We start from the raw sequence: 125971 nt of genomic DNA, 5'->3' as shown, positions 1-125971 counted from the left end.
GGCTTTCCTCCCACATTAAGCTGACACGCCGTGATATACCTGTAATACTGTTAAAAGCGGCGTTAAACCCAACTCACTCACACACTCTAAATTTAAAAGGTCCCCCAATACGGACCATTAAAATTATTTCATTTCTATCTCACGGCTGATAATAAATGTTTCTCATTTTACATGATCAAGCAAATTTAGAATAATAACCTTATAAATAAATACTTAGAAGCAGTAGATCTTAAAATATATACAGCCCCAATGTGTATATGCATGACCTGCTCGCATTTCTATTCCTGTTACTTTTGCAGGCGTCCGTGACATTAGTCATCGTTACACATCATTAGGACGTCTGATATAATATAAGGGGCAATAGGGTAGTCAAGTAGTAATAGCGTTTGCTCGTCACGCCGAGGGCCCTGGTTCGAATCCCAAATAAGGTGTAATGTGCGAAGCCCATTTATGGTGTCCCTGCGCCCTGTGTTGAGTTTCATACCCATCTTCACACAGGGAGGTGAAATAATATCAAAGAATATTTGTAGTGTCGTGATATTTAATTACAGACACAAAATCAGTTGTGACAGTTAGGGTGTACTGAGGTCAAGTAGAACATTATTGTGTTTCCGGCAGCAAGGACACAACGGATATGGGTTGGTGGGTTATTTTTGTTGAATATATTTTTGGATAATGTTTAACACAGATGCTTTATTTAGAACTGATGTTAGTAGGGATGTTTCACTAATGTTAAGGTCAAAATGTTGTCACAGAGTGACTTAATAATACTGTTTGGATAACGTATATCATTTGAATTCTGACTTCAGGGCTACTTCTGTAGAGTGTTGAATTAGTCATCATTAAGATATTCTATCCGTGCAACAACGATTATTTGTGGCATTGTCCAACACGGCATCTCATAACTTAACATTATGACATTTATAGCCTCAATCAATTGTTCCCTGGGTCGCTTTGGTAGCCACTCATCACACCTATAAGACACTGTGTATTTCCCTGTCCTTCGTTGTCCACATCGCTATACATGTTTACGTGTATACTGTTAGCTGCTTGCCATAAAAGGCGACTATGCTTGTCGTAAGAGACGACTAACGGGATCGGGTGGTCAGGCTCGCTGACTTGGTTGATGCATGTCATTGTATCCCAATGGAGTGGATCGATGCTCATGATGTCAATCACTTGATTGTCTGGGTCAGGCTCGATTATTAACAGACCGCCGTTAAACAACAAACAATCAATCAATGTTAGCTGCTATAGATCTGGTATTCCAACTGAACCTGTCGCGAGTAGTATAAATACCCAAGGAAGCTGAAAATAGCACGATAATAATTATACGTCTCTGTTTTGGATGATGAAGCAGAGCTTAGTATGCAATACTTTATTTTGCCTTGTGCCACGCTTGTGTTACCGGTTTTTTTTCCAATTGAACAATTATTATTATTATCTCGAAGACTCCATTTAACCGGAAAACAAAATTCTATTGAGCTGTGCCCACGTGTTCACTCGTCGCGTGTCCTGTGTCCTGGAGCCTTGATATTACGGGGTTATTGCTAAACTAGGCGTCAAACTCAAATCACTCACCCACTCATCTGAACAATCGTCTATGTGTTTAAGTGATCACGTTGTTCCCAGACACTGTTCCCAGGTGTTTGACTACAAGGCGGTCTGATCGGTATAGTGGGAAGCCAGTGGTATCGTCAGAGAATGTTACGTATCATAAGAGCCCACTAAAACCATATACCACACTGAAGTATGACAAGTGGACGACAAAGAAGTGTAAAAACGTGACGATGCCACCGATACCAAAACACCTCATGGTCGAGGTTTTGACCTATTTCCTTCTATGTGTGTCACTGGACTGAACAATTTCCTCGCCTCTCTATCACTTCGAGTGACATTGTCGCTGGCAGTTTTGCCATCTGTAATCATTCTGACTGGAGAGTTCCAACTTAATTAAAATCAATTAGTTTGCACAGGCATAGTGATAATGGTGATAAACGGACAGCTAACGCAGAACTTTGATTAAAACAGACGGCGGAGGTTTGTTCGCCCTGGAGAAGAGGGATTTATCATGGAGACCAACAGATGAATGCCTGGATACTTCAGAGAAACTTAAGATTTGGGACTGATAAAAACGAAAATAGATCTTGGTATTCTTGTCATATGGATTCGAGAAAATATTCTTTTGCTTTTCCTTTTAACGGAAAGTCTGGCAATATATTTGTAATTATTATTCACCCTTTACGAGATCACCCATTTAGTAATTATATACCGTTCTTAATAACATCACGCGCGGACGGGACTATCTTTTGGCATCAATTTTGGCTGACCGAATGGAGGCGAGGTGAGGTGAAATTGGGTTTAACGTCGCGTCCAGGATTATTGCATTTATATAGCGACGTGCATGCACGTGTGTGTGTGTGTGTGTGTGTGTGTGTGTGTGTGTGTGTGTGGCTGGGACTGATCCGGACTGATGCTAGTGCTAGCACACTGAGATACCATGCCGCAGTTTAACATGAATACACCACTCAGACACAGTATACTGACTCCGAGCCGACCAGTCCTTGTTTTAGTCCCTTAATACAGAGCGCCAGACAGGGGAACATCATGTACCATCTTTTAACGTATTTTGGTAGCACGCGTCCGGGGATCGAACCCCGGACCTTCCGCTCTCCGGGCGGACGCTCTACCACTAGACCACGGAGGCGGTCCTGACTGAATGGAGACCTCGGTAGCATCTGGACTCTGTAACGTCTACTCTACTCCTAGCGACACTAATATGTTCTTACAAACACTTGATATGCATAGGCACACTACTCATGCCTCTCAAGACTGTATCATTGATATATTTTACTTGAATATGCCAAGTCGGTTAGTTTTGGCAGTTGTCTATACAAATACGATTGAAATAGAGACAGAATGCAGACTTTCACATTGTATTCCAGTAGTGCAAGCATCATGGTATTATAAATGTTTTGAGGATTACTAATAAACAAAACATAATGCCCCAAGATCACAACATTCATCCCCGCACCGCGTCTACTTACGACCTTGAACTTCGTGTTGTAGCGCCCCTTGGACCAAGTGGACAGTCTTTAGGGTGAGTGAGTGAGTGAGTATGGTTTTACGCTGCTTTTACGCTGCAATTTTCCAGCAATATAACGGCTGGGGACACCAGAAATGGGCTTCACACATTGTAACCATGTCAGGAATCGAACCCGGGTCTTCGGCGGACAGTCTTTAGAAACGTCCTGAAGTCAACCGGTGCAATCTCGTTTCGTGAATCTTTCGTGCTCCTAAATTGAACAGATGGTGTAAATTAACGGTAATTATAACCATTTTCATAATGGAAAAAAATGCTTCTACTGACTCGTATGAAATCCGCGGGTTAGTCATGACAGCCGGTGTCCTTGGTTGTTGAGCAAATTGTCCCAATTCGGAAACTATCAGTTTCTTATGGTGTGGCATATCTTTCATAAACACGTTGATTGGCATTTAGAAGTTGAAAGAAGAGGAAACTGTATTATTTCTCAACGAATGCTCTGTTAGACATAACCTGATGAAGTGGCAAGAATAGCCCTGAAATGTCGTTGAGAAAGGTTGTCACTCATTAAGCTCCTTGTCTTCATCAACTTCTATTTTTCCAAGAGTGGCGTACCATTTGCCAAACCACTTTGTGTAGGGAAAGTGAAAAGCATGAATTCTCTCCCGGATTATGATATGCGGGTCTTCAATCCTCCAGTGTCTCAATTATTTGATCGTGATGGATCAGCCTAGCAATTTTAACGCTCTCCTGCAAGAAACATTTACGTACCATAGAAACCAGTGACTGTTACAGCAACTCATTAAACTCTCAATATATTCTTAAACTTTTTAATGTATTGTTATAATCTAGAGATATTGTCACATCTGTTTGTTTGATGTTTCACGCCACCGGCTGCCTGTTAACTACCGAGTCTGGACCAGGTTGATATCATGAATAACGTAACTGCGATATTGGTTTGTTGTCACCTTTTTTTACAGCTGTCATTTGAATTTTGAACGTGTTATTGACTCACAATTTTCTTGTTGAAAAAAAACATGTCTTATAGAAATTATAAAGTGTAATCATTCCATTTGTGAGTATTGTTTCATTACACTTTGGATTTTCATGCTTCCTATCCTGTTTTTGTCCTTCTTCGTGTTTATGCCCTGAGCTTAAATTCGGATAAAATGTGACTCAATATCCGTAATTAAACCAAGGGCTTAACAAAAGTTCAGTCCCGGTAGTAAGACAAAACAGATATATGTATTAATAAATAGTTAATTATTTGGCCACTAAGGAGCCAGCAACGGCCTTCAGATTGTGATATTTAGTATTTCAAACACTTAACAACGTGTACTTCTTTCCATTCAAAGAGATGGTGCTATTTAGAGAGACGTATTGATCGTATACGTGCAGCAACCTGCGTGTTACATGCCACCAGATCCTTCCTCCTTTTCAAGACGGTCAAAAATATAAAATCGGCATTAGTCCGGAGTAGTACAAGCAGTCACACACACACACACACACACACACACACACACACACACACACACACACACACACACACACACACACACACACACACACACACATACACACACACACACACACACACACACACACACACACACACACACACACACACACACACACGTGCATGCACGTCGCTATATCCTAAAGGCGACGTTGAACCCTATATCACCTCACCGAAAAAAGAACGGCGTTAAAATACTCGTGAATTCGGATGTTACCGTTTCCACAGAAAAAAATCGAATAAACAAACTTCCCTGTTCAAAGTATGATTGTTGCCGAGTAATGTTCTGTTGTTATGCATCAAAAAGTGTAATGATAATTTTCCTGATAAAGATAGTTCCGGACTAATCTCATTAAAATAAGATCTTTGACTCCGAAACAAACTTTGACTGCTCACTCAAAATGAAGGATGGGTGGGTTCTTGGGCCAATCAAATGTCAGTTCGTATTCGTATCGGAGTAAAAGATGTGATTTTATTTAGATTTGCAGCACAGACTTGCGTCTCCTAGGCATGTAAAGGGTCGCCCGTTCGAATCCAGTTTTAGCTCAGGTCATAATTCTATCAACACCCACACCGTGCTCGTGGGTTTCACCAAAGTGGAAATTTCTAACGACCTGCTTCGCACTTTCCCCAAACTGACATGCATTTATATTATTCAAAGCAACGTTTAACAAACTCACGCATATTTATGCCAAACAAATCCTTCTTTTCCAAACAATTTGACAGTACATGATAAATTACTTTATCTGCTTTTCGAAAAGTATCTTTTTAATGACGAACTTTTCAATTTGGTTATAAACAAAAACTAAAGTCATATCTGTATGACTCGAAACACCAATCCGCAAGAACACGGAAGAAACAAGAACATGGTAAGTGGTGTGGGCAGCAGGACATCCTCATCCCTCAGGGGAGGATGTGGTGAGTTCAAGGTAGGACCACTACTTCTAGACTTAATCCGTTTGAAGAGTATGAGCTTCGCTTCATATAAATCATTACAAGGCCACACGGGGGCTAAACAGTCAGCTGTCACGTTCCTGCAATCTCAATTTGGTCATATGTACATGTATAGCGACGTTCTGAAGACGCTCTTTCAAAGAACTTCAAAATCGATATAACTGTTGTGTCAGAACATCTCAGGTCTCATTAGCAACGACGACACGATGGATGCCGCTGGACCTACAGGTCAGTGTTCCCCCTTGGCGTTCCCTTATACTTCGGTTAACGTTCCTCAATTTTGCTTCCTCATCTGCAGATGTCACTCCTAAGTCACCGCAAGGGCAATCGGTCGCTGGTCTCGTTGTGCTTGGAAGAAATTGTGTGAAAATAAACAATAAAGTATTTCACCAATACTCTGGAATCGGTACCGTCTGGATTACTGAGATTTGATAATGTAATGGAAGCTACCTACACGGCGTGAAATCAAGGCACTTAGTATTCACAATCATTGAATGACGGAATGTTGTGTGACGCCGAAGTCATCGGTACTCCGGCTTTGTAAGGAGGTCTGTACCTTCTGTAGTCTGCCTGTAAACAACCGAGTCTGGACCAGACAAACGAGTGGTTGATATCATGAACAACGTCCAACGCAGTCAGGGCACGATGACATGCAGTCAATCAAGTAATGGAGCCTGACCATCTCATCCAGTCTGTTCGCCTTGTGACAAGAAATAGAGTACTGGGGATCTAACCAATGTCGGCATATTGAGCATCTTCCTACACCGACATCGTGGATTGCAATCTCGGAGCTAAAGAATGACGGAGCCTGAGACGACAACCTCATCTCTGTCCCGTAACTACCGGGACTGCACGTTTTAGCCCCCTCGTTATTTAGCCCATGGGCTTAAAAACGGAAAGGTTAAACGCTTAAATTAAATGGAAAAATCGGTTTAACTCCTATGCCGGATGGCCAATTTGCAGCTTAAGGCTGTAAAAGATTTCCAGGTTACAAGACACATTTGGACCTCAAACGTTTGTGACATTCTGGCTACTCAATGCGGCATTTTAAAGGTATAAGACACACTCGCGTAACTGCGATATTGGTTTGTTGTCACTTTTTTTTACAGCTGTCATTTGAATTTTGAACGTGTAATTGACTCACAATTTTCTTGTTGAAAAAGGAAAATCATGTCTTATAGTAATTATAAAGTGTTATCATTCCATTTGTGAGTATTGTTTCATTACACTTTGGATTTTCATGCTTCCTATCCTGTTTTTGTCCTTCTTCGTGTTTATGCCCTGAGCATAAATTCGGATAAAATGTGACTAAAATGGAAACCCCTGGGAATTCCCTAGCACGAAAACATACATAAACATTATTTCTGATCATTTAGAACCTTTAATCTAGGTCTCAGAATTTTAGTATACATTGAGAAACGTAAGAGAGCTTGACTGCATGATTGTTCACAAATTTCCTCGCTACGGCCCATCCTAATGAACAAACGAAAAAATGCACATCCAAACTATCGTCAGTTTCGACTCGATCTGTGTCTAGGCTGACAGTGATTGTCTCCAGCAATCTACGAATTTACCTTGGTGTCTGTTTGACGCATCTTTAATCACCTTTCAATAATTGGTCAGTTGATCAATGATGACTAACACATGTAACCGCCACAGGTTCATTAACAACTTCGGAAATCCTCCCGTCACGTTTATCGTGTCGGCCATTTTGACGTCATGTACTTGATGTAAATATATTACGACGCGCTGTTATTGTGACTGATTTACTGATGTAGTTCATTACAGACCTTTCTCATCTAATGGGGATATTATATGAACACATGTGTTGCGCAAGATGTTTCTGAAGAGCAAGTTCTGCATCCATACGCTCATGTCACCTCTCTTTTTGGGGAACTATTTTATTCCGCGATATAGCTGGTTGTTGTTTGGCTGTCAGTGTAAACATGAAGTCACACGTACTAAATAATAAAATTGTGTTTAGATCTTGGCCTACATCCTTTGAGGTAAGAAATTGTGATACCGTCTGACCCTCACTCTATGAAGGTTCATACTCCAATGCACTCCCACAAAGTGAAGGTCGATTCTTAAATCACCTCACCGAAAAAAGAACGGCGTTAAAATACTCGTGAATTCGGATGTTGAACAAACAAACTTCCCTGATCAAAGTATGATTGTTGCCGAGTAATGTTTGTGTGTTTGTATGTATTAATTTTCCTGATAAAGATAGTTCCGGACTAATCTCATTAAATAAGATCTTTGACTCCGATACGAACTTTGACTGCTCACTCAAAATGAAGGATGGGTGGGTTCTTGGGCCAATCAAATGTCAGTTCGTATTCGTATCGGAGTAAAAGATGTGATTTTATTTAGATTTGCAGCACAGACTTGCGTCTCCTAGGCATGCATTCGAATCCAATTTCAGCTCGGGTCATGATTCCATCAACACCAACACACTGTGCTCGTGGGTTTCACCAAAGTGGAAATTTCTAACGACCTGCTTCGCGCTTTCCCCCAACTGACATGCATTTATATTATTCAAAGCAGAGTTTAACAAACTCACGCATATTTATGCCAAACAAATCCTTCTTTTCCAAACAATTTGACAGTACATGATAAATTACTTTATCTGCTTTTCGAAAAGTATCTTTTAAATGACGAACTTTTCGATTTTGTTATAAACAAAAACTAAAGTCATATCTGTATGACTCGAAACACCAATCCGCAAGAACACGGAAGAAACAAGAACATGGTAAGTGGTGTGGGCAGCAGGACATCCTCATCCCTCAGGGGAGGATGTGGTGAGTTCAAGGTAGGACCACTACTTCTAGACTTAATCCGTTTGAAGAGTATGAGCTTCGCTTCATATAAATCATTACAAGGCCACACGGGGGCTAAACAGTCAGCTGTCACGTTCCTGCAATCTCCATTTGGTCACATGTACTTGTATAGTGACGTTCTGAAGACGCTCTTTCAAAGAACTTCAAAATCGATATAACTGTTGTGTCAGAACATCTCAGGTCTCATTGGGCAACGACGACACGATGGATGCCGCTGGACCTACATGTCAGTGTTCCGTTCCTCAATTTTGCTTCCTCATCTGCAGATGTCACTCCTAAGTCACCGCAAGGGCAATCAGTCGCTGGTCTCGTTGTGCTTGGAAGAAATTGTCCGAAAATAAACAATAAAGTATTTCACCAATTCTCTGGAATCGGTACCGTCTGGATTTTTGAGATTTAATAATGTAATGGAAGCTACCTACACGGCGTGAAATCAAGGCACTTAGTATTCACAATCATTGAATGACGGAATGTTGTGTGACGCCGCCGAAGTCATCGGTACTCTTGTTTTGTAAGGAGGTCTGTACCTTCTGTAGTCTGCCTGGTTGATATCATGAACAACGTCCAACGCAGTCAGGGCACGATGACATGCAGTCAATCAAGTAATGGAGCCTGACCATCTCATCCAGTCTGTTCGCCTTGTGACAAGAAATAGAGTACTGGGGATCTAACCAATGTCGGCATATTGAGCATCTTCCTACACCGACAGCGTGGATTGCAATCTCGGAGCTAAAGAATGACGGAGCCTGAGACGACAACCTCATCTCTGTCCCGTAACTACCGGGACTGCACGTTTTAGCCCCCTCGTTATTAAGCCCATGGGCTTAAAAACGGAAAGGTTAAACGCTTAAATTAAATGGAAAAATCGGTTTAACTCCTATGCCGGAAGGCCAATTTGCAGCTTAAGGCTGTAAAAGATTTCCAGGTTACAAGACACATTTGGACCTCAAACGTTTGTGACATTCTGGCTACTCAATGCGGCATTTTAAAGGTATAAGACACACTCGCGTAACTGCGATATTGGTTTGTTGTTACCTTTTTTTTACAGCTGTCATTTGAATTTTGAACGTGTTATTGACTCACAATTTTCTTGTTGAAAAAGGAAAATCATGTCTTATAGTAATTATAAAGTGTAATCATTCCATTTGTGAGTATTGTTTCATTACACTTTGGATTTTCATGCTTCCTATCCTGTTTATTGTCCTCTTCGTGTTTATGCCCTGAGCTTAAATTCGGATAAAATGTGACTCGATTAAATTAGGCAATATCCGTAATTAAACCAAGGGCTTAACAAAAGTTCAGTCCCGGTAGTAAGATTAAATAAATTATTTAGAAACAAAACAGATATATGTATTAATAAATAGTTAATTATTTGGCCACTAAGGAGCCAGCAACGGCCTTCAGATTGTGATATTTAGGATTTCAAACACTTAACAACGTGTACTTCTTTCCATTCAAAGAGATGGTGCTATTTAGAGAGACGTATTGATCGTATACGTGCAGCAACCTGCGTGTTACATGCCACCAGATCCTTCCTCCTTTTCAAGACGGGTCAAAAGCTTCGTTCCTGGAGATGACCTTCGTGAAGATGTAATGGGAAATAGTAAAGAGTTCGGTATCATTGATTCAATTTGGCCAGTAAATCGTTTAAAGTCCTTAATGTGTTTGCTGTTAAACAAACCAACACGAGTGATTATTTGCAGATGGAAAAGAAACCGTCAAACAGTTTTGACATAAAGAAGGGTATTATGGATTTGGAGACACGGGAGAACGCAATAAAGATTGATTTGAAGCTTTCAAATACACCTCACATTGTTCCTGTATATTCCTACCAAAGAAGGGCTCGAAACCACAATATGATTTGTAGTAATTACAACTGCTGTTCTGTACCCATTCGAAAACCGCAACAAGAGACCGCTTCTGTGGTCAAGTGGTAGAGCGTTTGCCCGGAGATCGGAAGGTCGAGGGTTCGATCCCGGCCGTGTCAAACCAAAAGACCTGTCTGGCGCTCGGCTTTAGGGGGGTAAAACAAGGACTAATCGGCTCGGGGTCAGTTTGCTGTGTCTGAGTGGTATGGTATCTCAGTGGGCTCGCACTATAAAATCGGCATTAGTCCGGAGTAGTACAAGCAGTCACACACACACACACACACACACACACACACACACACACACACACACACACACACACACACACACACACACACACACACACACACACACACACACACACACACAAACACACACACACGTGCATGCACGTCGCTATATCCTAAAGGCGACGTTGAACCCTATATCACCTCACCGAAAAAAGAACGGCGTTAAAATACTCGTGAATTCGGATGTTACCGTTTCCACAGAAAAATATCGAATAAACAAACTTTCCTGTTCAAAGTATGATTGTTGCCGAGTAATGTTCTGTTGTTATGTATCACAAAGTGTAATGATAATTTTCCTGATAAAGATAGTTCCGGACTAATCTCATTAAAATAAGATCTTTGACTCCGAAACAAACTTTGACTGCTCACTCAAAATGAAGGATGGGTGGGTTCTTGGGCCAATCAAATGTCAGTTCGTATTCGTATCGGAGTAAAAGATGTGATTTTATTTAGATTTGCAGCACAGACTTGCGTCTCCTAGGCATGTAAAGGGTCGCCCGTTCGAATCCAGTTTTAGCTCAGGTCATAATTCTATCAACACCCACACCGTGCTCGTGGGTTTCACTAAAGTGGAAATTTCTAACGACCTGCTTCGCACTTTCCCCAAACTGACATGCATTTATATTAACAAACTCACGCATATTTATGCCAAACAAATCCTTCTTTTCCAAACAATTTGACAGTACATGATTAATTATTTTATCTGCTTTTCGAAAAGTATCTTTTTAATGACGAACTTTTCAATTTGGTTATAAACAAAGAAATAAGTCATATCTGTATGAGTCGAAACACCAATCCGCAAGAACACGGAAAATACAAGAACATGGTAAGTGGTGTGGGCAGCAGGACATCCTCATCCCTCAGGGGAGGATGTGGTGAGTTCAAGGTAGGACCACTACTTCTAGACTTAATCCGTTTGAAGAGTATAAGCTTCGCTTCATATAAATCATTACAAGGCCACACGGGGGCTAAACAGTCAGCTGTCACGTTCCTGCAATCTCCATTTGGTCACATGTACTTGTATAGTGACGTTCTGAAGACGCTCTTTCAAAGAACTTCAAAATCGATATAACTGTTGTGTCAGAACATCTCAGGTCTCATTGGGCAACGACGACACGATGGATGCCGCTGGACCTACATGTCAGTGTTCCGTTCCTCAATTTTGCTTCCTCATCTGCAGATGTCACTCCTAAGTCACCGCAAGGGCAATCAGTCGCTGGTCTCGTTGTGCTTGGAAGAAATTGTCCGAAAATAAACAATAAAGTATTTCACCAATACTCTGGAATCGGTACCGTCTGGATTACTGAGATTTGATAATGTAATGGAAGCTACCTACACGGCGTGAAATCAAGGCACTTAGTATTCACAATCATTGAATGACGGAATGTTGTGTGACGCCGAAGTCATCGGTACTCCGGCTTTGTAAGGAGGTCTGTACCTTCTGTAGTCTGCCTGTAAACAACCGAGTCTGGACCAGACAAACGAGTGGTTGATATCATGAACAACGTCCAACGCAGTCAGGGCACGATGACATGCAGTCAATCAAGTAATGGAGCCTGACCATCTCATCCAGTCTGTTCGCCTTGTGACAAGAAATAGAGTACTGGGGATCTAACCAATGTCGGCATATTGAGCATCTTCCTACACCGACATCGTGGATTGCAATCTCGGAGCTAAAGAATGACGGAGCCTGAGACGACAACCTCATCTCTGTCCCGTAACTACCGGGACTGCACGTTTTAGCCCCCTCGTTATTTAGCCCATGGGCTTAAAAACGGAAAGGTTAAACGCTTAAATTAAATGGAAAAATCGTTTTAACTCCTATGCCGGATGGCCAATTTGCAGCTTAAGGCTGTAAAAGATTTCCAGGTTACAAGACACATTGGACCTCAAACGTTTGTGACATTCTGGCTACTCAATGCGGCATTTTAAAGGTATAAGACACACTCGCGTAACTGCGATATTGGTTTGTTGTCACTTTTTTTTACAGCTGTCATTTGAATTTTGAACGTGTTATTGACTCACAATTTTCTTGTTGAAAAAGGAAAATCATGTCTTATAGTAATTATAAAGTGTTATCATTCCATTTGTGAGTATTGTTTCATTACACTTTGGATTTTCATGCTTCCTATCCTGTTTTTGTCCTTCTACGTGTTTATGCCCTGAGCATAAATTCGGATAAAATGTGACTAAAATGGAAACCCCTGGGAATTCCCTAGCACGAAAACATACATAAACATTATTTCTGATCATTTAGAACCTTTAATCTAGGTCTCAGAATTTTAGTATACATTGAGAAACGTAAGAGAGCTTGACTGCATGATTGTTCACAAATTTCCTCGCTACGGCCCATCCTAATGAACAAACGAAAAAATGCACATCCAAACTATCGTCAGTATCGACTCGATCTGTGTCTAGGCTGACAGTGATTGTCTCCAGCAATCTACGAATTTACCTTGGTGTCTGTTTGACGCATCTTTAATCACCTTTCAATAATTGGTCAGTTGATCAATGATGACTAACACATGTAACCGCCACAGGTTCATTAACAACTTCGGAAATCCTCCCGTCACGTTTATCGTGTCGGCCATTTTGACGTCATGTACTTGATGTAAATATATTACGACGCGCTGTTATTGTGACTGATTTACTGATGTAGTTCATTACAGACCTTTCTCATCTAATGGGGATATTATATGAACACATGTGTTGCGCAAGATGTTTCTGAAGAGCAAGTTCTGCATCCATACGCTCATGTCACCTCTCTTTTTGGGGAACTATTTTATTCCGCGATATAGCTGGTTGTTGTTTGGCTGTCAGTGTAAACATGAAGTCACACGTACTAAATAATAAAATTGTGTTTAGATCTTGGCCTACATCCTTTGAGGTAAGAAATTGTGATACCGTCTGACCCTCACTCTATGAAGGTTCATACTCCAATGCACTCCCACAAAGTGAAGGTCGATTCTTAAATCACCTCACCGAAAAAAGAACGGCGTTAAAATACTCGTGAATTCGGATGTTGAACAAACAAACTTCCCTGATCAAAGTATGATTGTTGCCGAGTAATGTTTGTGTGTTTGTATGTATTAATTTTCCTGATAAAGATAGTTCCGGACTAATCTCATTAAATAAGATCTTTGACTCCGATACGAACTTTGACTGCTCACTCAAAATGAAGGATGGGTGGGTTCTTGGGCCAATCAAATGTCAGTTCGTATTCGTATCGGAGTAAAAGATGTGATTTTATTTAGATTTGCAGCACAGACTTGCGTCTCCTAGGCATGCATTCGAATCCAATTTCAGCTCGGGTCATGATTCCATCAACACCAACACACTGTGCTCGTGGGTTTCACTAAAGTGGAAATTTCTAACGACCTGCTTCGCACTTTCCCCCAACTGACATGCATTTATATTATTCAAAGCAGAGTTTAACAAACTCACGCATATTTATGCCAAACAAATCCTTCTTTTCCAAACAATTTGACAGTACATGATAAATTACTTTATCTGCTTTTCGAAAAGTATCTTTTAAATGACGAACTTTTCGATTTTGTTATAAACAAAAACTAAAGTCATATCTGTATGACTCGAAACACCAATCCGCAAGAACACGGAAGAAACAAGAACATGGTAAGTGGTGTGGGCAGCAGGACATCCTCATCCCTCAGGGGAGGATGTGGTGAGTTCAAGGTAGGACCACTACTTCTAGACTTAATCCGTTTGAAGAGTATGAGCTTCGCTTCATATAAATCATTACAAGGCCACGCGGGGGCTAAACAGTCAGCTGTCACGTTCCTGCAATCTCCATTTGGTCACATGTACTTGTATAGTGACGTTCTGAAGACGCTCTTTCAAAGAACTTCAAAATCGATATAACTGTTGTGTCAGAACATCTCAGGTCTCATTAGCAACGACGACACGATGGATGCCGCTGGACCTACAGGTCAGTGTTCCGTTCCTCAATTTTGCTTCCTCATCTGCAGATGTCACTCCTAAGTCACCGCAAGGGCAATCAGTCGCTGGTCTCGTTGTGCTTGGAAGAAATTGTCCGAAAATAAACAATAAAGTATTTCACCAATTCTCTGGAATCGGTACCGTCTGGATTTTTGAGATTTAATAATGTAATGGAAGCTACCTACACGGCGTGAAATCAAGGCACTTAGTATTCACAATCATTGAATGACGGAATGTTGTGTGACGCCGCCGAAGTCATCGGTACTCTTGTTTTGTAAGGAGGTCTGTACCTTCTGTAGTCTGCCTGGTTGATATCATGAACAACGTCCAACGCAGTCAGGGCACGATGACATGCAGTCAATCAAGTAATGGAGCCTGACCATCTCATCCAGTCTGTTCGCCTTGTGACAAGAAATAGAGTACTGGGGATCTAACCAATGTCGGCATATTGAGCATCTTCCTACACCGACAGCGTGGATTGCAATCTCGGAGCTAAAGAATGACGGAGCCTGAGACGACAACCTCATCTCTGTCCCGTAACTACCGGGACTGCACGTTTTAGCCCCCTCGTTATTAAGCCCATGGGCTTAAAAACGGAAAGGTTAAACGCTTAAATTAAATGGAAAAATCGGTTTAACTCCTATGCCGGAAGGCCAATTTGCAGCTTAAGGCTGTAGAAGATTTCCAGGTTACAAGACACATTTGGACCTCAAACGTTTGTGACATTCTGGCTACTCAATGCGGCATTTTAAAGGTATAAGACACACTCGCGTAACTGCGATATTGGTTTGTTGTTACCTTTTTTTTACAGCTGTCATTTGAATTTTGAACGTGTTATTGACTCACAATTTTCTTGTTGAAAAAGGAAAATCATGTCTTATAGTAATTATAAAGTGTAATCATTCCATTTGTGAGTATTGTTTCATTACACTTTGGATTTTCATGCTTCCTATCCTGTTTTTGTCCTTCTACGTGTTTATGCCCTGAGCTTAAATTCGGATAAAATGTGACTCAATTAAATTAGGCAATATCCGTAATTAAACCAAGGGCTTAACAAAAGTTCAGTCCCGGTAGTAAGATTAAATAAATTATTTAGAAACAAAACAGATATATGTATTAATAAATAGTTAATTATTTGGCCACTAAGGAGCCAGCAACGGCCTTCAGATTGTGATATTTAGGATTTCAAACACTTAACAACGTGTACTTCTTTCCATTCAAAGAGATGGTGCTATTTAGAGAGACGTATTGATCGTATACGTGCAGCAACCTGCGTGTTACATGCCACCAGATCCTTCCTCCTTTTCAAGACGGGTCAAAAGCTTCGTTCCTGGAGATGACCTTCGTGAAGATGTAATGGGAAATAGTAATGAGTTCGGTATCATTGATTCAATTTGGCCAGTAAATCGTTTAAAGTCCTTAATGTGTTTGCTGTTAAACAAACCAACACGAGTGATTATTTGCAGATGGAAAAGAAACCGTCAAACAGTTTTGACATAAAGAAGGGTATTATGGATTTGGAGACACGGGAGAACGCAATAAAGATTGATTTGAAGCTTTCAAATACACCTCACATTGTTCCTGTATATTCCTACCAAAGAAGGGCTCGAAACCACAATATGATTTGTAGTAATTACAACTGCTGTTCTGTACCCATTCGAAAACCGCAACAAGAGACCGCTTCTGTGGTCTAGTGGTAGAGCGTTTGCCCGGAGATCGGAAGGTCGAGGGTTCGATCCCGGCCGTGTCAAACCAAAAGACCTGTCTGGCGCTCGGCTTTAGGGGGGTAAAACAAGGACTAATCGGCTCGGGGTCAGTTTGCTGTGTCTGAGTGGTATGGTATCTCAGTGGGCTCGCACTATAAAATCGGCATTAGTCCGGAGTAGTACAAGCAGTCACACACACACACACACACACACACACACACACACACACACACACACACACGTGCATGCACGTCGCTATATCCTAAAGGCGACGTTGAACCCTATATCACCTCACCGAAAAAAGAACGGCGTTAAAATACTCGTGAATTCGGATGTTACCGTTTCCACAGAAAAATATCGAATAAACAAACTTTCCTGTTCAAAGTATGATTGTTGCCGAGTAATGTTCTGTTGTTATGTATCACAAAGTGTAATGATAATTTTCCTGATAAAGATAGTTCCGGACTAATCTCATTAAAATAAGATCTTTGACTCCGAAACAAACTTTGACTGCTCACTCAAAATGAAGGATGGGTGGGTTCTTGGGCCAATCAAATGTCAGTTCGTATTCGTATCGGAGTAAAAGATGTGATTTTATTTAGATTTGCAGCACAGACTTGCGTCTCCTAGGCATGTAAAGGGTCGCCCGTTCGAATCCAGTTTTAGCTCAGGTCATAATTCTATCAACACCCACACCGTGCTCGTGGGTTTCACTAAAGTGGAAATTTCTAACGACCTGCTTCGCACTTTCCCCAAACTGACATGCATTTATATTAACAAACTCACGCATATTTATGCCAAACAAATCCTTCTTTTCCAAACAATTTGACAGTACATGATTAATTATTTTATCTGCTTTTCGAAAAGTATCTTTTTAATGACGAACTTTTCAATTTGGTTATAAACAAAAAAATAAGTCATATCTGTATGACTCGAAACACCAATCCGCAAGAACACGGAAGAAACAAGAACATGGTAAGTGGTGTGGGCAGCAGGACATCCTCATCCCTCAGGGGAGGATGTGGTGAGTTCAAGGTAGGACCACTACTTCTAGACTTAATCCGTTTGAAGAGTATAAGCTTCGCTTCATATAAATCATTACAAGGCCACACGGGGGCTAAACAGTCAGCTGTCACGTTCCTGCAATCTCCATTTGGTCACATGTACATTTATAGCGACGTTCTGAAGACCCTCTTTCAAATAACTTCAAAATCGATATAACTGTTGTGTCAGAACATCTCAGGTCTCATTAGCAACGACGACACGGTGGATACCGCTGGACCTACAGGTCAGTGTTCCCCCTTGGCGTTCCCTTATACTTCGGTTAACGTTCCTCAATTTTGCTTCCTCATCTGCAGATGTCACTTCTAAGTCACCGCAAGGGCAATCAGTCGCTGGTCTCGTTGTGCTTGGAAGAAATTGTGTGAAAATTAACAATAAAGTATTTCACCAATTCTCTGGAATCGGTACCGTCTGGATTATTGAGATTTAATAATGTAATGGAAGCTACCTGTCACCAGGGCACGGTGCACAATGATCACAATCTGATTTAGGAAACGACCAATTGATATTGTTGGGGTCTGGGATTTTTTAGAACAAACACATCTGATCCTGAAAATTCCCGAAAATAAAGTAATTTGACCTCAGGTTTCACCCCCAAAAGTACATCAATCACAGGACGTTCTGGATATTGTCGACCACAATGTTTGGCTCCTTGAAAACCAAGGCATGTATTGAAGCACCTATTTCAAAAATATTCCGTGACAAAAATACCAACACACAGCTTTTTCATTGTCTCATTAGAAGTGCGTACTCGATTACCCAGTGAATTATATATTTATATATACTTTATATATATATATATATATATACTTTATATATATATATATATATATATATATATATATATATATATATATTCTTTCTCCTATGACAGATACCCATGTAGATGTCGCTATAAATTGTGAGACTAAATTCATTTTCTTGTCAGCGAAAAAGACCATGAATTAGCACTTCTTGTTTGTATACTACGTCAGAACTCTCAAGCACAAAGTAGTCTTAGCGCTAAAACTAGTGTAAGTATATGTTAAATTATAGGGTTCACAGTGGGCTTAAAGATCACTTTATGTACGAGAGTCCAATCACGTGCTTCAGTCATGACCTAATCGGATTGTTGATTGAACAGTTTTTGAAGAATTCTGTATTTTTAAAATAGGTACCAATAGTTTGAAATACATTCCTCTCCCAACTGATACGGGTGACGAGGTGGCCTAGTGGTTGTACTCTCGCTCCTCACGCCCAGGGCCCGGGTTCGATTCATAACATGGATACAATGTGTGAAGTACATGTATATTTCTGGTGTTCCCCGCCGTTACAACACTGGGATATTGCTAATAAAAAAATAAAACCTTTATTACTTTCTCACCCCAAATGACACATTAAAGCATAATTTTACTCTATCCAACAGCACTTCTTAAATCCGGAAGGCCATTAGTCTTAACAATGTCCATAGAACATGAAACTGCCTGGATTAACAAGGTTCTACCCAAGACGTCAGGAGAATGAAAGCGATGGATTTTTCTGAAGAGTTTAAATTGTCAATTTTCCTTAATAACGAACACCGGGATATTTATTACTCATTGGAGGGTATGAAACTGACCCATTTCCTCGGTAATTGGAACTATTTCTCCCATGAAAAACACGGTCTCCATCCTCCGGTTTAAAGGTTTAGTCGGAGCGCCGGAAGTGCGGAACAGCTTGTACTTGAGGGGTTGTCAGAGAGATTATCGACCTGTGATAACGAACCCGTTCAAAGTCAATCTGTAGCTCTTTATGCCAAGCGCCATATCTAACGATCTCATCTGGAGACGGCCAGCGAGTTCAAAGTCACGCGGATGTTTTAGGGTGCTGTGACGTCGATGGTAGGACTAAACTTGTACGCCTCGACGAGTAGATTGTGCAAGGCCGTGCTTAGTACAGGAGTGAGTAGGGATTTAACGCATCCTCGTTTCTCCAGTGTATTATATCATATATTCTATTATTATTAATACTCTAGACCTATTTTCCACATAGCTTCGTTCTGGAAGTGACGTCACCTGCTGCAGTTCTCATATGACTAACTGAGCACGGAATATCAACAACCAATCAAAATGGCTCTCCTGCACCGCGAGTTCGGCATAGGTCTACATTCAAAATAACGGCATCAGTTACTCCAAAACGATACCCCCGAGGACATCGCGTCATAGTGAACTTTCTAATTAGCGAATCAGTGTCGAGGCTTTTAAAGTCACGGTGCGAGTGAGCCAAGTGTATCTGATTTCTTTACCTCCAAAACGAATATAATTGAGGAATCTGAAAGCAAAGAACATAATTATAAAGCCGCGCTATTATACTGTATATAATTAATACACGCTGCCGTCTCTGAGCGCCATGGCGTCTACACTCACAAGGGTGTACTATCGACAGTATTGCTGTATTCTGGGGTGATTTCCTTTCATAAAGATCGAATTTGCCGAATCGATGGGGCCAAAAATGAAACGGAATTTTTGGAAAGAAAGCTGGCATCTGGTTGTGTCAAGAATCCCGGCAGATTTCATTTAGATTGGCCGCTCAAAGTTCACGGTTCACAGTCTAAAGAGATGTCAGATCTTCACAGAGCGAGGTGTCGTATCGGAGTGAAATATCTGGATGAGACTGCATCCGAAGAGCCCTCTATGTATTTAAGTCAATCACAAGACTTTTGAAAATATTGTTTCAGCCCCAAAAAAAACCAGATTTATTTCCTCTGAACTAAGACGAGAGTCGCTGTGTGTATCAAGACGTCTTTGTGTATTGTTTTTTTATGTGATGTCGAGAAATGTCGAGACGAGTACTGGTGAAATGTCTGCTTGTTTAAATCATTGACGAAGAATGTCAGTTGACTGGACGTCTATTAATAGCGTCGTGTCATTCAAACAAGCCTTAAAACGACACTGAGATGGCGAATGTGTACAGATATATATCATATATGTGAGGGGAAAGGCGCTTAACGTCGCGTTCAAGATTATTTCACTAACATAGCAAGTTGCGTGCGTGCGTACGTGAGTGCGTGCGTGTGTCTGTGTGTGCATGGCTGCGTGTCTGTGTCAGGACTAATGTCGGTTTTACCGTGTTACCCAGCTGAGATACCATGCTGCAGTTTAACATGGATGCCCCTCTCAGACACAGTGTACTGACCCCGAGGCGACCAGTCCATATTTATCCCCTAAATGCCAAGCGCCATGCAGTGATAACACGAAGTACCATCTCTAAACGTATTTTGGTATGACGCGCCAAGGGGCTCCAACCACCGACTTTCCTCTCCCCGGTCAGACGCTCTATCTGTCAGACCACGCAGGTATGATATACTGGATAATCGAGGCTGGATTTACCGCTGCTTTTAACCGAGGTTATGTCACGGTCAATTAAATGTTGGCTGAATGTCAACAGTGGCATGCTTTGTAGATCTTAGACTTATAAACCACCTTTGTGAGTACGGGTATAACAGAGCCAAATTGCATGACTCGTAGTCTGGGATTCGTTTCCTTGTTTGTTGTTTAACGCCGCACTCAGTAATATTCCACATAAATGACTGCGATCTTTAAATAATCGATAATAATGGACCAGACAATCCAGTGATTGACATCATGAGCAATCAGCCACACAATTGGGATACGATGACATGCATCAACCAAATCAGCGAGGGTGACCACCCGATCCCGTTAGTCGCCTCTTACGACAAGTCGCCATCAACGGCAAGCATGGTTAGTGGTAGACCTTTTCTACACCGGATCTTCACGAGTCTCTGGGATTCGAACTCACAATCAACTGATTGGGGGGAGTGTCCAGTGGAATGCAAACGAAAACAACATGTATGCTTGAATTATTGAAACCAATAATATTTTAGCCATCGTAAGCTGCATGCATACAAATATCTGTCTGGGTCCGGTTTACCTCACTCAATGACGTTTAGGAAAGGAAATTCACATCCCCAGGATGCATAAGGTTTGTTGGGATAACCGTTGAACCTGGGACGCACGTTGTCACGTCTTTTTCCGAACATCGTCCCTAGGTCTGATTGATATTTAATAGAAAGATCTAAACAATGATGTAAAAATGTAAACAATGTGGGTTAGATTCCAAGCTTGACTTTTGACACTTGGACTCGAAGGAGGAGCAACAACACCGGCAGAAGTATATTCTAAAATGTGGATGGTATAGCAACAACACTGGCAGAAGTATATTCTAAAATGCGGATGGTATAGCAACAACACCATGAACTTGTTGTTGACAGTGGAATATATTATTTCAAAGCATTTCTCACACAAACCCGACCGATAGACGATTTCAAAAATTTATAATTTAAAATGCAGCGTTCAAATTTAATTTGCAAGATGCGTAACAGCAAGTGAATCACTGCTTGATATTCTTACCCTCAGCTTCAGGATCGCTTTAAACAATTGGATCTGTTTTGCCACACGGGTCTCACGTATATCATGTCATTTATGAAAGGATGGAATTGGTGGGATGAAGTGGTTGGGGGCTAACCCCTGCAGCAAAGATACAGACTGTTGAAACAAACAACACTGCCCATACACGATATCATGTTTTCTCATTACGTAGCAAGGATGCATCAGATAAAAATACATCTTTGATAATCATTCATACGATCCGAGGTCTTTATTCCCTTCAGTTTTATCTTTTTCCAAAAAGCGATTGTATCATGACAACAAACATTGATCCCTTCAATACGGATAAAGGGCTGTCGTTCACACCACCAGCATCGTGTGTCTGAGGCCGGTGTTCCATCAATCACCCTGTCGATGAATTGCGTATCTCCCAGCTTAGCTCGAGCGGTGTTTCTGAGGTAAACCAGATCAGCATCTGTCGCTTTGAGTTTGGTAATAGCTACAGGCGAGAGATATGGCTCATAAATTCACCCAGCTAAGCTGAGGCTAAATTTGATTGAACAAATTGATTTTGATTCGGTATCATGTGTGATGGGTGAAACATTAAGCGATAATATCCCCTCCATATCCAACTTACCAGCGCTTTGGGAGATGAAATCATGCTCAAATTACCGGCCCTATCAGCGCGTGGGGATCTGGACATGACCTAGTATGAAAAACGTAAATCAACAGATTATTAATAGCGGGAATCGATGCCAGAGTGCCAAGGGATTCTATTCATATTGGTAGCATCACACCTATTTCGGAGCAAACATATCTTCTTGAAATGCAACGAATAGCTGCAAGGTTGTTAAATCGTTAATTAAGTTTCACTCATTGACTCACTTTCTGCTTGTAACTCACGGTACCCTACAATTTGAACTTCAGTGAGGAGGTCGTCCTCATGGAAATACCGTTAAGGTTAGTACCCCAGTGCCCCCGTCTGTCGTTAAGAGTCTGGTGGGAACAACCTGTAACCGACGCACTGTATCATCGTACCATGACGGCATTGATCGGTGCTGATACCATCAACCACTGGTTTACCTAGACCAGATACGATATTTTACAGGTTGCGTTGCTTAGTGTAGCATAAAACAAGATTCACTATATTTACCCAAGTTGATACAGGCATGCATTATAGAGGCTTGGATTTTTTTTTTAAATTGTCCCAGAAAATGCTCACACACACACACACGCACACGGATTATCAAATGGTTGTTCCCTCAGCGCTACGACCACTTTGTAGAGCTGGGAACAGGTCTTCAACAGCTTGGTTAAAAATGGAAATGTTTTTCGAGCATCGTCACATTAAATACTGCGCCAGTCGTCATTGCCAATAAAAGAAAATCAAATCAAATTCCCCGCGTTATTTAAAGCGATGACATGCTGGACAGCTGACACTGTATTTCAGAGACGAGTGCAATGTGTACCAAGCTGTGTTTGATGGGATTCCTGAAGGAATATATACATAAAATGTTCCTCACTGCAAATTTTTAGAAAAATAACGGGCCTCAGAAACATTTAATTTCTTTGCAGCCTGACACATTTATGAAAATGAATGAACTTTTAGTTTACAATTAACGTAGGCTTTTGCAAAAAGTGGAGCCCTGTCAGTTCGGCTTTCAGTCGATATGCTGTTGAGACAAAGAAATGTTAAATATTTATTCCAGTTCAGGTGCCGGCAGAATTTAGATCGGGGCGTCGTATGTCTCGAAATACGAATACAAGTCAACATATTATCGCTGGTCATGCAGTCTTCGAGTTAACAAGTTTTCTTCGTATTCATTTTTTCTCAACTGAACGGTGCAACTCAACTTTGGCACCAATGCGATTACATTTTGACTCCTAATAGTACATACTTGCTCAAAATATTATTTCTTATGACCTCTTATAATAATGTCCACCAGATAATCCATCTTTTATAATGTACCTGACATTCAAGTTGATCCAACTGTAATAACGGACAAAATTACATCTTGATGTACCTTTCTACGTATCATTCTCATGTCAGTCTTCAGCACAAACACATGATATGTTTGATGGTTAATTTGTAGTGCTGGTTATAGTTTATAATCATGGAGGCGGATGTTACCATGTCTAGAAGGAAGGTGTCTCTGTCTACCAAATTGACGTCAAGATGCCATGGTTCTAGCTCCTGGCACTGGCCACCTGGGTGTAGGCTCTCCAGTTGTGTTATACCCTATTCCCTCGTGGCCAGGTCTGACATTATTTTCAAACTTGACACTTAGCTCGGAGGCTTCCGTGTGTGGTGTAAATACAACATGTTTTTGTCGTTGTGATAGAGCACAAATTATTTTGTGTGAGCGTTGAACATGTGTTTGACTACTAGGGACCTATTCAAACCCGGAATCCCCACGGGGTGTCTGCGTGCGTACGTACGTGCGTGCGTGCGTGTGTGCGTGCGTGTTTGTTTGTTCTTCTGTGTACGTACATGTTGTATACGTATAATATATGTAATCTCGATTCAATAATCTGCACAATCTGAAAAAGAGCAAACAGAATTCCCAGCCAGCTGTCCTCAAAAGTCTGGCTGCTCTACATGAACATCTTCCCGAGGCAAGGGAGTTAACTAACTGTAAAAGTCCAGATTCCACCCTTGCTGAACTAGGTCGTAATTATGGAGTTATATTTTGGCTGGACCAACGAGTCTATGCATAGTCCAATCAAATTCCCGTAAAGAAATCGTACTCCCGTTTCATAAATAACCTTGCAGCCGCCGTGCCGAATTCATTTGATCGGTAGGATTTGCAGAGCATGTGTACCGTCAACTTGGCATCGACAGATATTTTTCAAATCTCTTCATGTTTTCAATCACGGTGCTCAAGTGATTTCATGCACTTCGCGAGGTAAAAGCTGTTTTGTTACAATTAAGATCTTTGTTATCGATGAAATCGTCTTGACTGTGCGCCGCAATTTTGTTTGAAGCAAGTGCCAAGAGATGTGGGAGGTGGAATCTGATTGGTCAGTAGTGGGAACATAGAAGGGACATAACTCGTAATAGTCACTGGTGGCGCTACAATCGAGCCAAGACATTCAAGACCAGTTCGGCAAGGGTGGAAACTGGACTTATACAATCAGTTAACTCCCTTGCCTCGGGATGACGTCTTGTGTGAATCTGTATTAATCAGTTTGTAGTTGTTCAAATAACATAACCATTTTATATGAGAGCATTACTACAGTAATTTTTTCATCAAAGAAATTGGTATAAGCTACATATCAAATAATCCCACATACAAGGCCAGTGATAACTAAGGAAGAAATTTGAAGAAACCACGAATCAGTAATATCAGCTTTTGACTTGACTCCAAAACCTGAAAACATCTCCATTCCTCTTTTGTACTAGATTGCAAAGTTCCATGGTTCAAGCAAATGTACCACCAAATCCCTGTCTCAAAGATTAACCATAACCCTTAATACAATCACGGAATGACTATCTTTATGTCAATGGAAGTATCTGAGACAAGTGGAACTGATATCATGTGGATTCTCAAAAATTCAAAAGGATTGGTTGACATTTTACAATCTCAGAAAATTCAAAGTTCAGATTATTCTATTTTTCAACTTTGAACACACGTCAAACTTAAAGAAAAACTTCATATCTTGATCCATGTAGAATTGTTACTTAATGTGGTGGCCATATATAGTTGCATCTCTGTCTTCACAGGTTCAGGGCAATGTGTCAAACTGACAAGTCAAAGTAAATGTTATCTGAAGTTGACTGAGAAAACAACATGTGAACATTATGCTGGATTTCCTCATTGAGAACATCCATGTGAAACTTGAGAGAAAGACATTTAAACAAGAAGTAGACATCCCCATGGGCACCTGCCTCCGTGGTCTACAGGTACAGCGTCTGCCCGGGGAGCGGACGTTCGGGGGTTCCATCCCCGGCCGCGTCGATCCAACAGGCATTACAAGATGGTACTTGTTACCCTGTCTGGCGCTCGGCATTAAGGGGCTAAAAGTCGGCTTAGAGTGGAGTAGGGTATACATGTTAAAACGGCGGCCTGGTACGTATCTCAGTGGGCTAGCACTATAAAATCGGCCACACACACACTCACTCACTCACTCACACACATACACACAATACACGCAATATAAGGGCAAAATTCTTGACGCGACGTTTAACCCCATTTCACCTCACCTCACCTCACCTCACCTCACCTCACCCATGGGCACCAGCTGCGCTTCCCTTCTTGCTGATATCTTTCTTTATGCAAATGAATCAATACAGAGGAAGCAACATGGGATGATTCTGGATACTATCCATGTAGCAGTTGATATATAGACCAGATCATTAGTCATTTAGGCTGTTGATCTGTCAAGAACATCAAGACAAATATATTCTGAGTCCTTTACTTGTTCAATAATCTGAGAAGAGCAGTTGAAACACAACCATAAGTGTTAAGAGATGGTTCCCCTTTGGTGTGAAGTACACAGCATACCATCTAATATTGTGAACACCAAATTGATACGAGTTCTCCTTCTCCCAAATTGAGTACCATCATCACCTTTAAAATAATTCACAGAATACCTTTTGTTGATAAAATTTTGGTGTAGATCCGAAAAGACTCTCAAAACTCAAAAGTGCTTCAACGTACTTGGTGAATACAAGAATACACTATCAACATACTCACGTGTGTACCTTTGCTGGGAATCATCAACAATCTATTCAACATATCTGCTCATTTCCGAATACCAGGACTTTAGATATTGGGTCGATCTTCTGACTAGGATGTCACGTCAGAACGTCCTTTCAGTGGTCATATGCTCCCAATGAAGCTGTATGTAATCTGTTGGGCCCAGTTTCTCAACATGTGGATTAAATACAGTATTTCCACAGGTTAAATGAATAAAATGATGACAACGGGTATCAACAGTAAGTCAAGTTTTATTTTATTCTTTTATATTTTAACAATTCTCACCCATCACATTTAGTTCATGCTTAACATTTGAAGGGATGACACAGCAGTTTTCCTGCGTAACTGGAGATGCCTGGTCACTTATAAGAGAAATTAATATCCAGTCCTCTGTAATATGTAACAATCAGCACTCTCTATCACTCCCATCACTGACGATCATCATCCTCTGGCATTATGCGGTTCTCGCATTCAGGGCATCCAATGCCTGTCATTTAACATGAACTTTTGACAGAGTTACAAGAGCTCTTGGTGCATCTACAGTTGCTATGGAAGATATTGTCGGGTGCAGTTGACATGGCATTCTTTGAAATGTTTAGTCCTGCATCTGTCTTACCCTGACCTTATGAAGATGGTATAAACATATTTAGCTGTACACAGCTGTACTGAAGGTCCTTGTTTGGTAATGTGTTTCTTAGAATGTGTAGGTTCATAACTATTATTGTTATGTGGCATTGTAAGGTCACCCCCATTGCCACACTCACACAGTTTTTCAACAACCGCCTTATAGATTAAGACTTGTGGCTATGCATCTACCACAACGACAATCATTCTTGCCTTGCATTTCCTTCCTAAGGATACAAGCTGATGTTCAGTAGTAGAATCTTTGATAAAGACAGCCTAGCTTTCACTAACTTCAGTGGAAGAATTGACCTCCTTGGCTAGGCGTCCTCATTTCCGGGTGGCTAGGTGCTCGATTAATTACAGACCGCCATCATATAGCTGGAATATTGCGTAGTGTGGTGTTAAACATCAAACAAACAAGCAAACAAACAAATGTCGGTGTACACAACACATTCCAAAACATAATTCCCCTCCTTCATAAAGTAAACCATGTTCTGCTCATGTTACTGTCAAGTGGACTCTCACTTCCAAACCCTGGGTAGATCACCTATGGTACACGACCATTCACAGAGTCTGATGTATGTAGATGATTCCCTGGAACTAACTAATCATCAATCAAAATACATTGAAACTTCGTTTACCCCCACTCCATGTACTCGATGCATAGTTCCAGATGATGTGACTTTATTATAAGCGGTCCTGTTCTATAAAGTGAACCTAGCACCATGGGATATATGGGATCGTCTTAGCGCTAAGATCGCTTTGTAGAACGGGGCCCTGGTGGAATTCTTATATATGTTGGTACATTTTACACCGGCGAGCTTGTCTCGAACTGGGGAACTGCGACATCTTTTCCATTATCATGGGGACTTCCGAGTTGTATTCCACCAACTCTTTAATATGGTGATAGGCTGAGACAGTTAGTATCGGCATGCTTGTCTCGAACGGCTGATAACTCGAAATATTTTCCATTATCCTTAGGACTTCGAGATCGTCAGCGTTCACTAACTGCCAATAGATTTATCAATACGGTGACATCCAACACATGCCGATGTTGTGAGTAGCGGAATAATGCATAAGACATCAGTTTCCCATTTTCTTTGCCTGTCTGATAGAATTATAAAGTTTCGTCGAGGTACTCATTCTACAACACGTTCGAGTACGTTTGAGATGAAATATGCTCCGGGCGTTATTTCTTTCGTACCAATCTGGGCGTTTTGGGGATGTTTAACGGAACTTAAACCCGGATATTAGTCTCAGAATATAACATGGAGTATTGAGAATAGTGCTCCTTAATGGTGAAAACACATTATAGGAAAACACGATTAAATTTTACATTTTGTCCAAATGGATACAATTCTAAAAACTGTAATCCAGACAAAAAACACATGAGAACAACTCCATCACAGCAACTCGTACATGGGGCGGTCGGGGCGTTTCTGTGCAGGACAATATGCACGACCACTTCTTTAATAATCCCTATGATCACAAAAAAGAATTGATCTGGTATTTAAGGTCATATTGGAACCCAAATAACATCCTGCATTAACGACTCGCTGTGACATAAAAGGAATTGCCCTTTAACCATAACCGGATTAAGATTTGCTAGTATAACACATAGGACTAATACTCCAGATCTGCGGTTCATTGGGGATAATTATACCCGTAGAGAATTTAAGTCAGAGATTCCTTATTGACAATTTCAGTAAATGAATTTCAACTTTTTATAGCTCACAGTCAACAGCCGCAATGCTTATGGCGAACAACTGCTACGATATCTGCTCATCAAACCTCTCCTTTCGGTACTGACTCTGTGGTGGTCATTGAGTTGGCCTCTGACATTGGATTGTTTGGGTTGTCCGTTTGAATTTTAACGCTGCTTTCAGCAAATTTCCATTCCGATATGAATCTGTAAATAATCGAGTCTGGACCAAACTAATGCTTAGTGGTATTGAATCTAAATGGGAAGCAGGGAACACAACATTATTCCTCGATATTCCTCTAGCGGAGCATGTGAAGGGCGAAGAAAACTCAGCATCGGACACTATTAAAACGTTAGGAAGGCGTGCACCGAGCTGTTTATTAGAAGATGTCACGTAGTAAAAGCGGAGCAGTACGTTGCCGAGACATAACTAATGGTATCTGACAGACCTACTCAGTATGTGTGGTACGTCGTTTAACCAAGGGCACATCTCTCAGGATAGCTCAGACACCATTCAGACAGGGTAATTGTCCTGTGCCTTATTCAATTGGTCATTGAAACCGAAGATGTGTATTTTGGTTGCTCTCCGGAAATATTTGTTTTATTAGGTGCTGAAATTTGCTGATTGTCAACAGATGAGGAGAATCTGTGACAAAAGAGAAACCTCCTGGTTTCAGTGCAATTGGGGAGAGTGTTGTGCGGTCGATGAATAACGATGTCACACCATCACAAGCTGATACAGACTCAAAGATGTGACCGATGACATCTGCAACACGTGATTCAGAGTTGGAGATTACATAGTATCTGGCTCAGATTGTAAATTGAGGAAGTAAGAGCTAATGTCATAAGATTCACAACGACCGAAACACGACCCCTGTGGGGATTCCAGGGTATGATAAGTCCACAGCAACCTATGTCTGTCATAAGAGGCGACTTAATGGATCCGGTGGCCAGGAATAGGGACCTTGTTGATTGCGTGTTATCACGACAGCTTAGGGAGTTGCTCATAATATCAATCACCGGTTTGTCTGTCTCGGACACGATTGTATGCAGGTTGCCGTTATGAGGTTGGGATGTTACTGATCGCGGCGTTAAACAAATGAAAATACGTGCATATATATGCACGAAAACTGCAACGACAAACCTACTGATCTCACGTTAATCCCACTTTCATAATGAAATTTCTGAAATTTACGTTGTATATAAAAAATCAGCATTGAATACACGCCATTCCTTTCTCAAATTTGATTGTTTTCGTATTTGGGAACAACCTGATCAGGAACACCTTCCTACACAGTTCGCCTTAATCCATCAAGCAGCTCTGAAAAACAAGTAGAAGATGTGTTTGCAAGAACGCCTACAACGGCAGCAGTACAATGGCGTCAATGACTCATCGTAACAACCCGACACTATTTGTTGTACGGCAGCAGTACAATGGCGTCAATGACTCATCGTAACAATCCGACACTATTTGTTGTATTTACACAACGTTTCAGCTTCTGGAAAATGCAGATTCTGAAAGTAAGTTCTAACAATTTCCAATTTAAAAAAAAAATGAATAAAACAAAATATACTCTTTGAATGCTTCAAACTAATGATAGGCGTTTTAATATTATGTTTTGATCGGTCATTGTACAATGTTTACTAATATGCTCACAAGGCCGACAGCAATTGGGAAAATTGGAAAACGAAAGCGCACTGGCATCCATTTACCTATATTTCACAAAATTGACATCCTATCGCGACATTTATAGAAAAGGTACTCCTGTCAATACGGCCTGAAGGGATAAACACTGTGGATCATATAGTTCGGTATTGACAGTTACATAGCACCATGCCTTCCTGCACAGTTCCAGCACGGCAAATTCTACAAAATCCACCAAGGCAATGTTGCCCTCCAATGACAAAAGGCACTGATACATTTTTAACGTGAGCTGTAGATGGAATGTACGGGCATCTGGAGCAATTCAGCAAGAAAAGCGTGACTGTGTAATGTGGTATATGGTGGATGTGTGGCCTCGGAGTAATATTTCGTTTAACAGTACATATTCGGTCTATTTTCAGAACTTTGCAATGGTAAGAAAGATTCATATAAAGAAGCACGACCTTTGATAATACAGTGGTGGTGTTGGGAGAGGTGTGTGGTGGGTGGTGGGTGGTTGTTATGGAGACTATAGCTAGTCTTTTTTAATTGATACAATAAGCCTTGATATTTTTTTTAAAAGAATAACACACATCTTGCATCTGTTTTTTTTTGTGGCTGACAATTTCTTCTTTTCAAAAAGTCTGAAGCATAGTTAATTTTTTCAAGCATTTTCGAGCACAATATAACTTTACGATAAATTCGTATTACTGTTTTAGATCCCCAGACCTTAGGTTTATCAAAGAAAGGTTCTTCAGTATTTTTCACATTTTAAGTATCCCTTTTTGAAAAACACACAAATACCATTGCTAGACATCCACTTCAAGTTGCAGTCTGATCCCTTCAACCGGGTTTGAGCAAAAATGTCGAAAGTTGAGCACTGCCAACCTCACTCCGAAGAGTTAAGGGATATATTTTACAGCGGCTTCAATCACCAAACTAGGATAAAAGCGCTTATTCAAGTACAAAAATTGTTTTCAAGGAAAACGTTAACACAATTTTACATTACATATTAATATGTACCAGCCCCTGGTTTCGCACGTCCGTACAGATCTCTTTTGATAAAATATTATAATTATCAATGCTAAAGGAATTTTACAGTACTATTGACTCGATTGCATCAAAATGGGCATCACATTTATTGCAGTTTATGAAGGTTAAACTTAATATGAGCAATGTAAATACTATCCTGTTTGATAGGCTCACACAAGAACGATACATATGAAAAGGGTCGTAAAGTGCTGAAGGCTACTGATTCAAGCCCCTGGGTTTCACAAGACTGTACAGATCCGTGAAGATCAGGGGTAGAATAGGTCTTCAGCAACCCGTGCTTGCCGTAAAAAGCGACTATGCTTGTCGTAAAAAGCGACTATGCTTGTCGTAAAAGGCGACTATGCTTGTCGTAAGAGTGGTAAGGGTCGGTGACGTGGTTGATGCATGTCATCGTATCCACATTGCGTAAATCGATGCTGATGATGTCAATCACTGGATTGTCTGGTCAAGATTCGATTATATACTGATCGCCGTCATATATTGCTAAGTGCGGCGTTAGACATCAAACAAACAAATATGATAGAGACAAGAGGAAAGGGCAAGGTGGCCCATCTGTCAGAGGAAATAACCCCCTATACTTGGGACAGTGACATCTGAGCAAGCGGATCAGTTCCAACTGATGATCCGGATAAGCACCCAGAACCAAACAGGGATAAGACCTCCACGATAGTCACCAGGAGCGGTCTGACGTTGCTTCTGTGCTTTGTTGGAACGTTGATGGACTCAATAAATTAAGTATACCATTTCATTGGTTACATTTCAAGTCATGATATATCTTGCCTTCTAGAAACCTGGGCTAAGATTTTGTTGAATTTGCTCAGTCTGCCGAAATACGTGCGCTTTCAATCTATTCGTCAAAAAGATACATAAGCGTGGCTGTATACGTCAACAGAGAAATATCCCATTCATTGGAACCTGTATACACTGAGTGGAAGGACTGTCTGCTTTATTTCAAAGGTTTGTAATTTGATTGCTAGAAAAACACTGATGTTTCTTTTTGTGTATATATCCCCAGACACCAGGGACGACCAAGGTGATATTGAAGATCTGGAGTCTTGCTTTATGAAATAAAAAGTGACTATCCAGGACTGGATCATCTTGCTGAGTGGCGATATGAACGCTGGAGCTGGTTTCGGATGCAGAATTGAGAATGACTCAGTTGTATCATATTGTTCAATGTTGCAAAAAGAGGCACAGGAAACAAACTTAGGACATATAGGATAGTTAAAAATGAAATAAAATTAGAACCCTATCTCAGTCACTGTAAAGTAAAAAAATATCGAGTTCACTTTTCTAAACTAAGATTAAGTAACCATAAATTAAATATTGAACTTGGAAGATATACAAAACCACCAACCCCACCATCAGAGGCTATGCTCTACATGTTCAACTATTGATGACGATAAACACTACTTACTTCACTGTATTAAACACACTCAAGAAAGAAATATACTCTTTGAAAAATTATCCAGACAAAATGTAAATGTAAATGTCCATAGTCATGAAGAAAAATTATTTTACTACATCCTCTCAAATAATGAAGCAGTCAATATCAAATGCATTTGTTTCCCTATCTATAATTTCAAACAATAAATACTCTTCATATACAACCGTTGACTTTTTATGTATAAAAATATCATCAAATATGTAATATTGATTATTTTGTTTTTTGTATGTCTACAGGAATGTAAATTATGTATGTCTGTATATATGTATATATGAATCATAATGTCTTGTCTTTTAAAATTGCATCTGTCCCGTAATGGAACGTTTCTGCAATAAATCTTATCTTATCTTATCTTATCTTATCTTATCTTATCTTATCTTATCTTATCTTATCTTATCTTATCTTATCTTATCTTATCTTATCTTATCTTATCTTATCTTATCTTATCTTATCTATCTATCCCACTGGAGGAGGTTATGTGCGTCAGTGACACTCTTCTGCCCAGTAGAGTAAATAAGGATGATATTGTGACAACTAACAGTCAGCAGTTGTACACAGTTACCCTCAATATTGTTAATGGAGGATTGTCTGATGGATCGGGGGATTTATCTTATATGGGATCAAACGGTTTTACTACTCCGGATCATATGTGTGCTTCGCCGACCTTGTTTGAATATATAGAGAACTTCAAGATTGAATCGCGTAAAGAGTCAGACCATTTTCCACTTGTTTTACATTAGCACCTAAGCATCAACAATACCAGATAATGAAAATACTGAGTTAAAATGATGGTTAAAAAAATATAATCCCAACAGTTTATATAGAATCACAACCAATATTGACTTTAATACTGTGTTTAAAGGATGAAGTAATTGATTTCCAAAATAAAACAAACAACCAGCTTCTGCATAAAAGGGTTTCAACAAGGACTGGTCGGCTCGAAATTAGGATTCGCGTATATGGCATCTGAGTTGAGTGTATCTCAGTGGTCCAGCACAATAATACCGGCATTAGTCTGGACTGGAACAACCACATGCACGCACGCACGCACGCACGCACGCACGCACCTCGCTATATCAGTACAATGATCTCGAACGCGGCGTTAAACCCCATTTTACCTCAACTCAACTCACCACCATAACTCAAAAGCAATTGAACAAGTAAAGGGACATAACTCGGTTGATACTAGCGCTAATAGACCTTTTAGTGGTGCTTTGTACGTTCCACTACCACAACTACTGTACTACTACTACTGCTGCTGCTGCTGTTGCTGCTACTACAACTACTACTAACACAACCATTACTACTATTACTTCTACCGCTTACTACGCCTACAACTACTGCTACTTCTACTATTATTACTACTACTACTGATACTACTACTTCTACTAATATCACTACTATTACTACTACCGCTTACAACTACAACTACTTCTGCTACTACTACGTTACAATATGTTTTAAACCCTGCCTGGCGTTTGGCATTAAGGGGACATAACAAGGACTGGTTTGCTCGGAGTCTGTAGACTGTCTGAGTGGGGTATCGCATGGCACGGTGTCCGTGTGGGCTAGCACTGTAAAACCGGCATTTGTACGTCTGGCACAAACGTTGAAGCCCATTTCACATCATGTCACTATTGCCGGGGGTCGTGCAAAGGGACATAACAGCGGAGGCACCGGCGTGTGTGTATGTATGTTGTTAAATGTGGGAACATTTTCTCAAAAGGCGTAATTATGATTGCCGAAAGAGTTTGGTACAGATGTAATTATGTGGTTGGACTCGCTGTACATGCCTCACCTGTAGTCTTTCAGTTTCACCAGGCCAAGCTGCCGTGTTAAGATTTAACCGTCATACTATGTGACCGTCCATTAACGTTGAAAGTAATAGTTGTTTTATCCTTATACTAACACGCATGCATCATCCGTCTGTCGACCAGTAACCAATTTAACATTCATAATACCCATCCAGTCATCATTGACGCATAGGTCTTCAAAAACCCATGCTTGTCGTAAGAGACGACTTATGGGATCGGGTGGTCAGGCTCGCTGACTTGGTTTGATGCAGATCATCGTATCCTAATTGCGCGTGTCGATGCCCATAACATCAATCACTGGATTGTGTGGTCCAGACTCGATTATTTACAGATAGCCGTCATATAGCTGGAATATTGCTGAGTGCGGCGTTAAACAACAAACAAACAAACAAATCCTCATTAATCATCTCTGATTACAAGCATTTGGTTCCTGCAAGCATCGCAATCCCCATTGACGGTTTGTTTTTAAAGAGCCACTCGTTACGATTTATGTGTGAGGCGAGTTGGAATTAATTTCACGTTTCTCGTTGCCAGCCCGCTTCTACAATTGCCCCCACCCATAGCATTGTTTCCCATTGCCAGCCCGCTTCTACAATTGCCCCCACCCATAGCATTGTTTCCCATTGCCAGCCCGCTTCTACAATTGCCCCCACCCATAGCAGTGTTTCCCATTGCCAGCCCGCTTCTACAATTGCCCCCACCCATAGCATTGTTTCCCATTGCCAGCCCGCTTCTACAATTGCCCCCACCCATAGCAGTGTTTCCCATTGCCAGCCCGCTTCTACAATTGCCCCCACCCATAGCAGTGTTTCCCATTGCCAGCCCGCTTCTACAATTGCCCCCACCCATAGCAGTGTTTCCCATTGCCAGCCCGCTTCTACAATTGCCCCCACCCATAGCATTGTTTCCCATTGCCAGCCCGCTTCTACAATTGCCCCCACCCATAGCAGTGTTTCCCATTGCCAGCCCGCTTCTACAATTGCGCCAATCCATAGCATTGTTTCCCATTGCCAGCCCGCTTCTACAATTGCCCCCACCCATAGCAGTGTTTCCCATTGCCAGCCCGCTTCTACAATTGCGCCAATCCATAGCATTGTTTCAATTTTAAGTATTGTGGAGAAACGAGTTTTTCATCTCATTTTTCGTTACCGAGTGTTTGTACATCGAGCCGCAAGGTGAAGCCATGAGGACACGTTGTACATTAGAATCCAGTTTACTTTATAGGTGTGTAGCCTTCTAAAGAAATGTAAAAATATTTGAATCGTATTGCACTGACCATTAACTTCTGAATTTTTTTTTTGAATATGTTTGGAACTGGTCTACCCATGGGAACTAGATTTCCCATCTTGGGCATCTGCACACAAAAAAACATAATTCGGGATTTCAATTTATTCTCAATGAGAAGCAAACCAATATCAATATCATCGTTTAATGTCTCAGACAATTAGTGACATAATACAAAGAAATATATTGAACTATATAACGATGAACACTCGTGGTAGGGTATCTTCCCCATGTTAAGACAGTTAAGTCCCGTGTTGAACACTTATGGATATAACCGTCTAGTTGGAGCATACACATCATAACTATAACATAAAACAATCAACATACATATACATCTTAAATGTGCACAAAACAATCTAACACAAGTACCGGTATCAGCCATGGACACACACACACACACACACACACACACACACACACACACACACACACAATTCATTAAAAATGAGTTGTGTCATATAGCCGCGCCTGGATCGACTGATCGTGAAGGCGCAGATTTGCTTTGATTTTGATCCTAGGTATTTCGCCGTCGAAACCGTGTTGGTTATTGGTTATCTCCAAAGTGGTAAACGTCAGTTTTGGCTTTCCCCACACAATATATGTCGTCACACGTCGTGATATTACTTAATTACTGTTCGTAACGACGCTGAGCCTCACTCATTGACCACTATCAAAAACAACATCACATGACACATCTATAAACATATTAAATACACAAGAGGCAAATAAAGTTCTTTTTTACATTTCTATTTTAAAGCATTCAACATTATTCTACACACACATCTCAAACCATAAATATCAAATATTTAATGGATTTCAGAAAAAGTGTAAACAGTCTAAGATATGAATGTGGTCAATAAAATCCTGTAATTTCATGATGAGGGTGAAAGATATCCACTGGGTTCATACAATACTAGGAAGGATGTGAATCACCAGTTCAGTTTCCGTCCTGTTTCCGTGTTTTCGCTTCATGACTACAGAATATTTACTTAAAAACTTGCAGTTTCATACTGAGCCATACCGGATACAACACTGCTGTACACGCTCGGCCGGCAGTGTGCAGTCCCACTGAGCATAGTCTCCCCAATGTATGACGGTTACAAGTCTATATACATGTCATCGGGCCAGGTTGCACACGACAGTTGTAATGCGCACAAACTGCAAAGGCTTGTCGAACATCTGCTGTGCTGTTGTGACTGATGTCCAGTGACCCATTCATATAATTTCCACAGCAGTTTTGCCTTTTGCGCCCAATGGAATCTGTTTTAATATTTACAATAGTCGCAGCGCTAAGATCGCTTTATGCTTCAGTTCAAGGGTCCCGTTTCCCCAAACGATGGGAAGGCTACGACTGTCGTAAGTTCAGCAATATTCCTGCTATATGACGGCGGTCTGTAAATAATCGAGTCTGGACCAGACAATCCAGTGATTGATAGCATGAGCATCGAATCACACATATGGCATACGATGACATGCATCAACCAAGTCAGCGAGTCTGACCACCCGATCTCGTTAGTAGCCTCTTACGACAAGCATAGTCGCCTTTTCCTGCAAGCATGGGTTGCTGAAGATGTACGATTGTCGTAGCAATTAAATCGCTTTATGTAACTAGGATTTCATGTGTTGGTTTTCAAGAATATTTCAATTATCACACTGTACAACATCATCTTGTAGACAAGGAACAGCCATTCAGCATCAATACACGGGCTGCAAAAGTGCTTGCATCTTCTGAACATTCGGCTCTCGTTCTACAAAGCAATCTCAGTGTAACGACTGCCCCATACGCCCACACTCTTACCTCCAATAACCTAACATAGACTAACTATAATCATAGCGCTGAGATCGCTTTGTGGAACAGGGCCCTATGTCGGTATCACGGGGCCCACAGTGTGTACTTATATGTACAATGCAATACAATATTGCAGGAGATAAATAATTACAGACCTATGTTGTAGGTACTGCCTATGGCTAGGCGCAACCATACTGGTGATTGTGACAATGACGAGATGTAAAAGTACTGATTATAACTGACCAAACATTTGATATATTCCAGAAACAAAAACTGAAAGAATGCCTGTCCTCAGGTGTTACCCACAAAAACAGATTGTACCCTGAACAGGCTGTATGTTCTGAAAAACATGTGACGTGCTATAAAACAATTGTTCACCTTCTTTTACAGAAAGAAATGCATATGTTTTTTAACTTAAGACCGAAAATATACCCTGTCTCTGACGAACATCCCAGCCAACAACAAATATCCCACCCACCGCCTCCTCCTCCACCCAACCCCACCCTCCCCAGAATATTTATGGTGGTACCCAACGTCACTGGCATGTATGGACAATTGAGGCTGATATCACGGGTCCGTATGTCCTTTCGAATGACTAGATAACAGTTTACAGCATGTGTACAAAATATTACAATAAGATATCGCATAATATAACAGGTAATAAAAGCGACAAAATCCTTTCCATAATCATAAGAAATATCTGCTGAAAGCAGAATCAATGGTACGAATCCGACTATATCATTAACATGTGTTAATGATCACCATCAAATAGCGACGATAGCAGGTGATTAAAGGTGACTGTATCCTGCCCCACTAGTGGCACCCGCCACACACACGCGCACACACACACGCACACGCACACACACACGCACACACACACGCGCACACACACACGCACACGCACACACACACGCACACACACACGCGCACACACACACGCACACACACACACGCACACGCACACGCACACGCACACACACACGCACACACGCACACACACGCGCGCGCACACGCACACACACGCACACACACACACACGCGCACACACACACGCACACACACACGCACACACACACGCGCACACACACACACACACACACGCACACACACACGCACACACACGCGCACACACACGCGCACACACACACGCACACACACACGCGCACACACGCACACACACACGCACACACACGTGAACAAACACAAGAACATATGGTACAAGTCAAATTGGGCAAAATAGGGAACGAATTACATATCTGACAAGAATGTGATAATACGGAATGCATCGCCCCATTTCTTCGTTCAGCTACCATCTTGATTCTTTATAAAGTGACGGGCGAAAGAAACTATACACTTGAAAATTGGATTTGCCAGAAAATGACAAACGTTATCAAAACGGCAAAGTCACAACTATGGTACCCGTCTCAAATACATCACCATCGATTAACCATTTCTTGTTTGTTTCATGTTTTAAAGCTATAAAACATGGGTGTATACTTTCCTTTGCCCCACAGTGTAGGTAACATGGTATTAGAGCAGCAGCACACCGTATTCAAAAAAACCAATAGTACATGTGTACTGTATATTCACAAATACACTCAGCATACTATATTATGCTTCTGGTAAAGCGGATGCAGAATGGTCACATGATATATACGAAATTCAAACATACAAAAGTTCAATAACTTATATACATAATAGCGATTCCATGTTAGCGTAAAATAATTTCACTTTAACAGGGATGGAACACGATGCTGCACATTCTTCGTCTATAATATTTCATAATTCTTGTCTCACGCCGAAGACCCGGGTTCGAATCCCGACATGGGTACAATGTGTGAAGCCCATTTCTGGTGTCCCCCGCCGTGATATTGCTGGAATATTGCTAAAAGCGGCGTAAAACAAAACTCACTCACTCACTTATAATTCTTGTCAGACGATGTACATGCTTATTTACGCGCACAGTTGTAATTCCTCCCCTCTTCAAGGGAAATATAGTTTTATATCGTTTTTAGCAGTATTCAAATAGCATCAAGACCGGGGACACCAGAAATGGGCTTCACACATTATAGCCCATGTGAGGAATCGATGGCGTGATGAGCGAACGCTTTAACCACATAGGTAATCTATGGCTGGCTAATTTTGTGTGAAAAACATTTTGGTTCCAAGTAGACCGGAGTAAGAAATGAATTTGCAAACACCTTGACCCCTACCATGTTTGAAACATAAATGTGCCGGAAAATGCAAATTGATTGGATGATAAAATGTCAAAGATACTCATCAGGACTTAAAGTTATAAATCTAATTATATTTTTAAAACCATGCAGAAGTATTCTTTGAGTGCTGACTAAGTGCTAGTACAGTTCATTTTTTAAATATAAAATCGATATTTTCATTTGAAAATGAGACATGTGATACAAAGTCTACTGAAAGGGATAGTTTCTTTTCCCCCTCAGCTTACCATAAAGGACCTGTCATTATATTGAGGAATTATATACAAGGAAACAGTAGTTTCTGTAAACATTTCCATATATTAATTGTTAAAACATTGTTAAAGAAATAGAAACAATAGAAACTCTCTCACAGATGCTAAATATGAAAGTGATCTCCCCTTAGTGCAACAGAGGGGCCCAATAGACCACAAATGAAAAAAGTTGTGAGAAAATATATAATACCTTTTATGGAAAGAGTATGTCGTGGAAACGCGAATGTAAAGTGGAACTAGAGAGTAAGTCTTTGAAATAAGATAAGATAAGTATGTCACAGGAAGAAAACATTAAGTCGTGAGGACGTTTTACTTTATATTTAGGATCTCAGCAACTCGCGTCAATATATCGTGTTATATTATTCTTCAGCCAAATATTTTTTGTAAAAATAAAGAAAGTATCAAAACTATCAAATTAAAAGAAAACCGACTCACACCATTATTTTCTTTAAGTGAAGTCACAACTTGGTCAACTGTTCCCTTCTCATTCTCCACCACTGTACAGTTGTTTTGGAGGAATGTCTTAAACTCATAGTCCTTCAAGTCTTTGGACTCGGCGTTCAGCAGACACTGTCCTTCCAACGTCCACGGTTCAGACATCCGCATGGCTTCAAACACAGAACAATCGCAGTTCAAATCTATACCTTCCAGCCAAATCTGTTGGAAGGTTTTCTCCTTGTACTGTAAAACGAAACGTACATCGGTCATGTTGGTTCGTTTCAAAGCCAACGAAATACCTCGCCCCTTTCCATCAAAAACATTGTTTTCTATCTTACTGAGGCAATTATCAGAAAAATCGTAGGAATTTGCTCGGATTCCTTTCAGAGAATCAGTTTTCAAAACACATATTTGGTTCTTGTTTAGAGAAACGTGATGAATCTTGGTCAAATTGGACAAGAAATCTCTAGGTACTTCTGTCAAACCCTTGTCGTTAATAAATATTGAAACCAGGCAGGTTTTCTGTGGTTCGAGTATGGATGCTTGTAGAGGCACCAGTGTCTTGCTAATGTCCAGGGATTTGAGACAGTAAGATCCTTCTAGAGATGTAGATGACATGTCAACAAGCGGGTTGTATCCTACGTTCAAGGTCTTCAGGGCTGTAAGACTCTGCATCCCTGCTGTGGGCACATCATCTAGTTGACATGTCCTCATTGACAGAGACACGAGGCTCTTCTGAAGCCCATTGAAAGATCCCTCCTCAATTGTCAAGCCACCATTATCACTGAGATCGAGCTCACGTAAAGTCGACATTCCCAGAAAGCTATTGCTAGATATTGATTTAATGTTGTTCAACCTCAGGGTAAGCTTCTTGAGATTATACAGATCCTTGATGGCAGAAGGAACCTCTTTCAACCAGTTAAACGTCAGATCTAACTCCTCCAGACTCTCAATACCAACAAAAGCTTTATCTGCAACACCTGCGATATGACAGTTGTACATGGACACATCCTTCAGGGCGGTCAAACCAAGACCTTTAAAGATGTTTGGTGCGATGACACCATCATTTTTCTGACTGTTGTAGTTAAGGATCAACTTCTCCAGCTTGGTCAGCCCTCTAAGGAAGGTAAAGGGAGCAGTGAATTGCAGCCGGATGCTTTGTAACCCCAGGAACTGTAGGGACCCCGCAAGGTTTTTCAGCGCGCTATCCTGTAATTTCACGTTGTCATTAGCTTCGAGAAACAGCATGGCGATGTTCAGATTGCTGGGGAAGTCGTTCTGGGATATGGACATGAGCATGTTTCTTGAAAAATCCAAACGTTTTGGGAGAGCATTTTGACTTAAAGATGAAAGATCTGGGACTTTTATGAATGCTCTGCCCTTACAATTTACGAAGTAGGTGTTGCCAAGCTTTGGTACTCGTCGAGTCCTGCACACACATCTCGCAGGGCAACTCACATCAGATGTATGCACAGAGGAAAATGTATAGAAAACTAAAGTTGCGTAAATTATAACGTGTACCATCTTGTCCCGAGGATTCTTTGCTAGCGTACTCCAATTTGGTATTTTAGTCATGTATGATTTTCTTCAGACTGTAAGACGTGTGGTACACTCAAGTAGTCATGTGGTATCATGAAGAACCTGAAAAGATATTTGAGATGTGTATTAGATGAAACACATGAAAGGCGTCGTAAAACTCAACTCACTTACTCATCACTCACAAGTGGTAAAGCTTATTACCAAAGACCGGTTCACAAGGTACAACTAGTTGGTCCAAGAAGTTGTATACGATAAGTTGTTACGTGTGAATGTTCCTTAGTCGGGTAAGTTAGCTCAAGGAAATGGATATTGTTTTGGTCATTCCTTCTTAACATACAATTTATTAGTATCACCCTGAAGGAAGGGAAGAGCCGATTTTATCTTTTGTTCGCGGCATATTTTCTTTCAGGACAACGAGCATGTTCAGCGAACAATTTCGTTTTAACGTAAAACCTAAGGCAAACATATGACACGTCCACTTTAAAAATATAATTGCAAAAATTGAAAAACACAAGTTCAAACTAAATCAATGCAAACCACATCGTCCAAACACAACAAAGCTCTATGCACAAAGTAAAACACGTCCAGGGCACGGTGTTTTTTTTGTAGAAATTGCGAAATAGTGAAAAACACGTGCCGCTTGGGCAGCCGAGAGTACATGTTCAATGAGGGTATATAAATGATACGGACGGCACGTCAGACACGCCACGACTGACACCAGAACAACAAGAGCGGGCCCTGGGTATGATACAGATGGGAGCCACCCATGCCCAATTGTGGGCAGGAGAGAACACCAACTGTCATCGTTGGTAATTTCTCAGTCTGCCTACATCTCAATCTGCCTACACTTTTTTGTAGGCAGGCTGAGTATAAATTAGTAATTAGTGTAGGCAGACTGAGAGTAGTGAATTGCTATCTTACCTGGTGAAAAATGGAATGGTCCACAATGTAACAGCGAGAGAAAAGGAAGATGTTGCTTTACATACATGTGGTATCAACAGTAGATTAAAAAACAACATCGGCCGCACGGCCTTTCAGACACAAAATAATTTAAAGGTTAATGTGAGACATGCCAATGTTTTTTTGTTTGTTTTGATTAGTTATCAAAATTCTTTATTAAGTTTCAATGCCTTCTCAGTTAGAAGGATTAACCAATTAACTCAGAGATCAAACACTTACTTATGTACTTTGTTTGTTTTTATTAGTTAATCCTATTCACACTTTTACTCACATTGTTAACCTATTACTTTATTTCAAGGAGTATTTTATTCTAAAAACCCTGAAATAGTATAAAAGGTGTGTGTAAAACTTTGGTGACAGTGTTGTGATGGCGGCGTTACAGAAAGTTGAGTTCACCACTTCTCAGGCTGGAGGTCAGCAAGTCTTGTTTGGAGGCTTCAGGTATCGCCTGAACAACCGCCGACAGACTGCAACTCACTGGAAGTGTGTCTTGGCTAACTGTCTTGGCAAAATTAGCACAGTTGGTGAATTTGTTCGAAATTCATCCCCTCACAACCACAAAGTTTTTGAAGACGACTCAACCTTACGCCTCATGAGTAATCTACGGTGCCGAGTCAAAGAGACTTAGACTCGCGTCTTCAGACACTGAAAGTGAAGCTTGTGCAAGGACAGATGAGCTCAATGAACTTGTTGACACCTGTTGAAACTGAAGATGTGAACTGTGAACTAAGATGACGATGTGAACTATTGATAGATCTGGGCCCAATTTCTCAACACAAAGTTTTTGCTATTAAATAACATTAAATATTACACATTCTTTTTTAGTTTGTCTAACAGTCTGGACACTGTTATTATTGAAATAGGGGTGTTCTCATTGTGCCTACACTTTAATTTACAGTGTAGGCAGATTGAGAGTGAACCGTCATTGAACTTGAGCGATTTTAGATGTGTGTGGCCTTTATCAATCACGTTTAAAGCTTGTTTTTTGCTAACCCACCTTAATTCGGACAACTGTCATGCCAATATCGGAAGCTGTATGACTGTCAATTTAAATGTTTATTTCGTTGAGATTCTAATTTGTGTAATACATTACACTACATGCATCTATCTCTGTGATTTTTAAAATAGAGTGATTTATAACTATGGTAAAGTATCGGTTGATAATGCCTCAGTCACATGTCCACCGATGTCGGGAAAGATTAGTTTACGATGCCCGAAAAGGCTGAAAATCGGCAAAATTGAGAGTTTCTCGACAGCGCCGGACGATCATCTGTGAGCATTTGACGTGTTTTTGACATCGGGAAGACCCCGGTGGACACATCGGAAGAAAAGAGTTATTTTCTTGCGGCGACCGGTGGTCCACACCCCCATCGATAATGGATCTGTGACACAAATTTACCAAATCAACTGGAATGTGATACAGCACTTGCAGCAATTTCGACGGCGAACACGAACTGTGACCAGCCGGGCACTGAGCGGGCTCCTTTTATAGCGAGCAGAAACGGGCGGTGTTCACCACGATTTGGTTTACATCGGACGGGCACCGTTCGGGTATCGGGGGATTACCGGGCGATTCCCGCCAGGTGACTGGTCAATCAAAGGACGGTATAAGCCTAGTACCTTTTTTTCCAAAATCTTTCGGACACCGATCACCTTTGGTTATACCGATGTGTAACAGATGTGAGCAACAATCTGTGGCATGCCACGATGTGGGGGCATCGGTGGGTTTCACCAATGCCCCCACATCGTCCGTCTACCGTTGTATATGTGACTGAAGAATAAATATCACAATTCATCTGTCGTCGATCAATGAAACAACCGAAAAACTATTAATGAAATGTATTTTAGCAAGGTTATATAAGAGTGTTATACAATACATAGAGTATATTTGGCTTTTCTCGTTAAATAACATGTTTATCTCATAAATGACCTGGAAAAATGTACATTGTCATGAGAGGGGCAGTCACGAGTGAAGATGTCAACATTGTCAGTGACGATCGCACATGTCTTAGTCAGTAACCCATAGTAAGAATGAGGCATAGTGAAACGTAGCATAGTGGTCTTTTTACCTCGCGGGAAACACATGACTCGATTGAAATATCGATTTTCTGACTAAACGCATAATAAACCGTCTTACCTCCCCGACTCCAGAGGACTGACATATGAGAGGAAATTTAAATAAAATTATCTTACATCATTATTATATAAATTCTTCCTGGTTTGTATTCCGGCTAACTGTCAACGTCATTTCCTACATTCCACTCGCAAAAACAACAGCGTCTCAGTACGTCAATAGTACAGCTCTGAGCGACCGGCAATTTAGTCGTCTAAGGCGCCGCGATTCGCTGTGCAGAGTTGCGTCCCTTGAGCACGCCAGAAACCTATGATTGTGGGTTCGAATCCCGGTTCGCCACGATTATGTTTCTAGGTTTGTCAGCACCAGACCCATGCTCCTGGGTTACACCGAAGTGGTAAACGTCTGCGACCTGCATCACTTCGGGCTTTCCTACCACATTACGCTGGCACGCCGTGATATAACTGGCAAACTGTTAAAAGCGGCTTTAAACCCAACTCACTCACTCACTCACTCTCTCTTCTTTTCAAAAAAGACTGAATCATAGTTCATTTTTTCAAGCAATTTCGAGCACAATATATTTTTTTACGATAAATTCGTATTACTGTTTTAGATCCCCAGTCCTTTGTTGGGTGTATCAAAGAAAGGGTATTGAGGCTTTCTTCACATTTTCCTCCCACATTAAGCTGACACGCCGCGATATAACTGAAATACTGTTAAAAGCGGCGTTAAACCCAACTCACTCACACCGTCAGGCCTGGTGACTTGGCTGACAGCGTGGTATTTTACCCCGAGGGCGTGGATCATTGCTAATGATACTGATCACTGGACTGTCTAGTCCAGATTCGACTGTTTACAGGCTGTTGTAGTATGGCTGGAGTATTGCTGGATGCAGCGTTAAGCAACAAACACTTTTATTTTTAGAAAACATTTGTGAGTGGCGGGTGCGACCGGAGGCGCAGGACATACTCACCTTTTCGCGAACACCTGGTTTCTACACTGATTTTCAGTGATCTATTCATATAATCTTCGTCACTATCTTGCGATTTACGCCAAAATTCTGTTTCGGCGAATAATCGAGACTGGTTATTCACTGGCCTTTACGTGTGAATTTAAAGTGTTGATGTGGCTTGGTTTATGTATGATATCCAATGACTCGTGTTCCAGTGAATATCGTAAGCCAGCATAGGATTCCACAAAGAAGAACACACACCCCTCCCCTAGTGTTATAAAAAACGTCCATCAAGTAATCTGTCTGACAACAAACTCTTTTTCGTCCATATTTTATACAAACCAATCGGTGTCGTCCGAAGTTCTCTCTGACTCTAGCCAGTGAGATGAGGTCAGGGAGACCAACACATAGAAATGTTTGCTATCAGTGTTGCTGTCACCAATTTGATAAGATGTCGATATCTTTTAGTTTTAAAAAATGTCCCGGTAGCACACGCACAGGCAGTGAGTGATAGATTGTAAACTAGGTTACTCAGCGTATCGGAAATGTAGCAGATATCTGTAGCGGGCCAACAGAAGGACAATACGGGGTTTCTATTGTGAAAGATGTGTCACGTTTTGTGTCATCAACGTGGACACTGGGTTACCATTAACGTGAAGACGATGCTGGTACATGTCTAGTCAAAGATCTGAAAATAATTTCGAATAAGCATTTATTTTTTCATAAGGTAAATACTAACTGGGAAAAGAATACTCTTGGTCAGATAATTACCATTGCCCGTTTTCGCTTATTGGGTTCCTACAGCACATACTTATACTAATGTAAAACTATACCGTTGTCAGAATGATGTACATCATAGAAGGAACACCGGCGTACCGATGCTGCTCATGAAAGTTACATAATGTGAATACAACTATTTAGGACCAAATTTGCCTTCTGGGGGATACGTTTGTATTCATACCAATAATTAACCATTAAGATATTATTATTTAATAATAATGATAATAATAATAATAATAATAATAATAATAATAATAGCTGCAAAGCAGCAATGGCGGGCTCCAAGTAACACTGTGCACAAACGTCCATGTTTGAATCCTCAAAGGGTTTCCTTGTACTAAATCCGTCAACATGTAGGCACAACTTGCAGGGTATCGCCGCTACGAAATTGGCGTGTGCTAAGTCTGTTCTTAACCAATTTCCGACCTTCAAGCCTTTCGGCTCGGAGCTCTTATAATAATAATATTAATAAAAAAAGGCATGCCTTCTTGCCCACATGATAGAAAACAATTACACGTAGTCTGTGTAGCAATAATACACATAGTACGAATTCCATATACGTTCAGCATACGTCACAATATTGTGTGTCTCTTAAAAAGACTGATCTCCTTTCGAATAACGTGCATTTCATCAATATAAAGTAAAACATCACAAACTCAGCATATATCATTGCGGACACTTGAAACCATCAACAAACCAATCATATTCAGCAAGATTACGTGTCCACAAACAAAATTGGCTTCTGCAGAGCATTTATCTGACAAATATTCTGGAAGGCTGGCACTGCGAAGATCCATCTTGATGTCCATGGCATTACAAGACCCTGACAACGCCACTCCCTCGTCGATCAGAAAAGCGAGCGTGCAGTCACATTCTAAAGACAGGCCCCTAACGTTTAGAGAATCAAATGTCCCCGGACTGTAGTCAAGGGCGAAGTTTAAATCTTCCAGGCGAGTGTTGGGGAGTTCGACGTATAACGGGTAGGTGAGGTTGTTAAACGCCCCTTTTTCTATCCTGGCCAGAGGGTTTTCTGACAACACAAGGAGGTTGGCTTTAATGCCTGTAAGAGAGTCGGTGCGCAGTACTTGAATTTTATTTTCATCCAGAAACAGATGATGAAGTTTCTTCAGAGATCTCAGGGGTTCTACGGGGATATTCTCTATGCCCATGTTTCTCATGAATAAGTGTTTAATGCATTTTTCTTGGCCTTCAAACGAGTTGTGAGTCAGTGTGATACTAGTTTGGCTGATATGAAGATCCTTCAAACAGAAAGATCCAGACATTGAACCTCCAGGAATTGTTGTCAAGGGATTCGATGTCAACTCAAACACCTTCAAAGCAGTTAAATGTTTAATAGCGTCGGTGGGGAATTCGGATAATTTAGAATAAGCTATGTGTAGATTTTCCAAAGATTTTTCGAGACCAAAAAGTGCGTCGGCGTCAATCGTAGTAACTCTGGTATACAACATTTTCAACGTCATCAACTTTTTATTGTGCATGAAACGCTTCTTTTTTAAGGTTGCGAAGCGGGAGTGACTTAAATCCAATAATGACAAGTCACTGAGTGGAGCAATTCCGTCGGGTACACTAGAGAGAGAGTTCCCCGCGAGGTCCAACTCTTCCAGTGTTTCAATACCTAGGAATACATCTGATCCAATAGATTGGATTCCACAGTTGTACATCTTCAGTTTTTTCAAAGACGACATGCCCAAGCCATAGAAAAGACGACTGACAATCTTCGAGTCTCCAAATTGATAGCGGTACTTGTTGTTGAAACTCAGATCGAGATGTTTAAGCTTTCCAAGTCCTCTCAGGAATGTTAGAGAATTGTTAAAGAATATCTTTGTTATTTCAAGGTCGAGGTATTCCAGAGAATCGTGTAGGTTGCTAAATGCGTCATCTTCAAGATTCATTTCCCTGTTGCCGGCAAGGATAAGACGTGTTATTCCGATTCCCTCGGGAAAGTCCGCCGGTGTGACTCGAGTGATGGCTTTGCGGGATAACCTCAGGAGTTTAGGTTGTGGGTTCGAAGTTAGTCCGGAAAGATCCGGAATTCTGGACATGTTTTCAGAGTTGCTTGAGATGATGTAGCCTTTTACTCCGGTTGTAATGATTCCGGTGTGGCAGAGGCATTCTGGGGGACAGAACAGTTCGCGAGGAGAAACACTACAAACAAAACATGCTGCGTAGATGATTAGGAGCCGCATTATCGTCACTTAGAACCTGCAACGACAAGAGTTCTTACATTAATTGTAGATTCCTCTTAATCAAATTTAACACGTGATTCTCTCGCTATTGCTTTACTTTAATATACATTATGTATCAAATGTGTGACATGATCTGGCATGGAGTAATGTAATCATGATGTAATAAAGATGCTAAAAATTAAAAAAAATAAAATGTGGACTCCTTCATTCTTTGTACTACCAACTATTACCTCGACTCATGATCATGATCATGAAATAAACCACCAGAGACGTTCAGGTCAGGTCATGAAACCGTCGAATGCGTCAGATTTACATTGATTATGCTCATATTTTAACTGTCGTATTCGACCGTCTATCCGTCTACCCGTCCCTCAGTCTGTATGGTGTTGGTTATTAAAAGTAGGGAACTTTCTGGAGAACTTGACATGTGTGCTAAGATTTAAAGACGCTAGTCTCGTTCTCATACTTTGGTCCTATAATACATGGTGACTAGCTCCATCAAGATAAATCTCACGTTTGGCTGAATAGCATTTGCCTACAGCCTCGTGCAGCCTCTGCGTCTTCTGTTATACTTCCTCATCTGTCTATCATCGACGCAAAGATAATCAGTCTTACTGATTATTAAAAAAGACGTTATTTCAAAATGTACCAAATATACACACTATCTTCTTAGCGGAAAATCTCGTTTTCGTTTAAATCAAAAACAGATGGTAAACATTTAGCACTGCAACGTGAGAGAAGCGATTACCAGAAGCAACCCCTAACCAAGGGGGATAAGTCAACTTGTTTGTCCGTTTTCGTTCAGATATAGTCTCCATTTATAACGTCACCTTGTTTTTAGTAAACTTTGCTACTTTTTCAATGACCTACAGTTGTCTATAACAAAAATCTTTACAACACAGAAATACTAGGAGTAAAAGACAGAGAAATCACATCACGTTAAGTGGAGTCGTACATCTCAACGCCATTGTAAGCGTGAGTAGGTTGGGTTTAACGCCGCCTTAAACTGTATTTCAGTTATATCACATCGTGTCAGCTTGACGTGGGAGGAAGCTTAGGATGTAGGCCCTACAGACATTGACAACTTTGGTGAAACCCACGAGCACAGGTATGGTGCTGATAAACCTAGACACCTTGGATACACCGAGATTCGTATCCACTATCATAGTCACGATTAAGAGAAGCCAATCGCGGCGCCCTAGACGACTGGACAACTTGGTACTTGGGTATTAACCACACTAGCTATATTGAATCGGCATGTTTCAGTTCCTATAATAAAAGTAGTGTTGACATACAATGACTTGTCATAACAGTTGTGATTTCATACCGTTAACCGTCATAACAGTTGTGATTTCATACCGTTAACCGTCATAGCAGTTGTGATTTCATACCGTTAACCGTCATAACAGTTGTGATTTCATACCGTTAGCCGTCATAACAGTTGTGATTTCATACCGTTAGCAGTCATAACAGTTGTGATTTCATACCGTTAACCGTCATAACAGTTGTGATTTCATACCGTTAACCATCGTGACAGTTGTTATTTCATCCCGTTAACCGTTATAACAGTTGTGATTTCATACCGTTAACCGTCATAACAGTTGTGATTTCATACCGTTAACCGTTATAACAGGGGTCATGACATAGATCAAATGTAATACCCGCTGTGAATACATGGGAATTACTGTAAAATACTGTTGTAGCGGTGTTTGATGTAGCCACTGTTGTACCAGTAGCATCTCTCTCATCGTAAACAACAATGCTTAATTGGGATAATTGCTTATTTAATCGTAGCATCCGTCTTACGACTTTGTAATATTCATAACATGAAAGCGCCAATACCTTAATATCCAAACGAGTTCGCCACACTCGTTTTACATACAACGATGAAGAAGTGCGGGGAGAGATAAAGCTCGATAGATGCACAGAAAATGTAAAGGGATGACTGGAGATCAGGGTCCCGTTCCATAAAGCGGTCTTAGCGTTACGGCTGTCTTAAGTCTATATTAACGAATGGTAGTTACGATCATCTTAGCGCAAAGACCGCTTTGCGGGATTCCGATATGTCCACACATTGAATTGACTTAGCATTGCATTATAAACTGCCGGGCGAAAGTATACACCCAGTCTGAAGACGGCTAAGATATACACCCAGTCTGAAGACGGCTAAGATGCACACCCAGTCTGAAGGCGGCTAAGATGTACACCCAGTCTGAAGACGGCTCAGATGAAACAAACAAGAAAGAGTTATCCGAAGGTGATGCATTTGATACCAGTATCATGGTTGTGTTTTGGACCTTAAGTTTGCAGTGTTTCGGCGACCGTTTACAGCGTTTTGATAACATTTGTAATGTTTTGCTCAAAGCAAACTTTCAAGTGAATACATTCTTTTGCACGGCAGTTCATAATGACAAATATAACTGTAACAATTAATTAAGGGTACAGTAAGGTTAATATATGAGCATGATTATGTACATATCCAAAGATTAAATGCTGTACTACTTACGCGGATGTTCTACGTCCAATGGGAACTATGACAAAGCAGCAATTGTCGACCATATTCATCATTAGGAATTCACGTTGAACGTCAGAGTCCTTCAAACTAGGGTAATAGTCTCTATGACATTTGTGCGCCTGTCAAATCAGAACGCCAAAGAGAAGCCATTAGGTTGTTAGTATATGTGAACGAATGGCTGTACTTAAAGGGTAAAGTGTGCATATGTAGATAATCTACTAACAGTTAGAGTACAACTTGTATCCATGACACTGTGATACAAACTATTAAAACAGTTGATAGTCCACGTTATATGCAACATCCCCATAAACCATTTGTCAAAATAATGAAATCATATGTTTTTGTAATCGAAAAGTTTTCTGTTTATTAAGAGGTGCAAACATAAAGCAGAAAGTGCAAAATTCGTCATAGTAGCTTTATGTGTAAGACTTAATGTGCATATACATGTGCACTTCCTGACCTTTTTCAAACTTTCTTTTTCCAAAATGTTTGCAGTTGTCGAAGGAAGATATTTATCTGTTAGATGTATGCAGCAGATGTATGCAGAAACTTCCGTTTTTGTGATTAATATGTAAGCGTCATAAACATAACACACAACATATTTGTCAAATGAGTCGGTGAAGACAACCTCGGCAACTGACCCCAAAAACTGATCTCGAGTGAAGCAAACTGCTACTCCACGTCATGTAATTATTTCGAAGGTGTTTGATGCAGAGTAATTACACCCACCGGGTCATTGATCCAGGTTAAAGCAATAGAAGATGGGGCGTGCATAACGTGGTAAGGGGCTTTGATGTAATATAGTGATTAAAGAACGCGTTCGTCACGCCGGAGACCCGTGTTCGAATCCCGACTTGTGTGAAGCCAAGTATGAGTATACCCCGAGGTGATATTGATGGTATAGCGCACCTCGAGACATAAAACTATGCACACTCATACATAAATAAATAGTCAGTATATTATGAGCATATTATTATACATATATGTAGCTTTACCTCGTCGTGAAACGTCTCTCATCATGGGGCGGGATGAACCTTCAGAGCGAAACGTTATTAAAGCCGAATCGCGCCAGCATTGCCCTGGGGATCATCTTTGTTTTTAAACCACAGCTCCATGCTTCCGATACATTTCGCTGCCTTGTATCTCCAGTGATGCATATATTTTGTAATTTAAACCTCTTCACAGATGTTTACGCGACCCACGTGAAGTCTTCGCCTCAACGGTAATAGGCTACTGACGTAATGTTGTCTTCCCATGAGTTTTGTTTACGAATGTTTTTTCCACATACCTGTCATAACATAGCTATCGGAATCGATCTCACATCAATTACCCTAAAAGTTTGGATATTTTAAGCTCTCTCCACTTAGTCCTATTGGTATGTACTGTTGTGTGTAGCGATCGTGCCACACCGGCACCTCAATCACATTTCCACTGTAGGCAGCCCTTCTACAGTCACAGTCCTGACATTCAAACCACATAACCGGGTCTATCTATGTGGCTGGGACTTCATGGGGGGTATTATTCAAGAGTACCAGGAACATTCAAAGGCTGTTCTTTTCTTTTTGTCATTCGACACGAGAATTTGCTTGTTCAGCTATTCTTAAAGAACACTTGAAGATGCGTAGGCATGATTGTTTCGACAGCTGACTGTAACAACCTCGAATTCTGTTGTTACGAAGTAGTGTGTGCTTACATTGAACCGAACTCGTGGTCCCAGCCACCATATGTATCCATGTGCCCCACGGCCTAGCTCTAATACACAGAGGATATTGGTTTGTCCTTGTCAAATAATGTGACATTTTTGTTTATCCCGTCGAGTGGTCTGATATTTCAAAAGCGGTGCATTTACATTGTATTATCACGAGCTGTGATGTATACAGTTAATAAATGGGAAGACTGGATGATATGTTCAGATGCATGATGGGAAGGGGGAATGTAAGCCCGATGCAACAGTGCGTGACTTTTAGGATGGAAAGATATGGCCACGACTGCAGTGACAGAGGGGAAATAGGGTGGGTTGGTATATATTGAAAGAGGGGAAATAGGGTGGGTAGGTATATAGTGAAAGGGGAGAAATAGGGTAGGGGGGTATATAGTGAAAGCAGGGAAATAGGGTAGGGGTATGTAGTGAAAGAGGGGAAATAAGGGGGGGGGGGGGGGGGGGGGGTATATAGTGAATGAGGTAGGTGGGCGGGTATATAGTGAATCAGGTAGGTGGGTGGGTATATAGTGAATGAGGTAGGTGGGTGGGCATATAGTGAAAGAGGGGAAATAGTGTGGGCGGGTATATAGTGAATGAGGTAGGTGGGCGGGTATATAGTAAATGAGGTAGGTGGGTGGGTATATAGTGAATCAGGTAGGTGGGTGGGTATATAGTGAATCAGGTAGGTGGGCGGGTATATAGTGAATCAGGTAGGTGGGTGGGTATATAGTGAATGAGGTAGGTGGGTGGGCATATAGTGAAAGAGGGGAAATAGTGTGGGCGGGTATATAGTGAATGAGGTAGGTGGGCGGGTATATAGTGAATCAGGTAGGTGGGTGGGTATATAGTGAATCAGGTAGGTGGGTGGGTATATAGTGAATCAGGTAGGTGGGCGGGTATATAGTGAATCAGTAAGGTGGGTGGGTATATAGTGAATGAGGTAGGTGGGTGGGCATATAGTGAAAGAGGGGAAATAGTGTGGGCGGGTATATAGTTAATGAGGTAGGTGGGCGGGTATATAGTGAATCAGGTAGGTGGGTGGGTATATAGTGAATGAGGTAGGTGGGTTGGTATATAGTGAATCAGGTAGGTGGGCGGGTATATAGTGAATCAGGTAGGTGGGCGGGTATATAGTGAATCAGGTAGGTGGGCGGGTATATAGTGAATCAGGTAGGTGGGCGGGTATATAGTGAATCAGGTAGGTGGGTGGGTATATAGTGAATGAGGTAGGTGGGTGGGCAAATAGTGAAAGAGGGGAAATAGTGTGGGCGGGTATATAGTGAATCAGGTAGGTGGGTGGGTATATAGTGAATGAGGTAGGTGGGTGGGTATATAGTGAATCAGGTAGGTGGGCGGGTATATAGTGAATCAGGTAGGTGGGTGGGTATATAGTGAAAGAGGAAGGTGGGTGGGTATATAGTGAAAATGAGGTAGGTGGGCGGGTATATAGTGAATCAGGTAGGTGGGTGGGTATATAGTGAATGAGGTAGGTGGGTGGGCATATAGTGAAAGAGGGGAAATAGTGTGGGCGGGTATATAGTGAATGAGGTAGGTGGGCGGGTATATAGTGAAAATGAGGTAGGTGGGCGGGTATATAGTGAATCAGGTAGGTGGGTGGGTATATAGTGAATGAGGTAGGTGGGTGGGCATATAGTGAAAGAGGGGAAATAGTGTGGGCGGGTATATAGTGAATGAGGTTCACTATATACCCACCCACCTACCTCATTTACTATATACCCGCCCACCTACCTCATTCACTATATACCCGCCCACACTATTTCCCCTCTTTCACTATATGCCCACCCACCTACCTCATTCACTATATACCCACCCACCTACCTGATTCACTATATACCCGCCCACCTACCTCATTTTCACTGGGGCGGTCGGGTAGCCTAGTGGTTAAAGCGTTCGCTCGTCACGCCGAAGACCCGGGTTCGATTCCCGACATGGGTACAATGTGTGAAGCCCATTTCTGGTGTCCCCCGCCGTGATATTGCTGGAATATTGCTAAAAGCGGCGTAAAACCATACTCACTCACTCACTCATTTTCACTATATACCCGCCCACCTACCTCATTCACTATATACCCCCCCCCTCATTTCCCCTCTTTCACTACATACCCCTACCCTATTTCCCTGCTTTCACTATATACCCCCCTACCCTATTTCTCCCCTTTCACTATATACCTACCCACCCTATTTCCCCTCTTTCAATATATACCAACCCACCCTATTTCCCCTCTGTCACTGCAGTCGTGGCCATATCTTTCCATCCTAAAAGTCACGCACTGTTGCATCGGGCTTACATTCCACCTTCCCATCATGCATCTGAACATATCATCCAGTCTTCCCATTTATTAACTGTATACATCACAGCTCGTGATAATACAATGTAAATGCACCGCTTTTGAAATATCAGACCACTCGACGGGATAAACAAAAATGTCACATTATTTGACAAGGACAAACCAATATCCTCTGTGTATTAGAGCTAGGCCGTGGGACACATGGATACATATGGTGGCTGGGACCACGAGTTCGGTTCAATGTAAGCACACACTACTTCGTAACAACAGAATTCGAGGTTGTTACAGTCAGCTGTCGAAACAATCATGCCTACGCATCTTCAAGTGTTCTTTAAGAATAGCTGAACAAGCAAATTCTCGTGTCGAATGACAAAAAGAAAAGAACAGCCTTTGAATGTTCCTAGTACTCTTGAATAATACCCCCCATGAAGTCCCAGCCACATAGATAGACCCGGTTATGTGGTTTGAATGTCAGGACTGTGACTGTAGAAGGTGGGTGGGTGGTGTTGTAAAACATGTATAACCCGATGATGAACAAGAGAAATGAACATTTCTATGTATATACAACGTCTTTATTACAATGAATGCGACGTTTCCGTGTACATACTAACACCGTTATCAAGCAAGTGATGTACAGACATGTGAAGAAGGACGGTTATATACATGTGGATAAGGTTGAAGTATAAAACAGGATTGATGTACGTATTAGAAATAAATAGGATAAACAAGGCATGATTGAATAAAACAATGCAGTGATGGATATCTTGAAGTTGCTTGGAAGTCAGTATTTAGATGAGAAAGATTAAGATGGATATATAATGGGTAATGGACATGAGATTAAGCAGAGACCATATACCGGTATATGGTCTCTGGATTAAGGTTGTTTTGTGATGAGTTCATGGTGACCGCTGTGACGTAATGACCTGATCTCTGTTGATAGCTGGTTGGCGTCTTTTGGTGTGGATGGCTTTAAGGAGGTTCCTGATCTTGTAGTTGGCATGATTTTTGATGAGTACGTTGAAGTTGTTCCAATAGATGTTGTGGTCTGGGTGGACATGGAAATGGTCAGAGGTGGCAGATTTGGAGTCTTTCTTCGCTTAGTTTTGATGTTCCTGAATTCTTACTGGGAGAGGCCTTGATGTTTGTCCAACATACGATACACCACACTCACATACACGTGGTAAACCGTACCGGTGGGACCATCTGGTATTGCGGGAGGTCTGCCATTGGCTTTGAAAATGTTCTGGGGTGTTTTTGTTTTTCTCTCTGGAACACTACATCAATGTTGGCTTGGTGTTAAGAAGTCATCCAGACCAAAACATCCATTGATTACGCGTGGGGAGTTTTTTCTTCAGTAAAACACGTCATGCACAACCAGATGACTTGGCGGATAACTTGTTACACTTGGTGGTATTCCCACTTCGGTGAAACATGTCATGCATAAAACGATGACTTATGTCACACTTAGTAGTGATTCTTCTACTTGTAAAACATTTCATGCACAACTAGATAACTTATGTAACACTTGGTGCTGATTCTACTTCCGAAAAAAACATGTCATGCATAACCAGATGACTCACTTTATGTCTATTTACCTGGTATGCATAAACTACCCCTAATCTATATGTTCTTTACGCCAAATTCACTGACGCACACACACACGCAAACGCACACAGACACACGCCAGAAATATTCTGATGAATAAAATCCTGATATCCAGATGACAAATGTCCAGTCCATGGTGTGTCTAGGAGACTCAACTGAATCTCCGGGTTGTTATCATACATCAACATCTAAATATTTCATCGCCACGATGATAAGATGACGAATACACTCATTTATCATATAATGGGTAGGTTTCTCGGCAGGATAAAGCCAACGGATAAAAACGATATCCGTTGGGGTCATATGCGGATAGAGATGCAAATATGAAAGGTCAAGTAGGGACTACTTTCAGTGTTTACAAACAAACATGGCATCGCCCTTGTCATTCGGCGATCGAGTCAGAATTAACCATCGTGAATCTGGATAAACTAAAGGGATAATTGCTATCATTATCAAAAGAACAGTCTAATATACTGACAATCAGTGTCTAACTGTGATGTAGCTAAGGCATTTTATAACTTTTGGCAACTTTTGAGATATAAATTTCGAAACAATTTTGCGAGGGCACTAGGCCCAGCCAAGCGGGATCAGTAGCCATATCTGTGCTTGTCGACCTCTGCGACTTGAAACCTTTTCCACAAATTAAAATAGTTGGATTTGGCCGAAATATGTTTGAATTGTTACCTTGTTTCGTTTTGTCGCTCTGTGTGCATCTGACTGTACTTGACGTTATGACAGGACAGACCGACTGTCCACAACGTCTGAACGTGGCCGTGACGTCTCATAGACTAGGGTTAGAGTAGCTTCCCTTTGGCAAAGGTCAGTTACCCTGGCGGACAGACAGATGGATTGCCGCGAAATGCAAGTAAAAACAGTTGTTGTTTTGCGTATATGTTGCTTCGCCACTGTATAAGAAACAGATTTTAGTTGGAGCTATATTGGCTACTGTCACAGTCCGACTGACACACCACTTACCCTGTGACGTAATAAATATTAATGCGCGCATTCCAGGAAAACTCGCAATGTTTCGGTAATGTTTGTGAGAGTGGGAGAGCTATCGCCAAGGCTCGCTAAATACAATGTTTATTCCTAATGCAGGATATTTACCATCCCCAAACACACTCGCGTGATAACCTCTATACATACGTATTCTGAGATACAATACAGGGGCCTCTTCCACAAAAGATCTTAGTGTTACGACTATAATTTACGTCTATATGTTAAACTGGGGGATGTACGAAGGTCGTAGAGCTGAGATCGCCTAGAAAATGATTGATCATGACACAAATATGGATGGTATAAATTAATCTTACCTTAATCGGTATCACCTGAAGCCTGAGCCCATTTTCTTTCACACAACAATCGGTAGAGCTGAAGAAAATGAAATTAGAAGATACTTGGAGGGAGCTGAAATGTGTGAAAGTAGAACCTGCACATATCTGCCCATGCCCGGGCCTACTTTGTGAAGAACGATAACGGATATGACACGCAGAAGGACGAACTGTATATGAACTCGTCTGACAGCTGTATAGGTTATTCCCATAACAACTGTACCTCAGTGTGCTGCGTTTAATAATTCGTTTATTCAATCTTCTATTTTGACACACGGCAGCTGCTACATTTTATACAGCACTCGTGAAGATCCGGGTTAGAAACTGTCTTCTATGCTCGTCGACAGAGGCAACAAACGTGATCGGGTGGTCAGGCTCGCTGACTTGGTTGATGCATGTCATCGTAATCCATTTGCATAGATCGATGCTCATGATGTCGATCACTGGATTATCTGGTCCAGGCTCGATTACGTACAGACCGCCGCCATATAGCTGGAATATTGCACATTCGGGTCAAATCGGTATAACAATTGTTACATACGTAATACCTAGCCTGCTGTGGGACTGCGGTAAGCTGGGGCTATCCAGTACGCCCCCCTTGCATACCCTATTACGTACCAACCGCCATCATAGAGCTGGAATATTGCTGAGTGCGGCATCAAACAAGAAACGCCATCTTAACAGAGACAGTTACGTGTTACTTCGAATTCCTGTTCACTGCTCGTCATACCAAAAAAAGAAGTTACATCTCTACCCGAAAAAAAACTCTATTGATGGTATCTTTCAATCTAAGCAAACTTTGACAAGTTAAAATAATTACAGTGAACTACGGTTATAACGAACACGCTTATAACGAACTAACGGATATAACGAACTAACTTTTTAGTCCCGACTATTTGCTGCAGTTATACTGTATATATGCTTATAACGAATTACGGTTATAACGAACTACAATTAGTAGTCCCTTTGAGTTCGTTATAACCGTAGTTTACTGTATGTTCAAGACGTCAAACAAATTTATCAACTGAATGATGGAATACATCGCATGTCAGGTTCTACATCCATCGTATGATAACTCTCAGAAAGTATTGATTCCTGCCTGTATATACGAAATCCTCCTAGTTCATAGCATCTCAACACGCAATACGTTTTAACTGACACTGATGGAGCGCCGCGCCTCGCCTAACTGCAGATCACCGAATGGACAACACCAGACACAGTTAACGGCAGGCTGAAGTCGGAATATTGCTCAAACATGAGTAAAGCCAGAGGAATATGTACGTTACTTATAATTGACATGATGCAGTAAATCACACTCACGCAGCACTTAATGGGTTAAATCAGTAAAACTACGTCATATTTAAATGAAGAGCCAAACCGTATACAAGAAAGTAATGTTCGGCATATGCTCCAGGCTCCTCTGAATCCGTGTACCAGAGCCACCTTGCAGCGTCCTGCGCTCACACGTATTCTGGTAAACTGTGGGTGCTTTCAACCTGTGTACGACTGCATGAAACTGTCTATTTACAACACTGATATACGCCTATAACTGCTTCAAGTATACACCTGGAGAAAAATGTTAAACACCGTTTAGTATATATTTTCAAAGAAAAGTCATTTTAAATTCGAATCTTATTTGTAATTTTATGACAAACCACCTTTATTATGTTTTACAAACTGACAAACATTGAAATACAGAAACGGAAATAGATTATTTAATGACACGTTTTGTAACTTCACCATAACACTAGTTATTTGCCTACCATTTCAATTGACTCCTCGGATTGTTCGTATCATATGTTGTGACTCAATCTTTGCAGGGGGCACATGTGGCCCAGTCGCCTGAGGCGCCACAATTCGCTTTGCAGAGTTGCGTCCCTTGTGTACACCAGAAACATATGCTCGTGGGTTGAATCCCGGTTCTCCCCGATTATGTTTCTAGGTTTTGCAGCACCATACCCGTGCTCGTGGGTTTCACTGAAGTGACAAACGTTTGAGACCTGCATCACTTCGGGCTTTCCCCCAACATTAAGCTGACACGCCGTGATATACCTTGAGTCCTGTTCAAAGTGGCGTTAAACCCACCTTAGTCAGTCTTTGCAATCACCCGAGGAACATAGTGTTCCTCCTGTACCAGCTATCCCAGGTGTATCATTGGTATGTTGGGCATTTTTATCAAAATGAACCCAGCTCACATGTTTCCGAAAGATGCATAGAAGTTCAACATACTGTAAACTACGTTAATAACGAAAACGCTTATAACGAATTGATGGATATAACGAACTATTTTTGGTCCTTTTCATTTGCTGTATATATACTTATTAAGAACTACGGTTATAACGAACTAAAAACAGTGGTCCCTTTGAGTTCGCTATAACCGTAGTTTACAGTGTAAAAATAGTGGTGGTGTTGCTTAACTTATTCCGAGTGTATAATCTGTATGTAACAGTGGAACCCTCCTGACAGTATTTTCCCACTGATATAGTCCGGATTAAAACAAATCAGGATGAATTAACTATGTGTACGCACCACTATGTCCCCAGCAACCTCTCCTGCTCCTACGAAGCGTCTAAATGGATCGGGTGGTCAGACTCGGTAACTTGGTTTATCATGCCTTATCGTACTCCGACGGCGTCGGACGATGCTTTCACTAGACACTGCATGTGTGGTCCAGACTCGATTGTTCACATATGGCGGTACTGTAGCTGGATTAGTACTGTCTGTGGTATTAAACAACAAACAAACAATAGAAAGATATATATAGACGTTCCAACAGTAACCGTCCGCTTGCCGGGTGTCCGGTTTGCCATCTCTGTGTTGCTGTCGTTCAGTAATACTTAAAGCAGCCGATCCAATTGTTCCAGCTGACGTGTGACACGGTAATGCCACTACAGCAGGACGACCTATACGTGCATGTTAACACTGCGCCTTTGATGGATGTAGCTGTCTGTGCTAAATTATCAGTTATACCAGTCTGTGTAACAGTTTTCCGTGTAAGGGAATATCAAGTTTAGCAATTAGAGTAACGCCTAACCGTCATATGTTTTAACAAAATATTTGTCAGGATCCTTAGCTGATCCAAATAAGGGTGAATATGGTTTTACGCCACACCTTTATAATGGCGACTTGGAAGTAAACTGGATCCGCCAAACAATGGTTGACAGCATGAGGAAATAGTACATTAATACCATGGTGGAATTCAGACGTAGAAAGACAAAGGTGTTATGTAGAAAAAATCTTTAAAAATAAGTCTTGGAAAAGCCGCGCTCTCTGAGTGCTGGGGGAACTCTTTGAAGACCAAATGAGCATTCATCACTACGCGACAATACGTACAAGAAGACATTGTTATCACAGCTGGAGCTAGTGAGTGGGTGAGTGAGTGAATTGGGCTAAATGCCACTATGAGTTGTATTCCAGTTATATCATGGTGGGTCAGCTTAATGTGGGAGCAAAGTCCAAAGTGATGCAGGTCTTAGAGTTAAGCCAGGCGAATCTGAGATTCAAACCCGTGAAGAAAAGCTTTTGGCACACCTAAGGGACGCAACTCTGCACAACCAATAGCAGCGCCTGAGGCGACCGGACAAGCCGCTCCCCCTATTAGCGAGTAAGTGGGTTACAACATTGGTATGTTACTGACTTCATAATGGAGACGAATATAGCATTCAAACCCGCAACCAGCAGGTTCTGACAGGGCTAAAAGAGGCAACACTGAACATCGAATTGCAGCGCCTTAGACCACTGTGCCCCGTTTGATGATTATATGCTAAAATATTATGATACCACATGAAGCCTTACATTGAAATATACACTGACTTTAGGAGTATATGTAAATATATATATGAAGTAAAAAGTTGAAATAAGTAATAAAAATTACTTTCTTACAAAACTCCTCAACAGCATAACGAAGAAAACATCCGTTTATTAACAATGTATATATACTCTCTGAAAGACTTTGCAATCCCAATCCTATCGAAGATATTGCTGAATGCCAATAACGCAGTTTACAGCTTAAGTATTGAGAAGAGTGTCCACATGGGCAACGTGAAGCAATCTTATATACATCCCTACACCTAACTACATACAATACAGTATTTCATAGCAATAATTTAACATTAGTAAAGATTATATATTAAATTCTATGAGTATTAATCCCATCAGCAATAATATAAACACACAGCAATAATTATTATGAACGATATTCGACAAACACACGGGCGCAAACAATTCCACTGAACATTTTTCTGACAAGTAGTTTCTAAATTCATCATTACGCAAGTTCATAACCGAAATATTATGTTCTCTAGAGCAGGATCCAATTAGTGCACACCCAAGTTCTCTTAAAGGTTTTAAAAGATCACAGTCACAAATAATAGACCCTTCGATTTCTAGTTTTTGGAATGTTCCAGGCTTGTATCCGAGCACAAAGTCAAGACTCGTGAGAGACGTTCCAACAATGGTAACGTTGACTGGTACATTCAAACCACTGAACGCGCCAGGTTCGATCTCCGAAAGAGGCAAATAGGACAGGTCTATTGATTTGGCGTTTATCCCAGATAAACTATTGTTTTTTAAAATATCAATATCAGCGCCATGGAATTCCAACCGTCTCAACTTGCTCAACGATGCCAGGATCCCTCGAGGAATATACGTTAGTTTCGTCTTGTACAAACTGAGTTCATGAAGGCAATCCTTTTGGCTGTCAAACATATTAGCATGAAACTCGACCTGTGTGTAATGTATATCTAACCTATGTAAACAGTATTCTCCACTGAAGGAATCCGCTAACATTGACGTGAATGGGTTTTCACTGATGTTAAGATTCTTCAGCATCTTCAACCGACGAAGAGCGCGTGTGGGAATAACCTTCTGGCCTGTTAATTGCAGATCTAGTGTTAAAAGACTGTTCTCAAGGCCACTGAAAGTATCGGGAACAAGTTCTCCAAATTCGTTTCCAACCAGGAGCAGGGAGTGTAATTTGTTTAGTTTACTGAAGGCGCCACTTTGGAGAGATTTTATATGATTAAAGCTAAGGTCCAGCTTCTGGAGATGTGTCAGACTGTTCAAAGCCCGGGGAACATCGCTGAGCCGGTTACCAGATAAATCCAATGACGTGATGCTTTCAACTCCACGAAATACATCCACTGACATTTTATAAATGAAGCAGGCTGACATGTCTAGGTGTTGTAGTTCGTACAAGCCAAGGTCATGAAACAAGGTTACTACATGGGATCCCGTGCTCCTGGTCCAATATTGTTTGTTGTTTCGTAATTCTAGTTGAACCAAACCGGATAATCCTCTTAAGAATGTCAATGTTGTATTGAATTTCACCTCATTCCCAACTCTCAGCGAACCAAGCGAATCGTCAAGACGGACAAAAGCTGCGTCCTGCAGTGTCATCTTGGGTCCTCCTCTGATAACAAGTCTCTTAATTTTCAGCCCAGACTGGAAAACGTTTTTCCGGATGTCAAGAGTGTTGTCGTGCCTGTATGCGTCCAGGGTCAACTCCTTGGGATGTGGGTCCAATTTTAATGGGGACAGATCTGGGACTACACCGGTAGAGCATCTGATAACGGTGACGGTTTTATTGTCTGGTCCTCTCTTCTTGCCACAGTGACATGACAGGGGACACGTGTCCTGAGCCAGCATCACAGTTGACAGTTGTACTAGTAGTTGTATCAGAACTATGACAGACACCATCCTATAAAGAAGTGAATAAAACTAATAATATGACAGAAATATTTCCAATATATATTTGCATCGCCTTATTTCTTATATTTTACCTCCATGCTAATTTTGGTCGCACCAGACACCACACAGATAATCATTAGATTTTAAGTTAGTTAAAACCATGAAACCTTAAGTAGACCCTTACATCCCAGGGAGCCACATTGCTGTTTAAATATAGAACCGTAATTATGAATAAACCGTGGAAGCTGACAGACTCCGAGCAGCATCGCCTATCAAGATTCAAGAATATATAATATCAAATATAAACAAACCAAATCTTGCTCTTAACAAAACGAAACGAACAAAACGTGAACTACCTACCTGTTTACGTAGGTGGGAGAAACTGATAAAGCTCCACTGCCGAACGTACTCCTCTATATTTATCGTTCATGTAATTCACACTATTTACATTGCAGCAGCCATCCCTCAGAGCCCCACCGCACGGAACACAAGTGTTGCTACTGGCACGGAGGTTGTAGTGAACCTGTTGCGTAACGCTCGCATATCTCGCCAGTTCTCACAGTCACGTGATTAGCTTCGTTATCCAAGATGAATTGCTCTCGCTATCCCATCCTCCAGCTTAGACAGATAGTCGATTGTTTTTTATGAGCTCAACTTTACTTAATTCATGACTGGCCTGTTCCGTTGCATATTCAACAGGTTTGTTTATTCTTCTATGTATTGTAACTACTTGTTACATACGGTAGCACGAAGACATCAATTTCTTCTAAACTGAAGCCATATGTTTGTTTGTTGTTTAAAGCCAGCAGCTATTTGAGTCTGGACCAGACAATCCAGTGATTGACATCATGAGCATCGATCCACGCAGTTGGGATACGATGACATGCATCAACCAAGTCAGCGAGCCTGACCACCCGATCCCGTTAGTCGCCTCTTACGACAAGCATAGTCGCCTTTTACGGCATGGGTTGTTAAAGATCTCTTCTACCCCGGATCTTCACGGGCCTGAAGCCATAAGAGCAAAGTTCAGTACAGCTTCCCGAGGCAAGAGAGTTAACTGACTTTAAAAGTCCAGTTTCCACCATTGCCGAACTAGGCTGGAATTCCTGGGCTCGATCGTAGCGCCACCAGTGGCTATTACGAGTAATGTCCTTTCTATGCCTCTCCTATTGACCAATCAGATTCAACCTCTCGTATCACTTGCATTTGCTTCAAACAAAACGGTGGCGCCCAGTCAAGACGATCTGATCGATAATCAAGATCTATATTGTGATCAAACGAATCTTACATTGCGAAGTGCATCAACTCACTTGAGCACCTTGATTAAAAACATGAAAAGATATAGAAAATATCTGTTGACAACGAGTTAGCGGTTCACATGCTTTGCAAATCCTGCGGTCGACCGAAATCTGCATGACACTTTACGAACCGGAATTCGATTTCGGTGCACGATTTTGATTGGACTATGCATAGACTCGTTAGTCCAGCCAAAATGTAACTCCATAATACCAGCCTAGTTCGGCAAGGGTGGAAACTGGACTTTTATAGTCAGTTAACTCACTTGCCTCGGGAAGATGGGTTCAGTATTGAGTTGTGTTCTATATTTTCGCCTTTATGCCTTCAGTTTATAGGTCAGAAGCCATAATTGTGATAAACAGCGGCCATTATCTGTTGTTAGCATAGTCTAGTGTATCAACGTCTAGTTATTAAATCGTTCGACTGCGACAATGAGGATATTACACCCTAAATGTTGGCTAGGTGGTAATTATTTTTGTAACGCATTCCTTCTTACACAACTGAGCCGATCAGTATTCAAGTTACACCAGGTCGTGTCAGCTTACTGTGGGTGGAAAGCCCGAAGTGACGCAGGTCTCAGACGTTTACAACTTTGGTGAATCCCACGAGCACAGGTATAGTGCTGACAAACCAAGAAACATAATCGGGCGAACCGGGATTCGAACCCACGATCGTGTGTTTCCGGCGTGCCCAAGGCACGCAACACTGCACATCGAACTGAGCGCCTTACACGACTGGGCCACCCGTGCCCCTAAAAATATGATAATAACTACAGTGTATCTTTGAATTTCGTACAAACTGTCGTCAAAACAGCAATGACGTTTTCATAAAATACACAAATTTAAATAAGAATAAATACGATTCATGGATTAATTAGAGAATAAACAACGAGATACGGTTGAAATGTTCCGAGTGAATTAATTGTGTTAGTTCCGAGCTTTGTGACTATCAACATTTTGTCACGAGGGACATGTCCTCCGTTGTGAGTTGTGAGTAGGTTGTTCTTTATTTTCCTCAGTCATTTTATTTTAGTAAAAAGTAGAAGAATATGGGTCAATCTAGTGTTGGAACGACATCACGTATAAACGACAGTGACGTCATCTTCAATTATATGAGTTGGTATCATGACACGTTGCTATGAGCAGCATCGAAACCAATGAAAACAAGGCATCAATTGCCTTGAACTAGTCTTACATCATGAAGCAAAACTTATAATTATCAGTGAGAATTACTGAAATTATTTTGGACGATCCCTTGCCCAAATAGGCAACATATTCCTGACATTTCATTCATAGCAATGGTGTTGAGCAGTGAATGTAGTTTGTCAATTAGACCTCCATATACGGACTGTCAATCCGGACTGTACCGTAATTAATTACATTTTTCGGATTACCACATCAAGGGGACACGCCGTGATATGACTGGAATACTGTTCAAAGCGGCGTTAAACCCAACTCATCACTCATTCGGATTACCAAATTCTGGATTAACGAATGGCTATGGAGTACTCCAACAGCAGCCGCCCCAGTAACGCTTGAATTCTGACCATAAACGCCAAATTTCGATAAATACGTTCCCCTTTCCTCCTACATTTATCTCATGACTTGATTAATTGTAAACGTTGACCTTTTACTGATATGCGTTCCTTTCCATAAGTCTCCCGGTGCTTAAATGATCATGAAATGCATCCTGTAAACAATACTTACGTTGCGTAACGGAATGATCTTAACATACATGCGATGCCGTGTATGTTAACAATCACAGCATTGTGTACAGGCGAAGGTTGAAAGAACGGAACTACCAGCATGCCAGCGCTCCAAGACTTCATTCCAGTAAGCGTTTGGTTTACAACCGCAAGCCATTTTTATCTTAAGTTGAGCAACTGCCAATTCTTGCAACATTTGTACAATTATCAGTGCTTTCTTTTTGACAAAAAGATATTATCACGTACTTCTTCGTTCTCAAAACTGTTGGCTACACATGAGTACAAGTCTCTGTAATCCTAAGAACTGGTTTCTTCTTGTCGTGATGTTAATATACCAGGTCCCGGTGTTCTGCCGTCGTCATTTCTCCTATTTGTTATTGATGCTTTGCTTGGCTAAGTTTTTATTGTTGTTTATTTTTCTTCCTTCTCTTCAAGTGTTATACCACACAGTTATGTGGTAAGTCATGTTAGTTTCTAAAGATTGCTGTGTCATCATATTTGAAGGTTACCTTGTTCCAAATTAAAATACCTTTCTATGTTTAGCAAGAAGGTTTCAGTCGATTCATCCTGCTAAGTAGGGGGTGCGCATGAACATACAACATGCATCTATAAGGAGGGGATAGGCCCGTGGTAAATTGGCAATACTAGCTTTATTGGTTTGTTTGTTTGTTTAACGCCACAACTATTTTATTACATTGTGTAATATGTCGACAGTCTGTAAAAATATAGTATGGAATAAAAAAGACAGTGACTGATATTATGAGCAACGTCTTATGACGTCGGGGTACGATGACATGCTATGAACCAGGTCACCGAGCTTGTAAACGTTTCCTATGGTAAGCATGGGTTGATGGGATGAAGTTTCGCACGGAATCCCCCAGGTCAGTTTCATTCAAATAATTCTAAACCCACTAAAATGACATCAAGCTAGCAACAAATGCTGACCCTAACTACATGGAGACATTGTCTCACACAAGACCTCAATTCACACTGTGCCTGAAATAGACAGGAGAGTATAGTTCTTCTCCAAATGCAATACACGAGGAAGCAACAGACTGCAATATCGTCACAAAGTCATCACATAATAATTGGAAAATAATCTTAAAACAATAATAAAGAACCATGTCATTGTAGCTCACTTAGTAACATACCCAACATACCAGTATTTTATCTCGAATAGATGCTCTGTAACAAGATACCTTATTTCAGATTCTGAATTGATGGTTCTCTTTGCTGTGTCTTTATCTTGAGCATCTCCAATCAATGAAGAGGCATCGCTAGTGACAACATGCATTGGTTTCATTGATATAACAGTTTGAGAGAAGAGTGAGTGAGTGAATTGGACTTTACGCCGCTTTTAGCAATATCACGGCGGGAAACACCAGAAATCGGCTTCACACATAGTACTCATGTGGGGAATCAAACCCGGGGCTTCAGTGTGACGAGAGAAGGCTTTATCCACAAGGCTACCCCACCCCCGTTTCAGAAAAGATATAGTTTATTGGCTCAGAAGCATTTCCATAAAACTTTGGTGTCCTTTTGCTTGACACGTGTATGCCAACGTTCAGTGTCTCTGATAGTTCTTAAGAATGTAGACGACAAGGAACGACAGCCAAACAGGGCTTGTTGTTATCCGCCTGGCTGTTCCCGGTGAGCTAAATACAACATAACAACACACTTGGCAAAAGATACAAGACCTTTGATATGTTGACTTACTGTTTTACACATAACTATTTCTCGGCATCTTACACACACACACAGAAACAAATCCGTTCAACGTGTATACCGTTACGTAAGAAACGATGCATGTCATAGCTATTGTGCAAGAAACCCATTTTTACCGTCAAAGGAGAAAACCATAGCTGTATCTCCAAAACACAGACGGTTCTCTGTTTACACAACTCTTTCTTCATCGCCATAATCCGACCTTGAAAATATTTAGAGTGTATATCGAGAGTTACCAGGCGTCTCACGTAAACCTGCGGGCCTTCGGTCATCATGTTTCGCCGTTGATGACAGCGTTGGGAATATTTCAAAATAAAAACAGAATAAAAAAGAAAATTTAAGATATACGACATAATTGATGGAACAGAAATGTAAAAAAATATGAGGGGTGTAACAAATTGTTCCAAACAGCTGTCATTTGATGTCATGTCATTCCAACAAAGTAACACATTTACACATTCCAGCCATTTAATCGCTCTAAAAGACGTTGAATAAAGTAATTTAAATGTATGATAATTACCCGGTTGATTTCGCTGGGGGCGGGGCTTGCAGTAATCTAAGCTGCCGGAAGGACAAAATTGCTCCCCTTACTCAGTGCCAGGATTAGCTGGTCGTGGGTGAAATCTAAGATTGTGCTCCGACCCTGGTTCGGCCAGTACCATGACCGGGTGCTAAATGCTAATGGGCTGGCTGGGGCGGTCAGGTTGGCTCGTCACGCCGAAGACCCGAAGACAATGTGTGAAGTCCATTTCTGGTGTTCCCCGTCGGGATATTGCTAGAATATTGCTAAAAGCGGCGTAAAACCATACTCACTCACTCACGCATGGCCTGGCTCTCATTGGGCGTTTCTCTTGCGGTCCAATCACTCATTGTCGGAGAGAGATTTTGTCACCGTCAATAAATTTAAAAGCGCTTGAATGATGGGCCTCTAGTTGAGAATTGGTGCGCGCAAACAAATCTCTCCAGCCCCCTGACTATCTGTGCGTGTCATGGACGGCACGGGCCGACCGGTCGTCTAAGGGGCCTTAAGTCTATGTGTAGAGTTACGTCTATCATGCTTGCTGGAATCTCATTATCATGGGTTCAAATCTCAGGTCACTCTATTTTGATTTCTGTTTTTCCAGCATGATACCCTCGTCTGTTCACAGTCCCTGAACCATATTATTTTCCCTTCCGTCCAGTCCTTTCTGTAATGCAAAAGTCCTAATTGAAGCAAGTCTAGATTTTCCTCAGGTTTGTTTCTATCAAAAGAATAAATTTTCAGAAGCTTTTTTTATTGTATGTCGTTTAATGCCGCACTCAGCAATATTCCAGCTATATGACGGCGGTCTGTAAATAATCGAGTTTGGACCAGACAATCCAGTGATTGACACCATGAGCATTGATCTGCGCTATTGGGATACGATGACATGCATCAACCAAGTCAGCAAGCCTGACCACCCGATCCTGTTAGTCGCCGCTTAAGACAAGCATAGTCGCCTTTTACGGCAAGAATGGGTTGCTGAAGAGCTATTCTAACCCGGATCTTCACGAGCCTTACAGAAACTAAGCATCAGTCGACATATCCGTGCTCGTGGATTTCACAAAATGTGTAAACGCCTTAGACCCGCATCACTTTGGGCTGAAAAGCTCCGTCATGTCAGTAGAGCAGAAGTGTGTTTGGAAGTAGGGAACATGTTGAAAGTCGATTGTTTTCATATTTAAAAAATGGGCTTCCGTTCACCCGTGTAAGATAAATTCCAGAAAGAATTTATACTTCAAACTTCAAACATTTTACCCATGTTGGAAATCGAACCGGTTTCATTTAACGTAAGGGAAACCGCCAACCACCCACCCACTCCCTTTACCCACCGAATACACGTCTCCCCACTCCCCATATACTTAGAGTATATGTAACTCAACAAAATTGAATCTGATCAAAACATTGCAATCAGTTAACACAGCGCACGTGTATGGTATACACTGACATGAAGCGACACCTTGAGAGGGTTAAACATTATCAAATTCAAAACAAAAAGAACTTCTCCACGATGATTCAAGACGACTTGCGTTGTGCATCATACATGAGTATGCGCTGGTTGGCTTTGAAGTGAAGGGTGCCGTGAGCACGTGAGTTATACACGTAATTACTCTAACAGTGCAGCCATCACAAGCATTCGCCGGGCCTCTTTCTCACAGGGGTGGGGAGCAGGATGGCTTGTAGATAACAGGAAACCTCATCAATGCATTCAGCTGTTTACACAGATGAAATACAAATTCAGGATCAGTCATCCGTGACCATAATGACTTAAAGAGGGACCAGCAAGTTCAGTCATCCATCACTATAATGTGTTAAAGAGGGACTAGCAAGTTCAGTCATCCATCACTATAATGAGTTAAAGAGGGACTAGCAAGTTCAGTCATCCATCACTATAATGAGTTAAAGAGGGACTAGCAAGTTCAGTCATCCATCACTATAATGAGTTGATGATGGACTAGCACGTTCAGTCATCCATCACTATAATGAGTTAAAGAGGGACTAGCAAGTTCAGTCATCCGTGACCATAATAAGTTAAAGAGGGATCAGCAAGTTCAGTCATCCATCACAATAATGAGTTAAAGAGGGACTAGCAAGTTCAGTCATCCGTGACCATAATGAGTTAAAGGGGGACCAGCAAGTTCAGTCATCCATCACAATAATGAGTTAAAGAGGGACTAGCAAGTTCAGTCATCCGTGACCATAATGAGTTAAAGTGGGACTAGCAAGATCAGTCATCCATCACTATAATGAGTTGAAGATGGACTAGCACGTTCAGTCATCCATCACTATAATGATTTTTTAGAGGGACTAGCAAGTTTAGTAACGTTATATTGACAGTATTTAGTTACATCACAGATATAAGCAGAAGGCAACAGGAAAACACAAAGTGACTGGTCGGAGACCTTTTGATATGCGCTATTTAAAAACTCCCACTAGAATTGATGGGGTGCCGACAGATCAAGGATCATAGTCGGAGCAATGATTGGATTCGAACCCACGACCAGCGGACCTTTGCATACAGTATGACATCAAAGTGTAGTGATTAATTGCTTCACATCACGACACCCTGACACATCACAAGCAGGCCAGATAGCAATGTGAATGGGCAGTGTTTTACGCCGTGTTTTGTAATGTTTCTTTCGGTCTAAATCGCAAACTGTTGAACTCATGGCACGCCTAAGAGATGCACAGCAAATTGCGACGTGATCCCTTCACGTGTTTAGGCTTGTCAAACGAGCCAGAATTAACATACCACATATTACCTATTACCATGAAATTGTGTAATGTATAAGTTATTGGCATAGTTTCGTGGTGTAATGCGATAAGCTGAAGTCACCGATCATCTGCCTGAGGTAGTAAGCAGAGGTATGGTACAGCAGCTGGTGTTTTCCGGGTCGTGGCTTGTTATGTGATGGTAACTGCATCCAGGTACTTTGTTCCTTTGGTGTACACCGCGAGTATAAAGTTGGAGGAACACACATACAGAGCTTCCGTAAACAAAGGGAGACAACTGATCGTGGATTCACTCATTGAGTGATCCCAGCTTGCCCTGAATTTCTTCTTCTTCTACTACTACTACTACTACTACTACTACTACTACTACTACTACTACTACTCTTACTACTACTACTACTACTAATAATAATAATAATAATAACAAGAGTTTGCCACTAACGTGGCTATATCCCCCGCCCCTGTTGCAGAATGTATGACATAATTGAATCTAAACAAACCCTAACCTTTTTTAACCGAGGTGGAACTTGTCATGGAAATTGTGAAAAAAGATGAGTTTGGAACCATGTCCATCTTGTTGCCATGGAAACGTAAAAAAATAAAAATTTCTAAAATTTCTCAATTGCAAAAGGCACCAGTTCAGCATGTACCTGACAGACCTGCAAAGTTTGATGAAAAAATATTGAACGGTTTCTGAGTTATATATGCTCCGGAAACGAAACGTGACGGACGGACGGAGCCCGTTTCTATATCCCCCGCCAACTTTGTTGGGCGGGGGATAATAATACCAGTAGTACTACCTGTGAAGATCCGGGGTAGAATAGGTCTTCAGCAACCCATGCTTGCCATAAAAGGCGATCATGCCTGTCGTAAGAGGCGACTAACGGGAACGGGTGGTCAAACTCGCTGATTTGGTTGTCATCGTATCCCAATTGAGTGGATCGATGCTCATGATGTCAATCACTGGGTTGTCTGGTCCAGACTCGATTATTTACAGAGGCCGTCATATAGCTGGAATATTGCTGAGTGCGGCGTTAAATAACTAACAAACAAAAACTACCACCGCCACTACTTCTACCACCACCACTACTACCAGACCAAAATACGCCAGACGTGCGGCAGATTAACATTGATACCCCGCTCAGACACAGCATAATGACTCCGAGTCGGTCACTCCTTGTTTTAGCCCCTTAATCCCGAGCTCCAGGCAGGGTACAGCTGTAAGTACGTCAATCGTTTAAACGTCTTTTGGTATGACGCGGTCAGGGGATCGAAGCACCGACCTTCCGTTCCCCGGGGAAAGGGCGTTATTGAACCAGGGAAGTGAGTGTGCAATAAGCAGACTAGAACATCGTTGGAACAAGTTCTACCTGTTAGCCCACGACCCAGTTACTTAAGCATTGATCAGCGACTGCAGCTGGCCCCGCTCCCTGCGTGATGCACTAACCGCCTGATCATTTCATTGATGCATTGTTTACATGACAAACGGGGACCAAACACAGTTACAAAAGGTCATCAGGTCAAACAATGCTGTCTAGTCTTATGGATGAACCTGTCCAATATTTGAAACAATACTATATTCCGTTAATGTAGGTATATTTGAAAACCAAACTTGTTATTTTGTTGATATATATTTGTATAATCAATGGGAATGTTAATTGTTAATTGTGAACGAACTTTTATCATAAAAGCGACAAATACCTTTCCATATTCATAAGTAATCGAAGTCAATTGAACGATTCCGACTATATATCAAGAGCATGTGTTTTTGAAACACTATCGAAAAGTAATGATACCAGGTGTTTGCAATAAGGTGAGCGTATCCTGCCCCACCGGTGGCACCCGTCAAATGAGGGAATTGCATCGGACATCATTTTGTCATGGCTGTGTCCAGTTTGGAAATGTCCCCCACATATCTCCAATAAAAATAGTTTGAAAGCTTTACTGAGGCCTTGAATGTTGTAAACCTTGATCAAACAACTTCTGAGCAAGAGTTGTATGACGCTCTTTGAAATCTTGGTAAAAAGATCATGCTCGATTAAACCTCAAAAGTTGTGAAATGTAGACAACAAGGGCTGAAGCTGCTGGAATACTGGTCGACATAAAGGGAAAGTTGCCTCAAGAAAGATGAAGTCATCCCTTTTGTCATGCGGTCTTGTGGAGAGTGTTTTGTTACGCTTAATGCACAGATCTAAATATGAAACACTGGTCTCCTTTATTTCTAGTTCAGGTGGGTATATGCGTGGAAGGGAATTGGCTATTTGATGGTTATTGAACTATAACAGACCATTGATATACCCGAAGCTTAAGTTGAACTTCTTGGCCAAATTACTTTGTTTTGACTTTGCCAATCCTAGTGAAATTCCGATTCATTTCCATAAAGAAACAGATCCGCAAAAAGGGGAGCACATTTGGTGACCATAGGGATGCCTACTTCTTTCGTAAAGGTCTTACCTTAAAATTTTACACAAATGTTGATGAGGAAGTCCAGCATTTCAAATATTGTTTTCTCAGTAAACTGCAGATGGCATTTGTTTTCATTTTAGACAAAATGCCCTCGACCTCTGAAGATAGATGTATAACTATATCTATGGTCACCACGTTTTTAAATAAAAGCCCCATGGATCAAGGAATGAAGTTTTTCCTTAAATTTGTCATTTAGAATATTGGTGTACAAAGTTTAAAAATCAAATTTTTGGATGGAATTGAACTTGATTCTGTTCTAAGATTGTAAAAAATCAAGCAAATCTTTTGAGTTTTTGAGAATCCACATAGTATTATTTCCATTTGTCTCAAATACTGTCTGTGAATATAAAGTCCTTTCTTGGTTGTATTGAGGATTATGGGTAATCTTGGAGTTAGGGATTTGGTGGTTCGTGTGCTGGACCCAGGAATATATCTCTCTTTGTGCGTGTTTTATGGAATTTTGGAATCCAACATAGGAATGAACATGTCTTGAGGTTTTAGAGTCAAGCCAAAACTTAATAGTGCTGTTGAATGGTTTTGCCAGATTTCTTCCTCAGTAAACATATATGTGGCCTTATTTTATATACCACTTTTACCAAGTTCTTTGATTAAACAATTAATGTAGTGATGCTTACACATCATGGTTATGTTATTTGAGACCAAACTGTGGATGACTGGGACAGAATGGATGTATTCCAATTCCCCATTTTGCATCCTACCCATTCATTATACATTCTTCTTCCAACCCTGTCCTATTAGTTATGTCTGCCGATAGCCTGTATCCCAGTTTATCCATCTTATTCTACTTCCATTTATTAAAGAATGGAGATATGATACACTGGGTAATCGTGTGTGAAGCGCCTGGGAAATTGATAAAACCGTCATGCCTCAATTTTTCAATGAAAAAAACAACCCCAGAAGTATCAGGACAATCGTTCAGAACAAGAAAAAGCTGAACCTTTAGAATTGTTTTTGTATGATGGAGTTAGTTGTATTGACAAACATGCAAACAGACAATTACAGTGACGACAAGAACTGCCTGTCACTATCACTCGTGTAGCGCACTGCGAGCACTGATTGACACAGGGGAGATGGAGAGCAAAATGGCATCCTCCAGGAGAACCCCTGGGGCCTCCTTGGGCCAAATTGGTATATAAGGCGTTGATGGGAGGGGTAATTGCCAGGGGGAACCACTATGAGACGAGACCTGAATATATCCCACTCAGCAGACCTCGGGGGATTCCGTCAAGTCGGACAGAGAATTACGACTCGGTTAGTTCCATAATGTTAGTGACATCGGTTCTAAGAACAAGTTGTTTGTGTGCCTGCTGTGGAACGATCGAAGTCAAGGCACTTGAGTTGCCAATCGAAACTGCGTTCTAGGAGATGCAATATAACAAATTATGGTGGGTAGTTATGTTTTGGTGAATATATTACAGTGAAAGCGGTTCAAAGTGGGTCCCAAGCTATATCCTACAAAAAAATAAAATGTCCAGAAATACGACGACCGGGCATTACACTATGTCATTGCAGTTCATATGAGACATTTATCATTATACACAAAATGTGTTTTTGTTGGAAGTTGTTTAATCACAATTTCAATTCCATTATTGAGGATATGTTTAATCAATGTTATAACACGCCATGTTTTTTTTTATAATGTGCTCTGCGACTGTGGAACAAACCTAATGGATTGATTGTTCTAAATATGGTCAGACGGTTTATGAGGCTTGGTGCCTATAAATATCTCAGCTGTCAAGATTTGCTTAACAATTCGTCGATGACAATCAGCGACCGTTTACATGTTGTGCGACGTGAAGTCACGTGATAGTGCATTATATCTGATGACAAAGAAATGTCAACGATGTAATCTTACACAGACGATGAAATTTCGTCTGGTTGCAAATGAAGCACACAAATATATACTCGACAAATTTGAACCTTTTTCACAAATACTTGTATAAATCCCAGTAAATGAGAAATCTGTTTACATAAGTCTATATGACCATCTCTATATGACTGACCAAAAAGGCATGTTGACCTAGAGTAATGCATCACTGAAGGAACCGATCTAGATATGTACAATATACAATGTATAATGTATAGCACGTATCGTTACAACACGTCGAGAAGCCGATTTCTTCTTCAATACAATACATAATCAGAGAGTGAGTGAGTATGGTTTGGCGCCGCTTTAAGCAATATTCCAGCAATATCACGGCGGGAGACACAAGAAAAGGCCTTCACGCATTGTACCGATGTCGGGAATCGAACCCGGGTCTTCGGCGTGACGAGCAAACGCTTTAACCACGAGGCTACCCGACCGCCCCCAATACATAATCAAGTACTGCCTCGATAATCGCTATATGATCACCAGAACGGCGTCATCACGACATGCATCCTTATACACTCTGGTGCGATATAATAAACTGGGCTTCGATTGAGTGAGTAAGTTGGGTTTAACGCCGCTTTTAACAGTATTCCAGTTATATCACGGCGTGTCAGCTTAATGTGGGAGGAAAGCCCGAAGTGATGCAGGTCTCAGACGTTTACCACTTCGGTGAAACCCACGAGCACGGGTCGCGCTTACAAACCTAGAAACATAATCGGGGCGAACCGGGATTCGAGCCCACAATCATAGGTTTCTGGCGTGCCCAAGGGACGCAACTCTGCACAGCGAATCGCGGCGCCTTAGACGACCTGTTCTGTGGAACTCCCTTCCCTTGGTCCTCGGAAACCTTGACAATCTGGACTCATTCAAGACAAAACTCAAAACCTATCTGTTTGCACATGCCTATGACGAAAAGCACGTTTGGAAAGGGCGCTATATAAATATCTAACTTATTGTTACTCATTACGCCTATCAAGCTCATAATTATCTATATTAGTGCCTCGGAAATCACACATAAATCTTTATTATTTATATATGAAAGCAGTGTTCTTGCATTAGGCATGATCCTCTTTACAACAACCTCAGTCCTAATGTCAGAGTAGCCTGTGTACTCTCTCCTCAATATCTACCTACAGTTAAACCCGGTTTATACGGACGTTACCGTTTAATCGTCCAGATAAACACATGTCCATGTTGGCGACAGAATGGAATGCGGACCAACGTTTCACTTTTATCTCTCTGGCACAGACGTATGAGGAACGACGTTATCTGCTTGACATTCTGCTGCAGGGTGCAGCGTGGTTCCATTCAGGAACCAGTGTCGGTGACGCGAAACATGGCGTGAACCTTACCCGGAGCAAGCAGTTACTTCTTACTTTCTCTTCTCGTATCCATTGTAAGATGTTGATTCTGTTCCTATGATATTTAACGCCAGAGTATATATTTAGAAAGACTAATACCACGAGCAGACTCGAAACTTAACATATGCTGAACAAGCTAACACCCGCACCCAGGAGCTCCCAACCACTCCTATAAGGTGGGATCCTGTCAGCTCTTTCCAGAGTATATGAGTTATAGGATTGAACCTCATCTGAACCCATACTGAGACTCGAACCTCTACGTATGTGAAGCCAACACTCATAACACATATCCTACCCACCTATCTCATGAAACTAGTTGATTATGTGGATTCGCCCATCCCCTTCTTGTGGTCTTGGTTAATTCATAACACCGAGTCAGTAGATCAGTGTGCCACTGCAAGCATGACGCATTAGTCAAAAACGATCAATGTTCTATTCTAGAACACACATCACTATCTACTGCAATACCTATTGTTTTAGTATAGACCATCACCACACACATCCATACACAACAGATGTCAGCGTGGCACATGTATTATGTATACGTGTCTATACCATAGTCTGGTAAACATAAACCTGGTATGCAGTATTACACCACACCAACGACTGAAAAACAACAGTAAAATGACCATTATGTCGGTTGCGAGGCGTGATGTCAGCATAGCCATTATTGATCAAAAATACAATCGGACGGCGAAATGCCGATGCGCTCGGTGGATGCGGAAGCTGTTTCAGCTACAGACTATATTTTGTCGCGGAGGGATAAAAACAATGCGAGTGGTATGGACAGTCAGCTCCTACCTACCTTCTTGTGTAGGGATCTGCTAGCACTCTCCGTTGTGTGGACACGATACCACCAACCTGTTTCCACAGACTCCATCCGCCTTCAACGGCCTTCAACTTTGACTGAATTGATTAGCATACATCAATAATTTTATCGGATGCAGTGCTGAGGCAAGCGGGTTTTATGGCGGGCTAGAGAGTATCTGTACCGAATGGGCCGATACCACTGATGCTGACATGGCTGCTGATCGTGTATGGCTAAATATTTATATCACTTCAACCACACAGGGTTGTAGGAGTGAAGTCAAGCTCTAGGCAACGTGGTTTCGGGTTTATTCAAAGTGAAGGTTGGCGAAACGAAGTCATCTAATCATATACAAAGGTATAGGTTCTAGGGCTGGGACTTGTCCAAATTTACTACCCGGGTACCCACACCCCTATTACCCGACCCTACCCGGGTACCCGCTGTCGGTGTCAAGAGATGGGTACAAAATGTCCGATTGGGAATAGTTTGACAGTAGCCCTGGCAAAACGTATTTCGAGACACGTATATACAACGATGTGGTCATGCACACACTGAAGTTGACTGAAGTTTTAGCTTTGTTCAAACATATATAAGTCAGAAGGAACGTGTTCATAGTCATGAAGAAATGCGAACATTAGAGACTTAAAATTTTCGTGTAACCCTGTAGTTATATAGTGAATTTTTGTCATGAAACAATATATCACGTGACTAACCACGGGTCCGGGTAGTCCTGTGGGTAACCGGGGCCTACTCAGTACCCACCCGACCCGAGTACCCAAGTTACCCGACCCAGCCCTAATAAGTTCATACGTGTATATTCTCAATGATGTATTAAATTATATATTCTTAACAGATAAGTGGTTAGGATCGAGTGATCAAGTATAGTTTTACGCCACTGTTAGCTAGATTCAGCAATATCAAGGCGGGGACATCAGAAATGCGTTACACATTGTACTCATGTGAAAAATCGGAACCAGGCCTTCGGCTTGTTGAGCGAACGCTTTAACCACTAGGCTACCCCACCTCCCTAAATTAGGATGAGATCCTAGGGTTTCTAAAGATACGGTGAACCACGATACGCCTCAAACATTCGAGGAATTTGTAACGCCGCCCATGGAAGGAGTGAGTGCTAAAACTGTATAACAGAGCTAGCAGGTCAGTAGAAAGAAAATTGAAATACTTAATATCATCAGTGTATAGAATACACCCTATTTTCAGTCAGACGACCGGACTGGCAACTTTGCAAAGTTACTAGACCAGATAGAGTGTTGCCAGTCCAGAATGCTTCAGGCTAACGAGTGAGTGAGTATGGTTTTACGCCGCTTTTAGCAATATTACGGCGGGGGACACCAGAAACGGGCTTCACACATTGTACCCATGTCGGGAATCGAACCCGGGTCTTCGGCGTGACGAGCGAACGCTTTAACCACCAGGCTACCCGACCGCCCCTCAGTCTAACGAACTAACGAACGTAACAAAGGGTAAACATAAGAATAGTACTGTTTAATGTCAGTTCTCAGAAAAATAACAATAAACAGGTGGACTATCATTTTAGTAACTTTAACTCATTGAAATTTTATTCATCACTAATGTGTTTGACCTTTACTAGAATGCTTAGAAATTTTAGGGATTGCAATTGCAATAATCATCGGGCGTGCATCTTTTCAAAACTGACCGTCCGTCAGCAAAATAGACCGTCTCGGACTGTCGGGCAGGCGGGTATTTTAAACACTGCCGTATGCTATTAATAGGCTTGTTCTTTGACGTGGTAATGTTTATTCTCTAAAAGATATCAACAGCCAATTTCAATATATTCGTGGTTAGGAATATCCGTTTGTTTTAGCACTCTAAGTCTCCTTAAATAACCACAGAGGTTTAACACTAACAGACATATCACCAAAATTCTAGCCATGCAGGCACAATTCAGAGAGTTATGTAATCGAGGCCTGTCACAAATAGGACAAATATCGGACATTGAGGAGAGCATTCAGATAACAGTTTCCATCTTGATTTTCTCTTCACTGGTCACGTGCTATTTTCGAAAGGGTCATTGTTCGTCCATGACTTCCGGTGTAGATGGCGTCAATGAGACAGCACGAATGGCTAATGGTGAGTTAGATCGATACATGCGTGGGTCAGTTGTGATTTGGGGGGAATCATCTGCGTCACGTGACACAGAGCCGCCCTCAATCGAGCCGCCCATACAATCAGACACCGCCATTGAACAGCCTTATCTTGCACTGTCCTAGATTGATTTTCCCGGATCACAATCCCGATGCCGGTCGTTGTCGAGCCAGCGCAGGACCTCATGGACGGGACATTAGCAGGACAGGGCCCGGTATCACAACGCTGAGCTTGTAGTATCTAAGTCGTGTCTCATGTACTTTGCCATGGGACTTGTTTGTGAAACCGGCCAGGACCGGCCACAGAACCAGCGCAGAGGGACGTCGTTGTGAGACGTCACTGTGAGACGTCCAACTGTCACTACAGACGCTGTTAGAAGTTCACGTCAGGAATGGGTCACGAAAAGATACGTTCTACATGTCACAAACTTGTCACAGTGCAGAGTAAACCGAAGACTGTTCAATATAAAGATGGTAAGGGCGAGAAGTATCCTCCAAAATATTCTACATGCCACACCTGTACAGACTCAAATACAATGGGTGAGTGAGTATGGTTTTACACCTCTTTTGGCAATATTCCAGCAATATCACGGCGGGGGACACCGGAAATGGGCTTCACACATTGTACCCATGTGGGGAATCGAACCCGGGTCTTCGGAGTGACGAGCGAACGCTTTAACCACTAGGCTACCCCACCTCCCCGACTAAAAAACAAACTGCATGGTATCGTACACACCTAATTCGCATGCAACACCAATAAATGAGCTTTGAGCAAAGGAAAATGGGCCACATGGTTTTAAATTTGAGATTTCGAAAAGAAAATTCACTTCTCCTTCCTTTGTATCTACGAGTACCACTGAAAACATCAATACCTTTGACAGCGGTCGCGGCGCAGACAGTTTCTGGATAAATGGGTTAACAGAATTAAAACAAGGTGTTTGGTGAAGTTTGGGTTTGGTTTGGTTTGTTTGTTGTTTTACGCCGCACTCTGCAATATTCCAACTGTATGACGGCGGTCTGTAAATAATCGAGTCTGGACCAGACAGTCCAGTGACTGACATCATGAGCATCGATCCACGCAATTGGGATCGATGACATGCTTCAACCAAGTCAGCGAGCCTCCCCACCCGATCCCGTGAGTCGCATCTTACGACAAGCATAGTCCACTTTTACGGCAAGCATGGGTTGCTGAAGACCTATTCTACCCCGGATCTTCACGGGTCGTTCGGTGAAGTAATTGCAAGGGTAGTCAAACACCTACTGTCACTGATATGGAACAGTTGCAAAACACGTCAGAACATGATCGATTTTGAATTGTTTCAATATGAATATGTCACTTTGTAAACAAAAGCAAAGTGTTTTGTCACCAAACCAGACCGGACGATCCTGTATTTAGTTGCCTCTAGCGACATTGTCAGGCCAAGGGATGCTGGGGACCTCATTCTACACGGGGTGACACTGTGACACTAGTCCTATAGTCCTTGCCAAACTACCCAATAGTTAAGGTATCATAAGGACTAGTAGAAATTTAAGGATAAGAATTTATGGATGAACAACTTCTTTGTTACAATTAAGAGCGACGTTTCCGTGTAGGTTCTAAAACCGTCATCCACTTGCTTGATCCATAAAATCTTTTCCTTTCTTAGTACTCCAACTTCTACATGCCTATCAAAAAAAGTTAGTAGAAATTTGCTATTTTTAAGGGTTTTGCTGTATGTCATCATTATAAGGACTAGTGGACTGAAACTGTTAGTTTCTACCGCTGGAAGAATATCACTGAAATTGTGTTCAACCAAAGCTGAACTCACTCATTCGGTACCCGTGAGGATATAGGGCCCCAGTAACCCATGTTTTTTTGTAAGAGGCGACTAAATGGATCGGGTGGTCATGCCCGGTGACTTGTTCGATTCCACGTCATCTGATATTATTGCGTGGCTGGTCCTGGCTCTCCCGTAATGGGATGTCCCCCGATGTTTTAAACATATTTATTTCACAAAATGTGTGAAGCTGGGTTGGTAAACAACCCAGACTTATATCAGTACCGCTCCAGTTGTCATACATGTCATCAATTATATGTACAGTCAACCGTAAATAATAAGGTAATTATTTTGCTTAAACACACAGCTGTCGACTGAACATGCTGAAGTCAAACGCTGTAAGCTAAATTCAGATACGTCAGAAATTAAACGATAGTTTGCACTTAGACAAAGTCTGGAAATCTACCAGAGGCTGATATGAAATTATGAACAGATTTTAGTATTTCTTAAGCAATCTTTGCTGTAACATTTGCATTTCCATAATGAATAGAGACCATACCCTTCAGAGTAAAAATATATGTTTTCTTCTTATGTCTGTGTAGTTGGTACAGGTAAAGAAATAGTGAAGTGCATCTTCATGGTGGTAGCCTGAAGAACAATTTGGATTTTAAATCTGTCAGCATAGAGGTCACTACAGCCAAGGCTCAGGAGGCAGCACACAAATTGGTTGCACCAAGAGCCACAATTTGAATTAAATTTGTTGCCATGCATTTCTTCACCTTTTATCATTTTTTAAAAATGTGTTTCGGTATATATTTTGCAGTGACTGGTACCACGAACCGCCCCACATACTGTTCTAGGCGCATCTAGGTTTAGTTGTTCAAGCATCAGTGACTGCTCCATTGAACAGTTATCCCAGATATGAGACCAGTAGTCAAAGTTTGGTAGTATTAAAGACGTGAACAGAGTTTCTTAGGTGTTCCTATCTAAAACTTCTTATAGACACTTTATCACAGGACTAACTCTTTTAACTATTTCACTGATATGCTCAACCCGGGACCAATCGTGTTAGAGAATAATTCCTAAATGTTTGTGGGATTGAACTTTCTCGCTGATATTGTCACTAATTTTTAGTTTTAGTTTGGGGTTAGGAGTTACTTTACGTGTGAACTGAATAGAATCGGTCTTTTTGGATTAAATTTAACTTGCCAGTTGTCAGCCCAAGTAGAAAGTCTATTTGTCATTTTTTAGGTAGTTTGCAGCAATATTCGGATCTTCCACAAATACATATAGTGACGTGTCAACTGCAAAATGTCTGATATTACTGTCAATACCTTCCACAATAGCATTTTTAGCATATAAAGGCCCCAATACTTATCCTTGTGTTACACCAGCCTTACATTGGAACTGCAACCGTGAAGAGTGTTTCTAAATAACTCTTGAACCATTTTTATAATTTCCCCTTGGTGCCTCGTAAGTTAGTCTGTGTGTGATACCCTCGTGCCTAACGTTATCGAAAGCTTTACTGGTGTCACAAAATAACAGCTTTAATTTTCTTGCCATTATCTACAGCATGTGCTATGAAGTTGTACAAAACGGTTTATTGTTTTGAAGTAGAATTACCATGCATAAAGCCAGATTGTAATTTTGCCAACATTTCATTATCTCCCAAGTAAATGAATACATATTCAAATATACCTTTTTTTAAATATCTTGGTCATGGAGCTTGTAAGTGCTACAAATCTTTAATTAGAAAAGTCCCATTCGATACCTATCTTATGGATAGGAATAACTGATACCTCTCTCCAAACAACCATCTTCCCGAGGCAAGAGAGTTAACTGACTTTAAAAGTCCTGTTTCCACCCTTGTCGAACTAGGCTGGAATTCCTGGCCTCGATCGTAGCGGCACCAGTGGCTTAGAGTTATGTCCCTTCTAAGCCTCTCCTATGGACCAATCAGATTCCACCTCTCGTATCACTTGCATTTGCTTCAAACAAAATGGCGGAGCCCAGTCAGGACTATCGGATCGATTATCAAGATCTATATTGTGATAAAACGGGTCCCACATCGCGAAATGCATCAAATCACGTGAGCAACTTGATTGAAAACATGAACAGATTTGGAAAATATTTGTTGACAACGATTTGACGGTGCACATGCTTCGCAAATCGTGCAGTCGACCGAAATCTGCACGACAGTTTACGAACCGGATTTCGATTTGGTTGCACGATTGTGATTGGGCTATGCATAGACTCGTAAGTCCTACCTTGTTCGGCAAGGGTGGAAACTGGACTTTTATAGTCAGTTAACTCCCTTGCCTCGGGAAGATGCCAAATAACAGGAAAGGTTGAATTCTGGGGTGACATATTGAACAGTTTTACCAGTATTCGTGCTAATATTGTGGCAGTTTTATTTAGTAATCTGTGGCCTATCTCATCAGGCCATGTTGTTTTAGTCGTGTCAACTGAAAGAAGAATATCCACAACTTATTTACAACTAGAGGTAATGTTACATACGTGGCTATAGATATTTTAATCAATATCGATAGGTTTTTTTATCAGATCTTTGTTTAGCGGTAGCGAAAACTAAGATCTGATTTTATTGAGATTGAGAAATGTATGGAAACATTTATTTGTATAGATATATGAACACGCCCAGATTCCCCCGATTGTTTCTAGATCTGTCAGCACCATATGTCCGTGTTCGTGAGTTCCCCAAAGTGGTAAACATCTAAAACCTGCATCACTTCAGGCTTTCCTCCCGATAGCTGACACGACATGACATGACTGGAATACTGTTCAAAGAGGCCTTAAAACCATTTTACTCACACATCACGCAAGCAAAACAACATACAAATATCATGACATTTTATTGATGCTTCAATCATCTTTTTATAGTCATTCGAAAAACCGTTACATTATATCTTACGTTGAAATAAACACCGGTTACTAGGTATATCACGTAGTACATATTTAATGGCAATATATATCTGGTTAGCATATGCCATGGTGAAAAGACCCTGTTGAAATAAATACACAATACACACAGTTAAGATATGCAACATACCTACACATACCAAAGAAACATTACAATTATAACTTATCAACAAATATCAGAATCTTATAGGTTCGCATAGTTAATATGATCAGTATTGATTAACTAGATGCTATAAAATATGCATGAAAACGCCTTTTGACATGATCCCGTTATAACATGACACATACCATACACAAGGGTATTGTCATAATGTATACAAACACAATAACATGATTACATTGATTCACAGCACACTACTTGAGTGCATAGCAAGATGAGTGAGTTGGGTTTAACGCCGCTTTTAACAGTATAACAGTTATATCACGGCGTGTCCTGTGGGAGGAAAGCCCGAAGTGATGCAGGTCTCAGACGTCTACCACTTCGGTGAAACCCACGAGCACGGGTATGGTGCTGACAAACCTAGAAACATAATCGGGGCGAACCGGGATTCGAACCCACAATCATAGGTTTCTTGCGTGCCCAAGGGACACAACTCTGCACAACGAATCGCGGCGCCTTAGACGACTAGGCTACCCGTGTCCCCGCATAGCAAGATGAATATATACGACAAAATTAAACCCTTATGATACAACAACACTAAACAAGAACACAGAAGTATACAATTCACGCATAAACTGACCTGTGATAAGTGGAACACATCCAGTAATGGTCAACTCAAATTGAAACCAAGAGACACTCGGTGAAAGTGTGAAGGGAAGCTGACGAATCCCATGAGGCATCATGTCAGTTGAGGAGCTGGGTCGAGACAATAGAGACCCAGAGAAACAATAGAAAGGCAAGCGCAATGGTGACTGTGCTATTGTACGTGATAGTGATGCAGTTTAGATTGAGTGGTTGAGCGAGAATTTAATCTTTGAAATTGAAATTAAAATACACTTGATAATATATGCATAATTACATACACACTGCCATTCTGAGGGAGCATATATGTTGAGATTTAAACGAACGATTCAGGTGTTGTTTAACTCGTGTAAGCTGAAATGGGGTTCAGCGTCGCGTCCAAGATTATTGCTTGTACTAGTCAGGACTGATGCCGATTATATAGTGCTAGCCCACTGAAATACCATGCCGCAGTTTTAACATGGAACGCTCAGACACAGTACACTGACTCCGAGCCGACCAGTCCTTGTTTTAGCTCCTTAATGCTGAGCGCCATACAGGCTAACAACAAGTGCCATCTTTTAACGTCTTTTATCGAACCCCGGACCTTCTGCTCTTCGGGCGAACGCTCTACCACGGACGCGGTCGCTTAGCTCATGTTAAGATACCTATTCATATCAAATAGTGTTTGTGACCATGCTCTGTGATATTTGGATAAGACGGGGACTGCACGGCTTATGCCCTAGGCTTAATTACAGATTTTGTCTGTTTTGATTGACTAACATTTTATCCAATTTTCAGCCCAGGGCTTAAAAACAAAAAGAGACAATGACAAAATAGGAAGAATAAATATCCCAAGTTTAATGAACCAATTCTCACAACTGGAGCGAGATAGCAACACTTTAACATTAGACATGGTTTTCTTTTTCAACTTAAGGAAAATGAGTCAAGAAAACGTTCAAAATTGAAATAACAAGAAAAGTAATAACAATCCAATATCGCCATTATGCGTGTCAGCATATGCGTTTCAAATGCCCCACTGAGTTTCCAGAATATCACCAACGTTATAGCCGGCCTCCCTGACCCTGTACATGTGGAAACCACTAACAGCACTTATGTTCAAATTGGCCATATAGAAGCGTGGAGATCAATCATTTTTTCAACTGAATTTAAGCCCATGAGCTAAATGACGAAGGGGCTTATAAAGTGTAGTTCAGGTAGAATGGCTACAACGTGAGTATAACCAGTAAAGCTGGCGTAAAATCTGTACTGCTAGGCTTCACATCATGCTCTGTTCGTTTCTTTCTCAACATGGGCTGAGCACTGGCAGATCCGGGGGTAGGGGTTTGGGTTATTAAGTGCACCCCTCCCCCAGCCCCTTGTTTCGAAGTCCTGGACACGCCTCTGTTTTGAACGGCTGTGTATGACACTAACTAGACTAACATCTAGTCTCTGAAATAAACTATTTTAGAGTTAAATTAAAGTTATAAAATATAATAAAATGGAGCCCTGAGATTTTCTTCATTTTCAGACTGCTACTGCAGTAACCTAGGCTTGCCAAATACTATAGGCTACAGACTAGACACTAACATGAAGACTGACTATCAAAGTTGCACCCAGCACATCATTGTATCTCGTTGCATTGTACTCCTCTGTTGTATTGGAATAAATAAGATAGCTACGCGATAAATCGCAAAGAACAATGAAGAACGAAGTGCGGTTTATTTCTTATGGGATATCAACATTATGTACAGCCTCTTTACGGATGAATGTAAAACGTACAAGCTTTAAAAATATTTAGCCGTATTTTAATAATGATGTCTCCCTGAATAGAATCTGACCTCGACATTGTCGGACAAGTCCATTTTATGCACAGGTGGATATTTCCTGCGTATTCTCACAATCCTCATGTCCATTACCTGTACCTATTCGCCCAATACCGATTGTCATTTCTCGCCCCTCTTTGGATGTGACCGTTCGGTCATCGCGTTTATCTGTGTTGCCCAGCCACATCTATGGGGAACAACTTCCCTCTAAAAAATAACGTCGTCCAATATACGACGTCATCAATTGCTAGCGCATGTTCGAATCTCTCCTCATGGTTTATTCTCCCTGTCGTGTTTTATTGTACGATCAACAACGACCACGAGTCGTTAATTCTTAAATATAAGATAGCTACGCGATAAATCGCAAAGAACAATGAAGAACGCAACGTGGTTATTGTTATATCATACGTCATTTCTGGAGATTCGCATATGCGCTCGCAACTTGTGACGTTATAAATTGGACGTTATAAATTTGTTTAGAGGGAAGTGTCTAGTATAAGTTGTTTCCCATAGATGCAGCTGGGCTATGCAGATACATGCAGTGGCCGAACGATATGACAATAGGTATTAGGAGAAAAGGTACACATAATCAATATGAGGATTGTGAGAATATGCGGGAAATACCAAACTTACCCGCCTGTTCTATTCGTAAAATGGTCGGATTCTATTCAGGTAGTCATCATTATAAAAAGTTTGGTAAATGTTTTTAAAACTTGTCCATTTTCTCAACATCCTTAAAGAGGCTGTAAAAAATGTTGATATCTCATATAAGAAATAAACGATTCGTGGTCGTTGTTTATCGTACAATAAAACATTGCAAGGAGATTAAACCACTCGGGTCCGCGCCCCTCATGTTTTTTTTCTCCCCGCAGTGTTTTATTGTACGACAAACAACTCCCACTCGTCTTTTATTTCTTAAGTATAGTGTTTCACGTGCAATAGGCATCATATGTATTGCATCATATATGTTTAACCTCTAACCTCATAGCTAGGTCTTGGTCCGGGGTCTGGTTGGACTCTGACGGTTGAATAAACATAAGCACTGGGTCACCATCTATCGCTACGTGTATAATACCAATTAAGGTCCATCTTACAAATTTTCAGATATGAAATATTTGTTGACTGGAAAATAGCCGAATGAAAAATGAATACAGCATTTCAGCAATATTCCATACATATTACGATAGGGCATGGTATCTCAGTGAGCTAGCACTATAAATCGGCATCAGTCCGGACTAGTACAAGCAGCCACACAAACACACACACGTACATGCACATCGCTATATAAGTGCAATAATCTTGGACGCGACGTTAAACCCCATTTCACCTCACCTTATTATCATCAAATGGACTAGTAAACACGAATGAAAGGCATTTTGTTTTACAGAATATTGTTAATGTAAAAATGGTTTCACATTTGTTATGTGTCAATGCAACTTCCATGATTATTTCATCACTGAATTACCAAACGTCACTGCATCTACCATGAATACTACCACTGCAGGTGATGCAATGAAAAGGAGGTGTGTCTGGTTTAACCAATCAGCGTAGAGCATATGTTGCTCCGTCAACAAGTCTCGTGTATAGTGCGCTCCTTTAAAACTAGCACAGCGATAACATTATTCTGATTCTGTACACCACCTCGTGTTTCATATCACACAGCCCCAGGTCTGAGTGTCAACCATTATAACTATATTCTGAGGGACATTGTACTGATTCACGAAGGATAGAAGTACTTCAGCAATTACGATATCGAGGTAGCTTGACTTATTTGGAACTACCCATAACCGGAAGTTGTTATTATTGAGAAGATGGCGGACAAGCGAGACACGTCTATCATTTGTATATTTGATGTCGATGGCACTGTCACGATGCCTCGACTTGTAAGTATGAATTGTCACAACATTTCTTGTCATGTATTGACATTATCAACTATGAAACAAAGAAATGTTTTGTTCTTGGTGTCATAGCTAGGTTTATTCGATGATGACAGGTGCCCGTTCAGATACATGCCGGTCAAACTTCTTACAGAGAATAGGGTTCGCATGTGATGCAATGCTCCTTGTCTCGGCACTGTGTCCGAGTTCAATGGAACGCATTCTTAAAACTGCAAAATTCTCAATATTAACGACATTTTCCGCATGAAGTATTGACAAAGATAACTACGCTATGTTAGATGATTTTGGTTGAATGAATGATGTTACCATAGTCTGTCTACCATCTCTAAAAAGAAACTGAAGACATGGTAGAAGAAAGAATTTCTTGTATTAAGTAAAGGGATGTTAGATTCACCAGTGCATCAATGCCTTGCAATTTAGATCTGACAATACAATACACATTACATCTACCTATTAGACTAACGCTTTTATAGTCTGTAGAAATATTATGGGGTGGTTGGGTAGCCTAGTGGTTAAAGCATTTTCTCGTCACGCCGAAGACCCGGGTTCGATTCCCGACATAGGCATAATGTGTGAAGCCCATCTATGGTGTCCCCCGCCGTCATGTTGCTGCAATATTGCTAAAAGTGGTGTAAAGCCATACTCACTCACTCTGTAGAAATATATAATTTTCACAGAAACAAGTAACCACAATTGAAATGAAAAGGAGCCCCAATAAGATGGGTATTTCTGAACCTGTGGAAAATCTAGACTTGCTTCATTTAGAGCTATTGTATTACCATGATATAACAGTAAGGGCTGGGTGGAAGGGAAAGTAATATGGTTCAGGGGCTGTGGGAACGACTAACCTACCTATGTATCAATTTCAATTTTCAATCAGAAATATTTACGAAGCATTGCAATGACCAGGCCTGATACATACCTGTGTTGGCATTACTATACTCCCTATCATGGTACAAAATAGTTAAATGTTATTGATTTAAGCATATATGTTGTTGTCAGAAGACTTTGTTACTTGTTTTGTGCTGAGATGCCTGGATGCCAGTGCATGCTTTGTCTGGCCCTATTCCCAGCACACAATTATATAGCTGAAATATTGCTGTGTTAAATGAGACTTATTCAAATATTTCAAAGTAATGTTCATTGTTTTGTGCAAATTTCACTTTCTGAAGTTGGACAACTCTTTTCATTACCATGATTGCAAGTACCAGGATTTACCTGGGCCTATATCTATTGTTTAGTCCAGGGGACAGTCAGAAACCTTTAGCCTTTTATAGAGTGGGACTTCAATGTTAGAGTGAAGAAAATCAACCATTGTTACTCTAAACTCAGGTGTATTTTTTTCCAGAATAGACATGATAGAAATGTCAGTTATAAGGTAACATGCAATTGTAATTAGTTCTATTTGAGTCAGTCTGCCAAAGTTTTTTATGACACCCAGGAGATGTAAGTGTAAATTGTTTAGACCCATTGACAATTTGTATGTGTATAAGGCTCAATAATTTGTGTCTACTTAAACTAAATGATTATTTCTCTAAATATTGCAGAAAATCACAGAAGAAATGGATGCTTTTATGGAGAATTTGAAATCCAAGGTTGTTGTAGGCCTTGTGGGAGGGTCTGACTTGTCCAAGATAACAGAGCAGATGGGGGGCTCTGCTGATGGTGAGTGTGGCATGCTGGCTGTCACAGTCTCAGTGTAATGCCCACATCCAGGTCTCGACACTGTATTAGTGCATAACCTGAATATATCACAAAATCTGCAGTATAGCATGTGTAGATTGAATTTAGGGAATATCAGTTTACTTCCATTGACTGATAACAAATTGATAAAAGCATTTCTTATTGATTGTAATGAATAAAATATTTGAATGTGCTACCAGAGGTAATAAACGGAGTAATTTGTATACCTGTAGTGGTGCACATGATCACATGGCAGATGCTGTTTAGATGATGGCGGCAACTGGTACAGTTAGTTGAGGGGAAAGTCCTATTTGATTCCCTCTCATTGCATTAAAACAGAAATGTACTCACACTTTTTCTACAGTAATAATCTCATTTGCTCAAAGTTGCACAAAATAAAAAAATTAAGTTATTGGTACAGTCATCTTTAGACAGAATATTTCAGAAATAAAACATAAAAATAGCAATAACTGGTCGGTGGCCAGTATGGCTGTAATGATTCACCGATACCTACTTAAGTACTCACTATACTTGAATCATCAGTTTGTGAGATCGCAATACGCTATAAATAGAACAGAAACTAATAGAGTTACCCCTAATATTGGCAGAAGTAGCACAGCGCCACCTGTAAGCATGGCAGAACAGAAAGACAAAGTGGTAGTCGGCGCTAGTGGCCATAACCTGTATCACTTTCAGTCCACCATCACATTTTTATTACTGAAATGTGAATACTTATAATCATGATAATCAACATAGTCATGTGAGTTTGCCACCTTACAGTTTCTCTTGCCTCCATGTTCTGGTAATGTCACTTTTGAAAATATTGAATGAAATCTTGCATTCTGTGGTCATAATGAAGTTGAGTAATACATGTGCTTGACTGAGTAGGGCTGACCAGAACTTGAATTATATTGTGTCTGCCTAATGATTGAGGAAAGCCCAAACTGACACAGAGCTCAGATATGGTGCTGATATACTACTGATCCTAACCAGCAGATCCTGCTGAGGGGCACCACTTCTACACTGCATGTTGGCGCCAGTAGTGTAACCATGGTAACCAGCTGGATGTCATCTGGGTCATTTAGTGTGTCCTCATGCCCATATTGTCTCACCTTAGTCATCACTGATCTGTCAGCTGGGGAGACATGAGCCTTTGTAATTATGTTTATGTGAATGTGTTTCAGTGATCAAGAAGTTTGACTACCTCTTTGCGGAAAATGGTTTAGTTGCCTTTAAGAATGGAGAACAGATTGGGCAAGAGGTAGAGTAATATTATTTTGGGGTTTTCAAGAAAAGATGAACTATTATCTGATAAAATGTTTCAGCCTCTTAATAGTTTATAAAGAAAATGTTGACATATTCAGGTAAATGTATAATCTTTTATAGAACCAAATCAATTAATAATGTGATAATCTCTAAATTTCAGGCTCATTAATTAGCAGAATGTTCAATGTATTGCAGACCTGTTTATATTGTCTTCAGAGATCAGTGAGAACTCAAACTACGTGTCATAATAAACATGTGGATGTCAATATCAGTGTGTGTCACTGTGTGTCTGATCTTAACTATTCTCTTTCAGAACATTCAAAAAGCAATTGGAGATGAAACTTTGCAGAAACTCATTAACTTCGCTCTGCGATACATGTCCGATCTGGTATTGCCATGTAAGAGGTAAATAATAATGTGTTTTCAACATAATTGATACCCATAGCCTTGCCATGATCTGCTTATTGTGGTTTGTATGATCTGCTTAGTTTGAATCTGGTGTTCCCCATATTGACCTTGTTCTGTTGGCATGTACCCTTGCTGATGGGTTTCACAGAAGAGGTTGATGTCCATGATCTGTGACCCTTGAGACCATCTCATTAAAATCATATCTTAGTTCCTGCTATCGCTAAACAAAGATCTGAGGACATCCCATAACGGGTCATGTCAGAACGACCTTTCATCCCACCAATCAGAGCGTCGCTTACCAGATCATGAAAGTGACAGTCAGAATGTGTTTTCTGATCATGCAACCTCGAAAACGTTAACACGGGTTATTCCAAACAACAGTACGACTGATTCTGTCAAAATTATCATCTATCCCTCACTTCCGTGGGATAAACATTTGAACGGAAGAGGCGTTGCACAGTACGTGGGAAGCACTGCCATACAATCTCAACCATATATAAGAAATTCCAGAATGTTCGTTTGTTCAGTTTTCGAAATTTTAATCGAGAACTGTGTCAACATATATTTCGAGCATAGTCTGAAAGGAAAGTCGCCAGGTTGAAACGAGTGCCGTAAAGATAGAGAGAGCTGCTTTCCTATTGGCTGATGTCGACTTCTTGTTTGTCACTTCAGTGATCGGTCAAACGTGACCCGTAATAGGATGTCCTCAGATCTCTGTGTAGCGGCAGTGAGAACTCAGATCTGATTTTAATGAGACTGCCTTTGAGACGTGGGCTCTTCGGTTTCACCAAAGTGGTAAAGTCTTTGACCTGCATCACAACAGGCTTTCCTCCCATACTAAGCTGACATGTCTTAATATAAATGAAAGACTGTTCAAAGCAGCTTTAAACCAACCTCACCTACTTGCTCATAAGATCACCATGGGAAATCCAGGGTAGGATTGGTTCGAAGTAACCTATGTTTGTTGTAAGAGGTGTTGACTGCGGGGATGTGGTTAACTGGGTCTCCTCACAGCCCAATGGCAGGGGACATGGTCATAATATCAGTCACTGGTTTGGTTGTATATTTATAATTGTTTGGAATATTGCTGACAGTGGCAGTAGGAAACAAACACCCCTTCTCAGCTGACGTGCAGAAATGTATCTGAAATACTGCAAAAATTGGTGTTAAACCAAAAATTCTGACTCAAAATATTTGACAAGCCTCTTACTAGAAAGCATGCTGCCACTATAACATCTGTCCTGTGAAGATTGCGGGTTAGAATTGGTCCTCAGCAACCCATGCGTGTCCTAAGAGGCAACTAATGGAATCTATTGATGTATGTCATTATCTCAATTGCATAAATCTATGCTCATGATGTCAATCATTGGATTTTCTGGTCAAGACTTGATTATTTACAGATAGCCCTCATATACCGGTTAGCTGGAATATTGCTGAATGCGGCGTTAAGCAACAAACCAACCTATGACAGCTCCCCATGGCCACCAACATCTATTTAGCGATGTGCAGAAATAAATATGAAATAACTATAGCCGCGAATGTTAATATGTATGTACAGTATGTAGGCAGCTTGCAACATTGAGATTCTTGTTGGGGCCACGATTGTTATGCTCCTCAGTTTCCCCTATTGATAAGGTGAGCTAGTAGTAGTGTATGTGTGTGGAGCTGGGTAGTCCATGTATCTAGTGCAGATTGAGAGCAGTGAGGTAGCCTGCCTAGTGGTTAAATCGTTTTCTCTTCACGTCAAAGGCCCAGGTTTCCATTCCCCAGGTGGGTTCTGTGTTTGAAGCCCTTTTCTGGTGTCCCCATCCTGATTGTGCTGGAGTATTGTTAAGAGGGATGTAAAACCATACTCACTCACTAGTGCAGGTTGGGTGCTCCCGTCTATTACATGGTCAGATTTTAAATATAATTTTGTATTCATGCCTCAAATGTAAATACATCAACTTGTTCCCGTCGCTATATGGCTGAAATATTGCCAATATGATGTTACATTTTAACTCACTCACTCACACAGAATACTGCTAGAATCAGTTTGGAACTTATGCTCACTGTCCCTTGAGTTGTCTCCCCTCACTGCCTGGATCTGCTGATCATGAGATCAAGCCCTACATTTATCTTCATCCTTCGCTTGTCTGCACCATATTGTGCTTGTGTGTTTCAGCCAAATGATTAATGTCTACGATCTGCATTGATGTTTTTTTCCTCTCATTCACTCACTGGCAGTGTACTCTGTGCCATGAGTGATCACCCAGTATGGTTCTGGTGTACCCTGCCATGATATTGCTGGAATATTGCTGAAAGTGACGTAAAACCATACTCACTCACTCATCCAGTATTGCCTCATCCACCTGGTGCATCCATCAGTGGTGGATGGTTGACATATATATATTTTGACTTGTACCATATGTTCTCGTCTTTTTTTCTGGTGAATAATTACCTTGCCTTTGCATGTGTTTGTGATGGTTGCCACCGATGGGGCTCACCTTTTCGCGAACACCTAGTATCATCACTATTTGATAGTTATTCATAAACACATGTTCATGATATAGACGACATCTTACAATCGATTCTGCTTTGGAATACGGAAAGAGTTTTGTTACTTTCATTACTGCTCCTCTGCTGCGGAGATGTTCATCTTAACCCCGGGCCCTTAATATACCGGTACTCAGCTTAACACAACCAAAACGTTAGCTATGGCATACATGAAAAAGATGAATGCACAATCAATACATTGTGTCTTTGATGATTGTAAAGGCATAATGAGATAATTTCTACATACAGCTCTCAATGTACTGAATCCTTTGACCTGTGAAAATAAGTTAGAATAAGTTTTCAGCAGCCCATGCTTGTCATAAGTGGCGACTACCGGTATGCTTGTTGTAAGTGGTGACTAACAGGATCGGGTGGACAGGCTCGCTGTTCACAAAGGCTTATTCAAATACTGCATCTGTGCCACGTGGGTTCATGTTCAATAGGCTTAAGTCGCAACTAAACAATGGACAATGAGGCCTTTAAACCCCTGGGGAATCATGTTAGAATAGGTTCCAAGTAGCCTATGCTGGCTAGGCTCGCTGACATGGTTATTGTCATCGTATCCCAATTGCATCAATCGATGCTCATGATATCAATCACTGGATTGTCTGATCCAGACTTGATTATTTACAGACCGCCGTCATATAGATGGAATAATGCTGAGTGTGGCAGGAAACAACAATAAAAAAAAGCTGAATCTTTGTATGGATTAGATGAGAACGGATACTTGTAGGGTGTAGATGACCGTCGTCAAGGTGACTGCTGCTGTTAGTGGTGATATATGGAGCGTTCACCTATGGCAGCAGCTGTCCTGCTGGATTTGTACAGCACAGAATTATTGATCTTTTTAGTCATGGTCTACAATGAGGCAGATGTTTTGTCTAAATGTGTTTGGTTGATAGTTTATTCCAGACCAGCAAGGCCACACTGTTTTGTTTGATGGATTTATGGATTCCAACTCCCAAGTTAGTTTTGTAGGTCACAGTATAAACAATCAGTTGAGTAAGAACTTATTGATGCTGATTTAGCTTGGTAAAAGATGTTACAATTGTTTAATTGTAGGGCTAGGCTGTCTAATATCAATATGATCCGTACAGGCATACACATCTGGCAGGGAAATGGTGTTTGGTTGTGCAGATCATAATAAAAAACATTTAATTGCTAACTATTTCATTTGTTTCATTAATCATAAAAATTAGCAAAGGCAATAAAACAAATTGTAAATCATATATATATATATATATATATTCTTTATTTTTACCTTTCCATAATACACACAAAAAATTCTCCTATGTCAAGTGTATAGTAGAATAGAATGACATATCTCATTTCCCTATCAAAAGTTGAGTTGTGTGGTTATTCTGTCACATCAATGACATGATTGATGCTCGTTATCTCCCGCAGAGCGTTTTGTGGGGGGTATTAAAATGGACACCATCAATCTGTCCATCCGTCTGTGATAGATGTTGATTCAGGAGCAGATCTTGAACAACATACTTTGTTTTTTCACCAAACTTGGCACATAGATAGGTCTAGTGGTGAACTGATGCTGATTATTGTTTGTGATTTTTTCAACAAATAAGTTTTGGAGTTTCCATGGAAACAAGTTTCATATATTTATTCACGACATGTATTTACTATTGTGGGGGATATTGACTTTGTCCTTTTTTCAAACTGGTTATGATTTCATCATTATTATTATAATTACGTACTTCAAACCAGTTTCAACCACTGTTAAACAGTTAAAATAGCATCTTTTTGGGTTTGTCTCCTATCATGCCCACAGAAAACTGACAACGTGATATACTGAAATACTGTTTATTAGCCATTGACGCACACACACACGTCAGTGAAAGAAGTCTGCTTCTCATCTGTAGGAGATCTACGTACATAGGATATACTAATATTGTCCCTCACAGACACAATGATGTTACTTTTGACTGCAGTGACATCCTTACATGCCGTATATTGCCGCCTATTTAGCGACCCCCACGTATAAGGAGCCCCCCCTGTACAACCCTTCAAAATTGATGCTAATTTATATACCCCATCCATAAAGCGAATCAGAATGAAGCACATCACCAGCACATACACAATCCAATAAAAAATGTGTTTGTCTTCCACAGAAAACAAGTGTTTGCCACTATCGTAGCTTTATCGCCCGCCCCTGGTGCAGAATTTATGGCATAATCAAATCTAAACAAACCTTAACCCCTAACCCTTGCCAATTAAATTGTATTTCCTGTTCTACTAGGCATTTTTTTATATGCAGAGATTAAGATTTTTGTGTGCATTGTCTCGTAAACTAAGCGGGAAGCAGCCATCAGCTGTTCACACGTTATGTCAGTGCACAGACCTACATAACCAGGTTAACTCAAGTTAGTTAAATCGAGACCTGAGTGTATCAAGAACAATGAATACTGGATACATAGAGAATCTCATTTGAGTGTCTTTTGATATCAAATATATCAACAAGAGTTGATAGAGTGGAAAAACCGTCAGGCTTGCCAAGGAGTTTTTATTCTTTTATCAACGAGTGTTGATATATTTGATATCAAGAGACACGAGGGTGAGATTTTATTTATAATCCAACATCATTCTTCCAACTTTTTCAGTTTGTAGACAGTAATAAGCAGTGTCTTAAGCCCCCGTTACACTATCAAAACCTTTGATCAAAAACTTGGTCAAAGACAACTTTGTAAAAAGTACTGCTAACAGCTTCAGTAGCAGAGCCATTGGTGATGTCATTTGATTGTGACATCATGGTAACCAATAGTCTGCAAAGCATTGTGATGCAATTTCATTGCAGCATATCTACACTGTAGATATCACTTGATATCATCTATATGACGGCGGTCTGTAAATAATCAAGTCTGGATCAGACAATCCAGCGATATCTCCTGTGGGAGCCAGTTTTGGATAATAAATATTGTACTGTCACTTAAGTAATAAGGATGCACATCCTACTGTGACGGTCCTGCCTTGCTGTGACAGATATGACTTGTACTTTCAGAGGAACATTTGTGGAGTTCCGCAGCAGCATGATCAACCTGTGTCCGGTGGGCAGGAGCTGTTCTCAGGCGGAACGCCAACAGTTTGCGGAGTTCGACAAGGTGAGTAACCCAGCTCACAGACTGTAGGGATCCTACATTAATCGAGGGGACATATGGGGGCATTTTAACCATTGCAGTTGAACACTGCCAGGTATTACCTGGTCCATCTGTTATCGAGTCCAATCCAAATTCATGTGTGTAAAGGACGTAATATTTTGTGTGCGATAAAACCTTGACTCCTTTGTGTCTTTCAAATGTCATGTGTTGCATCAGTTATTGGGATAAAGATGCGATATTTAAAGAATCATGAGCTATGAGAATTGCTGGATTTTGTCGAGAGTGGTTTAATTCTTAAATTACTGTGCTTTGATGAAGGACTTGGTATATTTATTCAAACTACTAGTTGTTTGTTTTTTGTTTATCATCAGATTAATTGCAAGTAGTTCATAATGTTTGAGATAATGGTCTCAGATGGACATCTTGGACCTGTCAACCAAGGCGCAACAGTTCACTGTGCAGAGTTGTGTCCCTTAGGCATACCAGAAATATGAGTGTGTTTGAATCGGTTCCCATCGATTATGGTAAATAAAGCTGACATGCCGTGATGTATAGCAAATACTTACAAGGTGGTCGGTAACAAACAAACTAACTCACTCACCCCATTCTTTATATTACCGTTTGTAAACCCAATACTTTGCTTCCACAGCAAAACAATGTCCGGCAGAAGTTTGTGGACGCTCTACGGGAAGAGTTCAAGGACGCAGGCCTGGTGTTTGCGATCGGTGGCCAGATTAGCATCGATGTGTTCCCGCAGGGCTGGGACAAGAGGTTCTGTCTGCAGTTTCTGGAGAAGGATAACTTTAAAGAAATACATTTCTTCGGGGACAAGACAATGAAGGTACATATGTAATCAGACTAGTTTATCTTCTTTCAGTGTAACAATATAACAAAGACATTACATTCCAACAGCCCATAGGATTCCGAGTTAGAATAGGTCCCCAGCAACCCTTGATTCTTCACGGAAACTTCACGGATCAGTGGTCAAGCTCGGTGACTTGGCTCTTGTGTGTCATCGTAACCAAATGGTGTGGATGGCTGTTCACAATATCAATCTCTGGATTGTCTGGTCCAGATTTGACTATTTACATGCCTCCATCATTTAGCTGATATATTGCTGAGTGTGACTTTAAACAGCAAGCCAAGAGGGCTGCTCTCTGATGATAATGATGGTAGAAGAGGGAAGCTATTCTTACTGTCTTGCCGACCAACAAGATGTGAGTAACACACATGGGGAATACATATCATACTCAGGGTCGTCTGTTTAAGGCAAGGTCCTAAACAACTTTCATTGTATTTATGTATTTCAACTCAAGAGATTTCTTTAAAAAATGTGGAGCCTTTAGGCTCTTATCATTTTGACCAAGACAATCAATGAAACAAGAAATGTATTTGGTCTGATCATGTGTGGTTTCTGAATGTACTCAGTAGAGGTGTAAACAGTTTCATGTAAGGGAGCTCACTCTGTTCATCACAAATTAAGAGTGAATGAGAGTGGTGTTTTATTCTTCATAAACATTCAAAACAGGAATATCATCTTCTTTCACCATACGTTCTTGTTCAACAGCAGTCGGTCTGTGCCGTCATTTGTTTCCACCAAGTTGCACAGATATATTTATCTTGTGATTGTTTTTTATGTAAAAAATATCATGACCTTTGTTTTGTATTTTCAAGGGAGGTAATGACCATGAAATCTTCGCAGACTCAAGAACAATCGGCCATACCGTCACAAGCCCTGAAGACACAAGGAAGCAAGTCACAGAACTTATATTTAAGTGATGTATAGGTAATATGTCTATCATGTCTCATGACGTCATGTAAATAATGTCATGTCATGTCATGTAGAAGTCCGATGGGATGAGGACATAGCTTTAGCACTGGGTTGGAAGTTTACATGTGGGGAATGCACCTAGATGGTAAAAGGTCTAATTGATAATATGTTAACATCCTCAAAATTTAGTTGTCATATATTGTCAAAGTCCAATTTGAAGGAAGTTGATACATGTGATCATGCAGTATCATGTGACAAAATGTTTCCACTATCTGAATATGTATGGATGTTTGTAGTTGAAATATTTAATGCTAAATAGCCCCCAAGCTGTTGGAACTCTTCTTAAGAAAAAACATCAAGAGTGCTACAAAGTCATTCACTATAACTGATAAGAAATTATTTGTCTGTGGGTTAACTCATGGTATTATATATATTGATTATCATATGGTGTCTTACTATTTAATTCTATTTAATTCTATCCTCATGTTTACATAGTCTGCCAAAACACATATTGATATATCTCAGATAAAGACTGTTTGAAGAACAAAAAACAGAAGTAACTGTCAAAACCAAAGTTCCATCTAACGAACCTCAGTGGAGTGCGTTTTTGACAGATTGATGTGAATAGTTTCAAAAATTATTCACCAAATGTTATGATAGGTCTGTGTAGATCCCTGCCATTGATCCACAGCGAGATCAGTGCAGGTCTTGTATGGGGTGGAGTTTCGTCCTCATCACTGTTGAAACATATTTGTGCTTGTTATATTTTGTTATGCTGTCTGTACAGACATGCCATGTGGGAAATAAACTGGTTGTTTTATAAACCTTTTTCAGTCATTTCTTCATCGAGAAAATTACAAAACTTGATTCTTTTGGTTTAAGAAAAAAATCTGCTGAGAAGTGGCCAGACTTAGTGGCCATATGCAGCTGGGAACTGGTCTCTTGTTGGTACATGTTGGTGGACTTGGTGGCCATATGCAGCTGGGAACTGGTCTCTTGTTGGTACATGTTGGTTGACTTGGTGGCCATATGCAGCTGGGAACTGGTCTCTTGTTGGTACATGTTGGTGGACTTGGTGGCCATATGCAGCTGGGAACTTGTCTCTTGTTGGTACATGTTGGTGGACTTGGTGGCCATATGTGAGTGGGAACTAGTCTCTTGCTGGTACATGTTGGTGGACTTGGTGGCCATATGCAGCTGGGAACTAGTCTCTTGTTGGTACATGTTGGTGGACTTGGTGGCCATATGTGAGTGGGAACTAGTCTCTTGTTGGTACATGTTGGTGGCCATATGCAGCTGGGAACTGGTCTCTTGTTGGTACATGTTGGTGGCCATATGTGAGTGGGAACTGGTCACTTGTTGGTACATGTTGGTGGCCATATGTGAGTGGGAACTGGTCTCTTGCTGGTACATGTTGGTGGACTTGGTGGCCATATGCAGCTGGGAACTAGTCTCTTGTTGGTACATGTTGGTGGACTTGGTGGCCATATGTGAGTGGGAACTAGTCTCTTGTTGGTACATGTTGGTGGCCATATGCAGCTGGGAACTGGTCTCTTGTTGGTACATGTTGGTGGCCATATGTGAGTGGGAACTGGTCACTTGTTGGTACATGTTGGTGGCCATATGCAGCTGGGAACTGGTCTCTTGTTGGTACATGTTGGTGGCCATATGCAGCTGGGAACTGGTCTCTTGTTTGTACATGTTGGTTGCCATATATGAGTGGGAACTGGTCACTTGTTGGTACATGTTGGTGGCCATATGTGAGTGGGAACTGGTCTCTTGTTGGTACATGTTGGTGGCCATATGCAGCTGGGAACTGGTCTCTTGTTGGTACATGTTGGTGGACTTAGTATCCATATGTGAGTGGGAACTGGTCTCTTGTTGGTATTGAATGTGTTATGTCGTTAATAGCAATATCAAGCTGGAAGAACCCCGAAATGGGCATTTACCCATTTGGGAGAATGGAAAATGAGCCTTTTGACTTGCGCACGAATGCTGTAACCACTGAACATGACTACATGACAATGCATAATTATAATTTAATCTCTCCAGGAATCCCATAAAACCTAATCAAGCAAAATGAAACCAATGAGTATGGGAAGAAAGAATTTATTGCACCTAGAGTCTACACCAGTTAGAGAAACTGTAGCCTGTCTAACGGAGTGAAATATATACAGATCATTACACAGCAACATAAAATGTACTAATATGAATTTAACAGGTAAGAATTGAACAGTCACAGTCACCAATGACTTCACCAATATGGTGTTAATGACCCATTTTTAGGTAGCCATATTTCAGTGCAAAGTGTGAACACTCACTCTTCATCTACAAGAATGAATTCAACATCAAATTCAGAAGAATGAGCAAAGTTTCTGTAGATAAATAGATTTATTATAATAGGAATTTCAGAAAGTACATGGAGTTATATTTTACAGCAACAAAACAGCACTTTTAGATATACAAATAATCTACCATAAATACTGAAACACTTTGAAAATGCATATTCAACTTTTTGTAATATTTGGCGAAATGGCCACAAACAGCAAATTAAGTTGTTCTGGGTATATAGGCATGAGATAAACACAATAACAATGTGCGAAAAGCCCCAAAACACATGTTTTCTGATTTTTTAGTTAAAAGTTGATTATGTGTTTCCATTGTGTGTCAGTTTATATGAACCTGTTTAGCCATTCCCCACCCATCATTTAATTGATCAATACTGACAGAATATGTGGGCTTCTGTTAACAGTATAAGATAACAAATTATCTTAACTGCACTTCTCAGCAAACCAAAGACTTCACAAACACAAATGTTTTAACTGGTTCTTCTTTCCCACACGCCAAGAGTGATGAAATTGTATACTGTAAACTAAACTGAACATGCTGAAAGGTAAATAAATGATAGCATAAATTCACTGATAGACTGAAAAAAACCACCATAATTATGATTATATTTTCACCATATTGATCAATCTTCTGTCTATACAACAAACAACAGACCACTGGTTAAGACGGACCAGGGTAGCTCATGCTATTAGGTAAAAAGATTTTGTTTAAATTCTTACCTTTTAAACAACTTTACCCATCTACATCTGTAACAGGGATTGGAAACAAAACGGTGGTTTACAATAACATGATCAGAACGGTCACAGTTGCCTTGAGCATGTGAAATACACAGTATTTTATTACATCTGACAACCCAGGCAGAATGTATGTGACTCCAAGCTCTACACCAAGGGTCCGGAAAATTTAAAATCCCAATCGGACATTTGCATTTAGGCCACGCCCCCTTCAAATAGCGTATTTTAGTACGACTTTTCACACACATTACAAGTTTACGTATTCATAATATGATGAATTATGAATTGTTTCAATTTAAATTGTTTAATTCACCGGACAATTAATAACAAATAATATCATTTTAGATTTACATGGAAAACATACGTTTGTTTCTTTTATAATAACGATCTGTTAACGTAGTGAACGATCTAATTAATATTCAGAGTCTACACCAAGGGGAACAAGAATGGCTTCGCAACTGTTTTGTCTTCAAAATGAGATCTTTTACTCCGATATGGTACCTCTCTCCGTCAAGATCTGATAACACCTCCATAATAGGCTGCATCAGGTAAATGTCATCAGCCAATCAACTTTGAGGCTTCTAAGTTATCAGTACTAGCAAGCCAAGCATTCACCAGTATATGTGATTTTTATGCCTCAAAACAAACAAAAACCAGCAAAAATTCAAAAAATAAATAAGGCTCTGCTTTTTTATGTTCGGGATATTTGTACACCATCATTTCACCATGGCATGAAGACCCAAAAGGGGAAAAAATTCTATGTGTTTTTGTTATGAAAAGGCAGTGGTAAAGAAATTAAGCTGACATCTGATTGGCTCAAGAACCAATGCATCTGTCACTTACAGTGCTCAGTCACAGTTCGCTTCGGGTTAACCTGAAACGACCTCTCAAGATTCTGTCAGATATTCACACAGAGATGTATCGTTTTAAAGTAAAAGATCTGATTTTAAGGAGATTGGTGTCTGTGTGGACGATCATTCCACTGCCTTGGACAGGACAGAAAGTATATTTCTTCAGTGAACTACAGAACACACAGCATGTCACCAAGGACTAAAACAGTAAATGCAACGATTCACGAAACACTGGGGGGGTAGAGCACTTTACCAGGCTCACTTTTGCAGATTTCAATTAACGCCACATGGAGCATCGAACCCACATTGAAAGCTTGAAGCTAAGCTTTGCTGACGAGTTAATCTAATTAGCCAACACCCTACCACAGGACCATGGGCACTATCACAATAATTAGTTCTTGTTTATCGCGTCATGAGCACCTGATTGTTTCCAGCGCAGTAACCATTTTCAAAGCAAAACTCAACTTGATAAAACTTGTAAAGAGTTTCCTCACATTACATTGGATCACTTCATTAAAAGAGATAGCTTACCCATACCCTACCTCACTAACCCCTGGGATCATTAAGGGGTGTTTGATTGGCAAGTGGTGCCCAACCCTAAGGATCGTGAAGGAATGTTTGATCGGAAAGGGGTACCTAACCCTAATGATTGTAAAGGATAGAGTTGGGTGAGTGAGTGAGTTGGGTTTAACGCCACTTTTAACAGTATTCCAGTCATATCACGGCGTGTCAGCTTAATGTGGGAGGAAAACCCGAAGTGATGCAGGAATCAGACGTTTACCACTTCGGTCTAACCCACGAGCACGGGTATGGTGCTGACAAACCTAGAAACATAATAATCGGGGTGAACTGGGATTCAAACCCACAATCATAGATTTCTGCCCAAGGGACGCAACTCTGCACAGCGAATCACGGCGCCTCAGACGACTGGGCCACACGTGCCCCCAATAGAGTTGGGAGTAACCTACCTAACCTCTGCACAACTAACTCTAAGGATTGAAGAGGCACTGTGATCTGAGAAGTGAGAGCCACAGTCGGCAACCTGACTCTATTAGCGCTATAGTATCCTTCGCACAGTAAAATGTTACCAAACGTTGCTTAAAAAGTATCTAATAACTCAATAACCAAATGGTACAGATGTCAGGAAATGTACAGACATAAACATGCAGTAGCCCCTTATTGTTACCAAAGACTGGAAAAGGGAGAACAGACCAAATAAGCGTATCGCACAATAAACTGCATTGAGTAAGTGAAAAAAATAACACAAGATTTAGTTTTGTGTGATATAATAAGCTAGGAAGGCTATTGGGCTACATTCCACCAGCCCTCTGAGAATAGTGTTCATCTCTAACTCTAAGGTACAAACTCCTAAATGTATAAGACATGGTGTTTTCTGACATGGAATAATGCACTGGGGTGAAAAACCAACAGTAGATTCAAATTACGCTATTTACAGAATAACTACCAAACACAATCATCATACATTAAATGCAGTATAAATCTCCAACCATGTACAATGAAGTTGTAGTCTGAGAATTACCCTAACTGCTGCCATTGAATGACTACAAGATAAGATTGTAAGACTGTCTTGGTTAGAATGCTAAATGCATCCATGGCTGTGTTGATCACAGACAAAGGTTGACAACACAACTAAGTGCCTGTTACCATGGTTACATACAGACTGTCATCATAGGGGGTATTTCCTAATAATTACTTGGTTCACAGATCTGAAGACACAAAATTCCACAAAACAGAATTTTTAGGACTGTCAATATTTCTTCCCGACAAATCGGATGACCAATTTAGGTCATGAAATGATATCACTGTAGGTCCAAACAGGAAACGAGGTAACAATTTCACTTGACAACCTTTTTCATTTTCAATTTATTTCAACTGACCAACAATTCTTTTCATACTTTACTTTAACAAAGACTGACTACTACATAGAGTATTAGAGATCGAGTATGGTATATGACACTTTTAACAATAAACTATGTTTATAACGAACACGCTTATAACGCAATTACGGATATATCGAACTCGCTTTGTGATCCCGTGTGTTCTCTGTCAACGACAATGTTTAAATTTATAAAGAACTGTTAATCTCTGAGCTGCTCACGTGTCACCAATCAGCCTATCAAAATTCCTGTGGCCATGCACGGCTGTTCAAAGCGGCAATACACAATTGAAGGCAAGTGATTAACTGGATTAAGTACTGACACCTTGTCATAATTCACACCCTCAATTAACAATAGTAACACAGTGCTTAGTCTAAAGCCTTTGAAGTGGATATATTTCGTATGTAAAATGCAATGACTACAGTGCACACTTTCGTTTTCTATCAAGTAATAGGATGTGGTCACGTGCCTTGATTGAAGATGTCTGACAGTCAAAATGCTAATAACCAACTGAGGTCATAACAAACTGAAATTAGTGGTCCCTTTGAGTTCGTTATAACCGTAGTTTACTGTACTACAACATTATCATGGCACCAAGAATGGCTTCAACGTTGTATCAGGGGATTAATTCGGTCAGTGTCTATGATCAAAATATACAACCAACCTGTCAGTCTGTGTTTATGGTCAAAGTGTGAGATTAATTTCTTTCCACATGTTCCAGTGTCAAAAAATCCCAGTACGGTCACATGCTTTTGATCATGTGTGAAGTTTAACACGAGACTAAACCTGTCAAAAACTACAAATATCAAAAAGAGCATTCAGGTAATATTCAAAGATTATGTATATGTATAAAGGTACAAATAAAGGCTCACAGTTGATGTTGAAATGTTGTCACAGATACTGAAGAACATGAGCAATAATACTGAACAACATGGTAGGAAGTAGGTAGTTTCTTACATTATGGGAAATGTGTGATCCGTTGGCAATGTCAAAGGACCTTGGCCTAGCTACAGGTCAAGCAGTTTGGCATCTTGGATTCAAATCAGATTACTTTCAACTGACACCCTTTGAAGTTTTTCATAATCCCAAGTCAAAATAAGATGAAACTTTGCAATGTTCAGGTAAACTTAACTATAGCTGTAGGTCACATGTTTTTTCTGCCATCTTGGATCATAGATATTTACTGTGCAAGTTATAATGTCTATATCGTGAAGTAAAACAGCATTGGAGTTTAAGGTCAGTGGGTCAATGACTGGACAATAGGCATGGTGACATTGGAAGCGACATTGTCATGAGCTAGAGCCACAGGGCTTACCAACTGCACTGCACACAGCAATACACCAGACAAATATCAACTGTCCAAAATGAATGGAGACTATTGTCCATGTTGAAAAACAAACAATTAACCTTTAACTGATGTACAGAGAATCAACAGATCATCACGACGCAGTGTTCTTCAGTCAGAACCGTCATGTATTTCATGGAGAAACATATAATACAAGCATGGAAACAGCTTCTTGGAAAAGCAGGTGCACTTAACATATACAATAATGAATGGAAATCATTCAGGAAACAGTTTATTAGCCAATAAACTAGTCCATTAATTGTTATTTTTGTTAAAATGTGTCACTAAAGGAATTAGTTATATATTTTTTATACATCAACATGATTGCTATGGGTCAAAACGGGTGTGCGGACACAATCTCGATCCATGTATGTTAATCACACTTTTTCCTGCTGATAACATCACTTTGACCTGTGGGATTGATATAACTGTAATGATTCATCGAAGTAAAGGTACATCCCAATACTACTGTGCCTTATTAAAAGTATGAGTTCTGGGGTAATATCATTACACGTCCAAATACACAAAGAGGGCATGTTACAGGGTAGGAAAATTCAATAATGGTACCATCAGACAGTTTCAGTCAGTTTGCATTGGATACCTGTTGCCGAGGCATTAAATATGTCTTGGTTGTGTTTAAAGTCATGGGGTCCTTGACATAACCCTAATGATAAACTGTTTGAAGGCCCATAGATTCAAATAATAAATCCCATAGAAGACCTCATCGACCTCAAGTCCTCACTTTCAAACACTGAAGTGGTTGAAATTAACTGAAAAGTCTGAATGGTGGTAACACAAAGGGACACCCCTTAACAGTCTGAACTTCTACCAGCCCTCAGGACACCTTTACATTAGACTGTCTCGGACTAGCGGGCAAGTGCCAAATTCTATCCCTGTAGTTATGATGGTGGTGAATCCTGATTCCCAATGTCTGGAGTTACCTGCATCATGCAATGTAGCAACATACAGGCTGCTGAGTGCCAAGTGTATCGTCTCATTCATAGGAATGGACGATCAACTAAATGGAGCACTGGTTCTATCTGGTTCCATCCCAATCAACATAATTTATAAACAAAAATACTTCTTGTGTCCAAATGCCCATAATCTTCTTGTAATTAATTACATTCATATTTTCTTTCTTCAGAAAATATATCCATAGATTCAAATATTAATGCATAAGATATATTCAGGTCAAATAATCTGACTGTTCTTACTGAAAGATGTATTTATCATTTGAAACAAAATTGAAATATGAATACATTGGTCAATTTTCAGTGCAACAAATTTCTAATAATGTCATCATCCTTTAGCATTCTTCTCTGGCATATACCATACAATAATATCAGTTGTTAACTGTGAATCAGTTTCTAGGAAAGTAAGTTTCCTTCTCATTTCTTTGGTTACTATGGTATGTCTCTCAGACAACACAGGCAACTGCAACACATACAGACTGACAAGCCAGCAATGTGCAGACGCTTTTACTGAGGAGGCGAGTCCCATTTTTCATGAGAGACTCCTGGTTTGAGGTGAGTGATCTTCACATGCACAGCTTGAATCTTCTCATTCCGGGGAGGAATTAGAACTGTCTTGTAGGTCACCTCATCACCCTCTTTTGGAACGTATTCACCATCAATGCTGAAACAGACAATGTGGGCAATGTGAATCTGAGTGAGTGCATTCAGCATTATTCAAGTCACATGCCATTCCATCATGACATTTTAGAATCCTTCTTTCAAATCCACGAGAGAAAATTATTCGGAAGCTCATGTAACACAACCCGCTCATGTGGCAAATTTCAAGTACTGATGTTATTTCATGTGTTTGGTTCCCACATAATTCACAGCAAGTGTGGCAACAGATTTCAGGCGGAGAATTTGGTGATCAAATAATTAGAGAGTATATTGTAAATTCAGTAACATCACCACAGCTTGACTGTTGCTGTTCTATCACGTACTGTGACGTCATTTCTACCATGTCACAATGCTTTGACTTCAAATCTGCAGAACATATGACGTCACAATAGTGGCGAATACTTTTGAACACATTACAAAGGTCTAGGGATGTTAGTTTTAATCATGCTTACAGCACATCTACCAATATCATTAAAGTTGTTTCATTATTATGGTGATAATTATTGTCTGGGTACATCAAGCAAAGATATATACCGGTATGTAGATTAGAACTGGTCTTCACTGATCCTTGAATTTGCCCTTGAAACCTACTGAAAATATTAGGTTCAACCGATGCCACATCACTAATCATTAACCATAGAGTTCATGTCTTTTTTGTAACTGTCACATCTAACAATGTACATGCAGAAATAGCTGATTATTGAACATGCACATGTATACAAAACTGGACAGTATGATAAAAACATGATCATTGTTGACACATCACAGACACAATCTAGACTTTCATCATATTGTTGCATCATATTACCATGATTACCAATTTTATGTTGATAACTGAAATTGAGACTGCAACCACGGTACAGAATGGCGTCCGTTCTGATCGAAAACAATCAGGGATAAAATGTTACATACTCTGATATGTGTACAAATAAGGTGTCCGATCCATCCTGGGGCTGAATAAACCCATGGCCTATCTGTCGACAAAATGTCTTCACCGTTCCATGAAATAATGGCCCTTTCTCTGCCCGCTCGGAACTGAAACATAAAATATATAGAGACGTAAAAACCATGAACAGCTCTACAATTAAAAGTCCTCTATTCTTCATTTCCAGCATAAGTATTTTAGCTTCATGAAATACATGGAGCTTCTATCATGTCTAAGCTATAGATTTTCATAACTCCACGTATGAAACAGCTGCCTGAAGCATACATATATCATGAAGTAGATTGCCCCCAATCTCATTCAAATCGGATCTTAGTTCTTGCTACCACTAAACAAAGATCTGAGGACATCCCATTACGGGTCACATCAGAGCAACATTTCATCCGACCAATCACAGCATCACTTACCAGATCCGGAAAATCACAGTCGGAATGTGCTTTCTCATCATGCAACCTCAAAAAGGTATTCCAAACAACAGTTACGACCTGTATGACTTAATCCGTCTCTCGCTTCAATGGGATAAACATTTGAACAGAAGAGACTTTGCACAGCCCGTGGGACGTACTGCCATACAATTTCAGCAATGTAGATTAGATATTCCAGCATGTTCTTTTGTTCAGTTTTCGGAAGTTGCCAGTTTGAAACAAGTGCCGTGCTGTTTGAGAAAGCTGCTTTCTGATTGGTCAATGTCGACTGAATGTTAGTCATTTCATTGGTTGGTCAAAGTTTGTGAAAGGTCGTTCTGACGTGACCTGTAATAGGATGTTCTCAGATCTTTGTTTAGTGGTTGCAAGAACTAAGATCTGATTTTAATGAGATTGGATTGCTCCAGGTCAAAGTGTTTGATCCATCCCCAAGCGTATCATAATTTATTATGTTAGTTGATTGGTTGGTTAGTTGTTTTACGCCGCACTCAGCAATATTCCAGCTTTATGACGGCAGTCTGTAAATAATCGAGTCTGGACCAGACAATCCAGTGATCAATGTCATGAGCATCAAACCACGCAATTGGGATCGATGACATGCATCAACCAAGTCAGCGAGCCTGATCACCCGAACCCGTTAGTCGCCCTTTACGACAAGCCTGGTCACCTTTTACGGCAAGCATGGGTTGCTGAAGACCTATTCTACCCCGGTTCTTCACGGGTCAATTTATTATGTATGTACCCTGGACCCATTCACCATAATAAATGACACAGCTTCCTTTTGAGACATGACACAATTCTCATTACACAGCTCTTACACAATTACCTGGTATAGCAAACTGCTATAAATAACACCAGTAAACCCATGGTACACAAATCACCTTATAGCATGCCACCTACAATATGTCTACAGCTTAAGAAACTCTATTCCCCTATTTTAATACTCAGGAAAAACATGTTTTCCTACTAAAAGAGTATTCATAATAACAGAATGGAGACATTATACACTGAATAATGGAGGATGTGTCTGATCAAGCTAATAGTCTTACTGTGTAAACATAATCTGGTCTGAGCGGCTCATTATAGAGCACTGATCCACCAACAAGGTGACTGATGACACAGTGGCAGCTGCAGCTCAGATTTGTTATTCTCCCTGCCAACAGCTATTCCTAGACCACATATCGGTATATGGTCTCTGAGCTAATTCACTTGATCATGGTAATCACATTGACACATGCAGGAGCTACCGGTAGAGAGATGAACTTGCATGTGTCAGTAGTGTTCCTTAGGAGATAAATAGAGTTACTGGTAAGCTTCTGAAGTTTTCTTTTTGTGTGAGGCGACGTGCATGCACGTGCACGTGTGTGTGTGTGTGTGTGTGTGTGTGTGTGTGTGTGTGTGTGTGTGTGTGTGTTAGCTCACTGAGATACCATGCCGCAGTTTAACATGAATACCCCACTCAAACACAGTATACTGACTCCGAGCCGACCAGTCCTTGTTTTAGCCCCTTAATGCTGAGCGCCAGACAGGGTAACAACAAGCACCATCTTTTAGTGTCTTTTGGTATGACGCAGCCGGGGATTGAACCCCGTACCTTCCGCTCTCCGGGCAGACGCTCTAGGGAGGCAGCTGTGTGAAATGAAACAGCTATGAGATATATATGGCATCACTCTGGAATGCTAATGTCAAAAAATCCCAAAACAAAATTAATTATAGTTTAAGGGAAAAGCCACATTTTTTTTTCTTCAATTTGCGACATGATACCTTTCATTTCAAGTATTAATATGCAGTGAATATGCATATGGCTGGTATGAGAAGGTGTCCTAAATGAAATGTATTCAACAACAGACACTGAGTCAATCTTAAACCCTCAGGTGATACTTCAATGTATGACACAGTGCAATTTTCAGTTGAAGATGAGTCAGGAAACTAACCAAAGACCTGAGGACATCCCATTACGGGTCACGTCAGAACAACCATTCTGGAAAATTGAGCGACCAATGAAAAGACTAACAAGAAATTGACATGAGCCATTTGAAAGCAGCTTTGTCAAGCTATATGTCACTAGTGTCACTAGTGACTCAGGAAACAAGTGACTAAGCAACAATCCACATCATTGGGGTACGATGCCCACAAAATCACTCAGACTGACCAGTGACAAACCCATATACCCGGGACCTCATCCTCGATCATCAAGTGTATCAAATCTCCAAATACACTGGAACCATTTGCTACCATAGCTTTTGGGGCAGTGACATCCCCATCTATACCTCTTCCCAAAGAAACTCTCTCACACATGATTTTGTCAGCAAATGGGTCCAGGGTATTTATCATGATTGATGAACATGTAATACTTAGGATAATCAAGGACATGGGCACCTTCTCTTCCCTGGAATTCATATGTACTGCATCTAATTTGTAGTCAGATTGTCACAACATGCCTTTTACCAACTGGTCACCGTCACATATTCCCAATTAGCATTGTTCACCAGTCTTTTGCAGTCACAACCACAACATCCAAAGCTAGTTATGTTTTAGATGAATTCATGACTTAAACTTATGGCTGCTATTTGATTGTATACATGTTAACAATGCAATTATTAATCATATGAGTCCATAATCATGATAATCGATTGTCAGGTGAAAACATTTCAAACTTCATTGAATCTATGAATAATTATAAGAAAACACTCAGCACTTAGACCATGTAGACACCATGCAATCAGGGGCCATTTTTATATTTTACAACCACATTTTTCAACTTGAATTATGCTGAAATTAATCTTTACAAAAGGAGAATGAACACCTTTATCACATAATTATTTCTGTACAACACTGGCTGATAACCAGCAACAGTCACTTCACACCTCTAACCTCTAACCATGGCCACACCTCTAAGCTCTCACCATGGTAACATACAATACTGCTAAAGAACAGTGTTCCAGGTACTTTTTTCACCCAAACAAATCATTCTCATTTGGTATTTGAACTATGCTTGTCGTAAGAGGTGACTAATGGGATCTGCCAGTCAGACTCGCTGACTTGGTTGATGCATGTCATTGTATCCTAATTGCATGTATCAATGCTCATGATGCCAATCACAGGATTGTATGACCAAGACTTGATTATTTACAGATCACCAGAATATTGTTGAGTGCAGTGTTAACCAACAAACAAACAAACTTGTATTCATCACTCTGAGCAGGTTACTTAAGGAACCTGATTCCCCAAACTTGTGTTTCCAGATATACTAGCAGAAGCTCTTTTTGTTAAAAATACTGACATAATGACACTCACACACGACATAAACATGATAATCCGATCCATCAATTTCAGTTTAGTTTTTCTGTCAAATATTCTTTTTCTAATTTGTAATACCCTCCACCAACTGTCAGACCAAGTTCACAGAGACTCGCATTGAAACATAAGGATAATCTAATTTGTGTAAAAGTGTGGCATATAATTGAACAGAATAAGGCTGTCCTTCTGCTTAAGCTCTGGGATCACAATTCCTTGATTGACTCAACTTGTATAGATGGACGAAGTCCCTTGAGCCCTGTTACTGCCTCTTCTGTTCTAATTTAACCTTTTCTCCTGGATTTACACATTTGCCCAAAGACATGACAGATAGGTTTGTACTGGGGTCGACCAAAGACATCTCAAAGTGAGGCAGCTAACAGCTCACAGTAACAATGCCACCTTGACGGCTAACAACAGGCCTAAATTACACACTTTACACCCTCACTTGGAGATCGTCAAGGTTACCACAAGCGCCAATAATCTGGAATCAATATCAAACTCACGAATCAGCACCAGAAAACTGCTCGGGGAAAACTTTCTTGTTGACCCTATAATTATATCCAAGAAATTGGTAAAAATAAACAGAATTACAACAAAACATTTTCTGTGGAATTTGTTTTGCTCTCTTTGTCTATGTTCAATTGTTTACCGAAACATCCTTCAGCACATCATCAGCATGATCACCACAATCAATTCTTAAAATGATCGGGCGCAATAATATTTATTGAACTGAACTACTGGGACATAACAGAATACAACACTTTGGCAAACATGGCAGCATGAAATGTAATAAATAATAATACATGTAAAATGGAAAGTTGGACATCTACATTGTGTACTTTGGCAAAGTAAACAGCATGGCAAAGGTGGCGTCGGGTGCTAATGCAAGGCAATACAAACACTTGGCAAACTTGGCAGAACATGACATATCGTAACTTGATAATACATGAAAAACTCCCCATAGAGCAAACATGGAATGCATGACATGTACATGGTGTATCAAACCAAATTAAGATGAGGTAAACACGGCATCAGATGCTGACATAAACACATAGACATATACACTAATAGACACAGCATAGGTCAGCATTGAACAAGACAAATCAATACTCTTAATAAGACAGCCAATACTGCTCTTTTTATAACATTATCGCCTAGTGACCAGGGCAGACATTTTTAACACATTATATGAGATAGCTACAAGATAAATCGCAAAGAACAATGAAGAACTAGGCATGGTTTATTTCACGATAAAACATTGTTCTATCAGGACATTATTTCTGGAGATTCGAATATGCACTCACAACTAGATGACGTCATATATTGGACGACGTTATATTTGAGAGGGAAGTGTCTAGTATAAGTTGTTTCCTATAGATATAGATGGGTTCCGCAGATAAATGCAATGGCCTAACGATATGACAATCAGTATTAGGAGAAAAGGTACAGATGATCGATGTGAGGATTGTGAAAATATGCGAGAAACACCAAACTAAATCCACCTGTTTGCAAAATGGACTTGTCCGACATTTCCAACGTCGGTTTCTATTCAGTGAGTCATCATTATTAAAATTTGGGTAAATATTTTTAAAACTTGAACATTTATCAACATCCTTCAAGAGGCTGTACATAATGTTAATATCTCAAATCAGAAATCAGCGACTCGTGGCCATTGTATCGTACAATAAAACACAGGAGGGAGAATAAACCACTCTGCGCTGCGCCCCTCATGTTTTTTTCTCCGTCCAGTGTTTAATTGTGTAATAAATAATTCCCATTCTTCATATATTTCTTATACATATACGATACATGTAATAAGTTATTTCTATTTCTTCAACTTCTGAGTTTCTTAATCTAGTTACTGCATACCAATAAAAAAAAGTAATCAAAAAGTACAAGGTGTGTCTTCCTTTTTTTTAATTGTAAAAAAAACCTGTGTTTTAAAAACATTCTTCAATAAAACAGTGTTTAGTTGTTTTTCCCGCTTACACATTCTGTGTTGCGCACGAAGCAATGTTATGTGTTATATAGATAGAATCCAAATATAACCTTAAAATATACCCTATGGAAAGAAGGAGTGAAATAGAACAGAAAACACACCAGTATGGTATAATTAAACTACTGAATTCAAACCAAGAATCATCATCAATGCCAATGTCTGTCTAAATACAGATCCGAAATAATCCATGTTGAATATGATTGGGGGGGGGGGGGGGGGGGGGAGACATTGGAGGGACATAACTTGTAATTGTCACTGGTGGGGCTACGATCAAGTCTAGAAATTCCAGCCTAGTACAGCAAGGGTGACAACTGGAACTTTCAGTCAGTTAACTCCACTGTGTCAGGAAGCTGAAAGATGGTTGATTGTAGAAAACATACAAGAATAATAAAAACCTCTATATTCATATTTTGTGTGGGTTGTCAATGGCTTGACACCAGTTTCAGAAGATTCTCTCACCTCAAACACCCACAAACATTTGCAACAAAAGTGGGGTTAATACCAAACGGATATCGCCCTTGGTTTTCATTATTGAACTTTAAAATACTAACAGGAGTCCGGAGCTTGTAATGGAATTAACTCTGTCCTCCCAACAGGAGGAATGATCATGCTTTATGACAATGCTTAATAATGATATTTCTCAAAAAAGTCAAACCCTGAAAAGATTTGTCAAATATCATCTTATTATATTTTTCTAACTTCAGTTGTTTGTAAACCAATAAATTTGTTCTTAAATATTAAGTAACTTGCACAACTTACATTCTATGTTCGGTTAGGCTTATCAGCATTCATGTGCATTCATTCATTTCTTGGATGTATTATTTTCATGAGATTGTGCTCGTAAGATTGGATTTATTTACTAGACCATTGGCAATCAAAAACATTAATGTATCAAACATCACCATCAGGTTTCTGACAAATGATCTACCACCTCCAAAGCCAATCTGCGTACCTAGTAGGATGATACCGCAAAGAAATATTATGACCACAATGTAAGTATACACGCAGTAACCGGTTATCTTGCTCATGTTTGAACATGTTGAAGCTGAAAACATATCATGTACCAGACAATTCAATTTGCAAGGAGAGAACAACATTGAAGATTCACTTCATGACCTTACTTATTCATATACAGGCAACACCGTAAGAATAGTAAGAGATAAGGTATTAATATCGGCTCCATTACAAAATCTTATTTCCTCTGTTATCACGTCCATACTGCAATGAATGTCAAGGTATTCAGCTAGGAGCAGGTGTAATATGATAACATGACAGTCTTAGAAATGTAGACATAAATCTAAAGTGACCATCTTCTGGACATCCTCACTGAGATAGGATGAACAAGAACTAATCGCACAGTGCCACGAGATACACAACTCTCAAGTTACAATAACACACCACATGGTGGAAAAATCACAACCAATTTAACAACAGAACTTTATCAAGTGAAGCAACAGCTAAAGGGAGATGTGCTGCTGAGGACTGAAAAACAATGACAACTCAGGTACCCATCTGAAGCTGACAAATACACAATGCATCTTCTAAGTTATAAAGTTAATACCGCAGAATTTCATACTTGCCGAGGGTAACCAAATTATCCCACTTGCCCAGCACTTAATATTCATGGGTCGGGCAAGTCGGGCATACTACCGGTAATTGAACACCCCTGCCACCCATTCCCCCACCCCCAATTCAATTGTCATCCCCCTGAGACTTGAGGGCACATAATACTTAATCGTTCTTTTATTGAATCATTGTAACTTAACTATCACCAAATTAAGGGTTATAACCTTGACCTTCAAGCTTGGTTTCCAACACCGAGGCAGTCTGTGCAAAAAGTTTTTGAGTCTACTCGCTTGAAGTTGGTTCTCAGCATTATTGAACTTACTGGATGTAAAAGAATTTTACTAGACTTGGGTTGGACTAGCAGCTAAAGTCAGACTGCTGAGGAGCATGTGTGAAATGGAATGAAAACGAATTATAAAATAATTTTATCTCATGGTAATACAGGTGTGCATACAAGAGTTATCAAAAACTGTTATTTAAGCAGACATGTTGACCTGTTGTAATATGCTGTTTTTTTATGGGTCATTTTTCATAACCGATGTCACATTTCAATCAGAGCTATGTTTTTACAATATCCCCTTTTTGGTTCTCCGTGGCCCCAGGATGAGCAATGATGAGTATTGCTATGTCAGACAATATTGACATATATTGCACGATTACATATCAATCCATATTGTAAATATGGCTGTGCAGATTGGTCAAATTTGTAAAAGAAATTGTATTGCCATGTTTGTATCATATTGTAATAGATAATTCTGCATTCTACAAGATTAATGGCACAAGTTTACATGAATCAGGGTTCCCGCTGGCTTTTGAAACTGACAGTTCTGGTGGAATGACAACTCTAATAATTACCAGTTCCCCCTTTGCCAGTCCCAACTTTCAACAAATAAAAAAATGTATGAAAATTACTTGGTTTTAATTCTTTCAACATCATGTTCAGTGCAAAGACATCATCTCTGAAGTAACTTAATTAGATCTATACATCATTCACACTAACTTCAGTCACAATTTTCTCCTTTTTTTAATATTTTGAGACAAAGTCACTACAAACAGATATTTAACCTCGAGGCAAAGCAAAATGTTATTTCCCTGCAATAAAAATAGACACTAGTCCTGTACATTGCTGTAGTCCTTACCAAACTGCCCAATAGTAAAGGTATCCTAAGGACGAGTGGAAATTGACCCATTTTAAGGGTTTTGCTATATGTTATCATTATAAGGACTAGCGGACAAAAACTGTTAGTTTCTAACCCTGCTGATGGTAACAGACAAGCTGACTTCATTTGAAAAACGTACTTTTATGAATATCGCCAATGCTTTGTTCAACAGCAAAGATTTATATGGTACTTTATTTGGCGGTCCAGAGGGACTGGAAGTCACCTGAATTACCGGTAAAATACTGGTAATTACCAGTAAACAGGAACACTGAGGAATACACTTGCTCCAACATCATGCCTATATACTGACAGTGGATCAAAGATGTCATGAGCTGGAGAGTTCATTGGGAATGATATCATTGTCGGAGGTCACATGTCAAACACACCAACAGGAATACAGTCACCACTGTTTGGTTAATAATTTATCAAATAAACGCTTTTTCAGGTTATGACATGTATGATCATAAAAAGAAATATCAAAAACTGGCTCAGCATGTTTGTATCTACAATGATCTATATACATATAGAAAAACCAAGGGGACATGCATAGAGGCCAAACTATTCCAATAATTCTCATGGAGCATTATTATTTTGATTCATATCTAGTTTGCATCAGTTGTTCATTGTTCTCATGTTTGTGAAGAGGCCCATAGTAATGTGACACATGAACGCCTCAGTGCTAACTAGGGCTGCAAGGAATACACTATGAGGTGAATACGATTCATATCACGAATATAGGGTAACGAATACGAATATTAATTCACAATTACAATAACAAGTCAGCAGTTTATGTATTATTTATTATATTCAGTGAAACAATAACATCATAATTTATTTGACATGGTTTGTTAATTATCAATAAATTATACATTTACATACTGCACGTAGCCAGGTACTAGTATCTGCTCAAATGCGACAATGACCATTGAAAACAATACTTTAAATTAAATATTATTAGAGTGTTGTCATTGAAAGAAATCTATGCATATAATATGTTGTTATGGATATTTTTAAGTACAGGAAATGTAAATATACATGATAGCATAATCATAAATATTCGATTCTAGTGGCCATGAATAACGAATTCAATTCATGAATGGTTCGGTTCGATTCACCGAATACGCGAGTGAATCGTAACAGCCCTAGTGCTTACTGAGGATGACATCTGCCATTGTTCACGAGGTCACACACAATCTTATGTTACATCCTTCCAAATATAGAAAAACTGAGCTATGTCTCTATTTAAAATCAGAAAATCCCCATCTTTCACATTTATAAAAAAAAAAGACAACAGGTTTTATAAAGAATAACCAACTCAGAGCTTACAGATTATCTGTCTCTCTTGAAATAATGTTGAAAGTTACTTGTTTAATTCACTTGTTACTCATAATTCCTTGCAGTTTGTGGGTAAGTATTGCATGTGTACATCACTGCATCCTTCAGAACAGTGTGGCCAGATAGTACACCCCGACTCATCCCACTGAACTAATTGTACAAGGTGTACTCACGCTGAGAAGGTCCTGGACCTGCGGGTAGGTATCGGACTAGGAATCAGGAAGCGGTGGCCATGGGAAGCAGATCCCGAAATGATATCATTGTTCATAGCCTGGGCTTGAGGGGCGTTGTTTGGAGATGACATGGCTCAGTCCTACTGCTCTAAATGAAAAATACCAAATATAATACAGTAAATATGGTAAAAGAACATTCAAACAAGACATGCACGAATGTGATGAAACAACTGGATGAGCGCAGCGTAACGAAATTGACATCAGTTTCATAAACTGCCGTGCAGATTTCGGTTGATTCCAGGATTTGCAAAAAAGGTGTATCGCCAACTCGGCATCAACAGATATTTTGCAAATCTTTTCATGATTTTAATCAAGGTGTTCACATGATTTGATGCATTTCACGAAGAAGGACCCTTTTATAACAGTATAGATTTTGATCATCGAACAGATCATCTTAACTGGGTACCGCCATTTTGTTTGAAGCAAATGCAAGTGATATGAAAGGTGGAATCTGATTGGTCAAATTCAGGAGAGACATAGAACGGACATAACTCATAATAGCCACTGGCGGCGCTACAATCGAGCCCAGAAATTACAGCCTAGTTTGGCAATGGTGGAAACTGCCCTTTTACAGTCATTTAAGTCCCTTGCCTCAGGAAGATGAGAAAAAAACAAAATGCCATGACAATCTGTGATGAACAGAGGAAAATGTCAAAACATGTAACATAATCATGACAATAAATGATAACCAGATTCAAAAACATTCACAAAAACAGAGGACAAACAATATACCATGACCTTGACATTCAACATGTTTATGACTTCACTCAACTCAAAGAGATTAAAGAAACCTTTTCCAATAGGCATTCAAACCCACACATCTCACCTGACCAGCAGAAAATGCCTGAAGTCCCTATGTGCAAGCTGGCCTATTAAAATGACCTCCTTGCAGTAGCTTCATTAATGTAAACTGTCTACTGGGACTGCACGCCCACTGATTCGAAGACTGAGACTATACAATCTGTTTGCCTTGAATGCTTGCATGTATCTGGCAACAAGCCTCCCTCCCACATAAACAGCTTAGCCATGGACATAGTGAACTCTCCTCTGTGTCCTAGTCCTAATAACGGCATCATGTTGATGCCAGATCAATACATCACAACATGCCAGCTTAATGTCTCAATCCTTATTTGACAATAATCCTTTCATAAAGAAAATGACACATTCAATTGATTGACTAATTACAGGACATATATCTCATCGATCACTTTCAGACAAAAGAAATATATACTTGTGTTTCAGGTAACCCGGATAACCCATTGTTTCACTTAGAACTATAATATTTTTATCAAAGCTGGAAACAGTTGTCAAGAAACCAATATATAAGATTTGCAAAAAAGCTACATGTTCCACATACCATATTGATGTAGCTATCTGGACCTACAAATTCAGGAAACTTTCAAACTAAAATCAGTTCTCAACACAATGGAGGCAGTGGGGTAGCCTAGCTGTTAAAGCCTTCATTCGTCACGCCGAAGATCCGGATTCGATTCCCCACATGGGTACAATATGTGAAAACCATTCCTGGTGTCCCCTGCCATGATATTGCTGGAATATTGCTAAACACGGCGAAAACAATACTCACTCACTCTCAACACAATGAAACAAGCCATCTGTTAAACTATCTAAAACAATATATACAAAAAAACAAAACCTATCCATCTTCCCAAGTGTTGGGTCGATGTTACTTGAAACACCTGTAGCCACTGAGGCATGACAGGGCATGGAGCAGTTTTGTAAACAACAGGTGCACTGTCAATTCTGCATGTGCCAACTTAAAGAATGCAACCATGACCTTTGCCTGCTCAATGACAACCATGCTTCAGGTTGCAAGACCTACGTTTATTGTCTCAAATTCCTATAGAATCAAACGATGAGTGAAGCATTACTTAAATAACCTGTTGCTAGAAATACCGGACAGTTTAGGGGCGGTGGGGTAGTCTAATGGTTAAGCCAAAGACCTGGGTTTGATTCCTCACATGGGTACAATGTGTGAAGACCATATTGCTGGAACATTGCTAAAAGCAGCGTGACACATACTCACTCACTCACTCCAGACATTTTATGTGCAGTCTTCTTGTCTGACTGAGAGCTGATCCCACGGGGTCTCTCTTATTGCCTGCTTCTGTAGAATATAAATGTTTTCAAGACTGCAAGGTTTCTGGGAGGCATTATGGAGACATCCCCTACTGAAGGGACGATAACCACACAGTAGCGACTCCTTAGATAACATACGACCTATTCTCATGTTGAGATGGTCCATCGCAAGTGGATTCCTCCAGATGCCTGTAAACCTGAGGATGCTGTAGTCATCAAGTCACAAGACAGTTGCACATGACAACTCACTGGAAAGCACTGAAGACCTCGAAGGTGCTGCACCAGATGGCTGTAGAAAGTGCTGCAGCATGCTAGAGCGATGAAGTGGCTGTAGAAGGTGCTGCAGCACTCTGAAGCAATGAAGTGGCAGAGTAGGTGCTGCAGCACTCTGTGGGAATGAAGTGGCTGTAGAAGGTGCTGCAGCACTCTGAGGCAATGAAGTGGCTGTAGAAGGTGCTGCAGCACTCTGAGGCAATGAAGTGGCTGTAGAAGGTGCTGCAGCACTCTGAAACAATGAAGTGGCTGTAGAAGGTGCTGCAGCACTCAGAAGCAATGAAGTGGCTGTAGAAGGTGCTGCAGCACTCTGAAGCAATGAAGTGGCTGTAGAAGGTGCTGCATTACTCTGAAGCAATGAAGTGCAGAGTAGGTGCTGCAGCACTCTGAAGCAATGAAGTGGCTGTAGGTGCTGCAGCACTCTGAAGCAATGAAGTGGCTGTAGAAGGTGCTGCAGCACTCTGGAGCAATGAAGTGGCTGTAGGTGCTGCAGCACTTTGAAGCAATGAAGTGGTTGTAGGTGCTGCAGCACTCTGAAGCACATCTTCCCAAGGCAAGGGAGTTAAGTGACTAAAAAAGTCCAGTTTCCTGAAACACAAGTGTGTATGTATATATACATATATCTTTTGCCTAAAAGTAGGCTACCCGACCGTCCCAAGCCACTGTAGAAGATGTCTTGACCATTATTAAATATACCTGTTGCCAAGATGGTCGCATAGCAACGATGCAAATGTAGCAGGCGCCACAGCGCTCTGAAGCAACAAAGTGACCTAGAGGGTGTCAACTATCCTGCCGCCCTCATCCACCTAGTCTGCTGTCATTTCTGTTGCAAAACTACAATTTTAAACCTTTATTGACGTCTCCCTATTGTTTTTACAGGGCCTTTATTTTCTTGACAAACCTAAAAGGTAGTCAAGATGCTGGAAGTCCCAGGCATTCCATCAGAATGCTCAGGGTTATTCTGACAAAATGCCCGGATTTCCCAAACCTTGTCTGCCTTTTATCAACATTTTGATTGATGTTATATATCGAAAGAGTTCCCTGCAACATATCCAAATCACCCTGCCATGACACTTGCTCCCCTCGGTGTCCACCTGGCCGAGGGACCCTTCTCAGCCTGCTGGGGCGCCATGTCCATAACGCTCATGTCTGGCCTTTGTCCAGCATGGACTGCTGGTCTTTTAGTAGTTCCTTCTAAAGATTCAGGGAAAGTTGTGGCATTGCACCTGTCTCGGGTGGAGAAAATCATCCTGCATCTAGAATCCTTTCTCCAATATTAGATCAACATAATCCCGAAATACCTCAAAAGGGCCATTTTGGGAAAACATAAGCAAATATGTGTTAAACTTCCATTATACTACCATTATATCCACGTCCAATCTTATTGACTGAACTGAGCGTAGTGAAGACTACCTGGCTGTGCATGTGCAGAGGTTCGAGGAGAGAGACACCACTAGTATGGTTATGGATAGTTGATAGTGTAGAGGACTTTTGTTGAAAATCTAAAATGTTTTAGTGTGATGACAGCTGAAATACAGGATTTCTGGCACTGATGTAATGGAGGCATTCAAAGTTACACATACAAACAACAGCGTCACTCCTACAGCTGACGCTCCCACCATACTCACCTATCAGATAACTGTCACTGTCACACATCATACAACCAACAGTGTCACTCCTACAGCTGACACTCCCACCATACTCACCTATCAGACAACTGACACTCCCACCATACTCACCTATCAGATAACTGTCACTGTCACACATCATACAACCAACAGTGTCACTCCTACAGCTGACGCTCCCACCATACTCACCTATCAGACAACTGACACTCCCACCATACTCACCATCAGATAACTGTCACTGTCACACATCATACAACCAACAGTGTCACTCCTACAACTGACGCTCCCACCATACTCACCTATCAGACAACTGTCACTGTCACACATCATACAACCCACAGTGTCACTCCTACAACTGAAGCTCCCACCATACTCACCTATCAGATAACTGTCACTGTCACACATCATACAACCAAGTGTCACTCCTACAACTGACGCTCTCACCATACTCACCTATCAGATAACTGTCACCGTCACACATCATACAACCCACAGTGTCACTCCTACAACTGAAGCTCCCACCATACTCACCTATCAGATAACTGTCACTGTCACACATCATACAACCCACAGTGTCACTCCTACAACTGACGCTCCCACCATTCTCACCTATCAGATAACTGTCACCGTCACACATCATACAACCCACAGTGTCACTCCTACAACTGAAGCTCCCACCATACTCACCTATCAGATAACTGTCACACATCATACAACCAACAGTGTCACTCCTACAACTGACACTCCCACCATACTCACCTATCAGATAACTGTCACTGTCACACATCATACAACCAACAGTGTCACTCCTACAACTGACGCTCCCACCATACTCACCTATCAGATATGTCACTGTCACACATCATACAACCAACAGTGTCACTCGTACAACTGACGCTCCCACCATACTCACCCATCAGACAACTGACACTCCCACCATACTCACCTATCAGATATCTGTCACTGTCACACATCATACAACCAACAGTGTCACTCCTACAACTGACGCTCCCACCATACTCACCTATCAGATAACTGTCACTGTCACACATCATACAACCAACAGTGTCACTCCTACAACTGACACTCCCACCATACTCACCTATCAGATAACTGTCACTGTCACTGTCACACATCATACAACCAACAGTGTCACTCCTACAACTGAAGCTCCCACCATACTCACCTATCAGATAACTGTCACACATCATACAACCAACAGTGTCACTCCTACAACTGACACTCCCACCATACTCACCTATCAGATATCTGTCACTGTCACACATCATGCAACCAACAGTGTCACTCCTACAACTGACGCTCCCACCATACTCACCTATCAGATAACTGTCACACATCATACAACCAACAGTGTCACTCCTACAACTGACACTCCCACCATACTCACCTATCAGATAACTGTCA

The 125971-nt window shown here is 40.6% G+C and overlaps 5 protein-coding genes across 10 annotated transcripts; 1 reads left to right on the top strand and 4 right to left on the bottom strand.

Moving 5' to 3' along the window:
* Nucleotides 1-38758: 38758 nt before the first annotated feature.
* On the bottom strand, nucleotides 38759-78885 carry LOC124139314 (leucine-rich repeat-containing G-protein coupled receptor 5-like). Of its 6 annotated transcripts, none has more exons than XM_046506305.2 (3): nucleotides 78742-78868; nucleotides 58534-58591; nucleotides 38759-42219 (listed from the first exon to the last, which is right to left on the bottom strand). In XM_046506305.2, exon 3 carries the CDS (start codon nucleotides 42151-42153, stop codon nucleotides 40507-40509), a length of 1647 nt encoding a protein of 548 aa, XP_046362261.2. In that variant the 5' UTR covers nucleotides 42154-42219; nucleotides 58534-58591; nucleotides 78742-78868; the 3' UTR covers nucleotides 38759-40506. The 6 variants fall into 6 exon arrangements, with proteins under 6 accessions (XP_046362261.2, XP_046362269.2, XP_048258649.1 ...); XM_048402692.1 differs by lacking the exon at nucleotides 38759-42219 and adding an exon at nucleotides 45582-49106 and having other exon boundaries at nucleotides 78742-78885; XM_046506340.2 differs by lacking the exons at nucleotides 38759-42219; nucleotides 58534-58591; nucleotides 78742-78868 and adding exons at nucleotides 45583-49106; nucleotides 51597-51724; nucleotides 52601-53044.
* LOC124139327 (leucine-rich repeat and immunoglobulin-like domain containing-NOGO receptor-interacting protein 4) lies at nucleotides 62455-64806 on the bottom strand. Its single transcript, XM_046506327.2, has 2 exons — nucleotides 64600-64806; nucleotides 62455-64249 (listed from the first exon to the last, which is right to left on the bottom strand). The coding sequence occupies exon 2, from the start codon at nucleotides 64246-64248 to the stop codon at nucleotides 62674-62676; it is 1575 nt and encodes a 524-aa protein (XP_046362283.2). The 5' UTR covers nucleotide 64249; nucleotides 64600-64806; the 3' UTR covers nucleotides 62455-62673.
* Nucleotides 78886-89672: 10787 nt separating the features above from the next.
* On the top strand, nucleotides 89673-101603 carry LOC124139342 (phosphomannomutase 2-like). Its single transcript, XM_046506349.2, has 7 exons — nucleotides 89673-89991; nucleotides 91554-91671; nucleotides 92874-92950; nucleotides 93269-93360; nucleotides 98912-99011; nucleotides 99658-99849; nucleotides 100683-101603. The coding sequence occupies exons 1-7, from the start codon at nucleotides 89920-89922 to the stop codon at nucleotides 100785-100787; spliced, it is 756 nt and encodes a 251-aa protein (XP_046362305.1). The 5' UTR covers nucleotides 89673-89919; the 3' UTR covers nucleotides 100788-101603.
* Nucleotides 101604-101613: 10 nt separating this feature from the next.
* LOC125384155 (uncharacterized serine-rich protein C215.13-like) lies at nucleotides 101614-102636 on the bottom strand. The gene has a single exon (XM_048402637.1). The coding sequence runs from the start codon at nucleotides 102634-102636 to the stop codon at nucleotides 101614-101616; it is 1023 nt and encodes a 340-aa protein (XP_048258594.1).
* Nucleotides 102637-109434: 6798 nt separating this feature from the next.
* LOC124139351 (calcium-regulated heat-stable protein 1-like) lies at nucleotides 109435-120619 on the bottom strand. The gene is made up of 3 exons (XM_046506358.2): nucleotides 120489-120619; nucleotides 110500-110622; nucleotides 109435-109591 (listed from the first exon to the last, which is right to left on the bottom strand). The coding sequence occupies exons 1-3, from the start codon at nucleotides 120617-120619 to the stop codon at nucleotides 109435-109437; spliced, it is 411 nt and encodes a 136-aa protein (XP_046362314.1).
* Nucleotides 120620-125971: the final 5352 nt, after the last annotated feature.

This window comes from Haliotis rufescens, unplaced genomic scaffold (genome assembly GCF_023055435.1).
Source record: "Haliotis rufescens isolate VD_foot unplaced genomic scaffold, xgHalRufe1.0.p SCAF_28, whole genome shotgun sequence".
Lineage (NCBI taxonomy): Eukaryota > Metazoa > Mollusca > Gastropoda > Lepetellida > Haliotidae > Haliotis > Haliotis rufescens.
This window is presented reverse-complemented; position numbering and strand designations above follow the sequence as displayed.

Coding starts and splice junctions, on each gene's coding strand:
- LOC125384155 (XM_048402637.1), bottom strand. CDS start 102,636: ATGGATACTAAGTCCACCAACATGTACCAACAAGAGACCAGTTCCCAG.
- LOC124139342 (XM_046506349.2), top strand. CDS start 89,920: ATGGCGGACAAGCGAGACACGTCTATCATTTGTATATTTGATGTCGAT. Junction 89,992..91,553: donor CTGTCACGATGCCTCGACTT/GTAAGTATGAAT, acceptor TAAATATTGCAG/AAAATCACAGAAGAAATGGA. Junction 93,361..98,911: donor CTGGTATTGCCATGTAAGAG/GTAAATAATAAT, acceptor TTGTACTTTCAG/AGGAACATTTGTGGAGTTCC.
- LOC124139314 (XM_046506305.2), bottom strand. CDS start 42,153: ATGACTAAAATACCAAATTGGAGTACGCTAGCAAAGAATCCTCGGGAC.
- LOC124139351 (XM_046506358.2), bottom strand. CDS start 120,619: ATGTCATCTCCAAACAACGCCCCTCAAGCCCAGGCTATGAACAATGAT. Junction 110,623..120,488: donor AGGTCCAGGACCTTCTCAGC/GTGAGTACACCT, acceptor TTTATGTTTCAG/TTCCGAGCGGGCAGAGAAAG. Junction 109,592..110,499: donor TTATTTGTACACATATCAGA/GTATGTAACATT, acceptor TGTCTGTTTCAG/CATTGATGGTGAATACGTTC.
- LOC124139327 (XM_046506327.2), bottom strand. CDS start 64,248: ATGGTGTCTGTCATAGTTCTGATACAACTACTAGTACAACTGTCAACT.